This window comes from Echeneis naucrates, chromosome 19 (assembly GCF_900963305.1).
Source record: "Echeneis naucrates chromosome 19, fEcheNa1.1, whole genome shotgun sequence".
NCBI classification, from domain to species: Eukaryota; Metazoa; Chordata; class Actinopteri; order Carangiformes; family Echeneidae; genus Echeneis; species Echeneis naucrates.
Window position 1 is genome coordinate 1,946,136 of NC_042529.1, and position 133,995 is coordinate 2,080,130.

Sequence of the window (133,995 nt, forward strand, 5' to 3'; positions counted from 1 at the left end):
TGAAGTAGTTAAATGCCAGCAGTGTTGCCCCCCCCCCACACACACACACACACACACAGTGCAGAGACATTAGTGTTGTGCTGAGGTCTTGATGTCGCCCAGGAGAACAAGCTCACAAAGACAGTGAGGAGAACGACTGGGATTCTCGCCGCTTTGTCTCCTGAGTAAAACCAAGGAGTCCACACAAACGCACACACTAAAGAAACAAATACAAAAAACAGTAGAGAGGCAGACGTGATAGTGTCAGATTGAGGCTTACTGGAAAAAAAAAAAAAAAAACAACCCTAAAGGCTATGTGATGGACCTCAGCACAAAGGTTGTGGATGTGTGTGTTCTCTCATCACATTGTGAGCTGATGTTGTGGGGGGGGGGGGCACTCTGCTGCTGCTGGCCTACACATTTTGGTTGGTGAAAATCCCACCACTGTTTAACCACAACGCACGTGTTGACACGATGGCATGAATGAGAAACCCACTGAGCAAGTCTGAAGTTTTGCAAAATACAGGAAATAATATTTTGGGGGTTTTTTTTTTGTTTTTTTTGGTTCTTGCTCCAGGCCATGTGTCAACAGAGGGTTGGTGCAAATTTTTTACTTTTATAACTGCTGCACATTTCCTTGAGGGTGGGCGTCGGGGGCAAAGAGAGCAACTGAACTGCTGTTGGACTTCAAGTTCAAATAAATGACATGTAGTTTACCTGACGCTGATCGAGGAGTGCATGATGCAAAGTTGCATCATCATCAGTGAAGGCTCTGCACGTTCTTATCATTGTGCTTCCTTTTCCTACAACTACTCAAACCTTCAAACATTCATTTGTCATTTTTCTTTTTCAAACACGTCCAGATCAGTGGACTAAGGGACAAACCACCAGGGTGAACGGTAGCACTTGTTTATAAGTCGCATATTATAATTCATATTTAGTGTGGTGGTGTCTTGGATGGATATATATATATATATATATCGATTTACAGACACTCCAATTTGAAGTTGCTGAGTAAAAGAGTACATGTTGCATTCATCTCACACACTTGCAAAATATCTGTCTGTACACAGCTTTAAATATTTTTACACAGAGTGATATAGGAACATAGATGCATTATAGAATAAGTGGGAGTCACTAAAGCCCTCTATCGTTTAATCTCCCTTCCTCTGCTGCCGTTTTTGTCTTGCCTTTTTGTACACCTCAGCGTGTGGGTCTGAAGGATAATTCCAGTTTATTCCACTGAAACCATGCTGTTATCGCTAATCGTAGCGACGAGAAACACAAGCAGTCGGATGATCAGAGAGATCGTAAAGGAGCCAGATTGAAATCTCCAGCAGGAGCTATGAAGGCGATTAATGACAGGAAATATAAAGGAAAAAATCTTCTGCGTTTATTTTTGAGACTTCTCTGAAGCTCACCATTTTTCTTGTGAAATCCTGTGAAGGTTTCAGGGTTTTCCCCAGGAAACTGGTTAGTGGAGGAGATGAGTGCTCTCTGAGCTCGGTCACTAACGCGAACAAAAAAACACGCAGCTCGAGATGAAGGTCCAGCTGCTGCGGGGTGAAATAGATGTGACTGAGTTTCAGTTTGATCGATCATTCACAGTCACCCGATCTGCTAAGCCTCGGCTTGTTCACCCTGAAGCTTTAAATATTTTATAGTAGCTGAGCTATTATTTCAGGTCATCACAGCAGCAAACTGATTTCAGTCTATCTAAAATGACTTTTAGAACCCTGAGGTCTCATCACACCAGCAGATTCAGTTCAGTCAGTAAATCTGTGCTCATTTCTTTTGAACTTTGACCCATAAATTTGAACTAATGACCTCAACCATTTGAAGAAAGGAGAAAAGGTCATGTTAATTGTTTTACACCTCTCACTTCTATTTAACGGCTTACCCCCGAGAGAGCAGCGGTCTGCAGACATTTACAATAAAAGTGTAAATACTTAGATAAACTATGCTAATAGTATAAAAAGCTTCAAAATAAACTTTTTGTGTGTTAGCAGGGAAAACTAAAAGGAACAGCAGCCTCAACTCAAAAAACGTATTGTCTCTAAACTAATAATCTAAAAACCCTAAAAATGTTTTTTTTTCCTTTAACATGGAAAATTCATTTGCACACAGATAATACATATTTTTAATAAACAGAGATGACAGGGAGACTGTAAGGATGGCAACCTTATCGGCTATCAGTTAGCAGTTAGCTCACCAACAAAAGTAAATCCCTGGTGTGTTTCACTTCCTTTTTCTTTTTTATATATATATATATATTATGAATCTCTGCAATTAACTTACCCAATAAAAGCTGTAAAATCAAATAAAATTAAGTACAAATAAACCAGAATTATCCTTGAACCTAATTGGACCCACATTGGAAAAATTTTCGGCTTTTTAAGTTTTTATTATTTATTTATTTATTTTTTTAACTTTCATAGGAAAGTTATCACCCAAAGCGAAGCCTCTGGAGATCGTAGGGTTTCAGTGTTTTCAAAAAGTACCACAGCGGGGTTAAAATTTGCTGACACTGAGACACACCTTCACCAAACTCTTCGAATCTACTGCCTCACATCTCATATCAAACTGGATTAAAATGCATGGGTGGCTGCGTGGGGACGTCCCCAACATTAGAAACTGTACATGTAACTCAGATAAGTTGACATCAGTATTACTTTGTTTTTTTTCCTTTTTTTTCAGTTGTGTTGTTGTTTTTTGTTTGTTTTTCCTTTTTTCAAAAAAAAAAAAAAGAAAAGAAATTCCACAAGCAGATCTCGAGACAAGAATCCACATATGATCTTTAAAAATGAAACCCACGTATCAAAAAGAAGATTATTGTCTTTTGCTTTAAACCCTGCAGAGATAACGTTGTTGATCGGAGGCGTATGTTTTCTGGTATTAGATCGCCGAGATAGAAATACAGCACGTTTAAAAAGCCTGCAGCTCTTCACCCTCACCTCTCGCAGCATGTCCTGATCCCGTGCAGCCCGCCGTGTTTTTGTTGGGTGGTCTGGGCAGTCGTCGTGACATCAAACTGGTTTTGAAGGTCAGATCTCGAGGAAGACCGAGGAGAATCCCAGCTGATCGTTTTGAGTCTTTGTACAGAAAAGCGTCCCATGCATCGGGATTCTGACCTTCCAGTCCTCTATGTACAACAGTGTGCGAGCACATGGGAGAAATACTGTGTGTCACCAGCATGAGGCATGTGGTGCGTCATCTGCAAAAATATATCTTCATATTTTTTTGCCTTAGAGAGAGACAATAGAAATATTAAATATGTGGAAAATATATATGGGGACTGAAAACAGATACGCTGTTTAGGCTACGCTAACTTAAAGTGCTATGATACTTTTAGGTGTTTTTTTTTTTTTTTGTTGTTTTTTTTAACAGGCTGCAAGCAAAAAGGAATAATCTCACTAAAATTTCCCTCCACTCATAGAGACGACACCTCAGCATCCGTGCCCCGCCCTGCAGGGCATCATCGAAAACCTAAACCTGCCCTTGGGCTGAACTGCACGCCTCTTTCACATTCGTGTTTTCCAGCTTGGTTTGATTAAAATGTGAGACTGGAATGTTTTATACTTCCTCAACTACCACAGAAACAAAACAGCTTCGTTTTTAGAGAAGTGAAAGTGAAGTGGCATCAAACCCTGATCACTTGGAGGTCGACCCTCTCAAAGCGTTAAAAAAAATCTTCCCTCACGAGACGTCAGTAATCCAGCGATCTGCCAGATCGCTGTCCTTGGCACTTACTACACAGAAACTGTTGCAAAATATTCTCCAGTGTTTGTGTGAAGTAGAAAATGTCCAAGCAGGTTTACAGTATTTAAAGCTAAGAATCGTCTGTGGAAACAAGAAAGAAAGACACCTCACATCTCCCTGATCATTAACTCCTCCACTCAGCATTAGCTTTGCTTTCCTAAAATGTTTGTAACTGTGTGTGTGTGTGTGTGTGTCTACGGCACTGAAGCAGAAAAACAACACAACACCTGAAACTGTCTGAAATCACACAACAAGACTCGTAACAAGACGGCAGCAACCAGAGCCGGTGATTATACAAGGCAGAGCTGCTCGGGGCAGGGCGGGGGGGCAGTTGGTGAAAGACTCGTGGACGTGGACTCATAAATCCAAGACGGACCGTGTTTGAGTGCCTCTCCTAGTAAAACAGGCCCCCGCGCAGTTTTGCATCCCTACCTGCAGGAATTCACGTGTAGCTGACTGGTTTTTATCGCCTGTCTGTCGGTCTCTTACATAATCTATAAGAGGGGTGGGTGTGTGTGTGTGTGCGTGTGTGTGTGCGTGCAGGCTGGTTGCCATGGCAATCAGATCTTGCTGTTCTCCAGGTGGGAGTCGATGTGCTTGATGAGGGCATCGTCAGGGTAACCAACGGGGAATATCAGATGGCAGAGAGGGCAGCTCCGCATGTCGCTCTCCTCGGTCTCCATCCAGAGCTGCAGAGCAACACACACACACATGATCAGACATCAGGACGACACACTATCAAACAAAGTCCAGATTCACCTTTTAATCTGTATTTTTCATTATCTCCTCAGAAAGTTTATGGCCAAGTTTAAAATAGTCATGAAAATAAAGCAGTCTATCAGGGTCTGATCTCAAACTGAAGGGATCCATCAGTGTAAGCAACGCGGGTGAATGTCCTTCATGTCCATTCATGTTACTGAGTAAAATAATAATAAAAATAATAATGATAAAGATAATTACAGTAGATATTAACAAGAGAAGGCATTCTCTTCTTTTCATCCTGCTTCCAAAGTCCAGACATAATTTTGTCAGTACCAGAAATCGGCTGTGTGCTCTCCCAGGTTCATATTTGATGCATGAATCAGTGTTTGTTTGGAGTTTTAAGGTCAGAGATGTTCTGATCTGAAACCTGATCCAAAAGGTTGCTTACCACGCATAATACTGTGCTTGCATACCTGCGTACCTGCAATGACGTCTACAGCAGTGATTTGTCTTTTTTCCACTTACAGTACTCCACAGAAGCTGTAAACAGACTTTGATGTGTGAATTCGGTGGAGTTCCCCTGAAAGGCTCGGGATCTTTCATCATCATAGTGAAAACAGAGCAGCAGAATCGGTAGGAAACAGGAAAGGAGCAGTGATCTCGCCTGTCAAAGCTTTGATGACCCGTCCGACATCAATCAGCGGCTCTGTATTTGTTCTCGATGATGTCGATGACTACTGAAGCTGCAAGGCGCAGTGTACTTTCCCATAAGCAGGTTTCTGGCCTTTTTGAAAATCATTGCTTATTCTCTCACACAGTGTTTGGAGAGCCTGTGCAGGACCAAACCTGGCAACCTCAAAATAACACTAATGGCCTTTTTTATATTTCTGCTCATGAAAACGTTAAACAAATAAGATGCAGTGTTATTTTGCTTGAGAGGTTTTGTGAATCTACATGTTGACTTTGGACATGAGCCAGATTAGCTGTTTCCCTTTTATGCTAAAACGGGTTAAATGCGTCTTGACCCCAGCTACGTACTGAATGCACAGTCATGAGGTCGAGATCAAACTTCTCATCTCATTGTCACAAAAAAAAGCTAATTGGTGCATTTCTCATAATGTTGATGTTCTTTTAAAGGAACTTGGAATCAGGAAGACAGATGAGCTGATTGTGACATGATGTGTGAAACAGCTGCACTTAGTGGAAAGAGTGTTGGGGTTAAACCCAGAGGTTATTTTCCGTGTGCCATCTCAGCACCTCTGCGGCGGCTGCTGGGAAAAACAGATGCAGGGCAGCTTCACCGCTCACCTCACCGCTGCAGCTTCATGGTGTCAAAGTGCCTCAACATGTGGCTGTTTTCATAATGACTGAATTCACTGTTAACACTTGAACTCACGTTGATGGAAGGCCAGGACTGAGCGTGGTCTGCCGACATGTAGCCCGGCTGCGGGTGGCAGCTGAGCGTGTTAGACCTCTGAGGGATGGGGAAGGCGGAGCAGGACGCCGGGCCTCTCATGACGCCGCTGGGCACGGCGGCAGAAAGCACTCCCAGTGTCCGTGGCGGGCTGATGGGATGAGGGCAGGTCCACTCCTCCTCATCCTCGGAGGACTGTGGGGGCTGCGGGGCCGGCGTGGAGGGAGGAGGGGGCTCAAAGTGAAGATGGGCCACCTCAGATAGCGGGAATGGCATCTCTCTGGAGTGGCGCATGGAGCCCTCCCCGAGGCCCCCGTCTCCTCCTGCCCCGCCTTGATGGGGAGACGGGGAGCCCCTGTGCTGCAGTCCGCCGTGCGGGGAGCCAACGTGTTGGGGCTGCTGTTTGGGGTAGCCCTCAACATAAGGCCTGGGTTTGGGCAGGGTGGAGACGGGGTCCAGGGAGAAGCGGGGCGGGCACTGGTACGCTGAGGGGTCGGCCACCTCGGAGTAACTCCGCCGGCCCTGGAAGCTGGCCCTCAGGTGTTGGCTGGGGGGCCGGCAGGAGTACGAGGCCGGCCCGTTGTTGACGTCCAGCAGGGGTGAGCGGCGGTGCATGTCCGGTGAGAGGCGCTGCAGCACCGGGGAGCGTCGCTGCTGGATTGGGGAGTGTTGTGGCGGAGGCGGGCCCGGGGAATGGCGCTGCGAGATGGGGGAGTGGCGCTGAGAGACCGGAGAGTGGCGCTGGTGGTGGATGGGAGAGTGGAGCTGGACTGAGAAAACACAAAAGAGACAAACATGTCAAATTCTATTTGAAAAAACATTTGGCTGACAGGAAGTGGCTGTATGAAATAAATATCAGTACTTATTTCCCTTCATGATGTGAAATGTGATGAATTATTTATCTGATGTTTGAACCAATGTCTGATCAAAAATTCATGCCCGTTTTTCCCGCTGCTGTTCATCTGACCGGCGACATTTCAGGTACAAATGGAGGAAAATGTCACCGGCTCATCTCTTCGATTACACTCGGCTCAAGTATGACATTCTGCTGCATCGGTTGTTGTCTCTGTGTTTGCAGCCAAATAACAACCTTCCAACCTTTCAACAAATAGAGATACACATCATGTTCCTCTGTATTTTCGTGAAGACTGATACGCACAAGTACAATTGAAGAGTTTCCTGTAATCACAAGATATGGTGATGAGTCAGTCACCTCTATAGTCACCACTTCAGCTGCACTTCCCATATCAAAGAGGAAATATCGTTTCTGCCCAGTTGGTAGAGGTGTTAAAAGGGAGGGGGTGTTTGTGCTCTTGTGCTCTCTGAGCCTCAAAATGGGACTGTTCAGTTTGATGCTTACACACGACACCCCGCAGAGCTGTTAGGAGCTCCACGCAAAAATTCCCACTTGCCTGATTACTTCAGCCATTGACAAAAAATTTTTATTCGCTCAGTTGTTAAACACATCACCTCCACGGCCGTGCGACCAACTCAGATAGAAGTCCCATCTTTCCAAATTAATAAAACACAGCGGGACTTTGGAGAGCAGTAGAGTGCGTTTTTTCTGCCGTCCTCTGTGGAGAAACACGCAGCTCGGCTCTTCACTGAATCCAGCATTTGGAGGGATGAATGTGTGCGCCCTTCTGATTTGTGGCAGAGAAGAGATGCACAGTTGTGAGACGTTGGCTTTGTGTGCAGGAAGGCAAAAGGTGTTGCTACTGTTCAGTTTGGCACTTCTTAGTTGTACTCGACAACGTGTCTGCTGCCTTTTCACTGTGAGAGCAAATCACAACCGTGAGAGCTGTGTGTGTCTGTGTGTGTGTGTGTGTGTCGGCCTGCAGTCACTGGGTTACACAGCGGTTTTTACATTTTCAGCCTCTTTTTACACAATAATACGAGCTGTTAACGTAAAAATTGAGATTTCTGTTTTATTAATCATCCAGTGTTTCATTATGAAGGCCCCATTCACGCACATTCATACAGCGACTCATGATTCATCGATTGTGTACTCTTCTACTCTACACACTCGCACACTTCAACATCCTCAAATTATCCAAATGATTCCAACAAGGGCTTCGCTGTACTTCTGTACACATTACGTAACATTTATAGTAATTTTACTGAGAAGCAAACGTGGGCTATGTTTTAAGCAGATAGGTTTGTTTATTATTCCAAAAATTCATTACCTTAGATGGCAAAATCTGCAAAAAGAGCTGCAATTGTGTAAATGTACGTCCACTGAAATAATAAAAACATGTGAATGATCTCATGAAGAATGAGTTTGCTGCTCTTGAGAGGCCATTTCTGTCATATTATTATTTATCTTTATTATGTTCCTACCTTGGCAAGGTCAGTTTATTTTCATCTCTATAAGTGACTTTACTCGTTCATTTGTTGCAGTGTTACAGATACAGACATAATTCTTTATTTAAGAAAAGAAAAAAGAGAGGAGGAAATTCATTCAAATAAATTGCATTGTATCCTACATTTGTTAGCTGTCCAATTGTAGACCAACGATTACATCCAAGGCCAAAGAAATAATAAATAGGAAGAATTAAAAGGAAAGTGAGTGAAGACACAGATGGTGAATCAAACAAAAAAAGAAATATTGAGCATTTCCTGCTTTCAGTTCAGAGTGTTTGTGATCATTAAAACGAAAACAAACATCTAACTGTATGTAAAGAGGTGAAAAAAAAAAGGCATTATGCATCAGTAATAATGCTTTGGGTGTTTTCACTTTTAATTCATCACCTTTGAGTGCGATGAAAAAGAAAAATGGTTGTGTGAATGTGTGCGTGTGATTGTGTTAAGTTCTTCATTCACACAGTTGTGTTATTGACGCGCAGCGTTGTGCAGTCAGCACTAACCTGGACTGGCCTGCTCCTGCGTGGCTTTCCTCAGGATCTCCGTCTGCTTGGAGCTCAGAGCCTGGAGGCGCCCCAGCTCCTCCGTTAACTCTGTGTAGGCCAGCGCCAGATTCACCCTGCGGGGGGGGGGCAATTATGTAATTACCATAATCATTACCTTTTACACAACATTACTAAACTATTATTCTATTACAACTGATTATGCAAGCAGCGTAATCTGTGTTTGATCCTTGGAGGTGGCCTGCAGGCCCAGATCCACGGTGATCCTCATCTCCCCTTTAAACAGGCGGGCGAGTTTAAAAGCTAACAGGCTCGTATTTTTAGACTTACAAGTCACACTGCATAATTGAAGTGCATGAAACACGCACACTCTCATGTAAAGTGTATTATGGCTCCCTCTGAAGGGCTGCACTGGCAGAGGAAATCTATTTCCAGCTCTGTAAACATGGACGGTTGGCTTTCAGGCATCAGCCTTTTAACCATGGCAACGGGCACAAGTCTTTAGCCTGAAAGTGATCTAGATGAGAGATGAGCCATATAAAGAGTGATCTCTCAGCAAACTGAATCTCTCTTTCACACTTTGGAGATGGTGTGGATAGAAGCAAAGAAAGTGTGGGCTGCTTCACATTAATGCTTGAATATAAAAAGGTTACTCAACTAACCTCATATCTGATAATGGACATCTTATCTCAAATGTCTAACCAATTTTTATAAACTCCTGAATACTGATCTGAAATTGAGTCATACTTGCCCAAACGGCGGTTTACATAAGGTGCTCTTCTACAGGATGAGAAAGGTGTCACATTCAAATCTGCCAGAAAATCACTTATTGCTGCCAACCTGAGCAGCGTCTCGTTGCTTTGGTGGCTTGTGCAGCTTAACCTGCACTAACGTGATGATGCACCTCAAAACGTTTAGACATCTTCGCCGAGAAGCTGCAGCTGTGAGTGTCTCCGACTCTCAACGCGAACCTTGTGAGATTTGTCCCTCTGCTGGGGGTCTCCCGTGTGTCAGGACCAAACCGTCACGCCACCGAAAGGCCAGAGAGGCTGGCTGACCCCTTCGAATATTTAACGACATTTAGATTTATGTGTCCACCGTCTCTTTATTTCCTCTTGTCAGTATGCTAAATTCTATTTTAAACATACAACAGGAAGAGAGCGATAAACATCAGACCATGGATAAGTCTTAGAAATGCCACCGTCAAAATGAGTTACAGTAAAAATAAATGATGATAACACAGAATCTCCTGAAGGACCCCTCTCCGAAAGCCTTCAGCATCGTGGATTAAAAAAAAAAAAAAAATACTTTCAGGGGATTTCTGCTGCAGCACCAGGAATAGATACAAACTTGGGCTGAAGCACTGGCACAAAATAAGGTGAAATTAAAAAAAGAAAAGAAAAACACTTATGCACTCTGCCTACACAGCAAATAAACCACAGTGTCAAATTAAAAATATGTTCCCCGGCACAACCACGCACTAACTTAATTGAGTCTTCCCATTTGTGTGTGTGCGATCTCTTCGGCTAAAAACAGCTGATTCTTTTTCACTCATTATCTTCAAAGATGTGCAGCAGCTGGTGTCACATTTTCTCCCATTATTTCATAAATAATAAAATATTGTGAAGGACATCATTTCAAGGAAGCTCACAATTTCTTTAAAAAAGAAAAAGACACAGCAGATCAAGTCATAACTTCCACTCTGCAGTTGTCTGATTTGCCCACCTAGTTTTCCACCAACTTGTTATGAGTCAGACAGAGTGGGGAGAGTCACCCCCCCCCACCCCCCCCACCCCAAACGTCCCCCACCTCACAACACACAGCATCCTTCTGTGTGTCGGTGGAAGCTGGCACCAACACTGTGCTGAGGCCTTCGCTGCAGGTGGACGGATTAGAGGTCTGCAACAGAGTCACTCAGGATGATGGGAGGAGCCTATGATGTCATTTCTCTGTTTCTAACTCAGCTTGACGGTCTTCGTTCATGCACTTCTTACTTTTCACACTCGTACTGTCTCACTTTTCAATTTTGTGAGCTTGTGCCAGAGACCCGTGTCGGACTTGATGCTGTGAACTCTTGTGCTCGGGTGCACACGGGGACAGTCGTTCAGAGTTATTGCCTCTAAAAATACTCTGAACTGTTGTCAGGCTGCGTCTGTTTTGTTCTTTTGCATCTATTTTCATTTGTTTCCTCTCGCTGTCATAGATGTGCACACACTGTACAATGCATGTTACAGTGTGTAGGAGGGGTGTGATAATGACAGTGCAGCATCGACGAAAGGCGTGTGAATGTGTGAGTGAATTGATCAGGCACAAAAGTGTGTGTGTGTGTGTGTGTGTGTGTGGGCTGAATCTGACCTCTGATCCGATCAGACAGAGACCTGAGCTCCTCTTTTCATTAATAAGTGTTCCTGTTTTTCTGTCAGGGTACGCCTGGCCCACGTTGATGCACACGGGAGGGCGACCATGATGATTTGAAGGAGCAGGCTGGTGGGGGGGTCGGTGAGACAGCTCTTTGTCATGCACATGGAAGAAGCGGTCACAAATAGTCTCACAGATGGCCTTTGTCACCTTTTTTTGAAATGCACCGCGCCTCGTTGTGCGTTTAGGGCCGATTGTCATGACTGGATTTCTGAAGGGCAGCCACTGCAGCAGTCAGGGTGAATTCTTGGCCTTTTTTTTCTTTAATTTCCAACAAGAAATTGAACCTCGCCATGCTGATTTATTGGAAACAGGTCCTGCTTTCTGAAAGGCTGCTGGATTAGTCAGTCGCTCTCTGTGCTGAAGTTAAAATGTGTGTGTGTCCGGGTGGGGGATGGGCCAGTACCTACATCAGTGTGGCTTGTGGTCGGTGAGATGGGCTTTTTTTCTTAGTTTTTTTACTTCGGCTCTGTACCTGTTCTGACTGAGGCAGATGTATAAAAAAAAAAAAAAAGCTGTGACGCAAAAATGAGATTGGCTTAAAAAAAAAAAAACAAGAAAGTGGAAACATAAAGAAGAGAAGTGGCAAAGAAGTAAAACATCACTGAGGATAGAATGAAAGAGGAAATAAAATTTGGTATCCTGTTTTGCATTTAGAGATGTCGAATTTGCCATTTGTTGGTCACAGAAAGCGAATTGTAGCAGAGCAGCTTTAAAACTTTTACCAAACACAACATGCCCCTGTAGAATGTAATCAGGGCAAATGTGGGCTGTTGGTGCCCTCAGAGCTTTGGGGGGAAAGGGCATCATATCAATCTGTGCAGTTCAGTTTACACTAAATGGGCCCAATTACAAGAAGTACCAGTCGGAGGCATCGTAGAAAACCAAAACCAAAAGTTGACCAAGATCTGGAAAAATCTTCCACCACACACTCACTCAAAATGCTGCCTTTCATTTTGCCCGTATTGATACACTTGCGGGGTTTCAATGTGTGGGAGTTCCCGAAACAACTATGCTTTTTTTTTTTTTTTTTTTTTTTTTAATTTTACTCCTTCTTCTTCTTCTTCTTTTTTTTTAAATTAGATGCCCTGAAAGCAATTAGCAAAAAGTAAAACACTGAACACTAAACCTAACCTCTTGGGCAATTCCACAAGGGTAAAATAATAATCATGATCATAATAAAAAGATCTTTTTCTTCTTCAAAAACAAGTGGAATGAAAGTGGAAGAAAAATGGAATGGAAACCTGACAGCTCAAATAATCACTGCTGTTCTTAATCTGTTGGTTTCTGGTGTGGAGGATGTTGAAAGAAAAGGATGCATTGATAGATGAACTTGGGCTCGGTGCCTCCTGGTTTTGTCCACCGCACACGCAGACATGAGGCAATGGACAGGAAGGCGTCCTGCTCTGTGCCTGCACTGCCCCCTGCTGCTCAGACTCATCTCCTGCCAAACCTCCCTCTGTAAATGTTGGACGCAGGAGCAGCCGAAGACGGCCAATGAAAGCAGCCTTTGCGTTCCGACCATAATTCTCCTTTTATTCATGCTGCGTTTGAGCCCGGCGGACCGGCCGGGGGGAGCTCACCCACTTCCTAATGAGGCCCCTGGAGGTCGGCACAAACCCTTTCTCAGCCGTGGAACAAACGCACACATTCTCCTCTCAGCCTCGTGGTTCTTGCTTGTCTCTGCTGAGGATGCTGCTTCTCTACCAGCATCTCTCCTTCGCTCCCTCCCTTCAACCCCCCAGAGATCGAATGTGGTCACTTACTGCTCATCTCCCACCTTCTTTATCCACTCCACATCACACTGCTTGCACGGAGAAGTCATTTCCTGCCGAAGTAGAGCATGAAATTAGATTAGCATGCAGGTGCTGGAGGAATATTGGAAAAAATCTAACAGCGAGAGCCCGTCGAGACGACACGTCTGAAGTTGTTAATCAATGTATTTGTTTGTACCTGTGGCGCTTTGAGCTTTTATGGTTTTATCTTTCTGACTAAAGCCAGTTTTTGGACAATCAGGATTTGGAAAGTGGAGGTTTAGTTCTCTTGTTAAGGGACTAATAAGATGCTGGGACGCAGCACTGGAGGGCAGAGCATCAGCCCTGGAGTCTGGGCAGCCTGTCAGGCCTCCTCTCCACTGTTGTGCTGTACAGCTCTTTGAGCTCCAGTGTCCTTCCTCTTGGACATGTTTTCTGGCAGCGTTGACCGCCGCAGTAAGAATATATTAATCAGCCCAGAAAGCTTCAGTTTAAATGTTGGACGCCATGCGATTTATGTCCAAAGCCAACATTCAGTGCCATGACTGGAAGGAGCAGTGAAAAACAATTAATGGTGACTTTTTGCTGACTATAGCAGGATGTTTTATTTCTGGAAATGTGGATTTTTGATATGAGGTTTAGCCAAATCATCCAACATGAATTCTTACAGGACATTTCTTACATATTGGGGATAACTCGGTCACAGTAAAGTTCTGGGCTCTTTTGCTCCGTCTTAGTCTTTGACATAACTGAAATCCTGACGCAGTAAACTCCACCCGAGCAGACAACAACAAACCGACACTGACCCGCTCCCTCTGGCTGTTCTGCAGCTGTCTCATCTCCTCCTTCAGCCTCTCGACCTCGGCCTTCAGCTCCTCTTCCCGCTGACACGCCCCCTGGGCTTCGTGCCGCGCCCCCTCCAGCTCGGCCTCCAGCCGCTGCAGCTTCAGGTCGGACAGGGCGTCCAGGCTGCGGGAGCTCTGCAGGGTCAGGGCGGGACAGTCCAGCACTGGAAGGCGGCGGAGGAGGACAAAGGAAGAGGAAGAAAAGATGGAGATGTGAAACACAAAAAAAGGCGAGGCCACGGTTTCACGGCTTTTCCCTCGTGTTCAACCGACTGTTGTACAACACATGAGTATGAAATCGCACAAAGGCTGACTTCTTCCAAGGGCAGCAGCTTTCAGTTTGTACCGGGGTGATGTGATCTGTGTGGGCATGTTAGTGATTCAGCTCCACTCACACAGACTCAGTCCTTGAGCCAGAAGACAATGTAACAGCGCAGCAGTATCATCTTTTATATTTCCCAGCTCCTCCCAGCCTCCTCACCATCACACTCATGTGCAGTCTACACACACACAGCCATTAATCAATACTGTACATTACTACCTGGAAGACTTCAAAGAAAAAAAAAAAGAATGTGTTCAATAGTTTGATGCTGCTGCTGCCAGTGCATCACATTTCTTCTGTCGCCCACGTTCTTTAAAAACAGAGAAAAAGTACAGTCGAACAGAAACTCTGGAGCTACTTTACCTTCTGCAGACCGGCTGAGTTTGTGCAACTGTCTGCCTCTAAAAAACCCCCCAAAATCCTTCCAGAGTTTGGATTCGCAGTCATTTAAAAGATGAAGAGGTGGACCGAATTTCAAACAAGCTTTTCTGCTGCAGGACCTTATTTTTCATTGTAATAGGTCCAATTATCACACAGGTTTGTAAGCATTTGGTAAAACAGACCAGTCACAATGGACATCGCTCAGCAGTGCAGATGGACGCACAGGCTGAGCGATACCAGCTGAGGGATCCAGAGACATTTTCAGGTCCCTTGAAATATTTTTGAAGCCAGGATGATTGAATTTCAATCATGAGCGCCTGCAACAGATCACCCTTTCTGCAGGACAACATTTCCAGGCTGGTTTTCTCCAGCAGCCCGAGGATTAACCTGACCCCGACCAAAATGCTTTCTGGCCAGATTGTTGGAGATGATTAAAGGTTGAGTAATAGAGATGAGATGAGTGGTGATTAACAGCGATAACAGGTGTCTGAAGCTTTTTAGTTTCTAAACACTCTTGCAGTTTATGTTTTATTTTGCTCTTCTCAAAGTGAAGCAAAATGTAGTAGTAAATAAACCAAAAACCTGTAACCCCTGTGTTGTTTAAAGTAGCTTGTGAGGGACAGTAGTCACAGATGTGTGTGTGTGTGTCTGCGTGCTGTGTGTCACTCACTGTGTGCATCGGGGCCGGCGTGCAGCTGCAGGTACTGCATGTCTTTGCTGTGCAGCTGCAGGTTGATCTTCTGCAGGGAGTTGTCTCTCTGCCTCAGAGCCGACTCCAGGTTCAGGATCCTCTCCACATGCTTCTCCACCAGGCTGGTCTGGAATCACACATCCACAGAGGCTTTGTGAATTCTTTTCAGAGCGAATGATCTGGATCTGCCCCAAAATTCAAATGAATTCTTCTCTGGTTCGGTGTGAATGATAAAGCAGAACAGCAGGAACGTGACCACGCGTGCAAACCGTCACAATCACTCATACAGAAATAAAATCTAGACCAAACGACAGGAAGGGGAAAGATGGCCGAGGCCCAGCAGGATGCTGAGGTCAGTCCTCGGCGGGCGGCGGATCCTCGTTCCTTCATCACCCCGACCACACAAAACTGCTGAGTCTGCTCGGCGGGAGCGTCTCAGTGGACTTCGCTCTCATGTGAGATGGTTTATTATCACAGACGGGATCTGGGGAAGACCAGCCAGCCAATCTGTTCAGTTGGAAACTGCATCCACTTTGATGTCTAACCAGTTACAGTAACAGCGTTCGCAAAATGAGATTCTAAGTTTGAAACCGGAGTGACTGATAAAATACAGCTGAACTGTCCCTCTAAAGGGCTACGTGGAGCGCTGAGCATGTTTCATGGTGCTGATTTTCTGTTGAGGGTCCTCAGATGTGTCCGGCTTGTGCAGACCGTTAACACTGAAAAAGCCTTCATGTTTCTTTGTTCTTTATCGACCTCTACAAACTGTAACGGGTATAAAAGCACCTTCAGAGTGAAAACCTTGAAATGAGAGATGCAGTATCTGATTTTCTCATTTCTATCAGGCTGATAAATGTTAAGCAGCATCAGGAGCGATGAGATAGAGATGACTATGAGATGGCTACGACAGAAGATGTGACTCTTCAACCGGCCTGTGAAGGGGACGAGTTTGTCCTCCAGAGGACGAGGACGATGTCACATAAACAGGTGGCAAAGTAATTAGCATTCACTGCTGCTTCGCCATAACAAGGACACAAGTGTGTGTGTTCTTAAGGAACTGAGAACCATGTAGAACGATAAATATGCTGGATGTTGACGAGCGATGATGGAATAATGTTTCTGACCATCTTGTCCAAATCCCTCTGCAGGTTGCTCTTCTCCATGTGAATCTTCTCGTAGGCCTGGATCACATCTTCCAGCTGCTCCTCTCTCTCCTTCCTCTTCTGGAGCTGAGAGCCAAAAAGAAAGAGATGCTGAGAGTGAAGAAAAAGCCTGACACACATTCTCCCAGTTTTAAAACTTCCTTACAAAGATGGAAATATAAAAAACAAAAAAGAACAGGCACACCAAGAACTTCATTGTCACTCATCAAGTACGTCTCTTAAGCAGCAGTTGTGTAACAAAGCAAATTTAGGACACTGAGATCTCGAAGCATCAACACGAACAGCAACGCCTCCTTCATTTTGACAAATGGATAAATGATGATTCCCCTAATATAAGAAATATGACATCCTTGATCTATTCTGCTCACATTCTGACATAATGAGGGGATGAGTATCACTGGATGCCGTACTCACATCTGGGAGCACCGCATTCAGTCGAACGAAGCGATTTTCAAAACGGATGAGGATACAAAGATTTCTTCGTTATTTATTTTTAAACAGAAGAAGCCGTTTGGCTGTATCTGCAGGAGGAAAATGGCACCGAAGTGACGACAGCAGCAAACAAGTGCTCGTTGTCGCTGTAGTCTCGGTGACTGCTGTCAGATGGCTCCTCTGGTCAGAGTGTTTTTGTTTATAATATTCAGAGCTGAGTTGTTCTTTTTGGAGAAAGACGCTTGATGTAACTGCACCGCGGAATGGTAACGACATCAGGGAGGACGAACACATGGGAGGAATCACTGAATACTTTTGGTTCATTTAAAGAAAGCTTTTAGATCACCGCGTTATTAACCAGATTACCAACCGAACCAAGTTCACATTTACAGAAATGTTACATGTAAGCTGTCTCTGCAGGATTGTGTGTCGACTACAGACTATCAGCCGGTCGCACACTGACTCATTAGTTACCGCAGAAGGAAAATGGGCTTTTAAAGCCGAGGTGTTTCTGCTGTAACATCAGGCTGCTGTCAGTGATGTAGTTCTGTGTTCGAGTCGCATCAGGAAGGAGAGCTACATCTTGGATGATTATTTCAGACACGTTCTGACAGCCCCCGGATTGTTTTAGGGCCCTTTAAGGATCTGTTTTCACTCTTAAAACATTGCAGTCTCCTTTTTCTGGTGAGGAAAGCTCCACCGCCCCCATAATTTAAGAACAAGACTTGTGAAATATGTGAAGATATGCAGAAATCCCTCTGTGTATGATACAGTATGTCTTTTGTTTACATCATGCTGTGCCTCTAAAATACTTTAATTCAACAACACATTGAAGCCCCAGCTAAAAATTTGTTAACGCTGAATTTCTTTCTGCACGATGTCGAGTTTTTCAGGCTTACTAGCAGAGTTGCTCTGTGGTAATTCGACTGAAACACATTCATTTAGGAATTTAACCTGTTTTGGGGGCGTGGCCCTAAAATCAGTGATCTGGCGGGTTGTGTTTTGAGATCTTATATCAGTTCATGTTGTGTTTTCCATCTGCTGCAGTGTGGCTACGTATCAGCACTCGTCTCAGATTTATCATCCCGTTGAAAACCCACATGGTGTTTGGTTTGTAGCTTTGGCTGCTGCTCGAGTCAGACAGGATGTGAGCAGTTTCACATGCACACTTTTATCTGCACGTTATGTGAAAATACAGTGATGTTGTTGTTCCCTTAAAACTCCTCTGACACTTTTTGCTTCCAGAAACTATGTCACTTTTCTTTTCATCCTTTTGATAACAGCGGGGGGGGGCTGTCCCTGAGGAGCATGCTCGGTGAGCTGTGGCACATTTCATCAGTCTGAATGGCCGGTGTCAGAGCCCAGTGACCTTGTGTGTCCCGCACTAATCGCTTTCTGCTGCTCCCATAAAACATTTCCTTCCTCTTTCTTGCTCTCTCGCTCTCTTTAGTGCTGCCAGTCTCACCGCTGCCTTCCTGTGTCAGGTCTTTCTCGTCTCCCTTTTTAGTTCAGTGGAGTTCGTGCTGAGGGAAACAAGCCCCAGGGCACTGTGGCTGCTGTCGTGCTCCCTCCATCCTTTTTTGTTTTTGTATTTCAACTAATTTTATTAATGCCAGTTAATCCCAAAACAGGTGAACTCAAGTCACACTGCAGGATCTGTTGTTTACACATTCAGCCAAATATTGGCCAGATTGAGCCTCAGAAATAGAACGGCAGTGTGGAAATCCCACGTCGCGTTCTTCTTAAAAACACCCAATCTCAGTGATTCTGCTTGGGACAGCAGCTTTACTGCTTAATTAGTTCCGGATGTCATTCATCATCATGTCCACCAGGTTTGGCCTCAATTTGCTCTTAATTCATTTAATTCACAGTCAGGGACAGATTTCTGCACTCTGTCGTGAAAAGGCTTTTCTTCCCTTTGCAACAAAATCAATCTGCCCCGCTCTTTGCCGCCGCCTCTCGTCTTGTCTCTCACCTCGTGGGTCAGGACGTTGACTCTCTGCTGCAGGCTGCCGTTCTCTGAGTGCAGCAGCGCCGTCTCTTTGCTCTCGAAGGAGCAGTAGGAGTTGGTGTCCTCCCCGAACTCGCTGATCATTGGGAACTGCAGGAAAAGACGTTGAACAATCGGAAAATAAGACGTGATATTGAAAATGCAGTAAAATCATATAATGAGTGAACCTCTTTTGTTTGTTTAGAGTTTTTGGTCTGTTTACTCACACTGCCCCTTTTTTATTCCTCCTGTATTCTCCAAAATATTTTCTAGATGATTTCACACTGGGATCATTAAAGATTCATTTGGCATCAACTGCAACTTCTGTTTGTCCCAGATATCACTCAGAGAATCAGGTTGTTTTCACTAATGTCATGTTTATCTCTTGAACCAGATTTTATTTTCTCACACTAATCACAGAATTTCCATACCAAGTTGTTTTAACCATACTTTCTAATTTCATCCCACAAAATGACATCTGGGGAGGGAGCATGGCTCAGCTGTTTGACAATCCATTACTTTGGTCAGCCAATACGGACAGATGGACAAACAAACTCTTAAATACTGACTGGACCACGGAGGATTTTAATATTTCTACTCCAAACATGATACGTCAGAACCTGACTATCCGATATTCTGAAAGCTTTCATTTCAGATTAATCAACATTTTTTTGTAATCAAACACCTGAAATGCTGCCACAGAAATAATCCAAATACCAAAGAAGCACTGACTCCAGCCTCTTCAGTGTATTTAAGCCCCTTTAAAGGTGCTTGTTGTGAAGTTTGACTCACGGATGATGTTTCTGGAAAACAACGGTTCAAATAAATAAGATCAGGATACTTGTTGAATTAAAAATTACCAACGGGGAAAGAAACATGATGGGTCATAACCAGCCGGAGTCATATTTCCATTCACTGCCTCTCTGCAAGTGATCATTGGGAGTAGAAAACATGTTAACAAGTATGAAAACATTGAAAATATGCAGAAGTAATTGCATCATATGCAGCTGCGATTAAGGAGATTATGTAAAGTTGATTCCTGAGCTCAGCAATTTGTCTCGCTGCAGCTAAACTAAACTATTGTCAGGAGATGTTACATAACTGCGTGAGCTTCAACCCTAAATGAGCACATTTACATTTGGAGTTCCAACCGTGAGAACGGAAAGCCTTGATTTTCTGTGTGAAGTCATTGCTGCTGATGTAACGTCTATTTGAGGAGCAAACAGCCCTTTTCCATTTAGCAGAACACCACAGTGTGCTCAGTTTAACAGTAAATGTTCACAACGTGGGCAACCCCCCCCCACATGAGGCACCAAGAATTCTCACGCTGAACCAGCGAGCCGCCTCGATTCCCCCTGCGCTCAGAGCAGCAGGAAGCACTTCCAGCTGCATCGTTACAGCAGCTGTGCTCAGAGCTGCAAGCGACACGACATCGGTCCACGGCGCGGTGCGGACGTTTCAGGAGTCAGTATTGTGACACCTGCCTTCTGTGGAGTGATCGTCCTGGACCTGTGCTGTAGTTCACATCCGGACCTGTTCGTCCAAAATTAACTCCTGCCTCTCTGTGAATGGGCCCCAAGTCTCCAAATCTTCTAACAACATGTTAACACCAAATCCTGCAAGGCCGGACGGTGGGTTCAGGTGGGCGGGGCTCAGAGCGGTTGACATCACCTGCTTGGTTGTGACATCACAAAGCTACAGAAGTCCCGACGGCTCAGTTTCTGAATCCATTCTGTGAGCATCCAAAGTCACACTTTATACAACAGGACTGAGCGTCTGATTTTTATTTGGATTTAAAATCAATCCAAATATTTTAGAAGCTTCAGAGTTCATCAGCTGTTGGTGACCATGATGGAGTAACAGCTTGCATCCTTTTTGGAGCCGTTGACTTTAGCATCTCAAGTACACCAGCCTCTTTGATAACTTTTTATTTATTTATTTATTTATTTGGTCATTCTGCGCATTTCGTTCTCTCTACTTGTAAAAATGAAAACAAAAAAAGAAGTGCTAAACTATTGATTCTCCAGCAGTACAGCTTGTTCAGTGTCCTCATGTAACTCCAGTAAAAGTGGGCGACATGAGCGAGAGTAAAGTGTCCACATTACAACCTGATGACCGTATAATTCCTGGAATAAGTAGAACACAGCAGACTGATGATAAGGAGAATATCCAGGAGGGGATTATTTTTGCCCTTAATGCCCCCTTGTTCCTAATTTCACCATTTTCTCCCTTCCTCGCTCTTTACATTTTTATCTCCTTCACCTCCCTCATGTCTCGTTCTCTAGCTCTGCATCCTTTCACCCCTTTAAGCTCTTTCTCATGTTACATCCTCCCACGTTATTTCTTTTTTTGCCCCCCTCCGATTTCTACCATGAAGCTTATGAGCACGAAAACCTCAGCAGATAGTCTCACGTTCGATCGTAAAGTTCCCGTATTTTGCACATTTATTTGAATTGTTGATATCCAGAAGTAGATATCTTCTATTTTCAAGAACCAAAACCCGTCTTGATGTATTTTTGTTTAGCTGATTTAATTTGTGACAGGGCAGCAGAAATATTGTGCTGTTTGTTGTTTTCCAACACCTGAACTCTGATGACCTGCTGAATGAGTCATTTCCCAGCTGACTTCTGGTCACTTCCACCGATACTCTGAGTTTATTGGCAGATTTGTCAGCATCAGCGGGTTTAAACCTGAATAATTGAATCAATGGAGAAATAACAATTACCACTGGGCATCGTGAAGGACATGGGATTGAAATACTGAGAATTTTTCAGAAATGTCCAAAAAAATAAATAAGACAGGAATGTCTGCAAAAAGGCAGACTCTTACTGAAGAGGATTATTTCCTGAATTACATAAACTGCTGCTCCTGCTGATTCAGCCTCTTTTTTTGCTCTTAGAAATGGGACGTTATTATTTAAATATTTTAACATGGGTTGAAACCTCAGCAGCCCTCTGCCCTCCATATTTTTTCTTTGTTTTTTGGAGTCAACTTTTCTTCCCGGCTGCTGCAGGATGAAAACGCACCAGAGCGCTTGCTCCTTTAATCTTTGTGTACAACCAAACGGCCGCAATAAAAATGGAAAGTGCGAAGGCTGAGTGGACAGATCTGTCTACGTCGGAGACTTCCAATAAATCAAAAACAAAACCTGCCTTATCGCTGTCTGACACCAGCGAGGATGAAAACAAGCTGAATGATTAGTTTTCTGTAAAAAAAAAAAAATGCTGTAATGTTTGACATTGAAGTGAAAACTGTTCACCTTGATCTCGTAGATCTTCAGCTTCCTCTTGATGCTGGTGTTCTCTCGCTCCAGACAGGCCAGCCTGGTCTTGATGTCCTGATAGGCCGTAATAAGGGCGAAGTGGGAAGCCGAGTAGACGTCGTCTGGGGGGAGGGGCGAGGGGCGCCACGCCACGCTGCCGCAGCCATCCTCCTTCAGGCCTCCGGCGTCGCCGCCTCCTCCCAGCAGCCCCAGCTCCCCTCCGCCGAACAGAGACTGCATCACTCAGAGCCTGAACCTGAGGACGGAGACAGAGATTGGCTTATTCATTATTAAACCGCTGGATTGTTTCCATTCAATTAAATGTACCTACCAAAAATATCAGCAGTTTATAATTTAGGCGGCGGTGGAGTCCTAAAAACACTGAGCGGGGCGCGACAAACAAAAAAGAACAAAGAGGTTTTGAACTGAAAGCAGTCGGCACACAACGTGTAAAATATTCAACAGCAGAGCAGCTACAGTGAGACGCACCAATTCACCAAGATCCAGCATCCTGGACCGGATCAAGTCTGGGACGTGATATAAACAGTCAGCTAGGAGACAGTGAATTTTATCGCTGCTCTCTTTTACGGTTGAAGTCGAGCCAAACTTCAGAGGCAGGCTGAGTGTAAATCAAAGCAAAGCAGTGAAAGTACATCGGCTGAAAGAGAACTAACCTTTTATCTGTTATACAAGAAAAAGCTCTGCACAAAAAAAACACAACAAATCACGGCGAACTCTTCTAAAAATACAGATTAAAGAAGCTGCAGAGTAATAATTTTATTATTATTTTATTATTATTTTATTATAGCAGCTTTAAAATAAGAGCACAAAAATCAAGGCAGAATATAACAGAAACGAGACGAACAATATACACACAGACACAGTAAAATGGCCAACAAAAGACTCCAAAGACGCACAAAACAAAGTTTTTTCTGTAGAAGCACTCTGGGGCCTTTCATAGCTGACCCTGCCCGCGGGGTCACTGTTTTCTAATCCGGCCGTGCATCATCCTCCTGCTTCCTGTTTCACTGACTTCATGACTCCACTGATGAAACAATCAGGCATCAGAATGAGCACCAGCATGCAAACGCACAACCCGGAGAAAGAAAGAGGTGTGTTTCACAGTTGCTGGTCGGCGCGCTGTAGCTGATATGTTAATCGCGGCCTGATTTCCATACGAGCCCTCTTCGTGCTCTTGTTCCATTTCACTGTACTTAAAAAAAACATGAGATCTGACAGGCCGAGCTTCATGAGTGGCATGATGAACGAGCTGGGCCGCGAGCTGACCACGCTGCAGTGGAGCCAATCGGCCCTGGCCTCCCCCCTCCTCCCCGAGACTCCAGGCGGCGCTGTCTAAAGTGATAAATGGCGCCTGTGATGTCACAGCCCTGTTTGTATTACGCCGCCACAGAGGAGGATGTGCACAAAAGTCATTCCAGACGTAGCTGGGTGCACCAAGAACGGTTTGATTTACGGGTACTGCTGAGGGAGTTACACAACAGCCAGTTGATTTGATGTGTACTGGAATGGACGCCTTCCTGACTCCCAGTGTTGTCTTGTGAGTCAGCGATTGCCTACTGAGCTATTTTCATCAGCTCCCTTCCTCCACGCTGCTGTTTTCCTTGTGTTTCAAGGGAGAGAGAGAGAGAGAGGGAGCAAAGCCTCAGCCAATCTACGGCGTCTTTTCCTCGCTGGTCTACCAGGATGATCCCAAAGCAGTCCCACATGCACACAAACGCACATCTGTGTCTGCGCACATGCAGCCAAAAACACCACAAAGAGGGAAAAGCAATGTTAAAGAAAGAAAAGGTCTGACGACACACATTCAGGTGGACGGTGTCGGTCACCTGCCGGCCGAAGGTGAATATTTACAGTAAGTAGGTTACAGCTGTGTTTGTCCCCGAGGTTCACAGTGTTGTGGGATTCTTTCGTCGTCATTCGTGGTCCCAAAATGACCTCTGAGGGAGGAAGTGGTGGAGCTGCTGCAGAAGGCTGAAGCTGCTGCAGAAGGCTGAAGCCTTCACCTTGTTGGATTCAGGATGCTGACCTTATTTACATAAAGATTCTCAGGAAACGGCCCACCCTGTCCGCCCACATTCAGTGGAAGCTACCATTCAATAATCAATCAATCTGTCATTCAATACGTGCTGTATGGAACTATATTCATATGTGTGTGTGTACCAGGCAGGTCACATGCTCCAGTGAACGCAGCGCAGTGACAGATGTGGGGGGGGGGTCAGTGTTTCTCATTGGCAGCTCAGAAATAAGGAAGCCTCCTTTTGCTCCCTCCCTTCTCTACCCAAAATATCCCTCATCCATCCATCTGCCCCCCCCCCCCCCTCCCCGCTCCATCTGCGGGACCTCAGGGCTCATTTGCTGAGCCTCTCTGGGCCCCCCAGGACGGAGGAAGTGAAGGTGGACACCACCTCCTTGCTTCATTACAGCCATTACAGGCAGAAGCCATACATTACCGGGGCCCACGTGGCGTTTGCTGTTTTCCTCTGAGACTACATCCGCTCTTCTCTTCCTCCATCTCCTCTTCTTTACGTCTACAGACTAAAGCAGCGTTGGCTTTCCAGTTTCAACTCGGAACTCTCTGAACCTCGTTTTGTAAAAGTCACATCAACAATCGGACAAGGTCAGACCTGCTGACATTTTCTAACGCATGGAAGCACATTAGCATCCGCAGCGAGACGAGGCCAAATTAGCGCACAGAGGAAGATGTTGCTTCTTTTCTCTTCTTTCCCCTCATCGGAGAGCTCGGAAAAAAGAAGCCAAAACGTGTGAGTCAGTCAGAACAGGTTCAGCAGAGCCACCCGGGTTTTCATTTTTTAAATCTTGTACCCAAAGATATTTTATGAGGAGATATATTGAGTGTCTGGTTCTAAATGAAGCCATTTAGAAATTAATTTAACTGCAGCGTTCGTTTTTAAATCCATCGCCGATGTAGCCGATAAGACGGCCTCCTTTCTGCGTGTCATCACGCTGCGAATATTTCATGAGAATCGCAGCTCCATCCATAATCATTCTGCCATCTTTGGATGGAGCCGTCGTAAAAGATTTAAATGAGCAGAGCCACGTTTGGGGACCAGAGCTTTGAAAGTCAGGTGAAGTGGAGAATCTGCTTTGATTCAAAGCTGCAGTTCCTTCGTTCTTCTGCGTTAATAAAAACACTCTTTTGACTTACGTATCAAAAGTGTTCATGCTAAAAAGTTTTTGCAGCACGAGCCGACTCCAAAATGGAATTAGCTTTTCAGATGTGACATCTTATCCTGATGTGAGGTAACACTTCATAAAGAAAATAGAAACGTTGCAAACTCTTCCTTTTTTCCCCGGTTTGACAACACGAGAGCTGGAGTTCTTCTGAAGTCTCAGCGGGGTTTCCTGAGACGCGTCAGCGAGAACAAGTCTCCTCCATTTACAAATATTCACAACCCAATCAAATCCCAGCTGGAGCCGTGCAAACCATATATTTGGATCCTACGAGGAGAACAGATGAGCGTTCTGTCTGTTTGTGTCTGCCTGTCAGCTCATCGTGGTTCGCAGTGGACAAGAACCTCTTCGGCTCAGTTCGGCTCAGTTCGGCTCAGTTCTGCTTCTTGTTTTTTGCAGTTTGACTCCATCTTAAAACACAAACTATTATTTTCTCCTCCATGAAGCGTGCGCATGCGCATGCACATGCACAGCGCTCTGTGTGCGACCGGTCCGCTGCGTTTTCCAGCAGGAACAGGATCAGAGGGGGGAACGGGGCGGATTGAATCCCAGCAGAGCCGTCTCATCCTCAGCTCTCCTGCGTCAGGCTCTTCCCGGTGCCCCCCTGTGATCCCCACAGGCAGGACTGTATGTGTGTTTCTGCCCCACGCTCATCCAGCCAAAACCTCCCATAATGCCCTGCCACACCTGTTTCCTCCTTTCATGGCCAACGAGGCCAGAACTGGACGGTACGACGCACGCCGGCAGGTAGTGTGTGTGTGTGTGTGTGTGTTTGTGTGTCAGGTAGGTATCGACGCACTAATCCAACGTACCGGATCCGTATTGATGCTGATTGCCGAGCTCTGGTAATTATTAACTAGGTCAAAAAAAACACGTTTGATCAACATCAAACACAGTTTCTTCATCACAGTGATGAATAAAGAAACAACTAAGAACATGAAAGCGTTCGAAACATCAAGACGTAATTAGGATTATCGTTTTTCAGTTTCATTTTTGTCTTTGAGCCGCATCAGTTTTGGGAACCGGCCTAATAAGTTAAACTCCAACCTGACGTGATGAAACTCGACCATCTGGTTCTCCAGACTGGTTCAAACTAACGCCAAAACATATTAGCAGATATCGTTTGAGTCAGGTACCCTGAGAATTTGTCGTTCTCACCTGCCTGCGTGTGTCAAGTGAAAATGAGGGAAAACCTCCACCGCCTGAATTAGTCAGTCTAATCAATGTAGAGGAGAGGCACCTGTGTGTGTGTGAATTTAGCTCTTGGCATTATTTTTTTTATTTATTTGTGTTAATGTAAGGACTGCTGTAAAAACATACAGAAAATAAACACACTTAAGTGCAGCAGGAAGAAATTTATCGGAATCGACTGTAAGATGTGACTGTTTCCAGGTCACGAGGGGGGTGCTGGAATTTTTTAAATGTTAAAGTCCACCAACAGATTTAAACTCTTGCCTGGTTATATTTACTAAAACCAACAACAGAATAAATGAGCAGTTTTTTGTTTTTGTTTTTTTTTTTTTTGTCAGCAGACTGAAACGTGAGTGAACAGCATAAAGACGTTCAGCCTTGGTTACCTCCAAGACACATGACTTCAGAGCTCCGTGTACTAACACACACTCTACTAAGCATATCCACGGTGTGCACACCCACACCCAGACGTACACACACAAACGCACACTCTCGCAACACAAAGCACTTCTACCGGCTGTCAGTACAAGAGAAAAACACCACCTCTTACAAATGGCGTGCTGTGCCATGCCATACCGCGCCGTGATTCATCATTCGGGAATCAGCAGGCAGGCGGGTGTGTGTTTGTGTGTGTGTGTGTGTGTGTGTGTGTGTTGGTGAGGCAGCTGCCATTGTGGAGATTGATGGCAGGGGCAGAATGGAGACAATGAGCTGTACTGCTGTATTTTTTTTTTTGCCTCCCATTTTCTGTTTTCTCTGACGCTGCTCTCATCTTTCTTTCCAACCGGAGCTGAAGTGAACCGTTAACCCCCCCACCCCAACCCCTCCCTTTTCTTTTTTCTCTCGCCATCCTCGCTTGCTCTGTCGTTCATCCATCTTGGTATACAGCAGCAAAGTTTATCACTGAGTATGTAATTGGGGGGTGGGGGGGCGTCTGTTTTGACTTTGAATGAGAACTTTACCCACTGAAGACATTAATCTCCTCATTATTGCTACAACCAACCAATCCGTCCCCCCCCCACTCTGAAATCCGACTCAAAGGCGAGCTGAGCTGCAGCCCCGAAGCAGAGACCAGAGAGCAGCCAGAGATGGAGAAGATAAGAACGACTCTCTCTCCTTTCCTTTTTCATTCCTCCTCTGCTTCCAGCTGAACCCCCACCGCCTCGTTTTACCAACTTCTCCACACACAACAACTGACACATAGAGCTTACATGCAACACACAAACGCCGCAGCGTGCTGAGTTGGATGACCCATGTGCGCTCCCTTGTTTGTCTCCCAGCTGAAATAAAGCTTGTAATTTGGTCTCAGCTGTTAAAGAGCACATTAAGGAAGCGAGTGTGATTCTTTCTAAACGCACAGTTGGACCGCCAGCAGGATGGAGGGAAAACATGGCTGCTCAGGATGGAAGAGAGATGAGATGAGAAGGCAGGAGAGCAGCGGCGGCGGCGGCTTCAAACAGAGATTCAAAGCTGCACTAATCAACTTTGTCGTCCTCATAACATCGGGTCAGTTGGCTGAGTGTGACGTCCGCAGAGTTATCACCCCCGAGGGGCGCAAAAATGACCTCATGCAGTTTTAAATTTCCATTTCAGGATAAAAAGTTCCCATTTCACCTGAGAAAAACATTTTGAACTTGTAGGAAACATCGTCCAGTTGATTGAAGTCAGGTTTTGTCATGAATTAATAATTTCATATGAGATCATATACAATCTTTTGCTTTCTGGAGCGCCGTGAAGAAGTCAGATTGCATTGGCGTCTATGGGAAATATGGTTTCTGCTGCTTTTTAAAAACCAAGATGGCTGAGGGTAAAACGACAAAGTGGAGGTTTTATATCGACAGATGTGACGGCGATTCTTTTGTCTGATTGTCATCAACTCAACTGACTGACCTGAAAACAAAAAATGATCCGCAGTCACATTTTGTGATATCGTATAAAGTCCAGTGGGCTTCCTCTGAGCGGATTCTCATGTTGGACCAATTAATGTTTGGTAGTGATTACACAGCACGGCTTTGTTGTGGTTCTGTGGTCACAGTTGTTGTGTGTTCATAGCCGGCTGGCGTTGGGTAAAGTGTGTTTAAAGCCTTGAAGTGGGAAACGGCATCAGTGAGATCACACACACACACACACACACACACACACCTCTGTGAGCTTCCGCCTCACGGTAAATTCATACATTAATGTCAGCCAGAGACCTTGACAGCTGCAGCAGCTCGAATCGTTCCACTGCCAGTGGCCCTGACTTGTACTTAACTTTCATTTTTGTCTTGTTTCTCCAGCATCTAAAGTTGTGTGAGCTTCACAAAACATCACATCCTCCTCCGAAGTGTCTGTTCTGCTGTCACGCTCTGACGAAAAGACAGACTGATAGTCAGAGATTCAGTTTTTTTTTGTCTCACACACACAAAAAAAGGAAAAATGCCGGTTTACCAAAGCTGCATGAAATGGAAAAATTACTCAAATGCATCTAGACAATGCTAAAAACTCGTTAATTGTCTATTTATTTATTTTTAGATTTCAATTTCAGCCCAATTGAAGTGAAATTAAATGCTCTTGCGCGTGAAGAGGCTAAGCTGCATCAGAAGCGCCGACATCAAATGCACAGAAGATGAGACAAAGAGCACACGTAACAGACGAACCCACACAGATGCATCATCAGCGGCTTTAGACACACAATGGCTTATTTTAGGAGATAGAGACCCCACCATTACATAAAAAAAGATCTTTATTCCACATCTAAATTATATAAATAATTCAAATCCAATCAGGTCTGACAGAAATGATCTCAACTACTGCAAACTGCAGATGGAGCTGCACAATAATGACAGTTTCTCCAACTCTGACCTCCGTTATTTCATTTAACACGGATCTTTGAGAATCTGCTAAAGACGGAAAACATAGAGTTTTGGCTCCCGCTGCTGATAGACAATCTGAGGCTGCTGATGAATTAATACTGCTGCCTGTTGGATGAGTCCAGAGAGAGGATGACTTCTGAGGGAGACGAAGATCAGAAGGAATACATGATAAACACGAGCGCTGCATCGTGGGAGCAGAGCACGCATGATCGCATGAGCATGAGCATGTGCGTGACGTCAATGGATACATCTCTGCTCAATCCAAGTGTTGTTAAAAATACACACGTGTGCTGTGTGTCCTCTGATTGTGTTGGTGTAGGTTGCCTCTTTGTTGAAAGTCAGCGTCCTGCGTGAAGGACAGAACTGCTCGGCTGACGATGACCTCCCTCTCTCACACATTAAACCCAGCACCCTCACAGAGACTGGAGTGTTACGGGATGAAGGAGGGATCGTGTGTGTGTGTGTGTGTGTGTGTGTGTGTGTGTGTGTGTGTGTGTGTTGGGGTAATCAAAAAACGGCGGAGGGGGTGAGAAACATAGGAAATGTGATGGAGCAGCACCAATGAAGTCTGAGAGAAAATCTGAGCATCACACACACTAATAATAATAAAAAAAATATCAGATATTGTGCCACAAATTCAGCTGAAAGGATTTACTTTTCATTTTCTCTGAAAAAATAATAAAAAGGGATTTTTCCTGCTTTTGTGACAAACAACTTCAATCGTCTCAACATTTTCTGGTGCTGGAGCCAATCCCGCCACATGTGGTGAGGGCGGGGTCACCCGGACGGGTTAATTGTCAATTTGTTAATCGCACTTGGCCAAACAGTGGTTGGGATTATATTTTAGTTAACTGTGCAGCACAAATGTAAATGGTAAATGCTCCCTGAGCTGCAGTGCCACTGGTGCTTTTCTGAAAACTCATCTTTAAATTGTAGTAATTAGTCGGCGGCGGCTCATCGCTCAACTAATTTGAATTTACTGCTCAGTGCGCAGCTAATCCTGCACATGCTGCTGTCGACCCAAAACAGAGAGTTCGGGACTTGGACCTGACTTCGGACTAGGTGAGACAGGTGATTTATGATATAGTGAGCAAGACTTTTCTGTCACCATGTGTGTGTGATTATCCAGCTTTTTTCGACTAAATAAGCCTCAGAGCGGTGAACTGACAGTGGGGATGAAATTAAACCAAAAAGAAAATTCCCCTCAGCCTCACGATTACAAGCCAAAGTCAGTTTACAGATATTTTATCCCTCCAGCAGGTTGGCAGACCTGTTTCTATATAATCCGTACATACGATGGAACGGTTTAAAGAGGATCATCTCTTTGCGTGTCACTCTCTCGCACTCGACGGTTAATGAAGGAGATACGAATGCACCGGCAGTCGGCGGGGAAGGAAGGGAGAAAATTAACAAGGAAAAAACAAAAGAAAAAGAAATGTATCGTAACCAGGTGACCTGCGGGGGTTAGCGACACGCACCACTTGTGGAGGAAAAAGCAAACAACTACAGCAGATCACAGCACAGCTGAGGGGGCGAGCAGGTTCGGCATTTCACTGCCAATTATCTCACACAAACACCGGCACGACGACGTACTTGTTAGGGCATCGAACCCCTACATCCCAGGTCACGTGTGTCACACACAGTATGCATCAACCCCACACTGCTGTCTGCTTTCTGCACTTATCCAACCAATAGATCTTTCACTGCAGCGTTATTAAGAGAGGGTGAGATACATGAGAGGATTATTGTTTCTTTAACCTGAATTGTGAAACGGTTCTTTGTGCTCAGCTCGTCCCTGCCAGGTGTGAAGTCTGGGCAAATATGGTGAGAAAGCATCATCCCCGAGGAGAGTTGCGTAAGACGGCTCAGATGATCAGGGGTGTGAAGCCGCTGTGCGTATTGATCCGCTCCGTTCATCTGGATGTTGGCTTTCAGCATCACGGACAGCAGCCCACGCAGGTCGCGGCGCTTCCTGCCGTGTTGGCGTTTGAGTGAGGCTGGACACACAGACTGAACTGTTTACTGACGCTTTTTGGATGAAAATTAAATTTTTATTTTTACATTTCTAATTCACAACTGAAGTGTTGAGGCAAGTCTGGACAGAAATCATGAGCAGAATTAGCAGCTGGTGTCAATAATAGGAATTATTATTATTTTGTTTATTAATAATTTAGCAGCAGGTCACATCATTCTAGATGTTAAGGCAGCTTGTAAATTTAGTTTCATTTGCATTGGAGCTTCAGCTCAGCTGCTGGGTGTGTTAGAATCAGTCTCTTTTAATATTTTCTCCCTCATAAAACATTTGTAAAGCACTCTGACACATTGCTTCGTGTCTTATGGAGTGAACCTGGGGGATTTCATGATAGCCTGTTAAACGTGTATCACACTGTTCCCATGTTCATGCACAAACACGTCCTTCAGTTTCAGCTGCAGATCTGACAACAAACAACTCATAAATCCTGTACTTTTTTTTTTTTTTTTGTGGTTGCTACATAAAAACACACGCCATCAAAAAGTCATGAATCCAAAGCAGCTGGGTCCTCTCTTACAAAGTCACTGAAGAGAAGAACCAAATAAAATCTGCCTTCAATCTTCTCAGCAAAAGAAAATGAGCAGACAGAGCACAAACAGAATGAAGCGCTTCCTTCCTCAGCGGCCTGGGCTCCCCGCTCCTCAGCGTATTTTCAGCTACATATTTATTGGAAATCTATGCGCTGTGCATGGGCTGTGCTGCAAACACAAAGATTATCTCACAGATGAAATTATTCTTCGTGCACTTGGGAGTCGATCTGATGTCAGTCTGACTCCAGACAGAAGTGGGCCTCCTTTCTTCTGAGAGGCTCGTCCCCGCTCTCTGTATTTTATGTAACATAAGCAGAAGAGCGACGCTACAGCAGCTGCAGAATTTAAATAGCAAACGTTTTCTGAGATGTCAACAATGAGACTTTTCTTACAAAGCGCTTGGTGGGGCATTCTCAGAGTGTGAGTATGTATTTTTAGGCACACCAGAGGGAGCTCAGGCAGTCCAGCAACGAGTGGCGAGCAAGTGGGTAACCTGGTTTCTGTGAGACACAAAAAGAATCGTGTGAATCCCAGGCGGGGACGCAGACTCCAGGCCTGATGTGGACTTTCTGCCTCCTCCTCGAACCAGGATATCTCCTTTTGTCACTCACGTGGTCCTTTCTCTCTTTTTACTATGACTCAACTCCCCGTCGTTTCTTTGCAGCCCCTCCACTTTTAGCTGCTCACACACACACAGACGGACGGACTGTGAATATTACTCTACATTCTGCCTCCACAGTTGGCACGGCGCCTTGACTGGGCGGAAAGAGTGAGTGGTCACATTACACTGCAGTTACATCACATTCCTTCAGTCTCCTAAGCAACCAGGTGTCCTCTAACAACAAAAGCAGCACAACTTACAACACTGTTATGTCACCCTGCGGTTGTCGCGTGGCGTTCAAGGCTCCGTGTCAAACAGAAGCTGCATCTCTCATAACTGCGATGCTTCCGCACCGCTGTGCAAAGACGCTGCGCCGTTTGGTGAAAGTCAGTGGGGTTGCTCTTGAACGCGGGCGGTGGGAGGTGTGAGTTTGTTGTTTGCTCTTGACAGCCGCGAAGCAGGAGTTCAGAAAGAGGTGAGGCTTTTCTTCCCTGAAGAATATGGCAAAGTGAATCATCCAAAGCCAAAAAGGCCTCTGATGGAGAGCAGAGCTGTGGTGCAGGTGGGCCGCCCGTGGCTTTCTCAGAAGCAGCAGAAAGCAGGGAATGAGCGTTCGCTCCCTGGGCCCACAGATATAACACCACAGTTATATAAAAACAAGAATACACTAAATGACGCCAAAATGATGTGACTGAAAACGTTTCCTTTCATTGTGCAGTTACTTTTGATCAGATCGAGCAGGATCATAAAACGTTATTAGTCCTGTGGGAGCACATTTCTATTTCCTTCTTCTTTCCAAGAGTTGGAAAAGAAGAAGCACCAAAGCTGCAGGCAGGAAACTGCTAGTTTAGCTTAGCATAAAGACAAGACGACCAAGAGACCAGCTGAGCAGCTATGTCGCTAGAAAAATCCCTCATTTCATCAAGTCAAGTCAGTTCTTCATACGGCACCGGACCACAGACACGATCTCCAACTTTCCAGATGAAGCACACAGCACATGAAGCGAAATGATGACACCCAGAAATGTAGAAAAAACATAAACCTGAGCTCCAGGGTTCACACAGACGGGCAGCAACATAAAAGTGTGTGTGTGTGTGTGTGTGTTTGTGTGTTTGTGCTCTTGCCTTCAGGGCTTTAACCTTGTTATCTCCTGAAGGTGGTGGAGGAAAAAGCCTCAGAGCTTTTGTCTCCTGAAATTATCAAAGCTTTTATTAAGCGTAACGGCTCGCCGCCTTCATCCTGATAAGTGAAATGTGTCTCCTGGACTTAAATCTGCTGCCTGATGGGCCGTTGTGTGTTTACGGTTTTGTCTTCGGTGAGCCAGAGGACATATTGTGGTTAATTGGATTTGGGTACTCGCTGTATTGAACATAATTTTGGGTTAGAGTCTCAGTCGCAGAGTCATGAACAGTTAGCACTTTCACCCTGGATGACGATTGTTAGCAAAGTTTTGATTTGGCAAATGTCAAAACACGTGATGCGTTTTTTATTCAAGAGCCAGACAGAAATGGAAAAGTCTGCTGTAGGATCCATTTGGAGGTTAGGAGCAGAGCGCTCGCCCCATCCCTCTCTCTCTCCTCTGTTGCCCCTTTCCTTCACCTTTTGTGCCCCTTAAAAGCTGTCTATGAATATTCCATCAGGCAGCAGAGCCGCCGCGCTCCCTCTTCGTTTGGTGATTCAGTCTGTAAGTAGCTTACATAAAGGTCCATTTTCATGTATATGAACATAATCATAGCATAAGTGTGTAGATTCACACAGAGAGCAGACCCAGAGGCGGGAAACAGTATGACAAAGTGGCAAAGACATCGGAGGGAAATGGAATAGGCTTTGCATAAATTAGCTATTAGCTATTAGCAGGATTCTCGGTGGGTGGGTGCGTGCGGATTGGGTGTGAGGATACTGTGCAGAGAGATAAATGACCTCATATTCTCCTGTCTGAGGCGGGAACGGAGGTGCTCTGTGGAAAATACAGCATCATCGGGAGCAGAGCAGGTTACAAATGGAACCTCAGGCTGCACTGCTGACTTCGATTCTTAATGTAATTAACTGAAAGGACGACATAAACAGCAGCCAACCAGTGAGAGCAGCAGCTCCGTAAGTCGGGTTAGATCTGACCAAAGATCTAATGAGACGCAGGAAAAGAAGACAGGAAAATATTAATCAATGATCTGATGACGACGTGTGACATAAAAGGGAGAATTCACCAAAAAACAAGAAAACTAAACAGCAGTTGATTGGACTGAAGCTAAAAAGAATAAGGAAGACTGATCTTTGAACATATTCTCTCCCTAATTGGCCTCGCAGCTCCAAATACGACCTATTTGGAGCTCACCTGAGCTCCATCAGGGCCAAAACATCCCAAGGAAACATCCCCATCGAGTCCTGACGCCAAACTAAACCACAAATCAGAGCGATTGGTACGACATCCCGTCTTCAGCGGAGGATTTTTTTTTTTAGATGGGATGATTTCAAGCCTGGCTCTGAGAAGACCTTGTTGGCTAAGAAAGATGAAGACAATTATATTTTTTGTTCAGAGAACAGCGTGTTCTCTTCAGCGCTCTCAGCAACCTGACAGCTTCTGTTCTCAGAGTCAGTCTGACAGGACGCTCAGGTTTCAGGGACAGAAACATCGTCTGTCCTCACAGCAGAAATGACAGGAGTCTGTTTCAGTGCCAGAAACTTCAGTCAGCGCATTTAACAGCAAGAAATTCCTTTTTGTGTGACTTACTGCTCCTTTCTGTCAACAGCTGCTTTGTTCCAAACCTCCACCTCAGCATCAGAGGTTTTGACAGAGAGCCGGTCCGTCAGGCTGCAGCGTGAGGCGTTTAAGGCCAACAAGCACGACGAGGAAAAGAACAAAACAATGAGCTTTGCAGCTGACGGGAATTAATGAACGTCATCAGCAGCATGTTTGAAAGGAGAACACAGCGAACAACAAGAAAAAGCTGATTTACATTTGATTAGTAGAAAAACTGTGGCAGTAAAAAAACAAGTGATGATGCAGTGTTCAGACAACAATGTGGAAATGTCATCGTTTTAATGGCCTGTCTGATAATACCGTATATTGTGTGACTTTGTGCGTTGGCACGTTGAGTGTCATTGTCATCCAGCAGCTTCAGCTCTTCAGCTGCACGTTAATTCAGTCAGCGGAGGAAAAACAAAGTGCTGATGTTCTCAGTCTGATTGCGACAGAAACTGCCCCACCGCCAACTCTCCACGCAAAGACGCACAAACACCCTACCTGCTCGAGTGCAAGGTCAGCTTCGCACAACGCAGCTCCAAAAACACACAAATGAGACGATGAGTTGAAGGTTGTGTTTCTGTTGGATTGGGAGCAATCTCCCTGAGAGTAAAAACACTGACATGCTCCAACATGTTGGAGGGAACTCAGCGTCGACAGCATTCAGCAGCGTTGTAAAAACGCTTCAACGCATGGCAGAGTTTGCAGAAATCCCATTTCAACATGTTGTTAAACAAACATAAAAAAAAAACAAAACTAAAGAAACAAGCATCACAGGGGCGGAAAAACAGCAACACAAGCCGAGACCCATGAAAGAGCGAACAGCAGCACGGCGGCTGTGTGACTGCTGATTAGCAGGTAGACCACAACTGTGACTCACTTCCTTAAATTAGCACTTTCTGACTGAAGCCACCGGGAGCAGAGCAGAAGGCTGAACACTTCAGGTGATGATAATCAGCCGAAGTCTGACGAGCAGAGAGGAGCTCTCTGTGTGACCTACTGACCCCTCTAATAATCGGAGTGAAGTAATAAGTTTGGATCAGTGTTTTTTAAACCCCGGCTGCATTTAAGCACCAAGTCTCCGTCGGCTGTTAATCCACTCCAGGACGGCCGCGGAGCTTCAGACTACAACGCCTGCATGCTCCTTATCAGGGCGACACGAGACATCTGCACAGCCACGTCCACATGCCGTTTTCAGCTCCTGATGTGCAGTGCTGATATTTGTCAGCCCCCTCTGGTGTGTTTGTGGGTTTAACCGAGCCAAAGCACACAACACAACGACACTAAGAATACAGGAATGTGTGCACATGGCACAAAGTGTCTGACTTTGTTCCCACCGCAGATGTTTGTTGTTCCGTTTATTTTTCACTCCACAGCAGACAAACACAGCAAACATCATCTTAGTGTCATTATTTTTAGCGTGCTGACACTACCTCAGATTCATTTTTTTTTCCTTCAGATATCCGGAGGGGGCCGGCTCAGCTGTGAGTCTGTTTTTCTGTGACTTCTGCCATTTTAGTCTAAAACGCTGAGCAGATATTTAGCGCGGTTACATCCACATGCACGTTGTTTCTTTTAGAAGACGAAGAAGGCGGACAGTGTCCTTTTTACTCCTCATGCAGGTTATTTATGTAGACTTACCCTGATGGGCCGTGTTTGTGTTTCCAGCCCAGAAATACTCCTCAAAGCTGGAGGAGCATCTTTTCCTTTGCACAGAGAGTCGTGCCTTTAAATGAGTATTTTCTGTGTTAGCACAAACGGACCTGCAGTTGGTTCAGCTCTGCAGGAGGCGGCTCTCTGAAACTCTCTCTGCAGAGATAAAGATGTAGGCTACTCCTGCTGACTGTCCATCAGCACAGAGCTGAAGTTAAAGGTTTCCTGTGTGTGTGTGTGTGTGTGTGTGTGTGTGCTGATGTTGCCAAAGCGTCTCCTTTAAGGAGATGTTTGCATCAGCTGTGCAAATAAATTGCGCGTCGCCTACAATACCTAAAGAGGGCAGATGGGGTTTTTCCTTTTCTGAATAAAATGTTTGGCCCTTTTTATCCACCAGCTCTGTCCTGATGGATAAAACATGGCTGAGGTGCTCTGCGCCGTTTCGCTCCCGTCCTATCCGACACATGAAGCCTCCTGAACGGTGTAAGGAGAGACAACTCACCCGCTCCCGGTGATCGATCCGTGGATGTCATCCATCCAGGGAGGGAGGTGTGTTGGTGTGGGGGGGGGGGCGGCTCAGCACCCCCCACCTAAAGGCAGAAAAAAGCCGCCCTGTCTCACGGTGTGTCCGGTGCCCGGTGTAACGCTGCCGGTTCCTCCTCCTCCGCCTCCTCCGCCTCCTGAGCTCCGGGGACGGACCAACACGGCTCCTGGAGCCGAGCTGCTACCGAGCAGGACTGAGCATCACGGAGCTCCACCAGTGTGGGATGCTGCTGATGATGATGAGGATGAAGATGAGGATGAGGAGGATGATGATGATGTCGCGGGAATAGGAGCGTCAGTCTGTCCTGTTAAACGAGAACATCTATGTCTCCTGTCTGAGTCACCCTGTCTCTCCGGGGGGGGGGCAACACATCTGCCAGCAACTTCATGCATCTCAAATAAATTCCTCCTTAAATGTTTGTCTCCTCGGGATTCCAACCAAAGAGGCTCCTTAAAGAGTTTATGGATGATAATCACGCTGAAGTGTATTTATAGCTTCAGCATGCAAACAATTCAACAGCTTACATTTAAAATCACATGGCTCAAACCAGTGCCAAGTCTTCACACCTTCTGTTTTACAGAAATGCTTCATAGTAAAGACCGAGAAGTGGAAACACAACATTAAATCCAGCCAGTGGTCAATATTTCACTCCATCTTTTACAACCTTGACCTTTATACGAATTATTTCACTCAGCCTTTCCCTCCAATCGTGCACAGAATTTTGTCCTATTACATCAAAAAATATTCAAGAAATGTTTTTATTTTCATTACAGCGTGAATTTGAATTGTCCATCTGTTTTACTTAAATCGCAGCACTGCCGTTTGAATTAGACAGAAATCTTTCTCGTTACTCTTCCAGATGATCAGAACATCAGTTCTTTCGTTTTAATGAACAGTTTTTCTTTGAATTATTCAGCTGAAACGACATGTTTGACTGTTTTTTTTTTTTTTTTGCAGATCTTAGAAATGTGTCAGACTTCAATATGAGCTGACTTTATTTTTCTCCCCCTGATGGATGTTAGCATTGGGTAGAATTCAGGTTTTAAGCTTCACTCTGACACCACAGTGGATGTCTGCTGTTTGTGACGTCTCTCTGAGAGGTGATGCTCTGGAGGGGCAGAACGTGAGCTCCATCATAGACTGTTTTATCTGCGCGTCATGCACCAGCCTACTCATGCAGGATGTTCCTTCACTGCTGAAGGCGTTAAGCTGTGCAGAAAAGTCACAGAGCTCGTCTGAGACACTTCAGGACAGTGCTGCTCCAACAGACCCTGACCGACTGTTTCCACTGAAATCAGGAGCGGCGTCTGATGCACCGTCAGCGTGGGCGGTGGAGTCCTGATGGAGAAGCACAGATACTCATTTCCTCCCAGGAATCAAAACCTGTCTCCTCCATCTTCTCATCACGCCGTTTCCCAACTCTCCCCCCGTATACTAATGGGGTGCTATTCTGGTGTAATAAGCCCAAGACAGCCGCTTCATCTGAGAATTTGATGGCACAATTATCAGGGTTCATAATTTTGCTGTCGTGGGCACAGCTGGGGAGGGAGAGGAGACTTCTATCATGATTTATTCTACTACTTCACTTTCTATTACATATAATTCATGGTATTATTGCTGTTGTCTGTAGTCTGTCTGCTACATATCAGCCATGTCATTATTATAGTTATTATTCCATATTTAAAGAACATATATTTTAGTGGAAATGAGCCGGTTTGAACTATTGGACTGTTTGTGCACAAATATTTGAGCGGCTCATGTATGCGGTCCATAGATCTTATTAATTTACATGCTGCTGTAACGTGTTCATTTCCCCTCAGGGATCAGTTCAATCACTGTGACTAATAATCAATAGGCTGATTATTAAAATGCCTCTTTGACTTCACGTGGTGCACTAACGGGCAGTTAGTAATGACTTGATGAATTTTGCATTTAAAAACATTCCTGCTTGTCAGTGAAATATGTTTCCTGCAGACGTCTTGTATTAATTATTGGACTTGGACTTGATAGTAAGAAAATCAATGGAAAGAGTTCAGAGATGTGAGAGGATTGTGGCTGACAGCAGTTATCAGAGTCAAACTAATGAGACGACATCTACACTAACAAACTGGTTTGGATGGATGACGACTGGCAAACTTTAGCTTTTGAATTTTGGCGACGTGACCTTTGAAAGATTGTTCACTTTTAAGTTTCCGGTCTTTCATTATTCCTTCTCTTGTCGTTTTCGTTGTTCTCCTTCCAGCATCCGTGTAAAAGCTGCGTTCATCCGCCTGATTAGCAGAACATCTTCTAATCTGTATTCATTTCATCGATTGGAAACTCACACACCGTGAATGTTGTAATGACTAGCCTGGTCCGGAAAAATTAAAAAAAAAATAAAATAAACTAAAATAAATGGTTTTGATAATATACTAAAAGTTTTGTTCTTTGGAGTTCAAGAAGAAGTGGACTGGATTTTTGTCATGAATCATGGGGAATCTTTTGTTATATTTCACCCTGTGTAATTGGTTCAGTGGCATTTAAATTCAGTTTGTGACTGAGCTGACCCCCAGTTTTGCCCCAAAGGGCGATTGACAGCCCCCCCTCACCTCCCAGGCCTGGAGCAAGAGGAAATTTCCACTGGAGTTGTTGTTGTCCGGCGGCTCTGGCTCTTGAACTGATATGGCAGTGACAGAACGCCCGACTATTTATGGCCATTTTAGCTCGCTGTTGACAGAAGGCAATAGGAGCTGGCTGCTGGTGTGAACGTAGGCTGAAAGAGAGCGGAAAAGTACTGGGGGTGGTCAACGACCCCCCAACCCCCACCCCTTTAACCACCACCGGGTGTACTGTAACTGAGACAACAGCCTGAAGTTCCACTCTGTGATTCATAAATAATGCATCTTCTATGACTCTTATTTGGCAAATGAAAGAAGCCCAAAGCATCAAAGGTATAAATACGCCGCCGTGACGCAGAGAAATCGTCAGTCAGAGGCCAAACTGGTCTGATGATCCCGGAGTCCCCCACTCCCACCTTCAAAACGGGCTGAAAGCCACCAGAATCATTTTTAACTGAAGCACTGAGGAGTAAGAAACTGAATCAGGAGCGTAGTTAATAATGGAAAACACTGAATTTGATGCTCAGACAGATGATGTTTAACATCTCCAGCGCACATGTACCATTTATGAATCAAACTTCGGAAATCCGAATATAACCAGAATAAATCCCTGTAACAGAACTTTTCCTGAGACAAATCTCCACGGATAATAAATCTACTGCTTTCTTTCTTTCTCATACATTTTGCTGTCTACATATTTTGCAGTGATTGGCAGCTTTAAATGTGTTTCATGACAACAACAAGTTCTTCTGTGGGCTTTTAAAGTATTTAGGTCGTTGGGGACATTTTGGAGATATCAAGTGAACAGCTTACATTAAAAATTGCTCCGTTAAGTGAAATATAGTGAGATGAAAGCAGATTAAATCCTGTTGGAGCAGACAATGTCGGAGCAACACGCTCTACACAACAACACAACAAAACAATATGACTAATACTTGTCGAGCAGGGACCGGCTGATTATCTGTGAGCTGGAAAATGAGCCGTGACATTTTCTGGTAATTTCTGACATTTCTCTGTAATAATACTCTGTTGTTGTTGTTGTTGTTGTTGTTTTTTCTTTGCTTCACACATCCAGCTATAAAAATGTGTGAACTAATGTTTTGATGTTGATGGAAGGCCCGGCTTTATGATGACGCAGCTGTTGGTTATGTAACGGGAGGTCGGACCAGGACTAGGACCAGGACCGGGACTCTGTGTTCCCTGACAAAGGAATTTCTATTCAGGCCCATCGGGGGCAATCATGCACACACAGGGTGAGTTTCTGTCCATCAACAAGATCATGCTGAGGACGATCTGCTCTATCTGCTGATTGTGTTCGCCACAATCACCTAAATTTCGGGGCTTAGTTGTTGTCATTCTGTTGTATTCTACATTTTTCTGCTTTCATACAACTTAATGAGCACGAAGTAGCAACTTGAGCGATCTTCGGTGAAGACTGAAGCAAACAGCAGACTAATTCCTGCAGCTTTATGGTGGTGAAATGGGCCGAAAAGCTGCAGGGAGTTGTTAAACTGGGCTCAGTGACACACACACACACACACACACACACACACACACACACACACAGTCTCCTGTTTTCAGGTGTTTCCCTCTCTGGGAGACGGTTCGCAGAAATGATAAAGATGAGGAGAAGATGTTGAACTGTCTGATCTTTTATCGGTTCACTAACCGGATTTAAGTTCTTTTTCTTTTCAGTGTTTATTTGTCTGAAATGAAGCGATGAATTGCTGAAGTTTGGTGATTTTTTTTTTATTCTCACTTTTTGATCAGGGCTTTTTTTTTTTTTTTTTACTTTTGATTAATATACAGGTAACAGTTTTATTTATTCTCATTGTTGGACTGGTATCATAAGTTTAGTTGTCCTAAATGCCCCCCCGATAAAGCTGAAACTGCCCCAGTATATTTTTCATTTCTTTATCTTTTATATAAATGAAGGAAGTCTTTAATGGATCAGCTGCAGATGTTCATGTATATGACAAAGCTTTTCCTCAACCTAAACAGAAAGGACAACCGTCACCTGAGGGACAGCCTAACGCTTCCGGTCCCGCCCCCACCGCGGCTTCCTATTGGTCGGTCGGGCAGGTAAATCAAAGTGATCCCGTGCTCTGATTGGCCGGAGCTCCGCTGCGTGTCCAGCGGGCCGCCTCTCCTGTTTTCATCCGCCTGCACGATCACACGGCCGGGCACAGTCGAGTTGGACGTCGGTGCTGCAAAGAGGAGGAGGAGGAAGAAGAAAAGACTGAAATAATAATAATAATAATAATAATAAAGAAGAGAGGAGGAATAATGAAGTTCGTCAGGTTCATGATGAAGAACGCGGCTTTGGCCAGCGTCCCCAAACACATCGACCATTTCTCCAAATTCTCCCCTTCGCCGCTTTCAATGAAGCAGTTCATCGATTTCGGTGAGTATCGATCAGCTGATCGGGAATAAATCAAAATGCACTTTGGGAGGAACAACTGTGCATGTGTGAACATCTGCTCTGAGTGTGTGTGTGTGTGTGTGTGTGTTTACATGCTGCTCATACAGCAGAGGATTGCGTCAGATATTTTTTTTTTTTTTTTTTTTGGGGGGGGGGGTCACCCTGCACTGTATGCAAAAACAACAATAATAATGTAAATCTGCCATCTTCATCATTATGCAGTTTGAACTTCATTGGTCAGTTTTCAGTCAGTGGCTTCAAAATAATGCAGAAATCTGTTTTAGAGTAGAAATGGTGATAGTTGTTAGTCTGCATTGTGAGAATCCGGCTGATTGAGTTGACTTGATAAAGATTCAAATGGAAATTTTAAATGTGCTTCTTTCGCTTTGCTGAGTGGAGTGAGCTTATTGTTCTTTCAGTCTTGTTCATTCGTTCACAGCCAGCAGTCAGCAGCTGCAAAAACGAATAACCGATTGATTTTGCTGCTCCGGCTCTGATCAGTGTCCCGTCTGTGTCGATTCAGGCTCCATCAACGCCTGCGAGAAGACGTCCTTCGTGTTTCTGAGGCAGGAGCTCCCCGTCAGACTTTCAAACATCATGAAGGAAATCAACCTCCTGCCTGACAGACTGCTCACAACCCCGTCGGTTCAGATGGTGCAGAGCTGGTGAGTCGAATCGGTTGTCAGTAAGTTATGCAACACCTGGACTCTGGCTGTGGTGCAAAAGAGAAACATGGATCTGCGATCACATGGCTGCCGTTTACTGCAGTATAACGAGGCCATGCATTTTCCCTCAGCGTCATGCTCACCATGACAAAAGCAGCTTTTGACCAAGTTGTACTCCTTCCAGCTCGCGCTGAGCGAGGGGGGAGCAGAGGGAGAGGCTCCGGGCTGTGAACTTTCCCCCAGTTTCACGTCACCAGTCACGTGACCTTGTTTTCAAACATGGTCCTCTTCTCTTTCGTATGGAAGGAATGCACCAAGACATAAATACCTCCAGGGACGGAGTGGACGTTCTATATCCTCCAGCTCTGCCTGTTCACGTGTGTGAATGTGTGTTTGTTTGTGTTTTTATCAGGTACATTCAGAGTTTAATGGAGATCCTTGAATTCCTTGACAAGAACCCTGATGATCACAAAGTCCTGACAGAGTAAGCCTCAAATAAAAATGATTATCTGCAGTCATCCTCGGCTGTTTCAGGCTGTTTGTTTATATCAGCTTTTTTTTTAATGACTCTTTATGTGTTTTTCTCCTCAGGTTTGTCGACGCCTTAGTTACCATCAGAAACAGGCACAACGACGTGGTGCCAACCATGGCCCAGGGCATCATCGAGTACAAAGAGGCCTTTCCCCACGACCCAGTAACCAACCAGAACATCCAGTACTTTCTGGACCGCTTCTACATGAGCCGCATTTCAATCCGCATGCTCATCAACCAGCACTGTGAGTGTCCGGACCTTTATCACCCGGGACGCCTTTTCCTGATGCGCTGAGATCTATTTTTTCAGACTCAGCTCAAATCCATCTGCTGCAGTTTATGTTGAGCGAACGTCGAACTAGATTAAACATACAACTGTAATTTGAGCTTTGTTTCATTATTCCTGACATGACCAGGCCACGCCTCGTTATTGTCACCTCCGCTGCAGATGCACAGCAACGTTAACGGGGAGTGTGAACAGAATAAAGTAGGAAATATATTTAGTTTGGCTGGTGAAGTTTAGATTGTTGAGCAAATGAGGTGTTTTGATCTTTCCGTCCTTCTGTCAGGTTGTCAAGACTCTAAAACCAAAATAGATTCTCATTTGTTTTTCATTTTATTTAGATGTTTATTTTGTACAAGAAAAATCAATCACCTGGGCCAAAGATCTTTGTTCCACATCGTGTTACATGCTGAGAAAAGTTAATGATTTGCTAACTGAAGAACCTTTTGCTCCCGGCTCAGCTGGTTCTCGCTGGTTTTAATTCCACCTCCTTCTTGTATTACTGTAGTATCAAAGAGAGCACTTCCCTCCTTTGACATGTTAATAATAATTTTCCTCGTTCTCTGCAGCTCTTATTTTTGACGGCACGACCAACCCTGTCCACCCCAACACCATCGGCAGCATTGATCCTCACTGCCAAGTCGGAGAAGTGGTCCAGGGTAAATCTGGATTCTAAGTTCACACTCTGCACTCTGTTGCATTGTTAATTTAATATTTTTTTTTTATCTTTGCTTTGCGTCAGATGCCTTCCACAGTGCTAAGATGCTGTGTGACCAGTACTATCTCTGCTCCCCTGATCTGATACTCCAGGAAATGAACAGTGAGTTTACGCTGATTTAATCTGGTGGTTTTTCTTTTGATATCAAAATCCCGAAGGACGAGCGAGGAGGTTCGAATGAGTATTGAGTGCAACATACAGTACGAGTGATAGTATGTAAGTCAACATTCAGCCAGATGGACCTGATGGGCCTCTAATTATAGCGATGAAGCTGAAGTAATAGCTGAGTAGACTCCAGCTGATTGCGCCAGACAATACTGACGTACAGCAGAGCCTCCCCTCTCCGTCCTCACAAGCCATAAACTCAGGGCAGAATGATTGTCCCTTGTGGAAAAACATCCACCAGAGGCGAGGGTAATGAATTTTAAATGTGGGCTGTGAAAATTGCAGTCAGCTTTTTGCTCTCTCTCTCTCTCTGTGCAGCTGAGAAGAACAACCACCCCATAAGCATCGTGTACGTCCCCTCTCACCTCTATCACATGATGTTTGAGCTCCTCAAGGTACGACATCATACCCATGTTTGCATTCTCAGTTATTTTCAAAATGACTTCTGCCTCACTGCATGCTTGGTCTTGTTTTTAAGAATGCCATGAGGGCCACTATCGAAACGCACGAGAGCAGCAACAACCTCCCGCCCATTAAAGTCATGGTGTCTCTGGGAGGGGAGGACATGTCCATCAAGGTGGGTTACATATTTACAGTGAAGTTTTTCATGAGGTGTTGAGCTCAGGACGACAGCAGACTCCATGCTGGGCTCCTCCCTTCAGACCCTGTTGTGGACTTTGTTGTGCCCAGTTTCCTCCGTTAACACTCACACAGTTAAAGCAGGTGGATTAAGCGTGACGGGTTTAAAACGCTCCCACTGGGTTCATCTTCACTTTCGTATGAATAGTGTTTCCTGAAGGTTCTGCCCTTCTGCTGTCTTCGCCTCCCTAATCTTTCTCTGAACGGTTATGTAACGACGTCAGCGTCTCCTGGCAAAGCAAAGCTACTAAGCTCTGATAAGATCAGCCACACAGAGCGTGTGCCTTCATATTCACTGAGCCTTTAAATCCCGTCTTAACGCCAGCGTGTTAGTGACATGCTTCATCACGCAGACATCTCGCAAGCGTTGTGCCTGACAATAAAAAAAAAGGCTCACATATATGAAACAGCAAAAAGGTGGAAATCAGCACTCGGCTGATAATTTAAATCAGGAGCTGCAGTTTAGTTTTCATGTCTGAGCAGCAGCAGGGAGCTGTTTTCAGGCAGGTTTTTAAAAAAACAAAAACAAAACTGGATAGACAACAAATGCAAAACAGATGTAGTTAGAAAACCTGCTGGTGAACAACAGGTATTCTCTCAGGTGATTGTTAACAACACAGAGCTAACAGGAGAATAAATAATGAAGTTAGCAGTGTCAGTTTGAGACCAAACTTTACTGCTGCTGTTTGTTGATGCGTTCATTGTTACTAATACCGGCATCTCCTGTCCTGCTGGTATTGGACTGTGTCAGATTTGGAATATTTCCGGCCATGCGATAAGTTTCATAGTTTTATTTGTGACCCAAAAGAAGTTCCCTGCAATAATATTCTATATTTCAGATGATATTTGGGCTAAGCTTTGTCGTGATAGTGCATTTTTCCTCTTTTCTACCTGTTGTACCAGCAGCAGCTCCGTTCCTCTCTGACGTCACAGGATGTCAGTTCAGGCCATGTGTTCCTGACAGGCAGCCCCCACCTTTTCTCTCTCTCTCCTCTCCCCCCCCCTGTAGGTGAGCGACAAGGGTGGAGGTGTCCCGTTTCGCAGGACCGACAAGCTTTTCAGCTACATGTACTCCACCGCTCCCGCTCCTCAGATAGGAGAGGACACGCGGCCTCCGCTGGTGAGTCGAGATTCAGGCGGCGGTGTGTCTTTTTGTGTGTGTGTGTGTGTGTGTGTGTGTGTGTGTGTGTGTGTGTGTGTGCATGTGAACTTCTGTGCAGCGGACATTTAGCCTTTAATTCAGACTCTGCTATTTGAAGATTTAAACTCTGGCATCATCAACTGTTATCTTTAAAAATGATGCACAAAACAAACTTGTCAAAGGACTTTTCTGCTCCTCGAAGAAGCTCTGCAACAGAACATCCTTCTTAAACCTGTGACCCCCCCCACTTTCGTTTTGCAGGCTGGCTTCGGCTACGGTCTGCCCATTTCTCGTCTTTATGCCAAGTACTTCCAGGGGGACCTGCAGCTCTACTCCATGGAGGGCTATGGCACAGATGCTGTCATCTACCTGAAGGTACGCCGCGCACAGTGATCATGCATGTAACTGTGACAAGATGTCAAGACTTCAGAAAAGTCTGCAGCGCATAACTGAGACAGAGACAATCGGTTCACGACACCTCTCTATTAAACACCAACCAGCCGATTACATCTCGTCCTCCTGTCCCTCCAGGCTTTGTCCACAGACTCCGTTGAGAGGCTGCCGGTGTACAACAAAACCGCTCTGAAGAACTACAAAGTGAGCCAGGAGGCGGACGACTGGTGCGTCCCCAGTAAGGAGCCGCTGGATGTGAGCAACTTCAAGGTTGCCAAGTGAAAAAATCCCCCAGCTCTGGTGCTTCAAGCCTCCAGAACGCCTGTCTTAATTCTCCCATGTCATCTTCCTCCAAGGCAGACGGGTAGAGTCTGGATTTAGCAGTAGCATGCTTGTGCTGTTTTCAGTCCCTCTTGTCCTTCTAAGTCATTCATAAGAAAGTAGACGAATAGAGAACAGCTACTAACAAAGATTACTCGTCACAATCACCTCTGAACGGCGATGTTGGGGTGGGAAGGACGACCCGATCACCCAAGCCTTACAGTAGCACCTTCACCCAAAGGCTTGTTTCGTTCAAAGTACTTGAACTAGTTAAACTAATATTCCTGTTGCACCTTGTTGAATTTGAAGAACTGTAATACTGTCGAGTCTGGAGTTTTGAACAGACAAATGACTTTGAAATCGAGTGGTTCTCGTGCTTTCTGTGTGGAGATTTGCGTCGGCTGTCGATGTTTTGCGCCTTTAAAAGTGTCTGATTGCACAGTGTTGTTTTTTTTTTTTGTTTTGTTTTATTTGGACCAGGTTGAATGTAATCCCCTTTTCCGTGCATACATTTTTCAGAGTATTAAAAATGACAGCTCCATGGGTTAACAGCAATATAGTACATTTTATCACCAGCCGCCTCAGTCCCTGGGAAAACAGAAAGAGTTATGCCAGTCCGGATTAGTCGGACCAGGACAGAAATGTTAAGCTCCGACCCGATCGCTCATTATTTCAGTCCAGTTGTTTTCAGGTTGAGGGATGACAAACTGGTGTTGACCTTCGACCTCTTTTATTTCAGCGCTGGGGTGCGACGTAACCGTGTGCCTCATCGGTGACGTCGCTCAGCGATTAACTGAGCAGAGCATCTTTGGTTTCTCATCATAACATTTTCACAACGCGTGATCAGCGTATCTGATCGTGGTCGAGTATTTGTAGATCCACAAAATGCTGAAAAGAAACTGAGCTGTAACCGTTTTTAGGAAACGTGGATCCAATCTCATGGTGTTTGCATTCAGATGGACCGATCTAGACTGCAGTCAGGAGTATTAACACGCTTAGCAGACCTCAGATGGCAGTTCATGTCACGTGTACATTTCAATAAGGGGAAGGTCAGTCGCTGATCATTTCTTACACTGTGCCATAGAAGGACAAAGTGCCCGAGGTCCATATGTGTTGGAAATTAACAGTTTTCTTTTGTATTGTGTTTGTTTCAATCATACAGTATGTTAAAAAAGTGAAAGAGTTGATTTTTATAGCTACACTTTTGTGATGGGAATGAATGTAAATACTGTAAATAATAAAAAAAGAACAAATTTAACTAAACTCAGATCCTCGCTGTGTGTCGTGTGACGTTGCCTGTGTGGGATTAGACAGTTGATCTGGTGTCAGCTGGAGGCAGACAGGTGGGGATGGGATCGGGTTCAGATTCTCTAGCCTGAACTTTCTCCAGCGTCAGTCATGACCACCTCTTCCAAAAAAAAAAGACTAGCACAAGTGGACACGGGACAAACTTACGTCAGTTGGATGTTTTCCCCTCCGCCGGTGTTCCTGTACTTCTGTACTGCCGCTGCCGTGCCAGCAAATGACGCGCTCGGTCATGCTGCCTTGAAAACTTGCCCGTCTTGGTCCAAAGCCCAGTGAGATGTGCGGCACCCTGTAGCTATTTAGGATCAGGGGCGTGTGAGCCTCACACCCCCAAAGCTCTTAATCATTTTTACATCAGGGAGAGCACCGGCTGCAAGGAGCCCGTCTTCATTTTGGCCTTTCTGTACTAAACCTCCTAAACTCCACTCACATTGACAAGCTGATGGAATAAAATGCATCTTCCAAAGTAAACGTCACTTTAAACAGCTACTGGATGATTCAGTTATCAGCTGTTTGCCAATTTTCAGAATAGATTCTACTTTTCTCTCCATTGTAGCAGACGCATTTGTCCCGATAGATAAATCGGAGGTCACTCAGGATTAATGGAGCCTCTCATTTAGACTTCACTGAAACAATCTGAAGAAAAGATTATGACTTCTTGGTTACACTGATTACAGTTAATAGAAATGTGATAAGTAGATCACAAGCTGAAGGTTTGGGATCGTTGCAGAGATAAGAAGCTGATGCTTGTGTTGATCACAGCCAGAAAAGGCACTCTGGAGTGAAGTGTGCTCTTTTTAGAAATAATTGAGGTCAGATCAAATGAGTCAGTGTGTGTTAGTCACTGTTGGTTGTACGTCAACATTAATTAACTGAAAAGTTCCCAAATCAGTTTCTATTTATTGAAAAAAATCTGAATTAACGACTTCTATATAATAATATATGAACGTCGTGATATCCTGAAAGGGTGTGTACATTTATGCAGGGCTGATATAAACACCGATGAATCAAATATCTTGTGGGTGGCAGCTGTCAAATGAGGCTTAGTCAACAGTCAGTCTCGTGTTTACACGAGCAAACAGGCCGGCAGCAGCTACATCCAGGAGTGGAAAGAACCCAGCAGTGACGCTGCTCCCTGTCTCGTACAAACAAAAGGCTGATAAACTCTCCATAGCAACAGGAGAGGCGACAGTACAGTTACACAAACGGCACGTCCAGTATCTGCATTGTGCGTACTGTAATTCTTGAGTGTGTAGCAGCTACACAGCAGGTGCTGCGATGAAAGGGAGACCACAAGTATTAGAAGATGATGGATGGTGGCGATGAAAGGGGGAGGCTGGGAACCACAATGGGGACGACAAAGAAACACACACACGGTGACAAACAACCTGGCATGGCCGAGCAGAACCCCCCGCGGTGACCTCGACACACACGCAGCATCACAACACCTCAGCTGGTGAGTGTGTGAAAGTGGCCTGTCAACACGGAGAAGCTGCAACGTTGGCTGTTTGACTTCAGCGGCTGCAGGAGTGTGCCGGTTGTGTTGTGTTGTGTCACCGAAACCTGCTCCATCCTGACACCTGAAGCCATAAAATGTTGACTGTTTCATATCTCATACTTGTGAGCCCCTGCTGGTTAATGAGGTTATTGATTCCCACCAGCGCCTCGCAGTAATTTCATCAGCTTGATATTTTTATTTGACGCTTCAGTCAGTTAAGTGACATTTGAACAAACCTCTCAGCTCACTGCTGCCACTCGTTGTGGTCCCACTTGAAGATTTCCTGCCTCAGGCCAGTTTAACTGCCCTTCAGCTGTTAATGACGTGACATTTAGAGATTTTATCTCCTCCAAAATGTGTGATGATTTATTAACAAGGTGAATTTCAGGAACAGTTCTCCAGGTGGTTTCCAACCTCCAATAAAAACCAAAGAAGAAGAAATGGAGGCTGTATTTTAAAACCTGGTTTAACGGTCAGTAAACTAAATACTCAGATCTTCTGAACAAACCCTTTAATATCCTTCATTCTGTGAACAGCTTGTATTTGTGCCTAAATGTTGGATAGAGCTCAGCTTCGATCCTTCAGTCACACTTTAAAAAAAAAGGTTTACGCAGTGAGTCCCTTCTGTTCTTAAGGTCACAGATCATTTAAAGGGTCATCGTTCCTCGTGGCTAACCTGAAAAAGTAAAATGTTCCTCGATTAAATTAAGCAAACAAAACAAAAACCAAATGCACATTAATGGAGTATTTCTATTTCCTTAAACAAGCAGAGAGTGAGATGTTGCACAGTTGTCATCTTTTACATGATTGCTGTTTGTAACTTTGTCGTCTTGTGCAGTTGGCTGCTTGGATAACATCAATTGTGCGACTATGAGCTTTGTTCACTGATGTTTCAAAGCATGAAGGAAGATGGAAATTTTTTTTAATAAAAATAATTTATTATGCAGTCAGTCAGAAGAAAACTGGAAATGTCAGTCAGTAAAAACTAAACAGGGAAAGTTCATGTAAAATGCATAAAAGCATTTTCTTTAGTCTTCTTTAGATAACACTAAAAATTATTGTGCGTTTGTCAGTCAGACGCTCGGCTACACCAGGGATGGACACACAATATGAATCTGCTGAATTCATCAAAAATTATTATTAAAAATTCTAATGATATTCTCATTTCTAAGTTATTTTCACACATCACTGCAGAAGTTGAGACAAATTGGACGTAAAGTGGAGTTTTTTTTTTTTTTTGGTCACAAACTTCATCACAATCCAGTGTCAACACACAAATCCACTTCTACAAACACAATGCAGAAAAGGCATTTGGCTCAGCTCGACACAAGGTGGCGCCCAAAGCTCAGAATAAATCTGATGTGTTTGTTTGTTGGTGCTTTCTTATTCGACTTTCATCTCATTTTAATTTCACTTTTCACACTCTCATCATCCCCTGACTGTATTTCACCAAAACACTTTGTGAACTTCGTCTTTTTTTTAAAAAAAGAGGTTTACTTTAAATAAAGTTATTATTGTTTTTATTTTGATAAATATGTATTAATAATAAACCTGGAGGACTAATTGTTCCTGATGTTGGGGGCCTACTATGACTGGATGAAATGAAGTGATGAGTGACATCAGTTTTTCTGAAAATGATCCAACATCTGTCAGAAAAAAAAAAAAACCTCTGACAGCTCAGATTTTTCTCCCTTTTATGGAAGCAGAGGGCATTTCAACCAGAACATGACGGTTCTTTCCTCCCAGAGTTTTACAGCTCAGAGGTCTCCTCGTCATCAGTGAAGAATGAGCCGGGCGCGGCGGAGCGGCGGAGCGGCGCGGCGCGGCGCGGTGCGGTGCGGCACGGCGCGGTGCGGCGGCGGTCTTCGGGAATACTTGACGTGCTTTTCATCTGAGACACCCGGTCAGCCTGACCGACACCTCTCCGCAGGGCGGGGACAGGCGGCGGGCGGGGACAGGCGGCGGGCGGGCGGGGCTCAGCAGGCGGACGGCCTGGGCTCCCATTGGCCGACGGACGGCGGAGGACGACAGGAGAGGAGCTCCAGGAAAACGGCCGGAGCTGGCGCACGATGCGGCGGAGCGACGGTCCGGCTCGGCGCACGGAGGAAACTTCTGCAGCACTTCTGGATAATTCTGGATACTTTTAACTGACAGCAGAGCCAGAAACAGAAAGAGACACCTGTTGATGCGCGTTTCTCTCTGGCCTTTTTTAATGAAACATGACTGAAACGACTGAAATGCGCTGAGGAGAGGAGCGGACGGTGTCGGCTCCTCAGAGCAAGCCGTTCATACACACACTCCATTTCCAAATATAATTATATCCTGGAAGTTTCCACCGGCTGCAGTGAGAATAAAGCAGAAGACAAAAGATGGCAGAACACGAGAGCCTGGAGTTTGGGAAGGCAGACTTTGTGCTGCTGGACAACGTGTCCATGGAGGAGTTCATGGCCAACCTGAAACTCAGGTAAGAGTCCAGCAGACCAGGAGGGAGCGTCCTGCTGCCATTCAACAGGTGCTGCTTCGTTTGTCCTTACTAAAATGGGGCTTCTGTGTTTGAGATCCGGGAACAACAAGCCGTTTTTGTAGAAGTTGTTGGCATCACTGTGAGAGCTCCACATTCCTTTCAGAGCCTCCTCTCGATCCAACCGGTATTTCTCTATGAAATATGCTGCCAGAGACTCCACCCAACACACACAGAAAGTCAGTGAGCTTATTTTATATCAGGAAAAGTCAGACCGCTTGATGTATTCCGGATATTCAATTTAAAGGAGTGAGGACAGCATTTCAGATGGAGCCCTCCACCTCCTGGGCCTGTGGTACGGTCCAGGTGTCAGGAGAACCTCCAAAAGGCCAACCAGCACGCTTTGACTGGTCAGAAATAAGTTGTGCTGTGAAAAGTCAGCTTTTGGACGATCAGTACATCCACGCAGAACAAAACATGCCCCTTCATTTATTTCGATAGTTTTCAGTTGTTAGTAATTGAAGAGATTTGAGCCTTTTAATCTCTCGGCTGCTGGCTTTGCCATGATTTCAACAAAGATGACCTCGACATCTCGTATCGCAGCTGTGGCGTCAATAAACACACTCGTCTCTTGCAGTCTGTCATTTCTGCCTGATGAACTGAGATTACAGCCGGTTCCTGTGCAGTACTTTGCACTCTTTGCCGTTAATGACCTCTAGAATAAATATTTGGAGGCCAGAGGAGTTTCCCTTCTATGGCCAAGTGGAGTGAGCTACAGAGTTTACTGAATTTAAGGAGTGTCCTCGACACCAAAACCATCCTTTTTTTTCCGCCCCGTGGGCTGATCAGTGACAAGTCTGTATTTTTGTCACCTTGTTTTGAGCAAAAGTGAGTGTGATTTCTCAGAGCCACTGAATCAGGCCTCCTTAAGTCGATCAGCTGGTTTTCTTTTGTCTCATAGTTTCATCGTCATACTGAAACTCGGCTCTCACCACAAAACCGATGTGTGAAACGTAATTAAGATCTGGAAACATTTCCAGGAACGACAGGAACGTTTTCAGTTTGGTGCTGTTGTGATTGTTAGAGCAGACCAAACTATTGTACTGGTACCCATAAACAGATGCTGATTGACAAGGTGTCGCCTCAGTGACTCACCTTTCTTGACAAAAAGTCGCACCAGATTTGGCAAAATCAGGAAATACAGACTCAAAAAATTCGTAATCAAACCTGATGGACATTTTCTGGTATTTGGTTTTTGGCTGGACAAAACCAGACCTCTGAATCTCTCTCAGACGACGGCTGTATTGAGAAACATAAGCAGGCCGGGATAAATATGAGGCGGATAAACAGCCAGGTGTTTGACAGAGACCAAGGCAGCTCTGGTTAACAGTGTTTTTATAGCCATGCCTTTTCAATTAAATAAGCTGCGGTGAGAACAGTAGCTTTGGCAGCAAAGAAAGACGACCTGCGAGCACCCAGACAGCACCAGGCCTCCTTTTTCCAGCCCTGTTTGTTTTCCCTCCAGCTCGCCATCTCAGCCCGGAGATGGCGTGTGCAGATTGTTATTTGTAAAGGGTGTGACCGGCTGTGAGTGCTTCCTTTTTGCTCCTTTTTCCGTCGTCTGAGGCTGCAGATGTGCGTGTGTGGAGAAAACACCTTGATGGAGGGATGCAGAAGGCATCTGCTCGTCCTGTTGCAGTTAAACAAAACAATTAGCGCTGCAGCACGTCTGCGCTTCTCTCCTGGGTGCGTTTTGCTCCGAGTTGGAGACCTGAGCCAGGGTTAGCTGTCTGGCGTAGCGAAGGAGGCTGCACACCAGACCGACTCAGCACTGTGTATTTACAAGCTTCTGACGAGTCTCTCTTCAGGCTCACTGTTCACTCTTCCAGAACGTATAAAAAAATCCCCAAATATTTTTATTTGAATTGGCCGCTGGTGGGCCGGGCCTCGCTGAATCTCACTGCTCGTGTCATCAAACGCCTGCCGTGCCGAGCAGGTAATCAGGACACCCAACGGCTGCATGCGAGGCGTAATTTAGGAAAGATTGTCTGCCTTTCCTGGCGGTGGCCAGACGTGGTTGTTCAAGTTGACATTTACTTTTGTGTGACTTGAGGTTGAACTGTGCTTCTTGTTCCAAAGAGCCTCCCAGTCTCAAAATAGAGCCCGGCAGATGCCCCGTTTCTCTGTAGAGACGTCTGGCAGGATAAACATTCAAGCCAGATTCCTGCAGAGTCTTGGGAATTCTCCCTGAATTGACCAATCGGCAGATAAGACAGGAAGGAGTCGTGGAGGCACAGGCCGATGGACCAGCATGTCTTTATGTGGGCGGATCATCAGATATGTGGTTACAAAGATAAAAGTCCTCCATGCAGGTTTTTACTGAAATGTCGGCTTACAGCATGTGTCTGAGCGGCCACGCTGCCAAATGTCTTTATAAGGCAGCATAATTTTGTCTGTCCAGGAAAGAAAAACATTCCTGTGAAACTGCTGTGTGTTTCTTGGACAATTACTGAAAGAATTAAAAAAAATAAATAAATAACTTCTATCCCCGGTGACGAGCACGACACCCTGTAAATCTGCTGTTGTGCAGATGAATCACCGTTCAGGAGAAACATGATCTGATTTCACTGACGCACGTGATGTGTGGCGGGCCGTGTCTGGATGCAAAACACAACAAGGTCGCAAACGGTGCGGTATGTGAAAGACAGCTTGGTCTGACTGGCTCCGATGCGTGTCTCTGCGGTGAAGAAAATATGGTGCTCCTGTTTGTTTTACTGTATGAGCCGCTCTGAGTGATTTGACCTTCGAACCCCGCCGTTAGAGAGTTAAAAGGGACTTTGAGCAGGAAGTCTCCAATAATAGGAGGCAGGAGAGCGAAGCAGGAAAGCTGGCATTTCCCCTGCCTCTGCTGTTCGCATTTCATTGTTTCCTGCTGCTCCTCTTCCAAAACCTGGCTTGAAGTCTCATGTGCAGACGGGGCATGAACATATTTGAGATTCAAAATCGTGGTGATTTTTACGCTTAGTAAGCATACGCAGACACATCAGGCTGTGGGATTCGCCTTCGGAGTTAGGTGTCCTGGATTTCAACATTCAGTTACCCGACACGCTATTTTTCATTTTAAAGGAGCAAGTGGTCTCACTGCAGGTAGAGTAGAAGAGCAATCGAAGGGATCAAAGTCGCAGTGTGGTTTAGATAAAGCTTTCCAGTTCAAAGGTCACGCATCAGTGAAATACGGCCCAGCAAACGAGTCTGAGTGCGGTTAAAGGAGCTGCCATTAAGGCACCGACACTTATTTATTTATTTCAGTTTTTTTCCATGTGCAGAACACACAGTCCCAGCCGACACGTCCGTGCCCTGCAGCAGAGATAAAAATGGGTGATAGCGTGTAGCAGATGTCTCTAAAAAGATTTAATCCCTTCGCAGTGAAATCCACTGCAGGTCTGAGGTTCAGATCGCAGGAAGTCAGTCAAAACTTTGTGAAAACGCCGTCTTACACAAGTACTGCTACTTCAGAGCGCCGGCCAGACATTCCCTGGAGGTTTCTTGCTAATCATGAAGTGGAGGGGGGGGGTGTCTCCCACGAGCTGCCAGATTCATAGAAGCCTCTCAGAGAAATGCATTGTGGGCCCGCTCTTCTGCAGTCCGGCAGCGAAAAGTCCAGTCTCGCCACAAGAATTTCCATACAGCCGTCATGTAATCTGAAACGCATTACCATCCTTACATAAACACAGAGCTTTATTCCCCTCTAAAATAAGTCCTCCAGCTCTCGGAGACGTCTCATTTGTGGACTGCCTGAGTTGGCAGGCCGCTTCAGCAGAACAGCTTCTCAGTGCTCCCAGTTTTTCTCCAGTGCCGTTGTGTCGTAGTTTCCTGCCTCACCGTTCTAAATGTTGCCTTCACTGCTGTGAAGCTTTCTAATCATGTTACACGATCTTAGTGGAGCTGATTTGTAGAGTTTTCTCTGAGAACTTGGCAGGTCGTTCATGCTGTCGCCTGTTTTTGGCCCATCAGCGCCAGAACCTCCATTAAAAGGAGGCGGGCGTCTAATTTTAGACGATTTTGCTGTACGACAGTAATTCTGACAGGCTTTGCTGAAGTGATGCCAGTTGTGTCAAACTTTGTTGAGTCTGCAATACTGCGGGCTTTTCTAAAATTTTGGTTGCCTGCAGCAGGAAACTGCCATCTGTGGCGGTATGCAGAAAAGGACTATAAAGTTTTTAAAGGCGGGTGGTGGAAAATATTTATAATAATTCTAATAAAAATAATAGAGGTGTCAGTATCAGGATGAAAATGTGTTCCGGTGATGTTCAGGGTTTATGTGTCCTGGACTGAGGTCACATTAGGTCACTCACATGAACTTGCTGACCTGCTTTTCTGGTTGCTTTGTTTGTGTTTTGTATTTTATTTTATTTCTTTCTTTTTTTGGCATTTTAAACATGATTTACGATGCAGCTACATTCTCTGCCTGCAACATTAACCTTAGATACAACTTCCCAAAAGCCTCATTCCCCAAAAACTCACACACAAGAACACACAAAAAGCAAGATGCTTATCTCTTGTGTGAGTCTGAGTCACTGCTGTGATGATTAAGTTTTTTTTAAGAGTCAGTTAGCGGTGTTCGGAAATCCCAAATGATGCGTGAGAGCGGTCAGGAGCATCCAGGAGTTTTCTCTTTGTGTGTATGTTTGTGCGTCCTAGGCCGCCGTGATGTCATCCTCTGCTTCCCAACAGTGTGGTATTGTTCTGTTGTCCACCTGTTGGAGCTTCGCCCTGAACCGCGGTGGGGGAGGAGCCGCTTACTCACTTTCACAGCCAGCGCCACAGTGACACACACACCGGGCCGGATCATTTACTGCCTCTATTGAGAGCAGAGTGTTGTGTTTTGTTTTGTTTTTTGAACATGTCATCATGTTTTCACTCCACTGTCATGTTTCAAATGGAGGTTTGACTTTAAAAAGTCACAGTAAACGTATAAAATACTGATCCGAACCCTTCAGATGGTCCATTTGGGGACGTCTATGATCATAACTATCATCAAAACACTTTTAAAACATACATTTGGTAGAATCATATGAATATCACTGCCCATAAAACAAAGTCATAAAAATGGAACAAAGCGAAAGATGAAAGCTCTTAAAGTTTCAGCGATCGTCTGAAAATGCTTCAGATTTATCTTGCTGCTTGGAAGTCAGCAACAAAATAATACAATCACATTAATTCTTTAATTTTCTTTTTTTTTAAGCACGCTTTACCTGCAGTGTTGTGTTTTTACATCATCGTATTGGTATTTAGAAGTTCGGAGTGCTTCTGCCCTCGCTGTCTAGAGAGGAAGTGCCTGATGGGTAATTCTTCCTGCCCTGTCCTTATTTCCCTCTTTGTCTATTCATGCGGTTGTTCTTTGTCCATCTGTCTGTTTTCGTGCTCTCGCCTTGCCCTCCTTCTCTCCCTGATAAAAATCATACTACTTTCCTGAAATAGCGTGTTGAGTAATGTCTGGTTCTGTTTTGGATCGGTTTCTTTTTCCCTCTCCCGTCACTGCACTGTAATTTTTACATCAGCCGCTGCTGGCCAGTGTGTTAAAGTGTAAACAGGTTTGAAACCCCCCCCCCCCCTTAACCACGACCACCCCTCCCTTCAGCTTTCCTGCTCTCACCAGAAGGATCTGATTGAATTTTGAGAAATGGAAGCAGAGTAAAATCCTCCTACTCCAGAGATGAATGTTGTAGTAATGGCTTCAGTCGCTCTATATCAATGAGTGTGTGTGCTGTTGTGTGTGTTGTTGTTGTGCGTGGTAGATGGCTGCATTCCCAGTTTGAAAAAGAAAAGGAGGGTCAGCCACCTGATCTGCAGCCTGGCAGTTTACACATGGCTCCCATTTTCCCCCCTAAAGTATCCGGACCTGCCGGCTCATGAGAACGTTCTGTATTGTGACTGGGACGCACACGTGCTGCCGGCGCCGCCGCCGCCGCCGTGCACGGTTCACGTGTGGCCTTACAGCTTTGTCCTCGACCCTGCTTGTTGAACTCCTAGTGCCGCTTGAAGATTGTTTTTTAAGCCCTCCAGAGTGCATGCAGAGCAGATGTAATAATTTCCTGTTGTGAGACTAAAAGCCTCTCAAACTAAACACATCTGGTCTTCATATTGATATTTGTCTCCAAGTCGAAAACTGAATACGGGACTTTTTTCAGTTTATCAATCAGCCCAGTACAGTAGGAAGAATAATAAATCACCTGCCCAAATCATTGATTTATAAACAAAGATTTGAAGTCATTCATTTGTACTTTACACATTTTTATAAAAGAGATGATTCACTTATGATCTTTTTGTGTGAGTTTAGAATATAAATTGTGTAAATTGCTCGTAATCTGTCTTTTGTTGCAGGTGAAGGACTGATAAATTTCACTGCCTGTTTAGTTTCTGTTATGTTGCTTCCAGGGCGGCTGTTGTTTTGTTGTGTGTTGAAACGGATATATTATATAATAGAAGTTGCAGTCAATCCCTCAGGAGATGATAAAAGATGATCTGTAGTGAGAAAGCCTTGTAGGGAAGTGAAATAATTAGTTGTAGCAGAGAAAGCACCGCTCCTGATTGATGTGGGCCGTCGGGGAGGTTGGACACGATGGGCTGCGTCTCCCACGGACGTTGTGGGAGCTGCTGTTTAGAAAATCCCCCTAATGCAGCGCCCAGATGTCTGAGACTGTGAAGGAGGCCTCTGTCACACCCAACATGGGAGTTGTGGAGGAGAGAAGGTGAAGCGGGGCTGATTCAGCTTGATTTATTTCATGCATGTCCTTCTGTAATACTTTGGCTGATGTTAACATGAAATATAACGTTGCCACGGATCCAGTGGATTCACCCTTTTCCTCCTCGTTGTCTAAATTTATTTACCATTTAAGAACGTGCAACATCAGCCAGCAGCACTTCCTTTTTGGAAGTACAGATGATTTTCCTTGGACTTCTTTGATGCTGAAGGAAACCTAAGAAGGTGGTGATTCCCAGAGTTTATTCAGTCTGAAGCAGGTGTGTCATGTCTCCAGTATGTGTTCAGATTTGACTGATAAAAGGAGGCCGCAGCATTTTACAAACTTCCTGTTGTGGATGAGTGAATGGTTTGAACACCTCATGGTATCCGTCTGCACGTTTGGGACGTGCAGCATCCGTGTTGAGCTGAGTGAATCCCTGCAGCCAGGCGGAACGTCCCCCCAGGAAGGCTGTTTGAGCAGATTGATGCTTCCAGGTTTAGGAGCTGATGTAGAAACGTCATTTATGATGCCCGTACTGTTGGCTTTTTTATTTTTTGCAAATCTCAGTATTATTAAATACTCAGTTTGTTTTATAAATGGTAATGAACTGCATCGTGGAGATTAATCCGCAGAGAGATGGTTGGCATTGTTTCTGCAATCATCAAACCTTTTAATAACCCCGACAGGGAGAGCGTTAGATCTGTCACATGATGAACTGCTGTTGTTTTTCCCCTTTTATCCATTCAGAGCGATCGTCACTTATCATTTCACGCATCTGCCAAGCAGCTTAATCCAGCAGTGACAGGACACTACTTGGCTTTCTTATCCTCAGTGAGTTCATAATTCTGTGCGTGACTCAGAACCTTTGGCACTTTAATAGCAGCAAAATAGTTCGATTGTACCAAAAGAATAGCCAAAGACTGTAAATTATATTACAAAGTGCCTGCTGTTAAATTTTGGGGGCTGCAAGTGATGACAATTTCCATTAACCACAATTTATCATCAATCATTGTTATCTCATGAAAATGCTAAACAAATTTACTTCTTAGAGGAACCCAGAGTGTTTATTTCAGAAGCCATCTCTAAATAGTCTAAAACCAAAATATATTCAGTTCACTGTCATCATCCATCCATCCGTTAGTCAATTCCAGGTAACGCCAGCCAACGTGTAGGTCAGGAACAACACACAGACACACAAAGACCTCATTCACGAATCAGTCAATCTGCTGAATAAACACAGGAGTGATTTTACACATGCAGGAGAGAGTCACAGTAAAAACACAAAACAAGATGTCCCTCGCCCAGCAGGCACGAGGGATAAGCCACAAAGCTCGCGGTTATTACTCTAAACAAGAGCAGCGATGGTAATGAAGTCAGAGATAAAAGTGGAACAGCCGCAGATTATCTCTCTGCCTTTCGTAATGCCCAGAATGACCCTGATGTCCAAACGTGATGACGACCACACGTGGTGCCACAAACTGAACTGCCAATATCGGACACACAATCCGTATCATCAGTCACAGACAAACAGCATTTAGGTCCAAATTAACTTTAAACCAGTCTTCTTCTTCTTCTTCTGTAACTTCTGTCGTGCCATTATGCTTAAAAATTGACATTCTTGTGACAAATGTGAGTGTGCAGGAGACAGAGGGAATTATATAAGATGTCATAATTACAGCAGTGTCTGCAGCTCCGGGGAAAAGAGAGGGTGAGGGCTTTATTTGAGTTAATCCCTTTCTTCAGGGGAAGAGGGATTGTTGGTTGAGGGAAAGTCATAAATCGGTCACACTCCTCCCTGAGTTAACCATAAAAAAAGACCCACCCAGAGAAGATTGGAGTCAGTGGTTGGACTTGGCTTTGCTCTGTACTTGACATCTGAAGGGAGTGTGTTTGTGTATGCTTTTAGTTTGTGCACCATTGTGCGTGTTTGTGTCATTAGTTTTCTTCAGGTATTTTTAGGTCTGGTGTTGTTCCTTTCAGGTTTTGTGTGAAGCGAATCTTTGAAGTCATTTTTAATAGTTGTGCGCAGCCGTTTTTGACTGTGTGTGTGTCTGAGTGAGATAAAGTGGGAGGTGGAAGAAGAAACATTCTCATGGTTACACTTCTGTTTCTGTCATTACCGTAATTATGGTTGTTAGAGCCTTTTTTTATTAGCATTAATTATGAGGGGGTGATTCTTTCTGCCTCGAATTGACTCGATCAATAAAAGTCACTGAGGTGAGACGGAAAGTTTAAATTCAGATTATCACCGTAAATGTGAAGTTCATTTATCGCACTGAAACAAAAATCAGCAAAAGTCTCCCAGATGCAGCCGATGTGGCGTGACATTGATTAAAACATGGCGCAAGGCAAAAGATAAAAATAGTTTTGTTCAGTGGAATGAAAGATACTGAATTACTAAAATACGACAAAGCTCTGAGTCAGCAGGAACACAGAAACAGGATCCGGCTGTGACTACAGCTGCTAACTTGTAGTTTGTGGGGTTGTAACCTTAAATAAAGGAGAAACTGATTGACATCCTCCTTCATTCATCCATCCACGACGCTGACGTCACAGCTAACTGTCTGAGTGACGCATCCTTCGGGCCTTTTTAAGTATTTGATTGTAGGTTTGACTGAATTACGTTTATTGTGATGCTACACACGAGGTCAGCAGACTCGCCTGTCACCACTCACAGTGTTTATGATCTTCCTTCCTCCCTTTTTCACTTCATCATGGCTTCACCTCCTATTTGTGTGTGTCTGTATCGCTCTCTCTCTCATTTTCCCGGCAGCTCTTGGGAGGGGTCGTTTTTTGGAACGAGATCACAGGGCAGTTCAGACACTTCCCTTCACAGCTGGACACAGAAAGATGAAGAGGAGGAGGATGATGATGACGATGATGATGCACGGGGAGTTAGATCGGAAAACACGAGGATTTATCTGCCGTTATCTGCCCAATTAGTCTGAAATTTAAATGAGAAAACCAAACAGACACGTTACCAAATTTAAACCTGACTCAGTTCTCTGACTTTCTGTGGGAATGTCACCATCAGGAACTCTAATCTCCTTCCTGTGTCATTTAAATCCTCCTAAATGAGACTGGACCGAACCTTTATCTCTGGTCGCACCCTCCAGCTGACTGAGTCCTCTTCTCATATTGTCTTAGTTGCCGTTTGTTTGTCCAGTTGTGTAATGTTATGCTTTTGGGTGGGGGAAAAATGAAAACCACCGTCGTGCTGCACCAACACGCCCCAAAAATAACATTTATACAGACATGTGTTGAGTAAAAAGTGAAAAGTGATCAGCTAACGTTTCAGTTGGTGAAACCTCAATCTGATCTGCTCAACACTTGATCAGTTGTTAAACTTTAGCAGTCATTAATGATCGTCCTGATTGATCCCCCTTAATATGAACCCAGACAAAGTGCTGAGTCATCACAGCTCATTTAGAGATCCAGGGAGTGAAACAGGTGATGAATCGAAGACCAGCTCAGTGTCGTCATGTGAAAACAGCCGTACGTCTTCATACCTTCTGTGCGTACCCAGCTGCGACCTCGGACTCCCCCCCCCCCCCCCCATCCTGTGAGACATTGTTGACAATGTCGAGAGGCGTGTGTGTGTTTGGGGTGGGCAGTTCGCTGTGGTGTCGGCCCATACGGAGGGAGGCCGAGGGTCAGTCGCACACAAAGACCTCCGATTGACATCTGAACAATGGAGCGGGCATACAGCAGCCTCCTGCCCCAGGAGGGGGGGGGGGGGGGGGCACAATGGCTCTCTTTCTGCAGCACCACCATGTTAGCTGGTTAGCTTAGCTGTAAAAAATGACAGTGAACTTGGTTATTCTTTGTTCCCCAGGCTTCAGTGGGAAACGTGCAGTTCTCATGTGGGGTCATAATTTGTTGAATGATTAACTTTGATCCTCGGATGGAAATTTGCATTAAATTACTGTGAAACTCTGGCCGTCCCACCCTTTCCAGGACACACATCCTGTGCCCCCCCCCCGCCTCTGTGCCCGTTTGTGCATGGCTTTGAAATCCACTGCGAATAGTCGCACACAAATCTGAACACACAACAGTGACCTCATCTTTGTATGCGTGTGCTCTCACAAACGGCTACAAAATAAGCTGCTCTTCTCTCGTTTAGTATTTCCTTGTTGGAATGTGAAGGAATTACTGTTTTTGTCACAGTTTTATCAGAAATACGAACTCATGTCAAAGTGTAGAGAAGATCAGGCCGATTGAAAAAGGCCAACACTCTGATAAAAGAAGAATCACCTCCGATGCCGAAGAGACAACATGCGACTTGATCATATCTCAATATCTGCTGAGTCTTTAAACTATAAATTGCTTCAAATCCAGAAGCAGAAATGCTTTAGGAGGACCTCTGAGGAGCAGCTGTGAAGAAAGGGATCATTCTTCTGTGGAAGGAAACTGGGATCCTGGTCCCCTTTGGAAGGAAGGAAGTCAGGCAGGCGGCCTCGGGCAGAGAGACAGAGAGATTTTGTGAAGGAGAGAGAGAATGAGTCACAGAAAATATGTGTCCACCTGAACGTTACGCCCAAACGTGATATTTCGGCGTCCTGTCTGGAGACGGCAGCCGTTGTTTTCCAGCTCCAGGTTTGAAGGGTTATGCTGGATTTTAGAACCCGACTGCAGGAGTCTCTGAGATCCGGTTCCCAGTCCAGGTCCCGGTGGATGAGGTTCAGGTCGGACTGAAAATCTCTAGTTCTGGAAATGAAGAAAATGGGAGCTTGTTTATGTATAAATCAGCTGTTTACATCTTCATCCGTATTTTTATCAGAGAGATGTGACGTCCATGTTCATTATGACATCACATTTGTTTCTTCCTGCAGTCTGAGTTCTGTCCCTCCTGTCCTCTCTCCTCCTGTCCTCTCTCCTCCCGTCTTCTCTCCTCCCGTCTTCCCTCTTCCCGTCCCCCCTCTTCCCGTCCCCCCTCTTCCCGTCCCCCCTCTTCCCGTCCCCCCTCTTCTCGTCTTCTCTCTTCCCGTCTTCCCTCTTCCCGTCTTCTCTCCTCCTGTCCCCTGTCTTCCTGTCTTCCCTCCTCCTGTCCCCTGTCTTCCTGTCTTCCCTCCTCCTGTCCCCTCTCTTCCCGTCCCCTCTCTTCCCGTCCCCTCTCTTCTCGTCCCCTCTCTTCCCGTCCCCTCTCTTCCCGTCCCCTCTTCCTCTCCTCTCTTCCTGTCCTCCCTTTTCCCGTCCCCTCTCTTCCTGTCCTCCCTCTTCCCGTCCTCCCTCTTCCCGTCCTCCCTCTTCCCGTCCCCTCTCTTCCCGTCCTCCCTCTTCCCGTCCTCCCTCTTCCCGTCCTCCCTCTTCCCGTCCCCCCTCTTCCCGTCCCCTCTCTTCCCGTCTTCCTTCCTCCTGTCCCCTCTCTTCCCGTCCTCCAGGTGTGATCTCTGCTCAGTTCCGGCTGCAGTTATCAGTACACACCATTACTCCCTCCCTCCTGTTCCTGCCCCCCCCCCCCCCCCCCCCCCCCCCCTTAGCCTGGCACTGCCCGAGGTTTCTGCCCCTTGCAGAGTTTGATCTGTGTATATAAATAAATCTGATTTGATTTGAATCTTTACCAGAAACAGTTGAATAAGAACCCTCCTGTGTTTGTTGTCACTCCTAAATGTCAGGTTTGAGAAGGGGAGGATCTACACTTACATCGGGGAGGTGGTGGTGTCCGTCAACCCGTACCGTGCCATGAACATCTACGGCCGCGACACCGTGGAGCAGTACAAAGGCCGCGAGCTGTACGAGAGGCCGCCGCACCTCTTCGCCATCGCAGACGCTGCTTACAAAGCCATGAAAAGGAGGAACAAAGACACCTGCATCGTCATCTCAGGTAACATGGGAAGAGCCAACCCACCCATCCGCCCCCCGCCCTCATTAACCACACAAAAAGCTTGACTGGGATCATTGTATGTGTCTGAGGAATGTGTTGGGGTCGGGTCACCTCTCATCCTCTGAAGCAGAAAAATATTGACCTAACCTCCATTCATTCAAACATACGACAAACAATCCACTGAAAGACGAAGCACCACTCTGTGGTCACAGGAGGAACTGTCCTAAATCAGGAATCCAGTTTGGTCCAATAATCTCATTAAAAGACAGGAAATGTTGATTTTTTATTTATTTATTTTTTTTCAACAACAAAAAAAAAAGATTTTGAAATAAAACTAAAACGAGAGAGGCAAGCAGCACCTCATGCTTCAATTTATAATATCCAATATCCAACCTCTTAATGGCAAGAAAGGTTTAGTTTGACTCTATTTTCAATCGTCCACTTGAGGTTTGCGGCCTGAGTTTTTCAAGGGCCCAAAATTATAGATGCTAAAAATATGTACTGTTATTTTTAATGACTCTGCACTGTTTTTTTTTTTTATTGCAGGGGAAAGTGGAGCAGGAAAAACAGAAGCCAGCAAGTATATAATGCAGTATATTGCTGCTATCACCAATCCAAATCAGAGGGCTGAAGTTGAAAGGTGAGCCAGATGGAGTTTGATGACTGAACACCAAAAACTTCAGCATTTCAGCCGGAACTGGATTGTTGCTTAAATGACGGAGTGACTTGTGTTTGGTCACGCTTTTTATCTGGAGTAAGAAGCAGAGATACGGTCAGACCTCAGCTCGACTTTAACGGGAGTTAATGGATAACTACTGTTGATTAGAGAATAACACAGAATCGATTTCGGCGTGTTGAAATCAATCAGATAGAGGAAGAGATCAGCTTTGATGGAGAGCAAATAAAATCCACATTGTAAAGATAATCGAAAGTTCTAAGGTTAAAGTTAAGGTTAACAGCCTTAAAGTTAAAGTTTAAACAGTACAGTTGTTCTCTTACACAAGCTTTTTAAACAAAATGTTTTCGTTGCTATAAATCATAAAAATTCAGGCCATCACAAACTGACGTGAGCCACAAACTAATTTCAGTTCAGTCTCAGTGTGACAGAACAGATGTGGTTGATATCGAAGTCATTTATATTGTAAAACTGCTTAACCACCGCTATATAACCACGTTTAGCAGATTACACCAGATTATCCAGACGGATGTATGCTGGATAAAATTACATGAATGGCAGTTTCAACCCTCAAGTCATAAAACTTAACTCAAGCCTATAAAACGGTTTTTCCTCAAAAAGAGCAGACGTTTTTATTTATTTTTTTATTTGTGGAAGAGGGATTTAAATATTTACTTTCTTTTTGTAGATTGAGCGTTGAATGATGAACTTATTGTTAGGAGGACATCACCGTGACACCAAATCAACACAGTTGACCGGTCCGGTCTCAAGTCCCCGGCTCTTTGCTTGGTCAGGGTTTAACTCTGTTTCCACCCGTTCACCTCATTTCTCCCCCGCAGGGTGAAAAACATGCTGCTTAAATCCAACTGCGTCTTAGAGGCCTTCGGGAACGCCAAGACCAACCGCAACGACAACTCCAGCCGCTTCGGCAAGTACATGGACATCAACTTTGACTTTAAGGGCGACCCCATCGGAGGACACATCAGCAACTACCTGCTGGAGAAGGTAAAGATGCGTCGACGAGAGGAGCCTCCGATGAAATGGAGGGTTGCGATTCGATGTATTATGAAGGCAAAAAGTTGTTTTACAGCCGAGCATCTCCTCAAAATGAGCTCCTACTGTGCTGATAATTCCCTCAGTACTGTTGGCCATATGGCAGCCATCTTCCTCCCCATCATCCCCCCAAAGCTCGATGGCGTGGGATGGTAAACAACAAGATACAAATATATATTCTAAGCAGATTAATATTCTTAAATAACGTTTTCTTTTTCTCGGAAAAACAAGCCAACGTCACTCATCCTGTGAATTGTTCATTTATAGACATTCAGCATGTGAGAATCTGTGAAATGGGCTTTAACTCAGTTGTGTCAGTGTGTCCTCTTTTTGTGTGTTTTTCTCGACAGTCCAGGGTGATTTTCCAGCAAGAAGGAGAGAGGAGCTTTCATTCATTCTACCAGGTAAATGTGTGTGTGGATGCTGTCCTCAACGGACCTTTTGTTCCTCGTGCGTTGAAAATCAGGCCACGGGTGTTTCACATGTGTGTCATACACGATGTGTGTGCTGGAGAACGTTTGTGGAAGATGCTGCAAACATGAACTGTAGGCCCAGAAATGTAAAAAAAAAAAAAAAAAAAGCAGGGTCAAAGGTCACATATAAGGACTTTTCTCATATTAGTGCAGCGCTTTTTGGTTTCACTTCTACTGAAATGATTATTATTTTCACTGAAGAAGTGTCAGTTTGTTGTTCTTATTAAACGTTTAAGCGTTATTCACTGGATTAAAGTCATCGTTGCAAAAGCACAACAGAAGTGTGTAAATTTAGATTTTATTTGTTTTTTCTTTCTTTTTTTTCTGTATCTCCTAACCCAGCTGCTCAGAGGAGCTCCAGATTCGTTGTTACGTTCCCTCCACATCCAGAAGGACCCGGCAGCCTACAACTACATCAAAGTTGGAGGCCACATTAAGGTAGGCCTAATAAATCCGCTCAGACATAAACATTTAGCTAAATATGCGTGCATGAAAAACCGCAGCGTACAAACATCTGGCCATTAAACACACAACTCGTAGAGTGTGTTGCGTTCTGCAAGCTGACTGTCTTTATTCCACATGGGTGTTGGTCCTCCGCTGAGCTCTGCTGTCTTTGCATGAGCTTTGATGAGGAGGAACAAAACAACAAACAGCCCGGCGTCACGGAACACGATACATCCAAACAGCTGCGGCGGCGGCGGCGGCGCTACAGCCAGACATCACGGATCAGCACATAGTTTATCTGATATAAACTGAAAGGGAAAGGGGCCGGTCTGCTTTTGGAAACTTTCAGTAATTTGCCACCCCCCTCCTTTTTTTTCTCCTCCAGTCCTGCATCAACGATGGGGCTGATTTCAAAGCCGTAGCTGATGCCATGAAAGTGATCGGTTTCACGGGCGACGAGATTCAGACGGTCTACAAGATCCTGGCTGCCATCCTACATCTGGTAATACCTGATAACACAGATTCCCCTGTTCATTCCTTCCTCCGGCTGCAGGCCTGTGCCGGAGATCTGTGTCCAGATTTCAGACAGATGTGTGTGAGATAGTGTCTCTGCCAAGGAGTTGGAAATCCATCTGTATGTTTACGGATTTAGTCGTTATCACTGTGAAGTGTGAAGTGTCCAGCAGTTTGGTGCTAATTAAAGGCCAAATAGAAGCAGTTCTTTGTCAGCAGGCGTTCACTTCCCGGGAAATTTCCCTGAAAAAGCCTACTTTAAACCCAAACAAACATTTGTTCATTATTTAGTCATTGCAGTAAACTGAATTTTTCCATTAAAGCTGAATTGTGTGTTTGCCTGGAGACAAATTTGGTATTTTTTCAGCTCAACTGCTGCGCACTGCATCAGATACGTTAGCAATAATTACAATGAAAGCTAATTAACTGGGAGTTTACCAATTAAAGACTGTCTCCTGTCTCACCACGTATAAATTAGAGCTTTCAGAGAATCTTCTCACTGTGAGAAATCCACATATGCTCTTGTCAGTACGTTAATTATGAGGTTTCACCTTGGAAGCTCTCAGCCTGCTGACATTACCAAATTTAACTAATCAAATAAATCACTATGTGGAAATTGTGCTTTTATGGGAAGTCGTTTGCAGGACCTAGCTAAGTGCACAGTGTTAAGAATACACAGACGTATTCTGAGTCCTCACATCTAACTTCAGTCAAACTCTCTCTCCAGGGGAACCTGACGTTCGGGGTGGACGGTGACGTGACCTTGATAGAGAACACAAAGTTGGTGTCTGTGCTCCGGGAGCTTCTGTCCACCAAGGAGGAGAACGTGGAGAAGGCCCTGCTATACCGCACCGTGGCTACGGGCCGAGACGTCATTGAAAAGCAGCATACGGAACAAGAGGCCAGCTACGGACGGGACGCCCTGGCCAAGGTTACTGCAGGAAAAATAAACAAAGTGTTGTTTGTTATCCGTGGGCTGCAGAGAGGAGGGTAAAAAAAAAGAAAAAAAGAAAAGAGAAATAGAAATGAGCAACAGTGTCCCGCCGACTCTGGGAGAGAGTTGTGACATTTCACTTGGCGCTTTTTTTTTTTTTTTCACACTGATTCACACGAGCGTGAGTCACAGTGTTGTGACTCTGGGCAGAGGCTGTGGAGGAAGCGATGTATGTAGGCAGCTCCGGACTGTGAAACTAAGTCTGACTCACTGATATTTTGACATTTAACTCCCAGCTATTGCTCTGTGTTTGTGTGGTAGACCGCTCTGTGCCCTCGAGCAAGGCGTATCCTCACCAGCTGGCAGCTAAATGAGTCTGCTCTTCTGACGTGACGTGTTTTGTCGCCCCTCAGGCCATGTACGAGCGTCTGTTCTGCTGGATCGTGGGACGGATCAATGACATCATCGAGGTGAAGAACTACGACGCCAGGGTCCACGGGAAGAACACGGTCATCGGGGTGCTGGACATCTACGGGTTTGAGATTTTCCAGAACAACAGGTTTGAATGAAACAGAACTATCCATCTGCACATCTCCGTAATAATGAAGTCATATTTGACGGTTTCTTAATTCAACATTAGGATGACACTCGGTCCTCTCTGTGTCTTTGTGCTGCAGCTTTGAACAGTTCTGCATCAACTACTGTAATGAAAAGTTGCAGCAGCTGTTCATCCAGCTGGTGCTGAAGCAGGAACAGGAAGAGTATCAGAGAGAGGGCATCCCCTGGAAGCACGTATGAAAGACGCCATTTTCATTTTTATTGCCACACAGCTTTACTTATATTCTTCAAATACACCTTTTTTGATGCTTTTGTCATCCCTCCTCCCACTCTCAGATTGATTACTTCAATAACCAGATCATCGTGGACTTGGTGGAGCAGCAGCACAAGGGCATCTTCTCTGTTCTGGATGAGGCCTGTATGAACGTGGGCAAAGTCACAGATGAGGTTTTCCTCCAGGGACTCAACGGCAAGCTGGCCAAACACGCCCACTACACCAGCCGCAAGGTAGGAAACACTAAATATACATCTGACTCAGAGCCGCACCAACCATAGCGCCACTTTGTGGTTGTAGCTTCTCCTGTAATAGAGCCTTTCCCAGTCTTACTATTTTGACGTGGACTAATTTTGAGTGCACGACTTCAAACGAATAGCTGTCTTCGTCAGCTCAGTCGGCCCCGTGTCGCACATCGTCCTTGTTCTCATATTTCCTTTCACTTTTTCTGAGTGCACCAGCTTCAATTATTTAGATTTGTAAAAATAAAAACGGATAAATGACATTATCATGGCATCGTTGGGTTTCATCATACAAGATCAATAATCCACAAAGTCCAGTTTAAAAATGAGCACTACTTCAGGATGTGACTGCGGTAACCTGAGAACACAGGAGGGCAGATTACAGCAGCCTGTAAGTAACCATTAGTGCCAGAGGAAGAGGCGAACATGATCCTGTTGAATAATCAGGAAGCCTTACAATCTAATTCACTCTAATGTCCTGTGCGAGCAGACGATTCATAATCCAATTTAATCTGACATCAGCGTTTGGTGCGTGGCATCAGGCGGCGCTGGATGGAGCGAGAGCCGGCTGTCGTCACTGATCTGGGGTCGGCGTGTTTCAGCGTCTCTGATGTTTGACACGTTAAACTCAGTTTGGGGGGGTCAGCTCATGATCTAAGCGTTTTTATTTAGCTGGCTGCAGTTTTTCTCTCCAGACACAAGGGGGCATCAGCCGTCAGAGAAAGGTGGTCGGGGAGTCTGACTCAACACTTTGCACGAGTGATGTCACTGGCAGCCAATGGAAGCGTCCGGAGACGGAGGGGGCCGTATTTACAATTAATGAGGAAAACCAAGCAGAGACGCAGAACTGGGGTAAAGGTGATGCGGTGAAACTGAACGATGACAAGTGGTCGGCGAATGTGTGTGTGTTCATGGCCAATGTAGATAAAAGAAGCACATCGTCGCAGGCTGCCAAATGAGGATCTGTGTCAGCCGCGCGTTCCCATGTGATGGAAGAAAGAGCAGCTTCTGTGTCCCGGTGAAAGAAGTGAGGAAGCCAAGGTTGAATCTGGGATGTGCTGTGCTGCAGGGCATATTGATTGGAGATGCTCCACTTCTCTCTATCATCTTGGAGTCAATATCCGCCCCCCCCACCGCCGCTCCCCTGCCCCATCCCTCCCTGCTGCTGCCCTTCTGCTGCCCTCCTGACCTGCTCTGCTGGCAGCCACACATGTAAAATGAAGGCTTTGGAAAGTACAGCGATCCAGCTGTTACTTCCTGGAACCAGAACTGTCATGAATCAATATTAGCCCGGGATCTTTTCTTCCTGTACCGTCTGGAGTCCTGTTGCCGGGCAACATTAACATAATGGAGGAAGTAGTGAGAATTGTTGGAGGGCTTTTGGAGATCTCCGGGGTATTTTATTTGGAAGGGATAGATAGCATGCATTAGCATTTATATTACCATTATTCTATTTAAAAAGCACTTGGCCGCACCATGAGATCCACAGATCGGCCCCTGAAGTGAATCGTTGCAGATGTATTACTGGGACAAAAAAAAGGCCGACGTTCGTTCACATAGTTAAAGCAAACATGCTGCTTGTTGTGACAACGTGTCCCCGAACATCTTTAGACAGACACAGTTGTATCTACTCGACACATGCTGAGTTATTTATGGATAGACCTGCTTTTTTAAACTTTGACGTCAGACTCTCACATGCAGACTGTCTCCTTTATTTTAAATTGATCGCTCATCGTTATGTTGGAAAGCGGAGAGTAAAAGAGCGCTGATTCATACGTAGGTGTGATTCAAAGCTGTGTTTTTGTGTCACTGTCGGAGTGGAAGAACTATCCGAGGTTCAGCGCACACACAAAACTCTTTTCATTTCCAGGTTTGGCTCCTGTTCTGTCTTTTATGGTGACTGATTAATTTTAGTTTCAGTTTTTACCTGGAGGTGTAGCAGCAGGTCTTTCTGGTTTTGTTCTCAGCACCACTCAGTGGTCAGAGTAATAGTTGCAGTCATTAAAGTAAGATACTCTTCACAGTACTGAAAACACACACAAACAGAAGATTCCTTTCACTATTTAAAGAAAAGCTACCAAACAGCAGATTTCATTGTTATTCACTTTGCGTTTCTGATGCAGGTTTAATTTATTTTCTTTTTCTTACTACTTTCATGTGGATTTAGATAAAAGAGAAGAGGAGCACAGAACAACCTTGAGATAAGTGGTTTACTTTCAGCTAAAGCTAAAAAAGAGAGGAGTATGTCTGAATATTAGTATGACCTGAAATAGACATCTTAACCTGCACTCGTGATGCAAATGGGAAATTTCTGGAAAATTACAAGGCTTTGAGGCTGCAAAGTCTGTGCAGGATCTGCAGACTTGCTCTGTAGCCGTGTAGCTCACATCTCTGAGAGCGTGGAGGTGAAGTGAGAGAGAAGAGCGGCCGTGATAGAGCGGGAATTAAATGTGAGAGGACGTGAAACTCGAGAGCAAGCCCAGTCTAGAGATACAGCACACATTATTTGTCAAAGCACATGAATTAGTGCCGTTTCAAAGCTTCATTAATCCACATTTCATAAGTTTGAGAGGTGATCAAATAAGTTGTCAGCGTTTGACCGGAAAAGTCTTCTTCTTAATGTGTGGTGTAATTTGGGGACGGCAGCTTTCAAGTTTCTGGGGAAAGTTTGCACAGTCGTATTAAATTAAATGAATCATCTTAACTGAGCCACCTGCCCCCTTCTTGAGGGAACTTTTTGATATTTGGCACAAACATCTACGAGGGCTCAGGTTGAAGAGCTTTGGAATTTGGTGTCAAAGGTCAGCAATGTCTTACATAATGTTGGTTCAGCTTTGTGAACGCAAAAGCTCTTCACATTTGGTATGGATGTCCACCTGAATTTAAGGATGAACCTATTAATCTAAAGGTCAAAGGTCAAGGCCAGTGTGCTCTCACAAAACACCAGTCCTCAACTCAGGACTTCACACCAGTAATAAAAATATATGTTCACCAAATGAGGATTTTCTATAAACCAGCCAGAATACTTTGAAAGGGGCTCTTTCATTTAGAGGAAAACAAAAAGAAACCTTACCTTATAAAATGGTTTGGCACAAGATTAAAGCCTCTCATGTCACTTTGTGAAGCAGAAGACTGTTGTTTCTAAGATAAAGGAAGGAACCCCGAGTCCCGCCAACAGCCATCTCTCACCGATCGATCGAATGTTCTCAGATGAGGAGGGAGAAGAAGAAGCTGAGTCAGAGATCTATTCCAGGAATGTTCAGTAACACAATCTGTCCTGTGTGTCTGCTGGTGTTCTCGCTCTCCTCTCCAGTATTGGCAGCTTGATGCCAGACGGTATTCGCTCTGTTGCCTACCTTTGCTGTCTACCAGCACACACGTTTGCCTTCGCCCTTCCTCGTTCATTCACAATTTACTGCGCGTGCACAGCGACTTTACGTTTCAGGCGTCCGTGCACAGGGCCCGTACATAAATGCACAATCATGTCGCCACATCCCTGAAAAGATCTGGTAACAGATTAGAAGTCGGGAAGTTTCTATCGGTAACAGATGCAGCCTGGTGTGACTTCTCCATATGTCATGTTTCTTTGCAGTCTGCTGATGATAAATTCTTTTTATTGCCTTGGAGGTTTCTCAGCCTTGTTATGAATTAATCAGGGGCCTTTGATGCATGAGAGCCACAGGCTTGTTTACAGAGATGTCTTAGCTGAAGGGAAATGCTTTAATATCATGCTTCTTTTTTATTTTTTATTTTTGGCTTGTGCATTGATGCAGCAAAATCCAACTGTCTGCTGCTGTTTTCCATCATAAACTCAAAACAGTCTCTCCCTCGCTGACCTACTGCCAGCTATCTTGCGTATTTGTTTACTTGAGTCATTCATCTTTAAAATCTATTTTTAGGTTGCTGCACCAGATCCAATCGAAGTGTTTATTTTTCTTCAATGTTTATGGTCTTATTGACTGAATAGAACGCTCCCCTTTGTGCCAAAGAGCTTTTTCGCTGAATATCAGCATCGCATCACTCCAGCTGTACATTGACGCTGCAGCGTCCCCGTGGAAGAGGCTGTCTAGAACGAGACGGTTGATTTGGTTTTGTGTCTGCTGCATCTTTCCATTTCCGTCTCCTGCTGCTGTTCTTCTGTTCTGAAACAACAGAGAATTATCGCCCGGCTCCGTGGAGCTTTACTCTAGCAGGCCTCATCTCGTCGTTCTGGTTTCAAGAATGGGAAATTTAATGTTACAGTCAAGTGGGTGTTACATAATGTTATTTGTTATTCGGAGGAGTGAGCTTTGGAAATGACCTTTATCCTGATTGTTTGACACAAGCGGTGTCCATTTTTATCAACAGTCTTTTGCTGTGGTTCCGTTTCATTTCTCTCGTCAGCAGGAATCTGAGGAGGGCCACACTGCTTTCCTTGGTCGTGCCTTTTGTCTCTGCTTTGCCGTATTAGTCCTCCTCACTGAGCTCTGCTTTGATATCGTCGGCTGCGTTTAATCACTTGCTGACACATTAATTCCTGCTAGATCAGCCATCGCGCCCCTCCCTCCTCTTTATTTTTCATTTTTCTCTCTTTCACAATCATTCCCTCGACACCTCTCTGTTGTCTTCACTTCCTCCGCCCATTTTTTTTTTTTTCTCCTTTTCACCTTCTCCCGCTCACCACTTTCTCCACACATGGCCTATACAGGTGCAGCTTACTAACAGGATGTGATGTGTGCATGTGTGTGTGTCCTCCACCTGCTGCCACATGTATGAATGCATGCAGGGGGGCTGTGCTAAGCGGTAAAGCTTTCCCGGGCCATGTGTCGGTGATGCTAATCGCTGAGGTCTTTAGCTGCAGGGAGGCAGAAGGTCAGCAGCCACAGCAGCAAGGACACACTAAGGAGTGTAATTGATTGTCTCCTCCATAAAGTCCAGTATCAGGTCTGCACAGGAGATGTACTCCTGTGTGTGTCTGTCTAACGGGAGGATGTAGCTCCAGACTCCATGCTTTAATACCCTGACAGCTGCCACTCAGTGCATTGGGCATGAAACGCAAAATCCCTCTCCTCATCTGCTGTCTGGATTTGCTCCCGCCGTACCCACTGTGAGTCGTTGACAGGTTTGGAGACAGTCAAGGCGCCGCTCATCGGGAGGCTTGGCTCGTAAGCTCGTAGATGGCGCTGTCGTCCAGAGGCGGGAGGGAGCGGCGGGGCACAGGTGGCAAACAGGGATCCCTGGAAAAGTGATAGCAGAAGGTGCTGCAAGGAGACAAGTGGAGGGCAGGGAGGGGCTGGATGGAGGAGGGAGTTCTCTTTTTACTGGGAGTGCCACAACTATCTATGCAAGCGGACAACAAAAAGAAAAGACGAGAGTCAGTCAGCTCAGTCTGCACGGGAAGATTTTTTTTTTTTTTACAAGCAGAATCTTAAGCTGCGTCACAATAAAAGAAGGTTAGAAGTGTTCCCGTTAGTTTACCTGTTACCTCGGTCCTCCTGTTCACAGCTTCCCTCTGAAGCTCTCTCTGATTTAAATGTTGCACCCCCCCCCCCCACACCGCCCTCGCCTGCTGAGCTCTGCCTTTGTCTTTATTTTATTTATTAGATTGAAAGCTAACATGCCCTCATCCTCGTCGCTCTTTGTTTCCTTCCTCGCCTCCTTCTGTGTTCGCCGGTTCGCCTGAAAACGTTTTCCTACCTGCTTAATTAATCTGCTTATAGAGAGGAAGCCTTATCACTGAATTAACTTCAAAATAAAAGTTAGTAGTAGAACTGGAGCCATTATTCCGTTGGATTAATAATAACGTATTCTCTGCCTGCAACTTGTTTATGATATTCTTAATTGTAGAAACTGATTTGGATTCTGTTGGATGCCCAAAACTGGAAGACCTTGGCCAGTTTATAATGTTTAATTATGTGAATGTTTATTTGTAATAATAAATATATTTTTGTCTGTTACATTTCTTTAGATTGTTAAATTTGTCCGTTTATTTCTGCTCCCTCTCTTCCTGGAGGTCAGATTTCTCCTTCTCATTATTCTGACCTTGTGCGGCTTCTGTTATTTTCCCCTCACACACAAACACACACCCTCGCTCTTAACATTAGGCCGAATCCCAAACACAGAGGAGGTGCTAATAATAAAGTTGCCAAGATGTGTTTGTCTGGTTTGTGTGTGCGCATAGTTCACATGTGTTTGTTTGTGCGTGTGTGTGTGACTGAGTGTGACTGATTGTGATGGATGGGGGACAGCGTGGCTTCCAGCAGATGCAGTCTGTCTGTCTGATAGTGCATCTGTTTATCTGTCTGCTCTGCTTGTGTTAGCGTTAGTGTGCGCTCATGTATGCGTTGCCTCTATTTACCCCCTGAAAAGTGTGTGTTTTGAATTTCCAAATAGATTATGTGCTAGACTTTATACAGCTGGAAGACTTTGGTTGATTCTGCCCACAGGGAGAGTCCAGACGGGATTAAAATGAAGATCTGGAGCATTAAGAGCTTATGTGAAGCACTAAATGATGCAAAGTGGTATTTCTTCAGAAAGAGCTGCTAACTAACTCATCTTTTCTCTCCTTTGTTTGCTGTGCACGTCTTGGTTGGCGACGTGTGATTCAGGTGCTTCAGCTGGCGGAGAGCTAAATAGTTTTCTGATTTCGCTGAGGATTTCCACTCAGATCTGTCAGAGATTTACTTTGGTGGTTTTGATTCAGGTGCTGGACTTTTTTTTGTTTTTGTTTTGTTTTTTTAAAGTGTGTGTTTGAATTGTTTCCTCTCAAATGAGACTGTTCCTTCTTCCTTTGTCTGGTTTATTGTCTGAGAGTTCAGAGTGTGTGTGAGAATGTTCCGTCAGTCTGAGAGGAAGAACGTACCGGTGAAGCTCTAAAAGTTCATTTTGCTTCTGCTGCTTGGTTTTAGTTTTTTTTTTAATTCGTTTCTGACATCTCAGATCGACATCGACAGTAAAATGAACACACAACACAAAGCAGATCATTCAAGTTCTCTGCTTCCTGTGCTGCTCTTCCTGAGATCGCTATGAGAGCTCATGATGTCTCTCTCTAATCTCCGATGTCAGAGTAATACCATCGTCAGTGAATATCTCTCTCACAGACACACACACACATCTCTGCTCTCCATCTCCAGCTCTTGTCTCCTGAAATGAGAAGCCTCATCAGATTTTGCAGGGCTGCAGTAAAATGGCCTACATACAGCCATCGGTGTCACACACACGTCTCTTCCCATCGCATCATAATCGTTTCTCCTCCTCAACCTCTGTCTCACCTTTGATGGATTTAATTTCTTTTCAGCTTCTTTCTCTGTTAATACTGATCCACCCTCACTGCGTTACTGCTGGTGTAACTTTCTGCTCCGTTGCAGCAGATTTAACATCTCTGCGTTTCCAGTTTGATTGATGGGGCGGGACAATGTGACGTTCAGCTGAGCGTTTATTTATATTTAAGACTGTCTGGAGGATCCGTCCTGATGTGGGAGAGCTACACATCTGGACTTTTAGGGAGGGGCTTTGATTTATGAGCACATTGATCCTACACTGATATAATAAAGAGAAAGTTTAACCAGAAGGAAATAAAAATATTTACTATCAGAGTGTCACATTCATTCAGATTTTGGAGAGTTTGTTTAATTCAGTTAGTTTGAAATGTATTGAAGAAAAAAGAAAAGAAAAAAGAGAGGGAGACACCAACACTGTCGTCCCTTTTCCAGATGAACGTCTTTTCTTTGACTAAAACTTTTGCTCCGTCTCTTTCTCTGCAGCTCTCGCCCACCGATAAGAATCTGGAGTTTGACAGAGACTTTCGCATCAGGCATTACGCCGGAGACGTGGTGTGAGTATCTGAGTTTTTATTTATTCAGCAAAAGCTTTTAGCGATGATTCATCCTCCTTTTCCGCATTTGTACGTCTTTCCATATTCATGGCTCAGAGGTCCCGACTGTCCTGCACTTTTGGCTCCATCTCGGGGTCAAATTGAGGTTTTGGGTTCTTAAATATAACTCGATGCCGGTCGGAGCGACCTGGAAACATCACTTCTTCGCTCTCTGGCTACAATTCTTTTTTCATAACCCACTTTCCTGTATTTGCCACCAGCCAACACCTCTCTGCATTACTTTGATCTCTAGATTTACAAGAACACGTCAGCCAATCAGTGTTTTACAGCCTGATGCACAAAGATCTCCTGAAATAAAAACAGCAGCTCCAAAAAGCCATTTTTTTTTTTTTTTTTTGAAAACAACCCCCTCACCCACAGAGGAAGTGAGAAATTAAATTCCTTTTAATGAAAGAAGTGAAAGGAAAATATTTTAGATTTATTTATTTATTTATTTTTTTATTCTTTTTGCTGATACCGACCACAAAAAAAAAAAAAAAAATTCTCTCGTGTTCACTCAGGGATTTTTCATTTTACATAACATTCATTAACATTAACCTAACATTCAAACACTTTTCTTCCAGTCAGATTTAGAAGCTGTGGAGCCTGTGTGCTGTTTTGCTTTTCTAATTTGGCAAACTGAGGTGATGACAAAAGAACCTGACTGACTGGCTGACAATTTCCTGATGAATTACTTTTATTGTTTACTGTTTCCTGCAAAAAAAGGGGGTGCAAAATGTGGTTAATCTTCTTGACTGTGAATGGTTTTGTGGTCTATTTTAAGATCAGTACACTATCACAATCACAGTCTGAGGTCTCTTTGTTTTTATAGTTGGTTTCAGCTCATTGTTCAGCCGTCCAGCTGTTTTAGGCTGAGAGAGAGAGAGAGAGAAAGTCAGATATTTCCCTCTGGAGTCGTTAAAGGCCAGAATGAAGCTGATGATGTGTCAGCGTTGTATTCACAACTCGTTTTCACTGCTAAGAAAAAAAAAACAACAACCCACAAACAGTTACAGTCACGCAGTGATGTGTTCCCTGAAAATGACAGCACCACTTCCCCCGTCTCCGAAGGACGCGGATTTCAAATGGATAAATCCCACACGCTAAGATTCCTAAAAAGAGCTCTCATGGAAATGTGATGAGCCTGTCGATGAGGGCTAAGTGTCCGGCACCCAGGGGACGGCTCAGGCCGAGGATTAAGGCCCGGCTGTCAGGCTTGATTGATCTCCGAGCCACTTAGACCGGGCGGGGGGCCTCACCTCACGTCTCATAGCGCGGGCCGTCACCTCTCTGCAATATATAGCACAATCGTCTCTACCGGCTCAGTTAGCCTGGCCTACATCAGCAGCAGTCCACAGGGCTGCAGGTAATGATGGTTATGATGTCATTGGTCAAGGACATGGAGGAGGATGGTGTGTATGGAAGGAACAAAAGTGTGCGTAGGTGTGTGAGTGTGAGCAGAAAGGTGCATTTACTGGCCTCCATCTTTTTACAGGTACTCTGTGGTGGGCTTTATTGATAAGAACAAAGACACTCTGTTCCAGGACTTCAAGAGACTGCTCTACAACAGGTGACACACACACACACACACACACACACACATTTCAGTGTATTCTTACAGCATTTTGGTTACATGACACCCTTATGGAAAGAACACCAAAGGACGAGTACAACTAATCTCCTCACAGTTGCCTCTTATCCTCCTCCTCCTCCTCCGTTCCCTCTTCAGCCCGCTGCTGTTTTTCCTCTGCAGAATATAAATGTGAGGTCTGGTGACTTCTGACTTGTCTCCTGACATGAATTTTATGAAAGCACTTCAGTAGAAAACAAAAACATGGACCCCCCGACAACGCAGACACACAGCTGCAGAGCCGCTGTTGTTGGATGTCGATGCTGCCAAAGTTCAATATCTGATATAAATGCGGGTTGGAATTAAAAACAGGAGTGTCAGCTGGTGTTTCAACCTCCAAACATCTCACACCGATGCCAACTTAACATTTAAAATACCGACATTGCAGTCTAGAGTCAATCCAAGTCTCGATTAATTGGCGTTGCGTTGAAAAATTCATGTTCAAGTTCAGAATTTTTTTTTTCAAGAGAAGGTTGTTGAATTTGAGATAAATCTTCTTCCGTTCCATGCTGATCTTTTATGTTGGTCTTTGACACCCGTTGCTGTCGATCTGCTCTTCATGTTTCTTCTCTGTGCGTCCAGCTCCAACACTGTGCTGAAGGCGATGTGGCCCGAAGGCAAACTGAGCATCACTGAGGTCACCAAACGGCCGCTGACGGCAGCGACGCTCTTCAAAAACTCCATGATCTCACTGGTGGAGAACTTGGCCTGCAAGGTCAGGAGCCGGGGTTGGGGGGGGTTAAATGGTATTAAATGGCAGGTGGTGACTCTAGAACTGCTGCTCAGAACCACTTCGACTTAAAACCGCAAAAAAATGTTCTTCAGGCAGACTGAAGCATGTTTTTATGTGCTGTATTGGATAAAATACCAACCACTTTCAGAGGGTCCTTACTGTGGTTGCTTTGGTCAAAACATTTTATGACTGGTTCTCTAAATTACTGGCAAACCCTGTAATCACTGCAAATAACTATTTTCTCAACCAGCAGATCAGAAAATGATGAAAAAGTTTTCTCACAATCTGCCAGAGTGTCTTCAAATTACAGGTTTTGGCTGAAATGGTGTAAAATCCAAATATTATCATGTCAGATCGTCAGAGTTGAAGATGGACCTGGTTTATTTTCTGCCAGAGAAAGGATAAACAGAACTATTCAGTGTTGGAGTTGAATGACTAAGATGATGACTTTCCCCTCCAGGAGCCCTACTACGTTCGCTGCATCAAACCCAACGATGTCAAGTCCCCCCTCCTGTTCGAGATCGAGCGCTGCCGCCATCAGGTGGAGTATCTCGGGCTGCTGGAGAACGTCAGAGTGCGACGTGCCGGCTTCGCCTACCGTCAGACTTACCCTCGCTTCCTACAGAGGTACCTGCTGATCGTTTCTCCAAATAAGAAAAAAGAGTCCCGTTACTGCGTTTCATCCCCCTAATCTCTGCAAATGAAATAAATCAAATAAAGCCTGATATCTTCAGATTCAACAGAAAAGAAGAAAACAACTCAGATCTGAAATAAGTTCGATGCTTAAAAAATGTGATCATTTCAGCTCTAATTATAAGAGCTGAAAGCCCAGACGGATCCAGATGTTTGCCATGAATGGTAATGTGCCACGTCATCACAAAGACGAATGTCACACCATAAGTGCAGCAGAAAAAGAAATGAGCTTATAAAAGCAGGATACTTCTCTGTTTTGGCTTTTTTCTTCTTCCTCTTCGCCTCCGCTCTCTGATTGTAGCTGACAATCAGCCGGCGAGGCTGCGGCTGTTCATCCGTTTCACTTAAAAGTTCTCCATCACTAATGTTGACGGTCGGGTCAAGTGGTGGAGGGGCCGGTTAATTGGAATAATGAAGTCTTCAGGGAGCGGTGGTGGATGACTGCAGAGTGCTGTGAGCTCCGCTTTACTTTGACGTTTAGCTTTATTTTCCAGGCGTCTGTTGCATCATCTCATTTAATCAAGACTTAATAAACATCAAGTGTTTTTTTTTTTTCTTTCTGAGCTGACAGTTACTCTCATTTCCTGCACTTCTCTCCTCTCTCCCTCCTTCCAACACGCTTTTCCACCTTTGAAATCTTCTTTCCCTCTTGCTCTTTTTTTTTTTTTAACACAATAACTTAACAAAGCAGGAAGAAGCAGTGTTTAGTTATTATACTTAAAATGTATCACATAAAACATTTTCTTCTGTTGAAATATGACAAATCAACAAATGTGACCACGACAAAGAACTGTGACTGTGGAACGTACAGACAGTGAAGCTGCCAATGTTTAAAAAAAACTTTAGAGCTTGTCTTCCAAGAACTACTGATTTGTGATGATCGTGTGCAACACAAACAAAATTAATTTAAATTCAATAAAGAATGCAAAATTTTGCAAAACTTCCTGTTGTTTTGCAAAACCAGGATTGACAGCTTGACCCTTCGGATAAAAGCAAAAACAAAAAAAACTAAAGGGGTAGAAGAGGTGTAGATGGAGACGCTGCAGTCTTCTATGAAGGCCAAATGCGTTCTTACTGGGCTGACTAACATCTCCCCCCTGAAGCTACATGACGAGCTCGAACTGGGGTCGTTCAGCACTAATCAGTTTGCATCGAATCTAATCTTGCAGCTAATCATCTGCATCTCCAGCAGCCATCACAAAATCACCTCTGCACCATAAATTGCGTTCCCAGTCGCTCTGCTAGTTGTCTTCATAATATTTTTGTCCTCTGACCTTGATTAAAAGCAGCATTGAAACCCCTTTGGATTGGACTGTAATTACTGGGGATGTTGCTGTAAAACATTTTAACAAGCTGAATGCTGTGATGTAATAAACAGCTACCAGCCGATGACCTGCCTAAATAACTCATGTTTTATTCATACGGACGCTCAAACACCTGACAACTGTTTACATGCTAATTAGCATTAATTAGCTCCCAGGCGAAGTATTTGGTGCTCAATTTTTCAGACAAATGCCAATATTAGTATCATTATTGACTTTTTTTACATAAATGTGGATGGAAGATGCTCCTTTTGTTATTTGATTATTCAAACGTCTCCCACCGTTCTTTCAGAAAGCACGCAGAGCAACATTCAGACTGTTGTAGATTTAAGTGTGCACTTTTTTTACACTTACCGCGCAGAAAGTTTATTTGTGCAGCACATTTCGGATAAAAATCTGCATATCTGAAGTATAAAGTACTTTACTATAAAAGAATGAAATATATAAACAATTAATCATGTTTGATAGTTCTGCTTTTTACAGTTTGACATGTTATCTTTAATTTGATATCCAAATTATTAAAACTAGAAGAAGAAAGTAGAGTTATTCAAAGAGAGTCAGATCAGGGCTGAACTTCAGATGGATGCAGCAGCTCTGATGTGAGAAATGATCCAGAAAGCTTCCCTCACAAAGTGATAGTCTTAAACCCGACGGGACGCTTTTGACGATGGCCTCGGTGACAAGAAACACGAGAACGCACACACAACTTAGACACTTGGCCTTACTCCCCAGCTGCCCCCGTAGGAACCGGGGTGGTGGAGGGAGGATGAGGTCACCAGTCTTTTGCATAACAAGTCATCAAACTGGCGCTGATGTCTTTCTATGACATCACAGCGTGGACATTTGGGTGGCTGTGAAATGAGACAGGATGCAGTCTGGTGACAAACGCCGGGATGTTTGGAGGCCACAGTGAATCACGTCTGATCTCCGTTATCGTCCACATCAAACATTTGATAGTCTGAGTTTAACAAGATTCCTTAATATACATTTTATTGTGTCAACTAATTTTCAGCCAGAACGAAATGATTGAGTAAAGTGAACTGGAGAAGCCTTTGGATAAAACTAAAATATGCAAAACTATCAGAAATCATTTTTGTTTTCAGTGAGGCTGCAGTCTGAGGTCGGACATAAAATATAATTTCATCGGGTGAGGAAGGGTTAGGGTTAGTTGGTCTCAGTTCTTCAGTTCTCAGTCTTCTAAGAGTCTTCTAAAAAACCATAAAGTTGATGATCGAGGGAAAAAAATAAGGTATTTTAAAGTTTCCCTTTCCAAAAGGTGATTTGACCCCTTACTCCTTCGCACTGGGCTGTGATAATTACTTCCATTGTCTATCTACTAAATGATATAATTTCCATGGCAGCAGGCCAGGAGCGAAGTCCTACATTTAATAATTAAGATTTATACAGCGCCGTGCCGTCGCCAAGCCCAAGTCTCTTCCTTCCTCTGATAAAATATGGCCTGAAGAAAGATTTTCTTTCCTGACAACAGTTCAGAGATTAATTTTAAAGAAGCACAAAGGACGCCAATTAGAATAAATCTTCAGAATGAATGTGAACTCTGAGTTGTTCGATTTCTCCCTCACGGATTGTGGTTCTCATTTCCTGTTTTTCTATCTGAATGACAACACGCAGAATACCGATATCTGGCTAATGCCACTGTTTATTTTCAGGGTGTGTCACATTTACCGAGTTTACAGCCTCAAAAATTAGCACGCTAAAATCTGCCAATTAGCACTGAATAGAGTTTAACTAGGGCTGATTGGTTTTTCATGAAAAAGCTGAATATTTGGTCATTTTGACCTGATGATGCTGGCAGAAAGTCAACTGGAAGAAATTAAGAGGATCTCGTTGGTAATTCTAAATCTTATATTTCCCTCCTAAAGATACAAGATGATCTCTGAGTTCACGTGGCCAAACCATGACCTGCCCTCGGACAGAGAGGCCGTGAAGAAGCTCATGCAGGGCTGCGGGTTCGACCACGACGCGGCCTACGGCAAAACCAAGGTCTTCATCCGCACGCCGCGAACCCTTTTCAGCCTGGAGGAGCAGAGAGCCGAAATGGTCCAAAGAATCGTCCTCTTCCTGCAGAAGGTGAGTCCGACTGCCTCGGAAATATCAAAGGCACAGCTGTTTTATTATCGAAGAGTCCGTCTTCACGAGCTCCTTCCATCAACCTCCTCCCATTATCTGATCCGGGCCATGAACCCAAAACGCCCTGATGATGGTGTTTCATGGCCCGTGTGCTCATTGGAATTCATCAGCAGTCGTTCTGCATATGAATCACCTGAGAGACCGGAACATCTCTGACGATTAAAGTTTTCACGCACACTACACAACCGCAGCACAGAGATATTTTTGTATCTGATATAATTTTGTGTTATTAGCTTTATTCTCTGTCTCTCCTGGTTCCTCGACTGAGTTTTCACCCACACAGCTCTTCTACGTAAAAGTTATGAGAGGAGGAGCGAAGCTCAGATTTACAGCTTAAGATGTTTGAGCGTTTTAGAAAGTAACATGGACGCTTCTATCTGTATCCATTTATACATTACACAGAATAAAATGGGAAAATGTCTGTAAATAGTGATTTAAAAAATCCAAAAAGAGTAAATCTCTGTGTGAAAATGATTTGTGTGATATTAGAAAGAATCAAAAATAAGTTTGTCGTTGTGTGGCCTTGATGTCATTTCTAGTTTCTGCTGTTTTTAAACGAGCTGCTGTGAATATAAAATCTGTGTGGTTGCTAAACTCATCACACATCAGCGACTGGATGACAGCTGGCCTTTGATAGATGGAGTGACGGGTGTGTAAACACGGCGGCGTGCCACTCGAGCTGGCTGTCACATTAATGACAAGGTATGCAAACCGCCTGGATCAGCCGTGCCGACGCATGTGTGTAAAACTAGATCCTCCACCTGGCAGCCATGTTCTTAGCTTAGAAACATTGTGTTGTCTCCAAACCCTCGGACATGAAAGGTTTTTTTTTTTTTTTTTTTTTTTTTTTAACAGCCAAATTAACTTCTGCAGCTGATTGATTGGTTGCCCTTTGCATTGATCTGCCTGACCCTTTGCGAGCTCACCAGACGGATGATCCTTCCGCCTTCTCCCCCGGGAGCGTCCTCTCCGAGATCTCCGAGGATAAGCAGGTTTTGATCATAGAGGGGAAGCCCAGAGGAACAGCAGCCAAACAAACACAGAGGCCGGCGCAGGTGTCGGTGTTGCCCTCTGTCAATGTTCAGAGCAGGTAATGCAGTAGACGCCTCTCCAACACGCTCTCTCCCGCTCACTGGCGCACAAAATCAAATACGGGTGCAGCGGCAGAATTGACTCCCGTTTCTTTCCCGCTGTTATTCGAACAAACATCCCGGTCTGACTCTGATCTGCTGTGCCAAGCAATCCCCTTATCAGCAGCTGGCACACCACACGGCCTTATGCCAGTCAGGACCGCCATGCCAGGACTGTCGGCGTACAGACACACTTCTTGTCTCTCTGTCTGCCTCATGGATTCATAATAAAAGCACTTCATTTGGCCCATGAAACAGCCCCCCCGCCATAATCTATGAACCTCCTAAGGACAGGTTGAGTGGTGCCTCATGCCGCCTCTGCTTCTCCAAATTGGGAGAACATTGTGCTTTCTGTGGCTTTTAAATTACCATAACTCTCCCTCCTTCGGGGCGGGGGGGGGGGTTATTTTGAGGAAAAGGAGCGGGGACTGGAGGAGGGGCTCCATTTAATCCCACCGCTCCCTCTCCTTCATCCTTCAATCATTTCCTCACATCTCTCTGCTCTTGTCGGGCCACATCCACTCAAATCCGCCCGGCCTGGAGTTTTATTCCAATCAGGCCTCGGGTGCATTACCGGTGATTGCTTGGCGTCTTCCTGTTGTGCGACCGTGCGTCGCGTCGACACCGCCGCGGACAGAGACACTTCAATCATTACCACTTTAAGAAAACGGAAGAACACACGCAGCACACGGTCCGACGTAAATACAGATGTTATAAATTATACATAGGCTAAGCTCCCCTTCTTCCCCTCTGTGTTGAAATGAATATTTCATAAAGTCGAGCTCAGCCATCCGCATCCCAGTAACTGTCGCTGCTTGTCAGAGGAGCAGCAGTGACGAGAAGCGAGCCCCCCCCCATGTGTATTCAGAGCTGCAGCCTTAATTGCTTTCCTAAGCTTTACATAGTCTCCGTGCAGCAGTAGGTTTAACAGACGTGAGTGATACGTCGGGAGTGAGCTTCCACAGCTTCTCTGTTCATTCATCTTCATTCAGCTTATCCCTTTCCGGGTCACGGGGGCTGCTGGAGCCAATCCCAGCTCAGTCTGGGCGAGGGCGGGGTCACCCTGGACAGGCCGACAGACAGAGACCAACATGGAGAAACTGATTGACTTGAAAAGTGATAATCAGTGAATAACCGGCTGCTTAACGGGAAGGCTAACATTCCTCTCTGGAGCTGATCCGGCAGAAACACTTCATTTTCCCGATCTTACAACGTGTTATCGGCTTCTCTTCCTTTTTGGAAAGGCTGTACAATCCACTGAGTTTCTTTGTTTCCTTCCAAGGCTGGAGGCTAAAAATATCAGTGCAGTGCCCAAACACCTTTTGGTGAGGATGAAATCTCAAAGACCGTCACCATGGGACTTTCTCCATGGCAACTTATTTTGGCTCGCAGCCTTTTTTCTTTTTTTCAGATTGCCCTTCATTTTGTCTCCCCATCCACACAAAGAAATATTTGATTCTGCCAGTTTTCAATTTCCAAAATAGCAATTGCAAAAAAAGGTGGCAGATGTGCCAGAACGGCAAATAATCAGTTGTAGCTACATTCAGATACTGAAAAAAAAAAACCAAACATACAAATATTTACATTTTTGGAGCCACGAATTGTGGAAAATGAGAAAGGCTTTTCTTTTTTTTTCTTATTTTTTTTGTATTGAAAGAAAACTCGACAACAGTTTCGTCTCCCATCAGACACATTCACAGAATCCCATTATTGAACCTGCTGAACAATTTAGCAAAATTTGTGAGTCATAACAGTGTCATAATTTGTTGGCATCAGATGCGGCATGAAAGAAAATCTACAGATATTTAGAGAAACATTTTCTGCACATGGATTGTTGTTTTTTCAGCGGGTAGACTTTCTTGTGTCCTTCAAACATATTTGTCGAATGTGTGTTATTTTAAGGTCTCACTGTTTTGACCCTTGCCAATATTCTCCCGATCCATTTTGCCCCGTCCTGCCTCACTGATGGCCGGTCCATTCAGAGCCTTTAAATTTCCAATGAGATCAGTTTGAACACATTTGTTTCACGTCATTAGCGTGCATCAGCCCCGAGCTAAAAATTTAAAATGGCGCGACGCTGAGAGTCCCGAGTGAAGGAATGAGGAATCGTCATCAGCGCGTTGATGTTGACGCTGATCTCACTGGTGCGTGCGTGCGGCCCACCCGAGCACTCCATTGATTTATGATAATGACCACTGGCCTGAGCCTCTGCCTCGTGCCCCCCCCCCCCCACCCGGCCCTGTGACAGCCCGTGGATGCAGCACGTTGCAGACAGCCTCACTAAATTGTGCCACCCCCTCCCCACCCTCCGGTGTATCGAGCATGTCACTGGAAAACCAGATCAATATCCCTAGAGGACGTGGAAACTTGGGCGTTCAGTCAAGTGTGGCAGTGCTGCCGACGGAGCTATCTGTCTTTCCACCCCCCCCCCCCCCCCCCCACCAACCCCCCTCTTGGTGACAGTAAGGCGAATGTTGTTGTTGTTGTTTTGGACTGGACGGCACAGCATCTCAGTTAATGGCCTTTCATTAGAGCTGCAGCCTGGATGCTTTCAGTAGCAGGTAATGGGTCCTCAGCTAAAGCCTTCCAGCTCTCACCAGTTGCCCCAGCAAATGTGATGTGTGAACCCCCCCACCTTTTTTTTTTTTTTTTTTTTACCCAGTATGCATTTCAAAGCATTCAGTCCCCTCGAATAAAACCCCAGCAATCTGTCCTGCTTTGTTGTGACGAAACATCCCCAATCTGGCTTTGATGAGCTCGTAAATCCCGGCTCCCGGAGCACAACGAGGGCTGCCTCTGCAAAAGGATGATCAGATGGCTTTATTGGCCAGAAGAGGAAGGGGGCAGACCGTTAGGGGCCTTGTTATTGGCCCAATTTATCCACAATCCCCAGAGTGTCATCTTCATCGTCATCGCAGCCAGACTGCTTCACTGTTTGAGAAGCAGAAAATGTGCTGGATGGCCCCCGCCGTAACTCTAACCTCTCGCCACTTTCCACCTGTCACGCACCTTAATGAGGCTCCAAAGACCGAGGAGACACTTTACGTCTGCTGCTTGTTGCTGATTCATTGTCGCTTTATGATCTCTTTTTTTTTTTCCTTTTTATTTTATGCCCGATTTGTTCCTCATCTCCAACCTCTCCCCCTTTCAGTCATTTACAACATAATCAGGGGTTTGTAGCTTCGATAAACGCAGATGTTGATCTGGCAGAGTCTTCTGCACCATGTGGATATCAGACGTGCAACATCTAAACTGAACTCCCACTGAGAATCTGCTTTGGCCATTTTTTGTGCTCAGTGTATGTTATGAGCACATTTGGTGTGTGACTCAATGTATGACATGTTGTGAGGTTTATACAGATAATAAGAAAAGGCTTCATTCCCCAACACCTGGTACGATTATCAGCGATAGAAAACGATAACAAGGAAAATGCATGAACGCTATGTGAACACCAAATATCTTCAAAAGTTTAAAGTAAAATAACATGTAAGAAAGTTAATAACCTGATTAAACAAGAAATAATAATAATGACACGCAAAAAGCAGAGAACTACCTTTTGAAAATCCAAATTCGTGGCTTTTATGTTTCTGTGGAAAGTTCAAGCTCGACACAAAAAACATTTTTAAATGTATAATGGTGCACTAAAGGAGTAGAAATGTAACTTGACCTAATGTGACCCTGATTTGCTTTAATTCATAAAAAAAACAGAGCCAATCTGGAGAAAACCAGCGCAGACAGACTGTCAAATATAAATATATATATTAGTCCATGCGTAGTAATGAATGTGAACTATCCCACATAATTTTACATAATGTGCTTTTTTTTTTTTTTTTTTTTTTTATTCCTACTTAAACAAGCTCACAGCCGAACATTTAGTGTGTGCTCTAATTTACCAAAACACCACGAATACAGTCTGAATTTAAATAAGAGTAACTCTGAGGCAGTCGGTCCGGAGTATGTGCAACCCATTCGTGGCTCTCTGCGCCTCGTCAGCATCACCGTTGATTGTGTCTGAATATGTATCTCACTCTCATCCATTATGCATCAGAGACGGTGCAGCTCAGAGGAAACGCAGGACGAGGTCGTCAAATGTCAGCGTCGCCGGAGAGGCCCCATTTTTCTTTTTCTTTTTTTTTTGGACTTACAGTAACACACAACAGCGCTCGACAAGCTATTTCAGTCCCTGAATAACAAATATAACAAAACAGGTCGTTTAACGGGTTTGACCTCCAGAGTCACGATGTGAGGGACAACTTAGAGAGACACAACAGGTCGCACAAAGAGCAGCAACAGAACCAGGCTGTACGCTCTGCTCTGATTAGTGTTGTAATAAAGAGCTGATAAGCTTTAAATGGAGCTGACGCACTGAAACCAGGACGGCAGCTTTTAGCCTTCATGGTTGATATCAAGGCGGCTTTTTTTTTTTTTTTTTCCAGCCTGATCTCAGCTTACTGCTCATAACGCACCATTACGTAAATGCCAGGGCTTTAAAGATCGAAAATTAAACCTCCCTTTTTCTGAGAAAGGCGGCATGACTAGACCGGTCCGGTGATTAGATGGCTGACTGGCCCTCTTTCATTGATCTCAGTGTGATTCAGCTGCTTCTTCTGCAGGCCTCGCTCTTTCCACTTCAGCAGTAATGCGACGGATAACTCCACGCTTTGATCATTTAATCATGTTTCTCCAGTAGAGGAAGCTCCCGACTGCATTCCTTCAGTTCAGAAGTGATATTTCATGTTAATAAACATCCATGGACATTAACAGTTCATATGGTTTAGGGTTGTTGTTGCTTTTTTTTCAGGGGGATGGCGTAAATTAAAATTCTATCTCCCAGCGGAGCATGACTTATCCTCTTTTCTGCCAATTGCTACTTCACCAGCCTCATCAGGTGAAAACCACCTCCTCCACAGTTTAAATATGCAAATGTGAGAAATCCTTTTCTTCGCCGACGGCCTCCCCCACACTTTGAGAGAGATAAAATATTCATGATTGCCGCGATTATTGTGCGTTACCGTTCAAACGGGCCAGGAGTGCGGCTTCAGTGTGGGACTCCACTCCTGCTTCTCGTTTGCGTCTGCTGGGTTTGTGCCACTCCGTTACTGTTTATTTAGCATTATTTAGAGGTCCTGTGCAGACAAATAAATGTGTAAATAATTGAGACGTTGTGTGTCTGTGTGCGTAGGAGAGTATATAGTAGAAGGGGGGAGCATATGGTGGTGATTTTAGTGAGGCTGGATGAGGAGTTACTGCTCCCTGGGGTCCCACTAACATCTATTATTCATGTTTTAGAGGGTCAGATAGCCGTTCAGCCGATGTTTGGTTACAGGCTCGGGGGCTCTTATTTTAAATCCTGCTTTGTCTGACTCCTCACTGTTCAAACAGAACAAGCACTGACGTCTAACATGTAGACATGTAAAGTAAAAAACAAAACAAACATCGGTAATTGAATAAAATGTCTGAAAATTAAATTGGACCTGTTCAGCTATATTTATCCCACAGTCCCACTCCTCTTAATGACTCAGATTCTGATGTTCCTCTTCGCGGTCAGCCTGGGGAGTGGTGGATATTCTGCTGAATAAATCTGATCTACATGCCACGTTAGTAAAGTTCCTCCTGTGCGTAAAGGATCGCAACACAACTTATACAAAAAATGATCTGTCTGTCAGTGGGAGTCTTCGTCTCCTGGGTAAAAAGTGAGCGTTATGAATTTGGAGCTTCGGAGCTGTTGCTAGTTTTGGTTTTGATCTATTCTGAATCAGATCTAATTATCATCTGCTCTATTTCAGACTTGTTGTGGCTTTTTTGTTTGTGTGTGTTTTTGTTTAGTTTTTTTCCCCCATGTTTGTTTTGCTTCCTTACATTATGCATGTTGGGTCCAGGTAGATTTTTCCACAAGTCTGTTCCTTATCGCAGTTTTATTTACAGTATTGTTGAGGACACGATGCTGAGTGAGACTTGTCAAAGTCAGAATTAAAGGCAGTCCAAAAATCAGGCAGAGAAAACCGAGCCCAGACGTTTCCCCCGCGGTCACAAAGGATAAAAACTGCTCCAGATGCTGAAGAAGAAGTACAGAGCACAAAGACTCCAGTCATGAGGAGGGAAAGACAATTAGGTGAAACTCATCAGTGGCGGCGTTCATGATCACAGGAGCATTTTGGGAAAGGTTCATTAACGTCCCCAAGGAAAACAAACAAAAATGGAAGTGACTCAAGGATAGACCCCAATCTGATCAGACTTGAAAGGAAAAAAACACAACAACAACAGAAAATGAAAAAATAAATATGACAAGTATGACCAAAGAAACTGGGCTTTATTAACACATGCTGTTCCTCCGAAGGTTTTGCCAGCTGGGACGAAGATGGGATGCTTCCCATCCAAAGATGCAGATCCTGATGTTGTCTTGTTGTCTGCAGGTGTGGAGGGGCACCATCGCCAGAATGCGTTACCGGCGGATGCGAGCGGCCCTCGTCATCCTTCAGGCTTACCGTCGCTACAAAGTCAAGTCCTACATCCGCGAGGTCAACCGCCGCTTCAAAAACGTGAGGTCCATGAAGGACTACGGCAGACACGTGAAGTGGCCGACGCCGCCCAAAGTCCTGCGCAAGTTTGAGGAGGCGCTCAGGAGCATCCACAGCAGGTACTCGCAAGAAATGACGCTGTTCGATGTAGCCCTCAAAACTAAAAAGTTTTTAACCTGGCTGAGCTAAAAATGGATCTGGCCGTGGCTGCAGGAGACGACTCATGGGCTCGTGTGTTATTTCAAATCCAGATGAGTCTGTTTGAAGCGGCTTACACGCATTTCCTGCAGCCTTAAACTCACGCTGGCCATTGATTTTTTTTTTTTTTTTTTTTTTTTTCTTCCTCCATCAAAGCCTCATCACCGACTTTCATCCCGACGTCTGCTTGTCTGTTTGTGCTTCATGTTTGAAACTGGGCACAGTTAGAAAACACCCTTCCTGGTTAATGATGTTTGCTGTCAGGATGTGTGAGCGAGAGGCCAATAAGTGCAGCACAGCTGTGCTCCGCTCTCAGTTTCCTCTTTGTGTGTCTGGATGTGTTTCCCTCCAGGTGGTGGGCGTGGACGCTCATCAAAGGCCTCTCTCCGGAGGAGACCCTGCAGGTGAGGGCCAAGGTGGCCTGCCTGGAGGCCCTGAAGGGCCAGAGGGCCGACTTGGGCCTGCAAAGAGCCTGGGAAGGCAACTATCTGGTGAGTAGGGGGGTGGTGGTGCAGGTGGAGCGGAGAAATCAGATGATACGGTACAATAATGTGTGGCTTCGTAGACGGAGAAAGACGAGACAGAGTGCAAGAACAAGAGTGAGAAAAGTTCTTATTTGTTTTTTATGTCCTGCAAATGAGTCGGTGTTTCCATATTTATGAGCTGCTGATAAAGTCTACACCACAGCTGGTCATTCAACGTATCTATATGCTTTAAATAAATAAACAGTCAGCGTTGAATATTTGCTCTAATTCATCAGAAGAAGTTGTGTTTTTACGTTACTGCTCATGCTTCGACTCATAATTTCTGTGTTTTAATAAATTAGGTTTTCACTGACTTCATCTGAACAGCCCCGGGGGCGGGTGATCTCTCTGATGTGTTTAATTGGCACCTGAGCGTTTTTAACGGGATTTCCGTTTCCGTTTCCATAGAAACGGGACAGCCCCGACACGGCGGCATCCTTCACTCTCGTCTCCAGCGAGCTGCAGCGGAAAGACAAATTTATGAGAGTGCTGTTCTCCTCCAATGTCCGAAAGGTAGAACACACAAGCACAAATTCATCTTCCTGGTTTGTTCCACCTGCCTCAGGGATGTTTTTGTGTTTGTGAGGCTCCACTGTATCCTGCGGGGCGACTAATGAGGAGCGTTGTGTTTCCTAGATCAACCGTTTCCACAAGGCGGAGGACAGGGCCGTGCTCATCACCGACCGCCACCTGTACAAGATGGACCCCCTGAAGCAGTACAAGCCCATGAAGAGCATCCCCCTCTACAACGTACGTCACCTCCTGTCACTTTTCCCCAAACAGCCGTTTTAATTTCAAACCCAGGGAGGTGAACGGGGGATCACTCGCTGCTCAACAAAGGTGCAGATTTCCAAAGAGGTGACACGCGTATCGGCTCTGCAGAAGCAGAGATCCTTCAGATGCAAAACGCTGTTTGATGTGTCGTTAACCAGCTTGAGTCACAATGAATTATGCAGAATCCTGAAAATGTTCAAACTGCTGTTGATTAATTGAAGAGCAGCCTGATGTTCCTGTTTGGTGCTGAAGTTGTAGAAGATGGATATGAGGTAAAAGAACAAACGCTGCTGTTGTGTCGTGTCAACAAAATGAATGATTCAGGCAAGTCAGGTTCATTCAAACACAAAGTGTTTCAGCAACATAAAAACCTGCTGGATGAATAAGGAAGAAGGAAAAAGTCCATTTATCTAAACAAACATTCTGTTTATTTCCACGAGCTGAATCTAAATGTCGGTTTTCTCTAAAAGTAAAAGAAAGAAATAGAAATTTCTTCTTGGCCGGAGTTCATAAATCAGTCGACGTGTAAAAAGCAAAAAGGGAAAATATTTACTCATTCCAGATTTTCCGTAATCAACATTTTATAGATATAGATAACATAGAATAGAAATTCTCAGCACGCTCATCAGTCAGGAAGAACAATCATCTGATTGGAGCTATGTTTTGTTTCATGGTGCTGTTGTTTACAGTCCGTACAGCTGTGGCAGCGGTGACGGCATCAGCTCTGATTTCCTGTGGCGGCATATCAATATGCAAAAATGCCATTCACCTCCACAATTGGCTGGTTCTAATTCATATTTACCCTGTGATAGGTCCGTCACGGTGCACGGCACAGGAGCCTGTTTCTATGGCAAATGTTTTCTTACACAAGCTCATCCGCTGCTTCATGTTCTTTTCTTTTTTCTAAATCATTTCTAGAATCTGATTCATTTTATTTGACTATTCCTTCCTGATTGGCATCAACGCATAGAGGTAATAAATGAAGATATGTTCATCACTCTGTCGTGGTGATGAACATACTGAATTCATCACTGAAAGCTAAACTCCAACATCAGGCCTGATAGTTTCTTCTCTCAGCTCTTGAGCAAAATAACAGCCGGAGCTTTGAGAGACTTTACAGTAAACATTTCCCAGAAATGCTGAACTTTTCCTTCAACTATCCAGAAGACAGAAGCGCCTTTTGATGAGCGTGGAAACAGATTATATTTTTGCTCTTCTTCGACACAGATCTTCCATTTTGCACATTATTGTGCCGCAGAAATGAGACAGGAAGTGAAGCTGTAATCCATTAATCTCTGAGGCTGACGTGCCCGCCCGTCGTCTGGCAAAATGAGTGAGATATGAAGCCGGGGCACGGTGACAACTATGACAAGACGTCCCAGTGTTTGATGTGACAAAAAAAAAAACAATGACAAGAGGAAATTAGAGAGCCTGGAAATGGACATCTGGAAGTGAGATGGAGTTTAGTTACCGTAGAAGTGTATCACAATAATGTGATAACCACCGAGCCAACTTTCCAAGAATCCTATTTCAGATGAACTGCCCCGGCGTGTGTTTTGTTTTGTCTGACACACACATACTGTTCTGCTGGTGTAGATATTCCCAAGTGCCCCAGAGATGTATTAATCCAGTCTTCATCTACAAAAGTGCGTCCCTTCTGTTTGAGTGTTAAAATGAAATTCTATATTTACTCCTTCAGTAGGAACCAACAGACTGTGAAACAGTTTCTGGTTCTTCTTCCACATGATGGTGCAAATATTCAAATAACAAGGGTTGTTTCATTTTCTAAATCCTTCATAGACTGTTGGTTTAGGTCTGTTTGCTGCATTTGTTGGCAGTCAGAGACACATGTGGTGTAAGAGCAGTGTCTTTGTTGAGTTAAAAGCTCAAGCAACGCACGTCCGGACTTATAATTGTGGTTGTTCAGAGTTCATTCATGTTTTCAGTCGTTATGATCGTAGCTGCTGCTCTGGTGTTTCCATAAATTTTTTTCATGGACTAAATGTCAAGCTGCAAAGGAGAGCGAATTGGTCGAGGTGCAGAGGCTGCTGGGAGGAGGAGGGACGAGCTGCAGATTGAGATATAGGCCAGGAGGCATGGCAGCGTGACATGGAGCTATCGATCGGAGAAGGTCAACCAGCGGGGAAAGCAGTTAGCTCATCGTTGATTAGCACCGAGAGGCTAACACCACGGCAGTGTGTATTTACTGCTCCTCCTGCAGGGCAGCAGTAAGGAATGGCCCTGCTGCTGGTACTTCAGTGAGGAGCCAACAACTGTCTGCCAAAGGATTTATTCACCAATTAATGCCTGAGCTGCACAAGTGAGATCACCACACTGTATTTCTCATTCGGGGGGAATACAGTTAAAGAAACATCTCTCTCCTTTTCACCTCCCCTCTTCCTGCCTCCTCCTTCACCTGTCTCCCTAGCTCAGTCTCACCTCCTCCCTCCCCACCGCCACACTTCCCCCTCTCTCTCTCTCTCTGCTCCTGCTTTTCCCTTCCCGTTGTTGTCATGCCAACTTCCCAGGAGACAGTGTTGTCATGGATACCGAGCAGCAGGGCAGATCAGCTGATGTCTGGTGTCGTTCAGGCATGTGCACAAAATGGTCTCCTATATGTCAGGTTTTTTTTTTTTGGTTCTCCTCACAGTCTCTTTCATTCATCTCTTCACTTTAGTGTATTTTCCGTCCACAGCTGCAGTGCGTGTACATCACGTGAACCGTTAACGTCCACGGCTTTGTCACGTCTGCACTTTCTTGAGAGAAGAACAGAAAGAAGAAAGTCTCTGCTTTCTGAAAGTAGCTTTCAAATTATGCAAATCTGTGAACGCATGACTTCGGGATGAGAAGGTGATGATGCATAAATTGCAACTGCGTTAATATATTCATATGTCTGAGAGGCGACTTGACTATATTTTATGCCCAGTAAACATTTGTGTCCGTTGCACAGCCTCGTAGCATGAATGGCTGCACAAGTTAAGCTGATTATATTATATTCATTTTATCATCGAGCCTCCAGACTTTCCTCTGCCACCTCCCCCCCCCCCCCCTTTAAAAGCAATAAGTTTCTCCCATAAGAATAAACTGGGAGAACCTGCTGGCTAAATTACTCCTGATCCAGGCTGCATGTTCTCAACTTGTACACACTGTACAGTTTGCTTTCACCAAATAAACACCCTCTTGTGTTACTGTAGATCAGCAACAGGTCGACACGCAGACCTCCGGCTTTTACACAACACAAGCATGTCAACTCGTTTGGACTAAAAGAAGCTGAAGGATCATCCTAAACAGATATTCCATCAACCGACAGGAGCTCAACACTTCACCAGTCTTTTTTATTTTTATAGATATTAAGTTAGTGTCTCAAGGCTCATACACACTCTGAACGTTCAGGTTCTATCAAATTAGACACCACCAGGCCTCAAAATTGATAATAAATGGATTCCACACAAATGGGACTATAATTAAAAGACGGCTGTTATCATGCAGCGAGTAGAGTAAGCCTCCAGTTAATGCAAATAAACACAGTTTAGCCCGCTCGGTGTCGGCCATGTTTGTTTTTTTTTGGGGGGGGGGGGGGGTTTGTCTGATTTTTGAGGGTCGGACAGACAAACAATTGAGCAGATGGCTGGGCAAGAAAAAAATACTCAGGATGAAACTGATTGTGTCACTCAAGACAAATAAAAAATGAGATGAGGAAACAAATCAGAAAGTATCATTACCCGACTCATTAGGACACCAACTGTCGTTCCAATCAGTTAAACCATTAATATAAATGTAAATGTAATTGGCTCTGTGCAATTAACTGTGGGTGGATAGCTCGACAGAGAAGTATTGCTTTAGGCTTTAATTCATGGTGATTACGTGAAGTGTTTGGAGTAACGTTGGAGCTAAATAAGCGAGCTGGCCGTCTGCGTCTGTCTTCCCCCTCACGGAGGATTCGTCTCTGCGTTAATGCACCTGACTGGCTGCCCTGCGGCTGTTTCTTCAACATTCAAGAGTTCAGTTTAGGAGGACAAATTAAAAAAAGCAAGAGGCCACTAACGGGGAGGGAAGCAAGGCTAAAAGGAAGGCCGATAAGAGCATGAAGAGAGAAAGAGATGAGCTCTTTCTGTGGGTTCTTTGAAGGCCTGTGAAGGTAGAAAAATTGGGATTCCCCTTTTTCCATCCTGCTGTTTTTCATTTCAGCCATTCTTTCTTTATTTGTATCTGCTCATACATTTTATATTTATATTTTCATCCCTCAGGAAGATAACATTTGGATGTTGGTTTGAAAAAGTGGAGCTATTAATAGTGTTGTGATGTTGATAATAAAATGACTCTCACAGACATGTAGGATTGTTTGGCCTCACTCTACTGTGAGCTTCTTAAGTCTTTATTTGATTGTGTTACATTACATGTCTGACTTTAGAAAAATAAATCACCCACGCAGGAACTCTTCATATCAAAGCTTTTCTTTGCTAAGTGGGCCAAAGCTAACTGTGGCTGTGTGTGAATGTGTTGCCTTTGTGTTCAGCCACAATACAGATGGTTACTTGATGCACACGCTTGTGATGATTCTCTGTTGTGTGTGTTTACTGATGTTAAATTACACTGTGTGTTGCAGGTGACAGGACTGAGCGTGTCCCCCGGGAAAGACCAGCTGGTTGTGTTCCACACTAAGGACAGCAGGGATCTGGTGGTGTGTCTCCAGGGGATGGTCCCTGCCAATGAGAGCCGCATCGGGGAGCTGGTCGGCACCCTGCTCGGCCACTTCAAGAGGTGAGCAGCGGTGGCGGAGGGGTTTGGGGGGGGGGGGGTGGGCAGCGAGCGTTGGCAGAGGTCAAAATGCTAAAATGCTTATTCATCTGTTGTTGTTAGTTTGTTGGATTAAAATGTCTTGTGGGCGACACCGAGGTGGTGACCTCCTCCTCTGGAGGAAATTGCTTTTGTTACACTATCCTCACCTGAACTCTGCGCTTTTGAGTGAACTTGCATCTGAGCAAAGTTCTCCATTTACTGGAGGTGTTCAGCTTTAAGTGTCACGCAAGTTATTTTCTGCAGCTATAATTACAGATGCCTTTAAAGGTTGCCAGAAATTGACAATCTTCCCTCGACGCCTCACGTGGAAATGTTAGCTCGGTGGTTGCACACAAAGAAGCCTCCTGTGCGTCCTGAGTTACAGCAGCACACACAACTCGGACGTGTCGGCGACATTATCCACCCGGGCAGGAGGCCAAGTGGAGCCGATGTATGTACCGAAATGACGCGTTCTTAGAGCACATGGCATCATCCCAGATGTGCAGTATTGACCCGGCGTGTCCTACGGCAGGAGGATTATGGGGGCAGATAGAGTGCACAGTCCTCCCATGAACCCGAATGTTCATTTAATCTGAGCTACGAGTTCTTCGGGAAGGCTGGCATTAATTTTGCTTCCGACCGCCGAAGCGGAGAAAAACACGGATATAGATTACACGCTTAAATAAAATCCCTGCATCCTGCAGCCGCCTCATCTTTCCTACCTGGAGAGTCACTGAGATTCACATCAGGACAGGCAGACTTTTCATATTCCCCTCTGTGTCCTTTGCCACTTTAAAACATTGAAATGTACAGATACCAAGTCAATAAAAATCCTCACGTGGACTGTTGTGAAGCAAACACTTGAGCGTTTTGTATTCGGGCTCATCAACAAGATGAAGAACATCCTGTTTTGTTCTCTTCATCCGCACAAGGTAAAACTGAATATTGAAACTAGCTCCCTTTTAACGAGATGTCCTCCCCTCACTCTGCTGTAGCTTTCATAAGGAATCAAATTGACTCTCAAACGTGTTTAAAGCGCTGTTATAAAATAACCAAAACGTTTAGCCAAAGTTAACAAGAATTACAAGAAGCTTACATGTGATTTAGCTGCACATCCTCTGCAAAAACCTTCAGAGAGCTCATTTAAAAGGTGCTGCAGGAGAAAGTGTCTGTGTGAGAAAATGAAGTGATTTCATGCATCCACTTTCATCCCAGGAGGGGACAAACTGTCACCTCAGCTCAGAGCATCTTATTTAGAAATGTATTTAAACACACGTGCCATACAAACCTCCCAGAGAGAAAATGAGGGGGCGACCGTTTGGACGTGCATTCCGGTTGGATTCCCAGCCAGCCAGACTCTTTCCGTGTCTAACATCATTTAATAATAATCATTTTGGAACAATGTGGTATTAAAATTAAGTCTGATTCTGATTACCCACAACAATGTGAAACATGTAAAAGTGTCCCTGCTCCTTCAGGGTCTCAGGTGTCAGCCAAAAATAAAAAAAATAAAAAAGCTTCTTGTACCAATTAGAGCTTTTGTCTCCGTTTGAACTCGGAGCATTTCATGTGACTCGTTGGATTGGACATAGTTAGCATTTGGCTTTTGCCCTCACTTCTGCTTCACTCAGTGACCTCGTCCAGTGGGCCGTGCGTTGTTTTAATGATTGTGTCGTGTCCAAAATACACAAACTTGCAGCACCAGATGCTGACTGCGGTTCTGTATGCAAGCAGCTGAGGACAAGCTCATCATGTCAAATTCAATAGTTAATCATTTGTCAATCTAATGATTACAGACCAGGAAAAATAAATCTGTGCAGCAGATCTCTGATGAGTCTTTACTGACACTACAGGGAAACATTTCATAGAAACCCGTCCAGCAACAACGTGTGTCGTCTCCTCGCCCAAAATATAGATTCTTCCGGATCTGGGTGGAAAAACAAACGCAGATCTGAGCTCCCAAAACATCTGCTCAGAAATGTCAAGGCGACGTCCCAGCAGGAGAAGAAAATGCCAAGTAAACTCTGTGTGAATAATTTCTTGCAAAACTTTTGACGGCTCAGCGGGCCAAACTGTTCTGTGTGACCTTTTAGATCACTGTGATCACCTTCGTCGCTCCTTTCACCGATTATTGAATTGACCGTCAGCGGTCTCTTTGTGTGTGATTGTGTATGAGAGAGAGGCAGCATTTGTGTGACAGATGTGCCTGTGTGTGTGTGTGTGTGTGTGTGTGTGTGTGTGCACGCTGCTGTGCAGGTTCTCCATCATTGCCATTCTCTGATGGTATCTTGCTTCAGTGTGGAGCCCGTTTCTCTGTAGGTGTCGGGCTCACATAATGACCCTCCACGTGCTTCTCATGCCGACTCATCCATCACGGTGAAACACTGACAGAACAAAGGGCGCGCCGCCATGTGCAAATATGTTTGTGTTTGCATTTGTGCATGGAGAGGCAGGCCTGCATGCGACTGCGCTCGTGCAGCTGCAGCTCCCTGTGGAGGTGGCTCTAACCTTACACTCCCCTTCAGCATGCACATCATGCACAACATGCACAACAGCATGCAGGGAGAAGGGGAAGCTTACAGCAGCAGCCCAGCAGCGCTTTGTCTTCCTCAAAGTGACAGCGAGGCCGAAGCAGAATGACGCTGCTGCTGCCGGGAAGAAACCGTCTTCATGTCTCCAGGCATTAATCTCTTTTTTCATGTTATCATTTTTTGCTTGTTTGGCTGGTTGCTGGTTTAAATGGTGACAAACAAAAACTTATCAACAGCACGCCAAGTCGCCTCACGCTGCAGCGATCCAGAGATTTTCAGCGGCGCCTTCATAAGAAGATAACCCTCTTATCGGCCATGACGCACCAGTTGTCTGGAGAAATTCAGAAATACCTCTTTCTTATTTTGCATGAAGAGGAGGTGGAGGGCGGATTAGATTCCCATGCCTTCAGCCTCCCTCCTCTCTTTCCTCCTCCATCCTCCTTATCCCCCTTTTTTCTGCCCCTACATCCTATTTTTGACAGGCCCCCTTGTGCCTCTGCCCCCCCTTAGTCTCTCCATTTCCTTCCCCTGACTCTGACTCCCCACTTCTTCAATCTGGAGAGGAGGAGGTAATGAAATATTTAAGGCTGTGCTGCTGTTGAGGCCTATTTATAGATGAGACAGAGCCCCCCCCCTCCACCATCTTTCTCTCTCTCTCTCTCTCCAATGTAAACTCATGCTGCACGCCCACCATCAGCAGAGCACTCTTCGGGTGATGCGATGTTCGACCTTCTGCTGTCAAACATCAGAACTTCTCGTACAGGACTTTAAAACAGTTTCTGTCGATGCTTTTTGCAACTTCAATACTTCCTCTGTGTTTATATTGATAGAAATGTCAGATTATATTCATTCTCACTTTGGTGCTGACTTTCTCTGATTGCTTATAATTAAGCTGCTGCTGCTCTGAAGCTTCTGCAATTTTTAAGCTGCTGTGTGAAAGTGGATGCCTTCCGTGGCACAATCCCTTTATTATTTTTTTTTTTAGCAGGCTTTTAATGTGAAATATGTACAGGAAGTCTTCCAAAAGCCCCCAAAAACAGTGAAATTATGAGTAAAAACATTTTTCTATAACATGGATTTTCTTATCTCATCAGATTGTATGAAGATATCTGTAGGAAAATTAACTCTCAAACAGGGCTGATGTGCCCTTGAGCAACAAGCGGACCGCCTTAATGAGCCACCAAACAGTGTTTATTCTGAAGTGACATTTGAGTCGGAGCAGGTTTGACATCATCATGTATCATTTTTATCTTTCTGCTCATTCATTTTTCTGACTTTTCTAAATGTTAATCTCTCTGCTTCACACTTTCCCCACCGAGCTGTGAACGTAAAAATAGCTCTGTGTTGAATAATTCATCCACGTCCTCACTTCTCGCAGGTGGTTTAAAAAAAAAAAAAAAAAAATGGAGTTGCAACAGATGCTACATCACTCTGGTGCGAAAAATTGTCCTGTTATGGAAAAGAGGAATATTTTGAGTCGTTTCACGGCACATTTTCTCTTTTTCACTCCTTCTCTTTTGACCTAATGACAAAGTTGCAGCTGTAAATCTGTAAATCACATAATCTCCCATGTCTTCCTGGAAAAAGCTCCGTGGATTGTTTCTGTAGCAACAGCATCCATAGTGACTAGTGAAAAACCCAGTGCGTGCGTGCGTGCGTGCGTGCGTGCGTGCGTGCGTGCGTGTGTGTGTGTGATGGGGTCATTGACTGGACTTCATTAACCTCCAGCTGTTGTCCTCTGTGGGTTCTTTCGTGTGTCGAGCAGATTGATGGTTCTGAAACGAGTCATCGATGAACTGAAGATTTATTGACATCAGATTTGATCAGTGCAGAGAATTAGTTGGATTATTTTATCATTAGTTCCATTCCGATTCAAAGCTGGGCCTTAGCTATAGAAACAAAAAGAACACGTGAAATATCGGCAGGATAAATTGTCTGAACCCATTTATAATTAAGCTTAAAAAAAAAAGAAATGAAGCAAATTCTGAGAATAAGCTCCGAATATTTTCATTAAAGTCAGAAAATGTATTTAAAAGACACAAAAGAAATCGATGTTCCAGATTGGACAGATGCTCACTTCATTTCATTTTGATAAATATTTACTTATTTACTCATTAAAATACCAAAAATGTGCCGATCCCAGATTTTCAAACTAGAGAATTTTTTTTGTTCTTTTGTAAAAGAGTTTTTCAGTTTTCTTTCTGGATGTTGTCAATAAATCAACCTGTCGGCGGCCCATTTGTTGCGTGATTTCACTGAAATGTCCAACATTAAGGCGGCGCCGGAGGAAACGGCCACAGTGATTAAGCTTCAGCCTCTGAAGTGCTGTACCGAACAAAAACCAGCAGATTCATCGATAAAGAAAACAGTCATTCCTCACAGCCGCTGACGGTTTATCTCGGAGTTTACGGCCGTCTCCGTGCCCCCCGTAAACTATCTCAGTGACAGATGCTTATAGATTCAACTCTCTCAAAGGTCGTCAAGCTCGGTCACATCCATTCATTCTTTCCTCTGACCTCCACCACCACCTTCTGTCCTTCACTGTCTTAAACTCCCACTTGCTTTCACCCCCCCGACCATCCCACAGTGTGAGTCAGCAGTTGTGTGCAGTACGCAGCCCTTCATTGATCTGTCAGAGTGATGTCACGTCCTTCATTCTGCCTCCTGAATGAAGGCCTGGACTTTCAGCTGCCTGCCAGGCCAAGACTGCGACACAAAGAGGGAGGAAGAGACCACAAACAAGACAAAATGGATGGAGGACGCTGAGCTTCAGCTGACTCTGATGTATTTGTGCGTTCTTGGTTCAGATAACTGATCAGGAGTCACTTCGGTGAGCTGTGGTCATCAGAGCGGCGTCACTTGGCTCTGTTGTGTTTACAGGCGCTTCAAACACTACAGCTTTGGAAATAACTGTACATATTTTATTATTACATCCTCTTTACGTTGTGTTTGTCCGTCTGTCCCGCTGTGGGACCGATAAAGGAATACCTTATCTTAAATAAATAAAGAGCTCGATTGATTGCTCTGCAGAAATTTTTCCTCTAGAACAAAATCAAAACTACAGACCGGAACTCGGCTGATAAATTATTACTTAGCGTTAATATAAGCCTGAAGAAATGTAATTTCACCTTGATCTCCGAAAGCCTCACGCTCATCTGTTCAAACAGAAATCTCCTCCTGACCTGCAGCAGGTGCTGAGAATCGAACCGATGCCGGTCTGATGACGAACCAGACCTGGTAGAAGAAAATGTTTGAGAGGCATTTAGTTTGAAGAGAGAACGTGCCGCAGAAATAACATGTCAGGGTTTAGAGGAGGCTTTAAAGAATGTTTCCATCATATTCAAACCAAAATACCACAGAATGAGGCCGTGGATTGTTGTGAGACTAGAAAAGTACGATCTATATCTGAACGAAATAAAGGACGCCGCGTTTAAAAGGTCATTTATTCATCTTTCCCAGAGGATTGGATCTGTCACTGGACATTTTAGAGACAAGTGAGCGTTCAAGAACAAAAACCTGCTAATAAATGTGTCAAAGTGCAGAGTGGGACCGAACAACGGAGAGAAAGCTGAGCTGCCTTTGTCTTCCTCACCAAGGTCACGCTTTCTGCTGAATCAAATGTTTCAGACTGATAGAAGTGGACTTCTTTCTTCTCCTCTTTCCCTCCATCCCTCCTTCTCTATTTTCCTTCCCTCCATCCATCACCCGCCCTGCCGCTCCTCCCCCCTCTTGTTTTCCACTTCACATTCTCCTCTCTCTCTCTCCCTCCCTCCCTCCCTCCCTCTCTGTCCTTTCTGGGGCGCTGCGGATGCAGTTCCCATGGCAACCATCGGCTCCATGTTTGTGTGATACGTGTGCCATCCATTAATAACCCTGCTGGATGGAGATAATAACGGCCAGATCCCGTCGCAGACCGCGGACAGAGGCGGTAGACACGGAGCCACATGCTGTAACGTGGAGAAACAGGAAGGAGATGAGAGAGAAGCTGCACATCAATCCTCTGACTGTTGTGTGTCCTCAGCATCGATTGGCGAAAACACACAAACCAGCAGGTTTAATCGGTCTGAAGGGCAAAGAACGTCCTCACACTGTAATTATTCTGTGATCAGATAGATTTACATTTACGTTTTATTCAGGCCAAGGATTTCACGTTTACGGGGGGCTTTTGTAGAATAAGTCTTTGTTCTTATTGGTTTTTTTTGTGTGTGTGTGTGTGTTGACAATAGTCCTTTTCTTTGTGGCTCGACTTTAGTCAGCAAAAGGTCTTCAAGGATGATCTATTTGCATATTCGTTATATAACGTCCAATTTGCAAAGTCAAGCTGAATATGAGTTTATAAATTCTCCTACACACATAAAGCAGATTCAGACGCACACACACAGACACACACAGAGTCAGGGTGGTGGTGGTGATGTGGGCCAGTGGGGAGTCCTGCTCATCTCATTGGCACTGTGCTGCAGCCTGGGGGGTGAGGGGGTGGGGGTGATGGATGGCAAGTGGTCGAGCCAGAGTGTGCACATATGTGCGTGTGTGTGTGTGTGTGTGTGTGCGCATGTGTTAATGTCTGCTGACTGCATAAGTACACACTAGAGATAATGTGAAAATGTGCCGCACATGTCGGAGGTTGTGCATCAATGGCAGGAATGTGTGTGATTATTGGAGTTGAGTCCTGACCTACTTTTCTTCTGCAGCCTCTGAAATACTGCCAGGCTCTCTCTCACACACACACACACACACACAGTTGAGTCCGTTACGAGGCGTTAACCTTCCAAACATCACCATGATGTGTCTTTATTTAAAACACAGGCGACGACACAAACACCAGCTTCAGGAAGAGGCAGCAGAAAACGCTGCGCAGCTTTTTAATCATTCAGCTTAAACGCCTTTCATGAGATAAACGGAGCTGTTGAAATTTTCTGAAACTATGAAATTGATCCATGGAAAAAGCAGAAAAGCGTCCTGATAGTTCTGGTCCATCAGCGTTCTGCACGCATGAGGAATCTGAAACATGCCAACGCGGCCTGATTGCTGGTAATTAGCTGCGACCTTTGACGGGGTCAGCAGCACGTTCTAATGGGCAGATAAGTGTTGCGCCTTTTCAAACGCTCGTGCCGAGGATCAGCTTTGCGTGGAGAGTTCTCTGCCTCTGAAGTTTTAATTGCAGCCTGAGAAAATCATTTCAATTTCGCATGTTGTTGCTTCGCTATGAGGATTCGTGTTTTGAGAAACGTTTGATTCTATTTCCCTTTTTTCTGATCTCAGTCAAATCCCACCCCCCGAATTTATCCCATTAGGCTCCCGCTCAAATACAGAATACATATTTAAACACACTCCCTGCTGTTGATTGCATAATTGGCTCCTATCTCAGTGAATCAGACACTAATTATAAACAGATTGCGAGTCCAAATTGAATGAAACGTTCTCGCCTCATGCTTCGGTGTCATGAATGAGGCAGTCAGCAACAATTAGTTGTTGTTTTTCTTGACTGACTTTGAGCAGCGAAGCACATCGTGTGTGTTTTTATGTGTGCAGCGTGTACAGTTGTTGCAGACGTTGTGCTGGAATTAGTGTTGAAATAAAAAAATCAATCGCTATTTTGCTGACAATGAAAAAACTATCAACAGCATTTGTGTGTTTTCAGTTTGTGTTCGTCTCGTGTAACGCTGAGCTGAATCTCTTCTGCAGTTAAATGATCAGATCGTCAATATTTTTTAATCACAGTCCAAACAGAACTGTTACATTTCTTTCCACCTCAGTGCTGCTAATTACAGTGCAATTTTAAAACTGTCATCAGAGGGCGACTCGACTGCACCCCAGCAAGCATTTTATGGTCTTGTTGCTGTTTCTTCCAGAATGTTTCATGAATTTTTCACTTGCAGGACTAAAATTTGAACGAAAACGACGTCTAACTAGCTCCATTAGCTTCGCAGCTTCTTTGTTGGCTTCATGATTTTACCAAACAGGAAAAGTCACCTCGACCAACTTATTCAGAAAGATGCGATGAAATCGTTCATCATCTTGGCCCTAAATATGCTCACAGAGGAATGAATGTGTGAGTTAAATCTGTTTAATCTGCTGCTGGAGTCGTTTCCTCTGGAGCTCCTCTCACACATATGAGACGTTTCCGGTTGTCCACTCTGGGTAACAGCTTCAGTTAAGAGCTAAGCTGTGAAGATGAAGGAGACTCGTTGTTTTATCGACTCCCATCTCTTTAATGGCCTCCACATTTACCCAGTAAGTCCCCCAAACACCCAGCAACAGCACTCCCTTCCCTTCATTCCCCACCTGCCATTAATCCGTCCTGCTTCTCATCCTACGTCTCAGATCCTCCATCTCGGCTCCCCCCGTCCCTTCACCTCCCCTCCGTTCCCCGTACTTTAATCTCCCATCCATTACCGGCTCCATCTCTTTGTTGTTCCGCCTCACGCTGCCTCCCCTCTCCATCTTCACACTTTTCATCCTGTAACGTGGCCCATCCAGGCCTCCGAGTGGATCGGCTCCTCTGACGGGGGGCTGCTGCAACAAAGGGACACTTTAAGTGTGAGTTTGATCTGACAACATCAGATGGAGCAAAAAAAGGCGTTCAAAAACACGACGCAGAGTTTCTGTGCCTGAAGGACTTCACCTTCATTCAGCCATTCATTTCTAGAATTTTTTTTTTTTTATTTGACGATAAATATATGAATAATACAAAGTGAAAAAACACTTACAGGAACTTGTATTGGGGCTGAAACTGCACAGCGACAGCGTTGGCAAATTGTATTTTTACACATTCTGAGGCTGTGTCCACACAACTGCACACGAGTCTTTGACTTCACCATCAACTTTTTGCAAACTTTTCTCACCCCGTTTCATTTTGAAATCTCCAGGATTGAATTGTAGTCCACACAGATATAAAAGAGAGATCACTAGACTCCAATGTTCACTTCCTGACTGCTTGTCATCTGACTCCGCTACCGGCGGTCAAAATATCACATTACTGATGCAACTGGCCTTTATGGTTTTGTCTTCCAGCTGTTTAATTCTGTAATTCAATGCAACAACTTTTCCTCCTTTCTAGCATTTTTAATGCAACTTGTTATCTGCAGGGGAGACAATCTCGGTTTGGACAGAAATCCTTTGTGATTCTGAGCTATAACAGCGTTTTTAAATCAAAACGTTTCGATCCAGACTCAAAAGAATTTTGTTAAATGGAGACTAGGAGTGTAAATGTGTGAGTTTAAGAGCAAGATGAACACACCGCAGACAGATTCATTCTGTCAATCAGCGTCGGTGGATGAGGACAGATGAACCTCTAATGAACACAATCGGAGGCGTCGCCGCTCGAGAGGAGAGCGTTCTTCTCTCAGTAATGAGCAGCTAATTGAGGCCGCCTGTCTTGCTCCTGTGTTTTGACTCACTGTGTGCCAGCTTATTGATTCACGTAATGTGTTTTTAAGCCAACTCCGTTCAGCCTGGAGATGACGGAGAGTCGCTCTGACAGAGGCCGGAGACGCCACTGATCGGTGAGGAAGGCTTAGCTCATTTTCACCGTGCAGACAGAACAACAAGACTCATAGCATCCAGCAGAGAATTGACCCCTGCGCACACACACACACTTGTTCAACCCTCCTGTTGTGTTGCCATTATGGCTCTGCAGTTTGTGTCAGCCTCCACCATCTGTGGAGAGTGTCCCCCAGAGACTGAGGCCTTTTCTTTGTACATTTCCGGTCGTGTTTCATGTCCCACTGATCTGTTAAACAGAGACATGGAGCTCAGAGCTGTGTCCTTTTTCTTTAACTAGGCCTCACAGCAGCTTGTACCAGTAGCTGTTATTGATAGCCATCAGTCACCCGCCGTCCTCGGGGGGGGGGGGGGGGGTCCATCCCCAGATGCCACATGGACAAACCTACACGTCATTGTTCTCCGCAGGAGCGCTGCAAGGAATCATGGGGCTGGACGTTGGTGTAAATCCAGCCATTCATCCTTTAAAGTGATCAGAATAATCATCTCCCTCAGTTGGAGCGGTTTTCCAGTCACACAGTTGTGTAATATCTTCTGCTGCTCTCCCTGAGCTCAGTCGGGTCGGACAAACTGATGTTAATTTCACAGAAGGATGCAGGCAGGATCCTGTCGCTGCGTGGTATCTGCATTACGGCAGATATAAGTGTCGGGCTGCATCACTTCTGACTCTTCTTTTGATCCGTTTCATGCAAGTCCTCCAACTTTATGCAACAACTGCGACCACAAACCACTGTAATGAATCTTGTGTACGTCACACAACTCGAGGATGAGAGCAGAGAAACAGTTACATGTTCTCATCAGCTGCTGAATCACTTTTTTTTTTTTTTTTTTAAGCCCCAGTATTTCTATTCACCCAAAAAAAAAAAAAAAAAAAAAACAAACAAACTGAGAACTGGGAAATAAATGTATAAAATATTTCTAATTTCACACTTGAGGATCAGAAAAATCATCTTATTCCACACACTTTGCGGGCCCTCGGGGGCCTTTGATCGTCAGCGCCTCTGCTCCTGCAGTGCAGCAGCATCCCTGATCTCGCTTACTGCGCACAAAGAAACAGAAATTCTAGCTTAGCATATTAACAAGGAGAGGAGCTTTTAGCTGGTGTTCAGTCCTCATGTATGATCAGACTTCAAATGGAGCCTTGTGGGAGTTTTGGAGACCAGATCTCAGACTAGTAACAGAGACAAATGTGTCTCGTGGCTCCGCAGTGAGCTGGAAGAGGAACTGGAGGGCAGCTCGCGTGTTTTAGGGTTTGATGGATGAGTTTTCCCATTTCTGCAGAGCTAATGGCTCGGAGGCCCGGAGCAGGACCAACGTTAGCCGCTGCGAACCGCTTTCATGCGCTTTGGCAGCTTCACCTCTGAAGTCCACGCCTCTGTGTATACTTTAGCCTGACCCCCCTCTTCTTTTTAGCTTTTGGTGCGTCTTTCTTTTTCCCTCCATACACGTTTTGATCAATACCCTTTTTTTATTCTTTCTTTTGCTGCCAATGCATTTTTTACCCCCCTCCTCTTTTTTTTTTTTTTTTTTTTGAAAGTGACCTACTTACTAATCTCTCCTGTTGTGAGTACAGCTCTTTTGTCTGAAGCAGGAAGAAAACATAACAGCTGAGAGGAGGAAATGCAAGCTGAGATGAGACTTAACGAATTTTCACAGCTTACTAATTACTTCATTTAAAAGTCAGCTTATTATACTTGAAATCTGCTGAAATACTGTAAGATGGGCTGTTTGCTGCAGTCGGTCTGATCTCTGGGGGCTTTTCATTTAGACTAAACACTGCATTTTGACTAAGATGCCTTTTGTTCTCCTAGTATGGATAAAGATGTGATGCAAAAGGACTGAAAATACCATGTGGCCAAGTGTGTTATCTAAACCAGCAGAGCTGAGGTTTGTCTTTTTTTTATGATGATATAATATAAATGTATTTAAAAGTGTAGCATCATGTGCGCGCGGCGTGTTTATTTATCAGTGATGTTTCCATTCCTGTTCAGTGATACCGTACTGGTTTGTGTGTTTAAGAAAAGGGGAAAATGATGACATGTTCGGAGCGCCTCTATATTTTCTGTATAATTCCTCCACCACATGTGCAGTCGCAGTACGACTCAGGCAGAGAGATGCTAATTAAAGAGCTGCGCTCAGGAAGCCTCTCAGGCAGATTTCAGACTTTGTCCAAACCACAGACACTTCAAACTGGGGCAGAGCCGGCCGCTCCAGCTCCCCCCATCCAGGCCTCACATCACACGTCTCTATTTGTGATCATCTCCCAGGAAGGAAAAGGCGTTCCTGCCCCTTTTTAGGGCTGTTTTCACGTCTGTCTGGTGCCGGTGTGTGAGCTCCATGTGTTTGCATCTTGTTTGTTTCCTCTCTGGTGTGTATGTGGCAAACAGCAGCACGTGAGAGGTGCGATGCAGCCATGTGAGACAGAGGAAGAGATGCTGTGTCAGGTCTGATCCGTGTAGTTCAGTGGGCAGCTGCTGCATGGCAGGAGGCAAGCACAGAAACGAGGACGTCTGAAACGTCAACATTTTGCTTTGAGCAGAACAAGAACAAGTGAAATTAGGTTTTTAAAGGGAGGTGAAGTGAAGTTGCAGAACGGAGACTGAAAGAAAATCAAAGTATGCTCTCTGTTGTGATGAGAGCTTGCTTGTCTTTGAAATGAAATGTGCCATCAGTGCACAAAAGCATCAGTCAACCATCAGCATGGTTATGTCTGCAGGGTTCCCCCCCCCCAACACACACACACACACACACACACACACAAAGTGAGGAGCACAGATAGTGGACACGCATGTGTTTACCGCATTTTCTCTCTTGATCTCAACATGCAACTGAAATATTGATGGGAGTTTTTTGGGAAACATTGGAGGGGGGGGGCGGTTAAAGGAAAAAGAACGTTTCCTCCTCTGGTCAGAGCTGCCGAGCGTCTGACAGCTCCACCATATGGGTTCATCTCCTGCCTCCATCTGCCCCAACCTGCTGTGTGTTGCCGTTGACATGTTGAATCCATGTTGCTTCCATCGCATGTAGTTTTCCTGCACGCAGAATTTGAACTTCAGCAGAGTCACACTCTCAGTCTCCGACATTTACTTAGCGACTTCAGGATTGCTGTCAGATTTTAAGCCCCTCGGGTTGCTGGCGTAGCATGATGGATTTTATTTCTCGTTACAAAATGGCTTTGTCATCGTTAGAAGTGAAGGAAGATCAGACTTTGATCACCTCCTCAAAGTCCTGAGTCTTTATACACAGTCAGCTCTCCGGAGTGTCCTCTCCTCTCCACCTGCAGCGCTCATATATTTTTCAGCAGCACAGAGCTTGGGGGAGAGCCAGGTACACTATTAGAGGAGATGAGTCAGAAGTGGGACTGGATGGAGGTAATCCTGAATCCTTCACCCAAAAATAGCCCCAACCGTCCTCTCCCACTTCTCTGCCTCTGTGCCTTCACTTTCGGCGCCCACTTCCTCTCTTTCCTTTTTTATTTAACTTAACTGCATATTCACCCCCCCTATAACTTTTTCTTTACCCTCGAAATATGGAGGAGCTACTTTAGGGAGCAAGTGAGCCCGGACTAACATGGCATGAAGGGCAAAAGCACACAAAGGGAAAATGGGTAGGTTGGGGAGGGAAAAGGAAAGAATTGATTTTCCAGTTGGAGAGGCCATCCAATGAAGGGCTAAGTCTGCCCCCGGGGCGGTGGCTGGCTCAGGCCATGTCCTGACTGGAAAGGTCAGGCGGTGACCTTACTGATCGGGATGTTTCTGCCCACAGATGTAAAGATTTCTTGGATTGAGAGAGAAATTATTTCACAGGCAACATTTGGCAACGATGGAAGAGAGAAGTGTTAAAGACCTGTTTGGTTTACCCAGAGAAAGGTGTGTGTGTGTGTGTGTGTGTGTGTGTGTGTGTGTGTGTGTGTGTGTGTGTGTGTGTGTGTGTGTGTGTGTGTGTGTGTGTGTGTGTGTGTGTGTGTGTGTGTGTGTGTGTAACCCTGTTTGCCCTTCACGAGGAGCTCCGCTCAGCTCAGCTCAGCTCAGCTCAGCATCCCCTGTGGCATTTTCAGCGAGATGGAGAAGTAACGGGATGAGAGACGGTCAGAGAACGACACACATCACAACACACACACACACACACACACACACACACATGCACAACCGTTCCATTGGCTGGCTGGAAGCCATGACAGATGGGGGAGTTCAGTTCCCGGGGGTTGCCATGGAAACCGGCACCAGCTTCTGGGCCCTGCCTCCGAGCCGTGATGCAGGGCTGCAGAGCAGCGTGGGCAGCTCATGTTGTTTATGACTTCTTATTGTTGCGCAACAAGTCGATGTCATCGAGGTTCACGACTCATTTGCTGTGTTTACATTCGAGGGACGCAGATTGGCGGCTTTTGTGTGAATCCGGCAGTAATTGAGGATAATGGGTTTATTTACAAACGGCACAGGACGCAGCCGCCGACGGTAACTGTGCCAGAGAGAAAGTGTGTCACAATGAGCAGTCGACTGAGCAGAGAGAGAGAGATGCTCTCAGCTTCCTGTCACCCCCCCTTCCCTCTGATTACCACGCAGTCATTCCTCCTTCCAGTTACATTACGTTACATATTCCTCTCTCAGTGTGAGGAGCAGCCTCGTGTTTTATGGCTTTTTCATCCTACTGTTTGATTCCCGTCATCGATCGCGTTTGAGGGTGAACCAGCTGAAGCCCCTGTTCGCCCGGGGGGGGCCCTAACTGGATGTGACAGGCACTAAAAGCCAATCGGCTGCTGCGCCCCGGCCCAGCACTGCCGTATGGATCCAATTCCTTCTTCTGTGCACCAGAACATGCACGTGAACGCCCAATGAGAGGATTTTTAAAACAAAGAGCACCATAATCCTGCACATTCACTCCTTCACTGTCACCATCAGGCCCTCCTTCATGCTCTTTGTCTTACTCAGCTAAATGTTCCTTTTAAAGGCGCAGAGATGAAGATGATATGATAACCACTCATGTCTATAGGCCTGTTAGCTTAGCAATAAAGACCAAAAGAAACAACACGCTCTCTGCTCGGGAGATCAGTGAGTGAACAACAGCGCCGACAACACGGTGAGCCTCCTGAGTCTACATGACGTCTACAGTCATCCGATAATCCAGGCTGATGGCCTTCTGATTTCTATCCCCCAAACATGTTTTATTGTGTTTCATTGGCCAAGTTATTCCCTCTTCTATCCTTTGTTCATCCACTGGTCACCCAAACGGTTTAATGAACCAAAGTATGATGTATGGCCCGAGCCGTGGAGTGAGTCTGTGTGTTTACCGTGTAGTGGGGGTGTGTGGAGGATTAACGGAAGTGCCATGTATGAGAGTGAATATGATTTATGACCTATACACCCTCTCATACGTCTCTCTCTCAGATTCAGGTCGTTAATGGATCTGCATGTATTATTCCTGTGAATTAGGCTTTAACTGAGCGTAATGTGAGTCTGCTGAGGCGAGCCGCCTGTATGAATGTTTAAACTGCAACGAGAAGTAAAGAAAGGTATGATTATACCGTCAACGTTAAGCACAGCAGGATTTTCTAACACTCCTCTGGTTTCGCTCTCGTCCTCCCTGTAGTGAGAAGAGGAAGCTGCAGGTGAACATCGCCAGTCCCATCCAGTGCAGCATGAACGGCAGGAAGTGCACGGTCATCGTCGAGCCCAAGATCAACCAGTCGCATCCGGACTTCACCAAGAGCCGATCCGGTTACATCCTGGCTGTTCCCGGCAACTAAAACTAAACAGTGACAGCTGATTTCAAACCACATGATGATTATGGTGATTCACTTCTTGTGGTTGTTTTTTTGTTTGTTTGTTTGTTTGTTTTTTTTTTTTTTTGCAGAACTGCTGATAATGTGACATTGTGGGTAGCAGCTCTGTAGGAGGATTGGGATAATTAAATCCTCACATTGCAAAGCCATGCCAAATTCAACCTGTTTTGTAGATTTCTGTGCAATGCTACCATGAATAGAGAAGGCACAATATGCCTACATGCAAAATGTTATTAACTAAACAGGTTTAAAAAAATATGCACTACAAGATAATCTACCAAAGTGATGGCTTCTTTTTTTTTTTTTTTTCATCTTCTTTTTAAAATCCAAATTTCAAATAATTTGCTTTGTGCAATATTTAGTTTCTTGTGGAATGATTATTGTGAGTGAAGGTGAAAGGAGATTATGCGGCAACTGTTCGCAGAACCACTGATGTTGCATAATAGGAAAAAAAAAAATAATCCAAAGGCTTTGCAGGAATTTCTAATCCCTGCAGTTTCATGTGTGGGAGTCCGATCTAAAGTGAAACCCTAAAAAAATGAAGTATGGTGATATTTATGTCTGAGTCGGATTGAGCAGAAATAGGAGAAGACAAAAGTTGTGGATTTATTCTAAGGAATAATAACGCTAATGAACGTAAATAAAAGAAAAAGTCACCTTGGGGTGGGGGGGGGGGGGGGGGGGGGTGAGAGGAGCTTTTACTTCATTATAATGTTTACAATCACATATGACAGCAGAAGATGTGATTCAGCGGTTCAGGCAGCGTCTGATGAAGTTAGTTCCTTTTTCCCAGGATGTGTTGAGCATATCCTGGACATCCTGAGCAGCTTCATACCAAGTGGCGCGAAAAACTAATAATTTAAATCCAGCTTCTTATACTCTCTACTGCAACATATTTATACGTTCATACTGCTTCTGTACTAAAAGGTTAAAGGTTAGAATATCCAATACTGTATCTGAGCAGCTGAAGTATGCACAGCACTTCTACTGCTTTTACTGTAGCGATTACTGAATAATGCTGCAGATGATAAACAAAGCAACAACATTTTCTGGTTCATATTCTTAATGCATTTAGCTCAGCTGCAGCCTGCCTGTATTTGGCCAGTACTGTAAAATCCCATGTGAACTCCAGACCCCTGAACATGTCCTCATTTGCTGTCTTTGTGTTCGGGGAACAACCTAATGACTCGTCGTGGTCCTTCGTCCTTTGGAAGAGTCTTCTACTTGACAACTATCCCCTTCATCAGATGCAGTGTGTGTGTGTGTGTGTGTGTGTGTGTGTGTGTGCGTGCGTGCATGTTGATTAGCTCTTCCCGCTCTCCTCCTCTTGGCTCTGGTGACTGAGAGTCTGGCTAGGGGCCACGGTGGAGTCTGTAATCAGGCTGCTGTCCTACTTTACTGGAGGTCTGACGATGGCGGCGACTTCTTTGTAGAAACACCAGACTTTTAGACTTTTAGGAGACGTTGGTTCTCGCTAACTTCCCACTAAATCAGCTCATCGACACGTGAACACTTCGGTTTGTTCTCGTCTCACAAGCTGCCGGCTGCGTTCAGCCTTTTGTTGGCACGTTACAATATGTTCTCTGTCCAACCATTGGAGCCAAGAAGCTGAAGAGACGATGATGTCTGCTTCACACTTTGTGTTTCATATTCACACCAATCCACAGATCTCAAACAGACTTTATTATTGAGTCTAAATGTTTACTACGTTTCACCGGGCTCTTCTTCAGCTGTCAGTCAGATTACATGAGATTCATCAGCTGCTGTTGCTGCTTTTTGTTTTCGTTTTTTAAAGATGCTTCATCCTGGTTGAGGGTTTGACAGTTTAATTCCTTCAGTGTTAGCTTAGCTGCTTGGGCTAGGGTTAGGGGGATAACCCACAAAGTTTATTGGTGTGTTTGATATCCATCAGTAAACCACAGCTCTGTTAGTCACCACACTTTGATCCAAGGAGGAAATCCACTCGAAAAATCTAATTCCCGCAAGTGATGATCATGTTTCTTTACTGAAAGCTGTTTCTCAGGTCAGGGGTCAAATGTGAGCGTCAAAGTTCACACAGACACAAATCATCGACAAATGCAGATCATGTGATGTGGCTGAAAGCTCAAGAAAAGCCAGCTGATTGCTGCCTCTATGTCTTTAATGTCGAAGATGTAGATGTCAGTGTTGGTGTGTGTCGAGTAAAGAGAAAAGATGGAGGATCGACCAGCTGAGGTTACCCATCAACACCGTGTTGTCTGGCCTAGTTGAGGTTTGGGAGGCGGGGGGGGCACTCTTGTCTTAACTTCCACAGGAAGGGAAAATGGTTAGCGGTCATTTCATCGGCAGCGGCCCCTAATTGTGCCCGGGCGCTGACTGAACAAGTCGTTTATCTTAATTAGTTCGAGGCGGCAAATCTCCATCCTGCTCGCAGCTTTGTGGCGGCTGACCTTGTCCTGCCGAGCTGGTGCGTTCACAGTGTGGATTAGGGAAGTGACATTTGGGGGCATTAATAGGCAGTTTTCAGTGCAGCGTTGGTGTGTGTGTGTGTGTGTGTGAAGCTCTTCATGTCCCACAGCACAGTAATCTCCCACTGGCCTCTTCGTCTTCCTGGCTGTTCACCACTTATCATTAGGATGGACTCCGTGTCACTTCTCACTTCAGCGCTTCGGTCTTCGCTTTCTCGAGGCGAAGAAGGCGAAGGCGAAGGAGGAGGAGGAGGAGGGATTGGTGGATGAACAAAGCCTTCCCTGGCCTCCTCAACCCCCCCCCCCCCCCCCAACTCTTTTCTTTATTTCCCGTCCCCTGTCAGATCACTTGGCTCCCAGCCCAGCTGGGCCGACTGTACCGTCCTGCAGGGCAGTGAAGGTTTTCCTGTTTTGTTTTGTTTTTTTTTTTCTTTCTGCCCAGGAGGCGCGGAGGTGGGAAGGGAGAGCACACCAGCAAGAAGGCATGTCAAACAAAAGGAGTATCACACAATAGCTGAGTATAATCAAGCAGAAGTGAATCTAAAACCAATTACAAGAGAAGAATGGTGCCATGTTTGTCTCTGTAGACAAATTTCAAAAAGCAGCGATGTTCAGGTCGACTGACTCGGCCTGAGTTTTGCTCCGTTGGTGCCTACTGGAGGTAGAATCTGTCAAAACAGGACACAAGTCGTTCTTGTCAAAGCAGCATTTTCTAAAATGTAATCCTCAGCAGCGAATCGATAAAACAGGAATATTTACAAAGCCTAAAATGAAGTACATCTAATCTGTTTCAAACTTGAGTCATTTTGATATGAGGAGGATGTTTTCAGGTATTTGGTTTTTTCAGGAGTCTAAAATAAAGTGTTGACCAGCTTGCTCTTGGTGTGCTCGCCCCTCTGGCAATGATCAATATTTTAATATTGATTTTCAGCTTCATCACATGTTTAGAAACCACTTAATGTCTCCTGACTGGGCATCAAAGCATTCCTAATGTTGTGCCATGAGAGTTAAACATGTTTTTTCTTCCTGATGAATTTGACATCAGACCCGTCCACGTTAGCCGCTAACGGTAACAAATTCCATGTTCTGTAATTTATTCTGTGGCTTTGAGCAAAATCTGTTGGTATGCATCATTCATTCAGTAAGTGCCTAATTTTATAAGTTTTATTATTTTGCATATTTGTGTAATATTTCACAATTACAAACCGTAAATATACTGTAATATCCAGACCGTGTCTAAAGGGAACTGTTGTAATACTTTTCTGTCCAAATGTATTCTGTGTAAATGCAGATGATGCATTATGAAGAATTATTTCATTAATCACCTTATTAATACATTTATTTGCTTCAGTACCTGAAAGCTGCTGGTGTTGTTATTGTGCGTGTGTGTTGTGAGAGGCTGATGTTGTGTTTCCCGAGGGCAGCCCTGTGATGTGTTAACATGTGAGTGGAGCTCTAATCCACCCACTAACAGCTTTCACAACAGTTTCCGCGGGTGACGTCGGGACGGTTAAATCCCTGCAGTCGGCATGACAACGCCGCTTCCCACTGCCATGGTGTCAGCCATCTCCAGCTACGTCAGCTGATGGATGACAGTTTGCTGCAGAGTGAGTTTTGTTTCTTCCACGAGGGCAGTGACTAAGACCGGACTGACTGACCTGCTGGTTAATTAATGAGCAGAGAGTGATGATGTAGGAAGTGAGCTGACCCAGATCGATCCAAGTGGGGGACCGTTTAGTGCACAATGACTTAAACCAACCAGGGGGCCGTCTACATGGGACGACTTGATGGACATTAGTGGTTTTCACATATTTATGTTGAGGAAAATGATGCACAGGCAAAATAACAAGTGGTTGCTTTATTATATGTGTTCCTTACAGTGACCGACTCGTGTTAAAACAAAAAACTAAATCAACTTTAATACAATCAACAAAGCCTTTTAAATTCCATTGAAGCCGACACATCTGAAATGTGAGCGTTAGGACTCACTGAGCAGCACGATGGTGCACTGTGCTGATGATTGAGGGCCCCACCAAGGGGCTCCTGATGGCCCTTTATTCTGGCCCTCCACATACACACACCTCTAACTAACTGGCATCTTGGGAGTTAATAGCAGAATCCATTGAAGTTATTTGGAGGGTGACTTTCATACAGAATGACCAACATTTGTCATCATGGCCGCTCACAGACACTTCTGAATGAATGGTGTCCGGAGTGGATTGTAAAGCAGAGTATTCCCAGTCTGAAGATGAATCTGACTGTGGAAAGTTCACCATCAAGACAAAGTGGCCAACACCACTTCCTGCATTTAAAAACCATGAAGACCCCCAGATTTTTTTGTGCTTTTGCGAAAGACGAGAGACAGAAAAAGACGCCTTGAACGATCAGTGCATTTTATTTATCCATCACAGTACAAAAATAAATTAAAATAAGCAGGAAATAACTGAAAAAAGTTTCAATTACAGCAACAGCTTTTTCCAAAAGAAAGAAGAAAAAGAAAAAAGATTTTCATTGAACAGCATCAACACCCCTCCCCCACCCCGCCGACGGAGAGACAAGTCCAGGTTTCTGCTCCTTCTCCGTAAGAAAACGTCCCACATTCGTCTGTACAAATAGAACGCTCGCTCGCTCTCTCTCTCACACACACACACACACACACATTCACACACAAAGCTGTTGAATGCCTCTCTTTTTGAAGTTTTTAACCACTGTTTCAGTTTTTATCTACAAAGTACGCAACAAGATACAGAAAAAAGAATTTTGACAGAAATCTTGAACTATCACTTGAGTCTTTTTTTTTTTTTTTCATATTTTCCTCAAACAACTACTCAATGATGCAAAGTGGAGAAAAAATGAAATGGCACATTTTCAAGTGATTCAGGGCCGGTGGACAGAGAAAGAAAAGAGAGTCGGTGGTCTCGGTTTGAGGCCCTTTTACCTCAACACCCTCCTTTTTTTTCTACCCGAAGCAGAAGCCCATTTGAAGAGAGAGCCTCCCCAATAATTGTGCAGTCAGAGCCCCCGAAGGAAGCGTCTCTCACTCATCTAACTACGAAGGATGTGACCATCAGAGCTGTTTCAGCAGCAGCACAAAGGCCTCTCGTCCTCCGGGGACACAGATTTTCGGAACGCTGCAGAGGAAAGAAGTGCACGCCTTTCCTTTTATAAATGAGATGTGGAAAACCAGTTAAAACATTTCTCCAGCCTTTCAGGGTGAGTAGAGTCATTGCAGAGAGGCTCAGCACCTTCTTTCCTCTGGACATAAAAAGCTACACGGGCCCGTCTTGGCGGCTCTGCTTTTGGTTGCCATGGTGTTCCCATTTCACACAGCAGCGTTGGCGTTTTAGTCTCGTTGAAGTTTGTAGATGAAAATGTTCAAAATGCTTCTTCTCCAGCTGAGTCTTCGCCTCGTTGTTTGGTTCACACAGAGCTGATGCTGTTGGATCGTTCTCCAAGGAAACCTGTGCTTTTTCTGCAGCGATGATAAACACGTGTCATTGAATTCATTCTCGCTCCCCTGTGTGTGTTTTTCCGGTCTGATATGTGCTGGTACCTCATGCAGGCAAAAAAACAACAAAACAAAACAAACAACAGCAAAAGAAAAAAAAACTGTTTCTAGGGTATTTTTCTGGCATAAAAGGTTAAGATGTGTTGTTCTGTCAAGGTGTCCTTGATGATGTCACTTTGGTGATGGTCAGATTTAACATGGATTTTGATCTAAGAGCTTTTGAAATTGATATTCGCTGATAAACTCCTTCAACAGTCATCTCCATGAATCACATCAATCTTCATTCCCACCAAAGATAAACACCTTCTCGAGTAGCCACGCCCCCCCACCCCCACCCTTCCCTTCACACAGTCCCCTGCCTGGATCCTCCTTTTACATTAAAAGTGCCTAAACAATAAATACGTAAATGGCAATAAATTAGGTGCGAGTAAGTTATTAGTAGATGAAAATCCACCCTCCTTCTCAGATCCAGCGGGATTTCCATCCAAGATATGGCACTGTTTAAACATTTTCTATGCTGAATCATAAGCACAAAAATCAAACATCATTCCAAAAGTGGTTGCAACAACAACCTATTGACAAGAGTACAAAAAGAAATTCCCTGGTAAAGAAATAGCCTATTTTAGCAAGCATAGCTAAAGAAACTAGTGTCACTTTGTTCACAGCATTCTCTAATGCAGATGCAGTTGGTTTATAAATTAAGTAAAAAGAGGAAAAATTGCTCCTGCTCCACCTAGAAATTCTGTAAAATTGCATGGCACACGTGCAAAACATTACATTTCTAAGTAAAAAATGAAAAAAATGAAAGAAAACACTTTCCAGAAAAGCAATAAATAAGCCTCCATAGGTCTAAGCCTCTGGGGAATCAAACATCCATTGTGTTGTTTTGCTTTTTGTTTTTTTTTTTCTAGATGAAAATAAAGCAGGTCTTTCTGAACACACACATTATGATCCCTCAGCTGTGGCCAACCGTCCTCCACTTTTTTATCTTTTCTTATCAAAAGTCCCACAATGCAACATCTGCGTATTGTCCATCCAATCAACCGTCCTCCTTCCTGCTTCCTCCTCATCGTACTGTTGCAACTGCCCCCCCCCCCCTCACAAAATATGGATCCAGCATTGATGGCCCCTGCTGTTTGATCCTCAGATGGCCAGATATGCATTGCAGCAAAAAAAAGAAGAAAGAAAAAGGATAAATAACAGTGTCCACGTAGATGTTGGCGTTCCAAAAGAGCCAGAGTTTGCAGCCGGGGCAGGCAAAGTGTGTGGGGGGGGGGGGGGGGGGGGTTTGTTTGTTTGTTTGTTTTTTGGGGGGAGGGGGGTTGAGTGTTTTGGGAGTCGGTTGGGCCCTCCCCCTCCTGCAGTTGGCTGTTCATGTCCCAACAGTCAGAAGGTCAGAGGTCGGCTGCTGAGGCCTCGGTCCTGTCCACATTCAATGCTGTAGATGGATTCTTCCTTTTCTAACGTTTTTTTTTTTTTTTTTTTGTTTGTTTTTGTTGTTGTTTTTAAGATTTTCAGTATTTCATATAGATCTATATCTGAATGTTAGCAAAGGATTTACTCAATCGAGCCTGGCATTTTTATTTATTTATTTTTTTATCTCCTGTTCTCAGATTCACTGAAAACATCCTTAGCTCATTTGAAAGACAAAAAACGTCCCCCCCACCCCCCCACCCCCCCACTGAAAACACCCTAAACATCCAAACCTCAGACATCTTTCACTGAACTCCAGACCCCTCAGCAGTTGGACAGTAATAAATAAATAAATAGAATCAAAAATAATCTTTCAAACTTGTGAAGATGCCAGACTGGAGTACGCTCCACCCCCCCCCCCCCCCCATGCAGCACCCCCTCACCGGTCCAGGCCGATGAGCAGGCGGCTCCTCTCCTCCTCCTTCTGGCTCTCGTTCTTCAGGTCTGCGAACACCTGAGTGAAATAATGCGGGTCGGAGTTGATCTGCAGCATCTTGGAGCTCATCAGGTTGATGATGGAGAGGCAGCGGTCCCAGAAGGTCTCCTTGGAGCTCTCCACCAGGAAGGGCTTGAGCGGGTAGGAGATCTCGTTGCCCATGTAGGAGTAGGACAGGTAGAGGCAGGTGAGCAGCACGGCCTGCAGCTCGTGCTCCGTGGCCACCTCGGAGGAGACCACGTCGCGGCACAGCATGTAGACGAAGACCACGTTGGCCGGAGTGATGAAGCCCTGGTCCTGCCAGCCCTGCAGCAGCAGGGACCGGTCCACGCTGCGCAGCCACAGCACCGGGTCGGTGGGGGACAGGTGCTTGAGCCGGTAGCAGCGCCGGCACAGGAACTCCCCCAGGCAGCGCAGCAGCTCGCTGGTGGAGGCCTGGACGATCACCCTCTTTGGGGTCCCGGGGGCCACATTGCAGTTGGTCAGGGGGGCCTTCTTGACGGACGACGCTGTGTTGTTGGAGCTCTTGGTGAGGGCCGGGGTGCTCTGGTCCTGGGTGAAGGTGGACAGGTTGGCGCAGGACTGGGACTTCTTCAGGTTCTCATTGTTGAGGTGGGTGACGTTGTTCTGGTAGGTTCCGTTGGGCTGCACCTTCTTGGAGCCTTTCTTCTTGGCCGACACGGCGACGATCCGCTTCCACGGCAGCACGTTGATGAGCGAGTGGCGCTTCAGGTTCTTGTCTTTGGCGTTCTTGCTGTTCTGGACGGCCGTGTAGTGGCCCACGGTGGCCGGTCCATCCTCGAACAGAGCCGCCTTTCGGTAGCTGGGGGACAAGGACAGGACGGTTCCCATGGTGACTGCGGGGGTCGAGCCTCACCGGGTCGGAGGAGCGTCTGCCAGGGGAGATCCTGAAGGGTCTCAGAGCTTCAGCGCTTCTGGGAGCTGGGGGTCTCTGGGCATCTAAAGCCTGGAAGGAGCTTGGCCTCTGAGATGGGGGGGTTGGAGGAGGGGGTGGGGGGTGGGGGGGGAGTGGGGGGATGGAAAAGCGTTCACCTCGACCAAATCAGACTCTGTTGTGTCTCAGCTCTTTGTCTGAGTCTCCAGATGGCCACTGCTGGAAACAGAAAAGATCAATAATCAGAAAGATGAACGGAGAAGAGTCACTTCACCTTCACTGATCCATGTTTACAAGCACAGAAGTAACGATTGAATGTTCCAGCCATAATTATTCAGATAATATCACACATGAAGGACTGTCTGAGTGCTTTATCTGACAGCACCTCGGGCTTATTAGCAGTATTGATTGGACTCAGTAAGTGGTGGAATGGCTCAGCCTGTAGCTTATACTAATTAATTCCGCATAGAGTATAGATCCTCTTTGCTGCACATGCAAATTGCAGACAATCACCCCTGATAGCAAAAACAGCTTAGTGTGAATTTGTGCTCCAGCTCCTCTGCAGTGGGAAATAATGCACTCAAGATGATGTGGATTAGAGATTCAAAGCAAATTTACTCCACGTTTGATGAAAAAAAACGGATCCTATATGGTGCATTCGTGGAGAATCTATGAGAGCTCCAGATTTGATGAGCATCAGGCTCACACTAAAATGGAAGGCTGAAACGTAAACACCGTAAAACAGGTGAAGGTCGCTGTGGATGTTTTTTTTTTTTTTTTTTTTTTTTTTTTAGGAATCAGCAGATTAAAAGCGCAAAGTAAAGGTTATATCGTATAATCCCCTTACACCACCCCCCTCCCCATTAAAAAAAAAAGCAACAATAAAATACTAATTAACAGTGAGGCAGATGAATTGTATCTCTGCACGACAGATTTTCGCTGCAGCCTGGGGATGAGAGAGACAGTCGATGGATCGACTTCGCTCACTTGCGCAGGATCCAACCTGCTCGATCTCTCATTCCATCACCCTGCTGTGGGGGGTGGAGGGGGTGGGGGGGGTCCAAACAGCATCTATCCCTGTGGATTGATTGGAGTCATATTAAAGGACTAATTGGCCTTTTGTTGTTGTTGTTGTTGTTGTTGTCGTCATGTTGTGGAGTTGTGTACATCGGGTGCTCTCCATGGTGCTGAAACTGAGCATCTGCGTCAAAATGAAAATCTTGGCAGTGAAAGGCGGTGGCTTTAAAAAAGAAAGAGAGGAAAAAGGAAATCCTCATCCTTTCCTTCTGTATCCGATAAGATACCACATCATGTTTGTTTTCAAATTCGCACCCTAATTCCTTTCAATTTATACGCCTTTTTTTCTACCACCCCTCCGATTTGGACGTAGCTGCGCATCACCTGTTCTCACATATTATGGATCCACGAATCTGTGCAACTCTTTCAGCTCCAAAATGAAAAATCAAAAACAAAAACAAAAATCAACTTACCAAATCTCCAGTTTAACGCGAAAAATTAAAGGGATGATGCTCCGCGTCTCGAGCCCGTTGTTTGTTGTGTTTGTTGTGTTTGTTTGTTTGTTTGTTTGTTCGTTCGTTGTTTTATCAAACGCGATTAAGGCGTGAAACCATCTCGGAGAGTTTAAAGAAAAAAAAAATCAACAAAGAGAAATAATCCGAGCCGAGGCAAAAAAAAAAGGAAGAAGAGGAAAAAGCAAGCGGTGGATGAAGACGCCTGGTGTGCAGACGATGGCAGGCAGTTGTGGAATGGATGCTCGGATGAGGATGTGCTGCTGGTCCTCCTTCGGCCGTGAGATGCGGATGCTGCGAGGCGCTGATGTTGTGTTGTGTCACTGACTGTGTGAGGACGGCTGACGCAAAGGCGGTGGTGGGGCGCCGCTCTGCGCTCTGTGCGCGCTGCTGTCTCTGCTGGGAAACAGCTCCTCCTCAAACCGCACACAGCATGCGATCATGCAAGCTGAACCCGGTGAACTGCAGCGATCATCAGCACCGACTGCATGCTTCGTAAAGTGGCCAAAGGTTTGCATACAGGCAACCCCCTACTGAAAAAATGGAGCTTTGCGTCACTAGGTGGCCCCATTTTAATGCTTGCTTTGGCTTCACGCAGCAGAGGTTTGGTTTGGTTTAAAAACAAAATAAGAAATGATCACATCAACTTTCAAACCGAAGACACAACAGTTTGCCGCTGATATAAGGTTTTTGCTCACATTAATTTTTTAATTGATGTAATATGAGTTATGTTCCGCTGTCGTGACAGGAAACTACCTGGATTTTATTCTCTGCTGTTGCGTATTGAACAGTTCCAACTAACAGAAATCCAATTATCATCACCAGATTACACGTTGTAAATAAAATTAAAGCTCCTATAAATAAAAAATCAAAGGATGGGGATGAAAATGAGCTTTTAATAGATATTAACTCCTTTCATTATTGAACACTACATGTCCCAGAAGCCTTTGAGAGCTGACGTCACGGACGCTAAGTAACGTCGTCCCCGCACGTCGTTTTCATTCAGGCAGCATTTGAATAAGGAAGATGGCGGCTGCAGCAGTGGTTGAGTTTCAGAGAGCCCAGTCTCTCATCAGCACGGACCGCAACGCCTCTATCGACATCCTCCACTCGATAGGTGGGTGTTCTGGCGGAGGGGTCAAAGCCGACACTTTCCTTCTGACCGCTGGCGTCTTTTTCCTGCTTTCCTCGGTCGGTGTTTAGCCTGCTAGCTAGCAGCAGCCGGTGCTGACTCACTGCTGAACGGCGACTGCTAGCTGGTTGTTAGCCAGTTAGCTCGTTAGCAACCCGGCGAAGAGTAGGCCCAGGTGTTCAATATGAAGTATTTATTCACGGCGTCGTGTCTTTGACCGTGAAATGTTGTGTCACCGACCATATTTTCTCCCAGCTAACTACCGTTAGCTCGATTTTAGGGCTGTCACGTTAGCATGTTGCGGCTAACGTGATTAGCTTGTTGTCAAAAGCCTCTAAAATGTGTTATCCAAACATTCACTTCGGGTCATTGTGAGTTATTTGACATTGTTTTCATGTGAGTGAATGTCAGGGTGCCTGTAGTTGTGAACAAATTGAATTCATGCTACTGTTTACTTGATTATTTCTTTCCCAGAAGCACCACTGGCCATAAATTGCCTTGTCACACTAGCTGTCAACTGTCCTGACGTTTTGACAGATTCTTTATATATTCCTCAGTGGAACTGAAACTATTCATTTAAGATGTTGTCCATTAGTAAGAAAACCATCTAATCTACGTGTTGGCAGTGGTTTAAGTTATTTAGTAAACTTCAAGACAAACATGAGCCACGTCTGACCTCACAAACATTAGGATTAGATTCCGTTCCCAGATTAAAATCTCTTGTAAAGTAATTATAGCAAACATTTCGACTGTTGGTTGGACAATATAATTGATAAATTCCGCTTGTTGCAAAGTCTCTAAAGAACGTTTTTGCGACATGTTATAAACTGAAGTGTGATTAGTCAAGAATGAAAATAATTACTACTCCCATCCCTAGTTGTGAGCTTGGGTAAACACAGCCCTGAGTAAAGTCTTGGAAATTCAACACTGATTTCTGTTTTTGATCTTTGTTGGACAGTGAGGAGAGATGTTCAAGAGAATGATGAGGAAGCTGTCAGGGTCAAAGAACAAAGCATCCTGGAGTTGGGGACACTCCTGGCCAAGACAGGACAGGCTGCAGGTAATATTCAATCTGAAAAGGTTTTTGAGCAAGATGATCTCACTTCATTCTGCCTGAAGAGAATCTCATAGATTCTCTCTTAACTGGGTGATGTTATTTGTGACATCTTTTCACTCTTCAAACATTCACAATATCTCTTGTTCTGTGGTTTTCTCCAGAACTGGGGGGTCTGCTGAAATTTGTGAGGCCTTTCCTGATTTCTATCAGCAAGGCCAAAGCGGCCCGGCTGGTCCGCTCCCTGCTGGACCTCTTTCTTGACATGGAGGCAGCAACAGGGCAAGAGGTAGAGCTGTGTCTTGAATGCATTGAGTGGGCCAAGGCCGAGAAGAGGACCTTCTTACGACAGGCTCTGGAGGTAAGAAGAATCAGCGTAGCCTTGTGGTTGCTGTCAAAAGCCATGACAGCAAATTATAGAGCTCCAGCTGTGCCGATACAAACTAATCAGTTGCGGTACATTTGACATACAGATTGCTGGTAAATCAGAATTATCGACATGCTAATCCTTGAATGAACCAGAATTGTCCATTTGCTGTAGATAGATTTTTTTTTGACTTGTTAGCACTGACATACAATACTATTGATGATTGTGAAAACAGAAGTGATATCCCCAAACATAAATAGAAACTGTGTGATGGGTCTGATTCAACATGCTCTAAGTTAGAAAGTGGAGATGCTGTACAGATTATGCTTGAGCATTTGACTGTCTGTACTTATGTAATTCCATCACATCTGGCATTACTTTGGGGGAAAACCAAGTGAAAGCAATAAACTAGTGTGATGAAGCTCATTTGTAAACTTTGCCTGAAGAGAGACAAGAGACGCTAATACAACTACTACTCCTCCCTCCCAAACTGTGATGTCATCACCCTGCTGCGCAGCCAGAACATGTTGTGTGGCCGAATGACTGTCAGCAGGTTCACACTCGCAGCCAGAAATATCTGGAGCTTTTGGCTGAATCACAAAATATTGGATTAACAAGATGTCGTATAAGTATGTAATGTAATAGCGGCATCTGTAAATAAGTGGTGACTGAGAACAGGGACATAGCAGTTTGCCCTGGGCATCATAACATGAATAATGCGAAAGTAGTGAAAAGAAAACCCTGGAAACTCAAAACCTGTGAGACTACGCTCATTAGTAGGGGAATTCTACCTAAAAACTTTCAACATGACACCCTGCTGATTAAATGCTCCATAGCTAAAGTTTTAGAACGTCTCGGTCATTTAAACCTACCTTAGTCAGTGTTTCTGTAGAGGAAAAAGAAAAATAAGGAATTGTAATCAAAATTTTTGACTCATCTAGCAACTGAACACATTTCTGATGTTCTTCCAATAGAAATTCGATTTTTCTCAAAGGTCATCCCAGCTCTCTGTTGTACTCACAAGTTTCACATTCTCTAAAGTTCATCTAAAATCAGCACTGTGGGCTTCAGTCTGCAGACCTAAGCATTTTTATTTAGTATATTTAACCCAATGTCAGAGTTAGGTTGGCAATAGTTTGTCCACCTCCACCCTCTGGCACTTACCGTAAGAGGTCATTCAGAATCATGTAGGAGCTGTATAATTTAGTCCATCACTCTAAGAAGTGCGTGGGTGACACTTCAGTATCTTGCTGCTGGCCATAAATATCACCATAATGATGCACACTGAAGTTTATCTGTAAGGCAGCGGATTGGCACTGCTGCACTCTGCTTGTCTAACAGCACTCTCTTTTTCTTAGACACGCCTGATCTCACTCTATTTTGACACCAAAAGATACCAGGAGGCCTTGGCACTGGGTGAGTCCTGTGAGACGTGGCTTTCTGTTTGTAAATGGCACCATGTGTCTTCCTGCAGCCAAGACTTTACAAATGGCTGGACGCTGCTATTGGAGCTGACATGTTTAACAAACACACAGAGGACACAGATGTTTTCAAGTTCACTAAGACAGATAAATACTTCAAAAAGAGATTTTGTTCTTGTAAGCTTATTCCTCCATTGTGAAAGCAATTCAAGTTGCCTCTTTTTATTTAAATTTGACCTGAGCATTTGTTCCAATTTGACCCAGTTGGCAAAACACTGACATATTTTTACTCAGAAACATAGGAGAGAGAGAGCAGCACACATCAGGGCTATAATTGTACATTTACCCTCTAGGTATGTGCTAAGTGTTGTATAAAGTTTTTGCAACAGCTAATGTGCATGATATTAAAGCTCATTAACTGTCTTCCCCTCAGGCTCCCAGTTGCTCCAGGAGCTGAAGAAGATGGATGACAAAGCTCTTCTGGTGGAGGTCCAGCTGCTGGAAAGTAAGACGTATCACGCTCTCAGTAACCTGCCCAAGGCCCGTGCAGCCCTCACCTCAGCCAGGACCACCGCTAACGCCATTTACTGTCCTCCAAAGCTCCAGGCAGCGCTCGACATGCAGTCAGGTCAGATGCTTTTGCTGTTTTGACTTGTTCACCTGGGTTAAAGAAACTTATTGCTGATTTGCAGCTTTGCTTCAGGCAGCTCGGTAGGAAAAATAAAGTAGATTCAAATTTGGTAATCACATTTTCACTTGTCATCACAGAAAAAAACACAGACAGGACCAAATATGTGGCATTTCTTTATTATGCTACCGTGTACAAGTGTAAATAGTGAAAGGAGTATTTATTAAAGCAACTATGTGTTTTTATGTGATTATAGATGGTTCAGATTATTCTGATGAAATACATACTGCCCCTGGTCTACTCCAGTCTTATTTAGATAAGAGCCACTGGGACGTTGGACAGTCTATAACTGAGGGTGCAGAATTTAAATTCACTTTATTATTTGATTGTATCACGCTCGAGCATGCTTTTCAATTCCCATTTTCTTCCTTTCATTTCAAAAGGCATGACAAGTCTTGCAGTTTGAACTGATGAGTCCGTTGATTCTATTTAAATTGAATAATTTCATGGTGGTCATGCGTTCCATCAATAGAATTAAAAATGGGGTCTATATCACAACATACTAAATGTGACAGGGAACTTTGCACCAAGTGCCTCTTTTTCTTGAGGTTTTTTGTGCGTTCTTCAAATACTCAACTCATTTTACTCTGATAACTATCTCAGTCAGCTGTTTACGTATGCGGAGGCAGAAGCGCTGCGAGTGTATGATCGGGTCATGACTTTACAGGAACAGTATGAGTTGAATTTAAAATTCTGATGGCAACACCCATAAAACAACTACACCTTTAATCACACAATGTTTCTCCTCAGCTTGGCAAGTTTCTCCAGTCTGACATTTCACATGGCTTTGAGTGTAGATGGTAACAGTCTCATTGTGTTGTTTCTGCTGCAGGGATCATTCACGCAGCTGAGGAGAAGGACTGGAAGACGGCATACTCCTACTTCTTTGAGGCTTTTGAAGGCTACGACTCCATCGACAGCCCCAGAGCTATCACGGCGCTCAAATATATGCTCCTGTGTAAAATCGTACTCAACTCGTGAGTAGTGCTTTAAGCTCAAATTCATTAAAGCTTTCACCTTAGAGATAAGAGGGGAAAAGAAAGAATAAAGACCATGTAAAACAATATGAATTATACTACACACAATTCAAATTCAGATATATAATTGTTCATTTTTATGTTTTGCTTTCAGACCAGAGGAGGTTCAAGCCCTGATCAGTGGTAAACTGGCCCTGCGGTATGCCGGCCGACAGGCAAGTATCAGTAATGATCCACTCATAGCAGACGTGTGAAGCTATGACATCAGACGTTATTTTTCCTGAATATTTGTCCTGTTGCACACTGAGGAAATACACACAGTGTCTGTCAGGCGGTGGAAGATTTGTTCAGTGGAGTCTCTGAAACACCATGTGAACAAAACAGATCCAAATTGTACCCAAATTATTTTTTTAATGGCTGCTTCAATTTCTGTATTTATTTTTTGGTGAAAGATAACCTTCACTGCACTTAGATGTTCTGTTTTTATTTAATCTTTTTTTATTATTATTATTTTCTCTTAGAACAATGTGCGATTCCCTTTTCTGTGTTTATCTCTTTAGACAGATGCACTGAAATGTGTTGCCCAGGCCAGCAAGAACAGATCATTAGCAGACTTTGAAAAGGTAAGAATCCCTTTAGTCTGATCAAATCTTAACTCTTTGTTTACACAGTGGCATGATTAACTTCTGAAGGTGAAGGCTAGTGCCCAAACCCTTATGTTAATATTGGAGTTTTTGTTCTATTCTGCCTCCCTGTCAGAAGCAGCTCACATCTTTAAAGTCAAGGTTTTGTTTCTTCAGGCACTCACAGAGTACAAAGCAGAACTGAGGGACGACCCAATTATCAACATTCACTTGGCCAAACTGTACGACAACCTGCTGGAACAAAACCTCATCCGAGTCATCGAACCGTTTTCCAGAGTACAGGTAAAAAAAAACCTTTAAGCCCTTGTCTGCCAAAGGAAACTTTGAAACTGCGCTGCATCGATTTTACGAGCTTTCACCTCCGCATTTCGTTTGATTTTTGCACAAGTTTGTGTTCAGACAGGTCAGGCTTTGATGTTAGCAGAGTGGATTTTGGTGCAGTAATGGCCATGTCGGTTATATTCACACTGTGTAATCCTGTTGCATAAATTCATGATTCATTTGTAATTCAACTGACCTCTCTCCTTCTGTTTTCAGATAGAACACATATCGGGTCTAATCAAACTGTCAAAGGTTAGTCTCTTTGCAGTGGACTAATTTTCCCTTGGCATTAAAAGTATCTGATCCTTTAAATGTTGGTTTTATTTTTCATTTTTCTCTTCCTTCCACAGGGGGATGTCGAGAGGAAATTATCACAGATGATTCTGGACAAAAAGTTTCATGGTGAATTATCTTCTTTTTATCACACACAAGCACTTTCACAGGCGGTGCAGCTGTTTTTCAGTGTCCTGTAACGTATTTAATGACTCTGCTGCAGGAATCCTTGACCAAGGTGAAGGAGTCCTGATCATATTTGAAGAGCCGCCGGTGGACAAAACGTACGAAGCAGCCTTGGAAACAATTCAGAACATGAGCAAAGTCGTGGATTCACTTTACAACAAAGCCAAGAAGCTGACATAGGTAAAAACAAAAAAAGAAAAAGTAACATCACCATCACGTTCTTCTGTCTTCCCTGCTAAATGTTGTTCCCTTTCTTGTCCTCAGAGTAGATTGCCACGGCAGTGCGATGGAGGAATTGTGTGTGTTTGACCAGCGTGTGCAACATTTTAAGAAGGGGACAAGGGAGAGCAACACAAAGTCCTACAAACTGCAACAAACAGGATTTCCCCATCAAACTCCCCCTTCCTCTCCCTCAACGGACAATTTCATCACTTCTCTTGTTTGTTTTTTGGGTTATTTTTTTGTTTTTGTTTTTTTTTTGTTTTTCTCTTTAATTTTGATATCTCTTCAGGATTCTGTATAACACTCAGCGGCCATATCAGGCCATCAGGGAATATTGTACAACCACAATTAAAAAAGAAAAAAAAAAAAAGATGAAAAGGTTTAAGAATACATATGTTTATATCTGCTATAAGGTTTGGCTCACCAGACCTCAAGCCGACTCCACTGCAACCTCAAAGGTGCAACATTGACCTCTGTGGCCTCGGACTCTACAGCAGCTGCTGCAGACTAGAGGCTTTCTCCTTCTTGTTCATATCTTTCCAGAAGCACACTGCTCAGTTCTTGGAAGGTTGGGATACTCCTTGGGATACTGAATTTTGGTCAGAGAGCTCCCTCTAGCTCAATTTTTTTTTGTCCATCTTCACATTAATGCCAACAGTTATGTCCCCACTGTATTTCAGATATGTATTAAACTCACTTTATTTGTTTTTGTGTTTGTTTTTTTTTCTTGTTTTGTTTTTCCCCCTCGATCATTTTTTTTTTTTAGAAGAAAATCAGATGCTCGCCACATGTCTGCCCCTCCAGCTAATGTAAGTTTCTAGATCAGACTGGATGCCATTTCACCACTAGTGCCATGTTTTTGGCGCTTCTGTTTGCCTCAGCCTTTTGGGTGCAATATGAAATTGGAGGACGGAGGTGGAGATCGCCTCTGAGCATCTGCGAGTTATCCCTGAGTGAGTCTCAATTGTTAGTTCCTAGTGCTAGTGTGGTATGCCAGTAACCAAACAATTTGTATGGTTTTGATTTTTTTTTTTTTTGTTTTGTTTTGTTTTGTTTCTTTTCTCTTCTAAAGACATTTTCAAAATAAATATTTTGTATTTTAAGGATTTTGTCGTGTCTCTTGCAAAAAACTGAACAAAACAAAATAGCTGTGGTATTTGTGAACAGTGTCAGTACAGTTCGATGATGTGAAATGCACTTAAAGATGGAAGGTGGAGATGTTGTCAAAGAGGAGGTCAGAAATAACATTTAAACTAATCCTAGTATTAAATACAGTATTCTCCCGAGAGTCTCTTCCTCATGCTGCTATATTTGTATTTAAATTGAAAGAAACAACCTCAAATCAAAGGGCATTAAATCAGTTTAACTGACAGCTTTGGATTGTCTCATTTTAATTTTTACACAAACGGTACGATGTTTACAACCAGGCGTGTTTCTCCTGCCTGTGAGACACTTTGAGGCTCAGTTGAGACGTAACCATCTGTGGACAGATGCTTCATTATTCATTCAGCAGGACTGATTTAAATTTCCTCCACACCACGACATTCAGACACAAGTGCCATAAACATTTCCCTTTTTTTCTCCTTCTTTTAAGATTAAAAATGATGAGAAGCACAACAGTGTAATCCTGTAACTGTGCCAAGAAGAGCCTTGACTATTCACTCATAAAGAGAAAACCTTTAGATTTGATGCCCTTCAGTGTTTGTTTACAGATTTCACTGTGACTCTTAGCACTGAAAATAAAGAGACTACTTTGCATTTAATTCAAACTTAGTGTTTTTCAGTTACTGTGTTAATTTTTCACATTTTAGTAAATGCAATATAAATTTCTTCTTTTATTTTTCTGCAGCTTTTGGTGTGTTAAAATCGCTTTTCCATTCGGTCTCACCTAAAACACTTTTCTCTTTTGGTGCATGGGATCCCTTTATATATAATTCACAAATTACAAAAAACAAAACACAAATTATATTTTTACGGACTGTATTGATATGTTGTATTTTATCACTTTTACTTTGTGGTTTTAATTTCTTCTGACATGATTCCTGACATTTAAATTCTTTGAGTCTAAATGGCAAATGTTAAATAATAAAG

At 44.5% G+C, this 133,995-nt stretch overlaps 5 protein-coding genes across 7 annotated transcripts; 3 read left to right on the top strand and 2 right to left on the bottom strand.

The window, feature by feature from the left end:
• Positions 1-3,325: 3,325 nt before the first annotated feature.
• Positions 3,326-35,700, bottom strand: tbkbp1 (TBK1 binding protein 1). Its single transcript, XM_029527983.1, has 10 exons — positions 35,643-35,700; positions 21,977-22,235; positions 18,703-18,828; positions 16,257-16,361; positions 15,112-15,259; positions 13,700-13,902; positions 12,906-12,967; positions 8,722-8,837; positions 5,837-6,624; positions 3,326-4,427 (listed from the first exon to the last, which is right to left on the bottom strand). Exons 2-10 carry the CDS (start codon positions 22,217-22,219, stop codon positions 4,299-4,301), a joined length of 1,920 nt encoding a protein of 639 aa, XP_029383843.1. The 5' UTR covers positions 22,220-22,235; positions 35,643-35,700; the 3' UTR covers positions 3,326-4,298.
• Positions 35,701-42,113: 6,413 nt separating this feature from the next.
• Positions 42,114-48,459, top strand: pdk2a (pyruvate dehydrogenase kinase 2a). The gene is made up of 11 exons (XM_029528507.1): positions 42,114-42,339; positions 42,881-43,022; positions 43,435-43,506; positions 43,614-43,798; positions 44,406-44,495; positions 44,579-44,656; positions 45,038-45,114; positions 45,198-45,296; positions 46,368-46,478; positions 46,761-46,874; positions 47,031-48,459. The coding sequence occupies exons 1-11, from the start codon at positions 42,222-42,224 to the stop codon at positions 47,172-47,174; spliced, it is 1,230 nt and encodes a 409-aa protein (XP_029384367.1). The 5' UTR covers positions 42,114-42,221; the 3' UTR covers positions 47,175-48,459.
• A 3,572-nt stretch (positions 48,460-52,031) lies between these two features.
• myo1d (myosin 1D) lies at positions 52,032-118,133 on the top strand. Of its 2 annotated transcripts, none has more exons than XM_029528506.1 (22): positions 52,032-52,480; positions 64,839-65,047; positions 65,594-65,687; positions 66,563-66,728; positions 67,127-67,180; positions 67,592-67,687; positions 68,079-68,195; positions 68,934-69,137; positions 69,554-69,699; positions 69,818-69,932; positions 70,035-70,205; positions 77,957-78,027; positions 79,562-79,636; positions 80,279-80,411; positions 80,890-81,056; positions 84,328-84,535; positions 92,139-92,362; positions 92,794-92,944; positions 93,374-93,478; positions 93,602-93,715; positions 98,346-98,500; positions 114,139-118,133. In XM_029528506.1, exons 1-22 carry the CDS (start codon positions 52,386-52,388, stop codon positions 114,293-114,295), a joined length of 3,027 nt encoding a protein of 1,008 aa, XP_029384366.1. In that variant the 5' UTR covers positions 52,032-52,385; the 3' UTR covers positions 114,296-118,133. The 2 variants fall into 2 exon arrangements, with proteins under 2 accessions (XP_029384366.1, XP_029384365.1); XM_029528505.1 differs by having other exon boundaries at positions 92,794-92,932.
• A 4,005-nt stretch (positions 118,134-122,138) lies between these two features.
• cdk5r1b (cyclin dependent kinase 5, regulatory subunit 1b (p35)) lies at positions 122,139-123,047 on the bottom strand. The gene has a single exon (XM_029528128.1). The coding sequence runs from the start codon at positions 123,045-123,047 to the stop codon at positions 122,139-122,141; it is 909 nt and encodes a 302-aa protein (XP_029383988.1).
• Positions 123,048-125,626: 2,579 nt separating this feature from the next.
• On the top strand, positions 125,627-132,322 carry psmd11b (proteasome 26S subunit, non-ATPase 11b). Of its 2 annotated transcripts, none has more exons than XM_029527554.1 (13): positions 125,627-125,736; positions 126,710-126,811; positions 126,970-127,166; positions 128,531-128,588; positions 129,027-129,221; positions 130,114-130,258; positions 130,413-130,473; positions 130,819-130,881; positions 131,059-131,184; positions 131,440-131,475; positions 131,574-131,625; positions 131,720-131,862; positions 131,947-132,322. In XM_029527554.1, the coding sequence occupies exons 1-12, from the start codon at positions 125,646-125,648 to the stop codon at positions 131,860-131,862; spliced, it is 1,269 nt and encodes a 422-aa protein (XP_029383414.1). In that variant the 5' UTR covers positions 125,627-125,645; the 3' UTR covers positions 131,947-132,322. The 2 variants fall into 2 exon arrangements, with proteins under 2 accessions (XP_029383414.1, XP_029383415.1); XM_029527555.1 differs by having other exon boundaries at positions 131,952-132,322.
• The last annotated feature ends 1,673 nt before the right edge of the window (positions 132,323-133,995 follow it).

Coding starts and splice junctions, on each gene's coding strand:
- tbkbp1 (XM_029527983.1), bottom strand. CDS start 22,219: ATGCAGTCTCTGTTCGGCGGAGGGGAGCTGGGGCTGCTGGGAGGAGGC. Junction 18,829..21,976: donor TGAAGATCTACGAGATCAAG/GTGAACAGTTTT, acceptor CTTTTCCTGCAG/TTCCCAATGATCAGCGAGTT. Junction 4,428..5,836: donor AGTCCTGGCCTTCCATCAAC/GTGAGTTCAAGT, acceptor GTTGCTCTGCAG/CTCTGGATGGAGACCGAGGA.
- pdk2a (XM_029528507.1), top strand. CDS start 42,222: ATGAAGTTCGTCAGGTTCATGATGAAGAACGCGGCTTTGGCCAGCGTC. Junction 45,115..45,197: donor TGATGTTTGAGCTCCTCAAG/GTACGACATCAT, acceptor CTTGTTTTTAAG/AATGCCATGAGGGCCACTAT. Junction 46,479..46,760: donor AGGACACGCGGCCTCCGCTG/GTGAGTCGAGAT, acceptor TTCGTTTTGCAG/GCTGGCTTCGGCTACGGTCT.
- myo1d (XM_029528506.1), top strand. CDS start 52,386: ATGGCAGAACACGAGAGCCTGGAGTTTGGGAAGGCAGACTTTGTGCTG. Junction 69,700..69,817: donor GAGATTTTCCAGAACAACAG/GTTTGAATGAAA, acceptor TTTGTGCTGCAG/CTTTGAACAGTTCTGCATCA. Junction 84,536..92,138: donor TCGTCCTCTTCCTGCAGAAG/GTGAGTCCGACT, acceptor TGTTGTCTGCAG/GTGTGGAGGGGCACCATCGC.
- cdk5r1b (XM_029528128.1), bottom strand. CDS start 123,047: ATGGGAACCGTCCTGTCCTTGTCCCCCAGCTACCGAAAGGCGGCTCTG.
- psmd11b (XM_029527554.1), top strand. CDS start 125,646: ATGGCGGCTGCAGCAGTGGTTGAGTTTCAGAGAGCCCAGTCTCTCATC. Junction 130,474..130,818: donor TGCGGTATGCCGGCCGACAG/GCAAGTATCAGT, acceptor TTATCTCTTTAG/ACAGATGCACTGAAATGTGT. Junction 131,476..131,573: donor GTCTAATCAAACTGTCAAAG/GTTAGTCTCTTT, acceptor TTCCTTCCACAG/GGGGATGTCGAGAGGAAATT.